This window comes from Astyanax mexicanus, chromosome 23, assembly GCF_023375975.1.
Source record: "Astyanax mexicanus isolate ESR-SI-001 chromosome 23, AstMex3_surface, whole genome shotgun sequence".
Taxonomy (NCBI): domain Eukaryota; kingdom Metazoa; phylum Chordata; class Actinopteri; order Characiformes; family Acestrorhamphidae; genus Astyanax; species Astyanax mexicanus.
Genome location: NC_064430.1, coordinates 5,685,710 through 5,815,000, shown reverse-complemented (window position 1 = coordinate 5,815,000; position 129,291 = coordinate 5,685,710). Strand labels below are relative to the sequence as shown.

At 40.1% G+C, this 129,291-nt stretch overlaps 1 protein-coding gene and 1 long non-coding RNA gene across 12 annotated transcripts; both read right to left on the bottom strand.

Annotated features, from left to right (window-relative positions):
- Positions 1-8,086: 8,086 nt before the first annotated feature.
- Positions 8,087-71,902, bottom strand: tle3b (TLE family member 3, transcriptional corepressor b). 11 transcript variants are annotated; one of them, XM_049470958.1, is made up of 22 exons: positions 71,258-71,902; positions 69,374-69,499; positions 63,595-63,695; positions 62,028-62,091; positions 55,590-55,634; positions 39,980-40,042; positions 38,595-38,699; positions 33,058-33,096; positions 30,427-30,631; positions 29,024-29,040; positions 22,735-22,854; positions 21,936-21,986; positions 21,562-21,714; positions 19,608-19,740; positions 18,421-18,584; positions 18,041-18,117; positions 16,513-16,762; positions 14,008-14,255; positions 12,449-12,596; positions 11,791-11,941; positions 10,995-11,071; positions 8,087-9,252 (listed from the first exon to the last, which is right to left on the bottom strand). In XM_049470958.1, the coding sequence occupies exons 2-22, from the start codon at positions 69,395-69,397 to the stop codon at positions 9,145-9,147; spliced, it is 2,343 nt and encodes a 780-aa protein (XP_049326915.1). In that variant the 5' UTR covers positions 69,398-69,499; positions 71,258-71,902; the 3' UTR covers positions 8,087-9,144. The 11 variants fall into 11 exon arrangements, with proteins under 11 accessions (XP_049326915.1, XP_049326914.1, XP_049326916.1 ...); XM_049470957.1 differs by having other exon boundaries at positions 69,374-69,494; XM_049470959.1 differs by having other exon boundaries at positions 18,421-18,581; positions 69,374-69,494.
- Positions 71,903-113,361: 41,459 nt separating this feature from the next.
- LOC125787163 (uncharacterized) lies at positions 113,362-114,255 on the bottom strand. Its single transcript, XR_007429106.1, has 2 exons — positions 113,983-114,255; positions 113,362-113,480 (listed from the first exon to the last, which is right to left on the bottom strand). It is a non-coding gene; the product is annotated as an uncharacterized LOC125787163 (long non-coding RNA).
- Between the last annotated feature and the right edge of the window lie 15,036 nt (positions 114,256-129,291).

Here is a 129,291-nt window from a genome sequence, read left to right as displayed (position 1 = left end):
GTATAAAGGAGTTAGCGGTGCTAACCGGGCCTGGCTAGCACAGCTAACCAGGGCTGACTAGCACAGCTAACCAGGGCTGGCTATGCTGCTAACTGGGGCTAGCTAGAGCTGCTAACCACAGCTGGCTAGCGCAGCTTACTGGGGCTGGCTAGCGCTGCTAACCACAGCTGGCTATGCAGCTAACTGGGTGCTGGGTACCGCTGCTAACTGCTACTAAGCAATCTGAGGGGAATTGATTATGCTCATTCTGCTGTGGGAAACAATTTCACTAGAAGGGAGTTGAATTTTCACCGAACTGGCAACATTCTACAAACCAAACAATGTAAAATATATAATGGAGACGAAGCTCACATACGCTAAGCGACAGCAAAGTTATTTAGTGAGCTTTATTAAGCATTAATTAGTATTTACCACCCCTCATGCCTAGATGACTTATTTATAAAGTGAACACACACACTTACTTTGGCAAAGCGACATGAATCATGGGAGTCTGAGTGAGATATAAAAGCAGTTGAAGGGCAACATTACTTAATCCACCTACCAGGAATATGTCATAGAAGGCATTACCACTTACAGTGGACCGTTCAATGTAGTAAAAATGGTGGTAATGATTGTGACCAAGCAACTCTGGCAGAAATCAGTATATCCACATTCATTGCAGGAGAACCAACACACATCCCACAGATCAGTAAAATGGCAAAAGTCATGGGACACAATATAAGTTCCTGATTCATGACTTTGTCAGTGTACATGTATACAGTGTTCTTATTTCCCCGTCCATAATTTAATTTATATTAATAATTTGAACTATGTATGCACAACAATATTGTGGCGGCTCTGGGTTGTGTGTGTGGCTGCCTGCAGGCATGTTTCTGTTCTCCTGTGTGCGAGGATGACAGGGGTGGGGCATCTCCCTTGGGAGGGGTTATGCAGAGAGGGTGGGCACCACTCTGGATCTGCCATCTGGGAGACACACAGCTGGGTTGGTGGCCTTTGGGCTGTTTGAGCTCTGTGGGGTAATGGTTTTAGCTCTCCTAGTCTTGTTAAAGACTGTAAGCGAGTGGCAAGCCGGTTCAATAAAGGAGCTGTTGAGCATTTAGCATGAGTCTCACGGGTTTTCCTTCTTCTTCCACGCCACATTTGGTGTCAGAAGTGACCCTGCTGGAAGATATTGAGCTGCTGGCAGGGGAAATCGAACGGCTGAGGAGGAAGACAGCGGACCAACGGACTAGAGGCAAGGCTCTCCAGCGGAGTGGACTCGGACCTGACGGCGCCAGCGGGCTGTTCGGAGGTCGTGGCCGGGGAGAGGACGACGCGAGCATGGCGGCGCTGGCTCCCAGAGCGGATGGCGCGAGGACGGCGGCGCTGACTCCCAGAGCGGATGGCGCGAGGACGTCGGCGCTGGCTCACGGAGCGGATGGCGCAAGGACAGCGGCGCCGACTCGCAGAACGGACGGCGCGATGATGGCGGCGCAAGCCTCCGGGATGGCGGGCTTGACGGCTCAACCCCGTCTTACCCCCTACGACGGCAGCGCTGACTGGACAGCCTTCGAAGCTCAGCTTGAGATCGTGGCGGGCGGTGCGGGCTGGACGGACGCCGAGACGGCAGCCAACCTCTGCCTGGCGCTGCGGGGCGACGCACTGAGGGTACTGATCGAGCTCCTCGCCGAGTGCCGCTGCGAGCTGCCTGAACTGACGCGGGCGCTGAGAACACGTTTCAGCCGCCAACCGTCGGAGGCGGCCGCCAAAATGCTAGTGGCGGACAGACGCCGACAGCAGGGAGAGACACTGGGCGTGCTGGCATCGGAGATGGCCCTGCTAACCCGCCAAGCTTACCCAACGTTTCCGCGAGCGGCCCAGAGGAGGCTCGCGTTGGATCACTTTCTGCGCGCCCTCGAGCTGAGCGAGCTGCGCAAACACGTGAGGCTGGCCGACCCGCAGACCCTGGAGTCCGCGGTGGAGGTGGCGGAGCGGTCCAAACTCATCCTCTCAAGCCATCCTGGACCGTGGGGGGCGTCGCCGTTTGCCCGTGATTCGCAGAGGTGGGGTCGGAGCCGGTCTGATGCCCAACTGGAGTGCTGGCGCTGCGGGGGGCGTGGCCACAAGCGAGCGCACTGCAGCCGGCCGGGAAACGGAGCCGGGACCACCCAGTGAGGGTTACGGTGGCCCCAGGAACGCTATGCTTACCCTGGGGATCTGATTCCGGAACTGCCGGACTCAGCGGCTATTTCCTGAAATGCACATTGAATGGAGTGACGGTGAACGCGCTGGTGGACACGGGCTCGTCAGTCTCACTGATACGGCCCGAGCTAGCGACGGAGGTAGCGGCCGAGTTTGTGACTGACAACAGCCAGCGCATCACTCTCTCTTCAGTCACCGGGGATCCTGTAGGTCTCCTAGGATTAACGGAGTTGACGATTGATGTCGGCAAGGGGCCCTTTCAACAACAGTTCTGGGTAGGACGCATCAACGACCCGTGCATTCTGGGCAAGGACCTGCTCTCACGCGTCGGAGCTATCATTGACTGTGCACGGGGCTCGGTGCTGGTGACTGGACACCCCGTAGAGATACGCGACGAGTTAGGGGTACGTGAACTGGTGGGAGGGAATGTGTGTGATTCGGTGCGTGATACGGTAGAGGGTCCGCTGGATGCGGGGTTGAGTGTAGATCCGATAGAGGAGATGCTGGAGCGCGGTTGTGTGGGTTTATCTGGTCCCCAACAACTCCGTTTGCGCGAACTGATCGGCCGTTTTCGCACGAGTTTCGCTGTGTCTGAGCGCGAGTGTACTAAAACTAGCCTTGCGGTTCATTCGATAAACACGGGTGACGCCCAGCCCATCAGGCTGAGGCCGCACCGTCTGGCGTTAGCAAAGCGCCTAGCGGCGGAGCAGTTAGTCCGCGAGATGGTGAGTACGGGCATTATTGAGCCTTCGAGCAGCCGGTGGTCCTTGCGAAAAAGAAGGATGGAAATTGGCGCTTTTGCGTGGATTATCGGCGACTTAACGCTGTCACGAAGCTTGACTCCTACCCGCTCCCCAGGATCGACGATACGCTGGACCAGCTGTCTGGCTCAGCCTGGTTCAGCTCGTTAGACCTGAGGAGCGGATATTGGCAGGTGCCCCTCGCGGCGGGGGATAGGGAGAAAACCGCTTTCTCGCTCGGCTCAGCCCTATGGCATTTCACGGTGCTTCCGTTCTGATTGTGTAACTCGCCGGCTACTTTTGAGCGTCTTATGGAGCGTGTTTTATGCGGGGTTCCGCGGTCGTGCTGCGTCGTTTATTTGGATGATGTCTTGGCGCACGGAACCGACTTCGACTCCGCACTGTCTCACCTTGAAATGGTGCTCGGCGCGATTCAGGCGGCTAACCTGAAGCTCAATCCGGCAAAGTGTAATCTGCTAAGGCAGCGCGTGAGCTTCCTGGGCCACGTAGTGAGCGGCGCTGGCGTGGAAACCGATCCCAAAAAGACGGAGGCGGTCCGTGACTGGCCCACACCGCGAGACGCAAAAATGGTTCGCAGCTTCGTGGGGCTCGCCTCGTATTACAGGCGGTTTATTAGAGGGTTCGCGGACATGGCAGCGCCGCTTCATGCTCTGACTAAGCCTAGTGTGAAATTCCGCTGGTCTGACGAGGCGGAGCGGGCATTCGAGGAGCTAAAAAGCCGCCTGTGCAATGCTCCGATTCTAGCGTATCCGAAGGTGTCTGAGAGTTTCATTGTGGATACTGATGCGAGCGACCACGGCCTCGGAGCAGTCCAGTCGCAGGTTCAGGACGGCTCCGAGCGCGTAATAGCGTACTATAGCCGCCGCCTGGACAAGGCGGAGCGCAACTATTGCGTAACACGCCGGGAACTACTCGCGGTGGTCGAAAGCCTTAAACATTTCTGAGCGTACGTGTATGGGGTGCCCTTTCTGCTGCGCACTGACCACGCCTCGCTACAGTGGCTCATGCGTTTCCGCGAGCCCGAGGGCCAACTCGCGCGCTGGTTATCTAGACTCCAGGAGTTTCGTTTTGAGGTTGTGCACCGCACGGGCCGTGGCCACAGTAACGCGGATGCTTTGTCGCGCCGGCCGTGTGTGGCCGCCGACTGCAAACATTGTGCTCGTGCTGAGGAGAAATCTGCTGAGACCGCACGCTGTGCTGCAATCTCCGGGGATGTTACTGGCGCTGTCGGGGTGGCTCAGGTGTCCGTAGAGCAGCTCCGCGATGCGCAATGGGCGAATCGCGAATTATCGTGGGCAGTACACGCGCTCAGTGCGATCGTCACACCGTCGTGGGGGGAGGTGGTGCCGCTGGGCCCGATTGCTAAGGCGTTGCGCTCCAACTGGGCTAGTTTTAGTTTGTCCGATGGCGTGCTGTGCCATACCTGGGAGGATCCGGCGAACGGGCGGCGCGTTTTTCAGGTGGTGGTACCGCGGGCGCTTAGGGGATCGGTCCTACGGGGAGTTCATGGGTCACCTGGGGCTGGGCACTTTGGTGTCACCAAGACTCTGAAGCGCCTGAGGCAACGCTTCTATTGGCCTGGGTGTAGAACCGACGTGGAACTCTTCGTGCACTGCTGTGACGTGTGCGCTGCCAAGAAGGGCCCCTCGAGGGCGCCCCGCGCCCCACTTCACCCTTACCAGTGCGGCAGCCCGATGGAGCGGGTGGCCGTGGACGTGCTGGGCCCCTTTCCGGTGACGGACTCTGGAAATCGCTTTGTTCTGGTGGCGATGTACTATTTCACGAAGTGGCCAGAGGCCTACGCGGTGCCGGACCAAGGGGCGGTCACTACTGCGGATATCCTGGTGCGGGAGTTCTTTTGCAGATTCGCGGTTCCGGAAGAACTGCACAGCAACCAGGGGAGAAATTTCGAGTCGGAGGTCATGGCGGAGGTCTGCCGCATCCTGGGAATCCATAAGACCAGGACGACGCCCCTTCATCCGCAGAGTGACGGACTGGTGGAACGTTTTAACCGCATGCTGGCGGCGCAGTTGGCCATGGTGTTGGACAAGAACCAGCGTGACTGGGACAGGCACCTGCCGGAAGTGCTGCTGGCCTGTCGCTCCGCTGTGCATGAGACGACGGGATTCACGCCGGCTCTGCTTATGTTCGGGCGCGAACTGAGGACGCCGGTCTCCCTGGCTTTTGGGGTGCCTCCTGACGGGGGCGGGTACGCTTCGGACACGCCCACTTTTGTCTCTGACCTTATGTCTTCGCTGGAATTAGCACACCGTCTAGCGCGCTCCAACCAGTCTGCTGCCGGACAGAAGCAGAAGTGTGCGTACGACACGCGCTGCTTTGGGGACCCGTTGGCGGTGGGGGCGAGGGTTTGGCTATATAACCCTCAGTGGAAGAAGGGACTGTGCCCGAAGCTCCAGTCGGCCTGGGTGGGTCCGTGCTTGGTGTTGTCCAGGCTGGGGGAGGTGGTGTATAAGATCCGGTGGGGCAGACGCACTATGATTGTGCACCGTGATAGGCTGGCCCCCTATAGGCTGAGACTGTCGGACACTGTGGACGGTGGTGCGGAGCCTGCCGGCCTTGCACTCGTGCCTGACCTGAACTCTGGCTCTTCGGAGCCGCTGGCAGGCGGTGCCGTGCCCGGCACCTCCAGGCTGCTGCGGGCACGGAGGCCGCCCGCCTGCCTTAATGACTTTGTTTGCGACTGATTGTAAAAAAAAAAAAAAAAAAAAGAGCATTTATAGGTTGGTGGAAAATTTGAAAATACTGTTTTCACCCTCCCCAAAAACCCATTCTGCACTTGACACACTTCTTTCGCACTCTATCTCTCATCCAAAATGCTCTCGCGCTCTCTTTACCAATCACACACAAGCTAAACACATTTTAGCTCCTCACTGAAGTCAAGAGCAGGTTGTGAAAATGCTCTCAAAAACTAAAAACCTGTGCTCTGCATGGATCCCATTCATCAGCAGTATAAAACAAACAGTAGATAGGTCAGGTGGGCCGGAGTCCAGCAAATCTTACTGGACGCAAGACATTGTAATCCACCAATGGGAAGAAGTCACAAGGACAGATCATTCTGACCCCAGTCACAGTGCACCATCATTTCATTTAGGCCTAGACTCTATTGAGATCCAGCCCCCCAACCCAACACTAATAAAAGACACGAGATAGCCAAGGTATGTTCAGACTGCAAGCCCCAATCAGATTTATTTTTAGATCTAGATTGAATTCGGATTGATTTTTAATTTTTGTCGGAAAATCCAGAAACATCAAGTTCTAAACCAGGGGTCGGCAGTAAAAAATAATATGCTTCTCTGGTGAGCTTTTGTTTACAATCCTCTCCTGTCTCTCTGTCGCTTAGCGTGACTTTACTTTCTGTTCTTGGGCTCCCTATCTCCTTACAAGGGCTTTTTTTCCGGCTGTGTCCCAATTCACTAGCCGGAGCAGCGGTAGTGTATTGGGCCGCGACCCTGACGACACGGATTCGATCCCACGTGAGCAGAGGTGTGTTTATTTATTCATTTATTTTTTTCTTGGGTTTATCTGCTTTGAATTCAACTGTTCTGCAACTGGGTTCAACAACCCTCTTTGGGTTGGAGAGCTACAAGTTTATAGCACTTCATCCCATTACACTTCATTTTCCAAAACCACGTAATGGCTTAGAAAATACCTGACCCGCGTTTAAACTTAATTGCCGACCCCCGTCCTAAACCATATTTAAATGTGGTTTTAAATGTGATTACAAGCCAATTTGTAGAGATACTTTTCAATCTGGGAGCTTAAATCAGAATTTAAAGGTGTTTTGCACCACCCACAATTGGGCATTAGGGGTGTAAAAAAAAATATCAATATCGTCTTGCATCGTGATATTTTGGGCCGTGCATTAAGGATATAAGACAATATCATTATTGCCCTGTATCATTTTTGTAAAATATTTAGTTTAGCAATACTGTATCAATATATTTTAATTAATTATTTACATGTAAAGATTGGTGATTGTTTAAACCCACTAGACAGCATTAGATCCCACTCTCCTGATTGGTGTATAACACCCTGGTGATATATGATATGATACATATAGCGAGGTGATATTTCTGTAATTGTTTTTAATACAATTTTAGGAAAAGTATCAATGTATGAAAACATTACATACATAAAATCAGATTTTATCCAATCAGATGAGTGGGATCTGACGAAGACTGTACAACACTGGTACTTTGTTTTCTAAAAAACAATAATGATATTTTGATATAATTAATATTCTCTTACACTTCTAATATCTAGATAGTACCAAAACTAATTTTTTGATAGTCTAGACCGCTTGAAATCACATGAAATCCTAAGCTTTTTGCAAATCAGATCCAAAACACTGAATCTGGCTTTTAATCAGATTTCAAGGGTTTTCTTTTTAATCTCTCACAATGTTACAAACAACAACCTCATTAAATCCAGAGTGACTTAAAGACACGGGTACGAGAAGAGTGCTATAGCAACTCCTGCACTTTTATAAGTGTATGATGTCCAGACAGGCAAATCCAATCTGATAGCTGAAGCAAATATCCCAAAATATGCCATATTTTATCATATGCAATAATAATCGCCAACATTTTTGAACATCGTGAACAATATTATACCCCGAAATATCGTACAATATCACCCACCCCTAGTTATCACATCAGGGTACTACTTTTATTATTATTTTTTTTTACTGTTTTTAGCAAAAGAAAAATCCACACTGTTCTCATTTCCCATTATATACCTACTAGAGACTAGAGATTATATCTGTCCAGTATCATTTATTTTACTTTAATCCTGGATATATGGAGATATTTGGAGTGCATTATTATTAGTATCATGACATTCTGGATCATTTACTTCTGTTACAAATCTGATAAAATTCTTGTATTTTGTAATATCTCAATAATAGAATTCCATTTTTATTTTGTTGTAGTAGTGTAGTCTTGAAATTCAGTGTTTTGTCATATTGCCATATAAGTATCGCAATATCATTTTAGGGCCATATCGCTCACCCCTATATATATCATCATCATCATCATCTAATCTTAATAGATAGGGTTTGAATGCAGTCTGAACACAGCCTCTCATAGTGTCAATAGGGGCAGAGACAAGCAAGTAAAGTACAATTATTTAATTCTCCAAGTTTAATATTGATTTTAATTTACAAACATCTCCCCATGTTCCTCTCGGTTGTGCTCCGGCACTTCAACTGCAGAGTTCAATGCTGTTTGGCCTTTGTCCGTGGAACTTCTGTCCACAGTGTCCATCAAAAGTTCAGTGTCCCACAGCTGCCAAACAAAAGCTTATGTCCATGTCCAGGCTTTATATCTCAGCCCAACTGTCTTGTCCCATCCCGTCCCATCCCTTCCCATCTCAACCCAACCAAGCCAAGCCATCAAATGTCAAATGTCCCCCAATCTGGCAACCCAAAAAGAGTGCACTTACAAAAAAAAAACACCCTCCCTCCCAAAAAAAAAAGAAAAAAAAAAAAAAAGACAAATCCATCTTAAAAAAGTAGATCCTAATCTACATTTATCAAGCATCGAGGACATGAGGACAAAAGGAAACCCATCACAAGTATACCAGGACAAGGAAATATATATACATATAATCATATATATTTATGAAATGTTTTTATTACTCCATATATACACTTTTCACAAGTCGTCCAAGGGAGCAGGAGGCTAAAAATGAAGCACTGCTTCATGTTGCATCACAGATCGTTTGCTTTTCGTTAAGAAAAGAAGAAAATGACAAAAAAAAAGAAAAGAAAGAGAGAGTAGAAGGACAAACGAACGGAAGAATAGGCACGCACACCCAGCAAAATCCTGTGAGCAGACTTCACTTAAAGTAAAAGGCAAGACAAATATGGACTCCTTTAGTGCCGTCTGATCGAGGTCCTCAGATACACAGTACTGGACGTCTCCAAAAGTACAGTGTGTCTCCAAAAGGGTTATTATTGTTCCATGTAGCGAAGAGTCTCGGTAACAAAAAAAAAAGAAGAAAAAAAAAAAAGAAAAGCTCAATCCGATGCTTATTCCGAGTTGAAAATTGAACCCCAACACAGCAATAAAGTTCCCTGTTCTGAGGTCTTTGGAGGAAAGGAGCAACACGGCTCTGTTCATCCCAGTTCCAATCCCAACGATGCGGAAAGAGAAGCTCCAGTCTCGAGTCGCTCCTAAATCTAGTAGATCACTTCATAAACTGTAGCCTTCTTGTCACCGGATCCAGTCACAATGTATTTATCATCAGCAGAGATGTCACAGCTCAGGACAGACGAGGACTCCTTGGACTGGAGGGAGAAATGAAAAGAGGAACAGAAGCTTTAGTCGTGCTGTCATAGTTCCAGTCATCAATTTTATACTGTCTTTTATAGACAGACAGAAATAAACCAATAAACCCAAGTCTAAAGGCATTGTGGTGAGCGAGAAGATTAAAGATGGTCAGGTACCAGACATCCAGAAGCTCTGGAGTCACGGATGACCTTCGATATTCATTACAGGCACTTTGAGAACCCAATGATGCACATTAATAAGGGTCTTTAAACAGTTTAAACAAGTTTACTGAACCCTATTTCAACAGGACAATGCTCATCCACATACTGCTGCTCCCACCACATATATTAAAAAAACAAAAGCCTGGTTTTATGGTGTGGTGTGCAATTTTGTACGATGCTAGATCATCTTTGGTAGCCCAACATTACACATTAATATATTTTATATATATATTCCAATCCCAATGTCTTAATATTTTTAATAATTAAAAAAAAAAAAAGGTTCAATAGACTTCAGTGTAACTGGGTGTAACTGCATCGTTATGCTATGATATTGGCAATATATCAGTTGCATCAAAAGAAAAAGAAAAAGCAACAATAATATGTTTAATTGCAACAAATTCTGGAACAATATATGCCCCAATCAAAAAAATCTGATATTGTGACTGACCTATAAATTAATCAGTTTTACAGATTTTTAAGTGTGGCCCTAACACAAGTAAAAATTAAGGGCGAGACTTAGAGGACTTTATTTAACAAAAATATCCTTATTTGATGCAAAGTATCGATAATGTCTTGCAAATAATATGAAACTGAAACAATATATTGCAATATCGATACTTTGTCCCATCCCTAATCGTAAATCAACATAATCATCAATCATTTGTACAGTATTTTTCACATTTTAAGGCACACCATATTATAAGGCACATTATGCAACACTAGTAAGGAACAGGGGTGTCGCCATGTTTCCCTTCTAATTCAGCAGGTCTTCTTAATTTAAATAAAACTAAGCTAATTAAACAAAACTGTAATTCTTAAAAAAAAAATACATATTTTAATGTTAAACGAGCACTGGATGTTTATCGACACAGAATCTACATAGATTTATCTTCTTAAAACTGTTTATTTGGGTGAGTAAAGTGCTTCCATTTATTTACAGTACACTTAGATTTCAAGGTTTCCTTTAAGGCTGGGTGCAGCAGTCTTAGCATTAGCATTAGCTGCCCGACAGCACTACACTGAGGAACCACCCTGAGTGTTTCAGTAACCCAGGGCCGATATTAGCAAGCGTTTTTTCCCACATAGCTTGTTTTATCACCGTAAACACTTAGAATACAGTCCAATAATGCTCACCTTTGAACTGCGAAAAAGCTAGCGCTTAGCATGCTTAGTGGCCAATGCTAATGCTGCTCCAGCAGTGCTAGCCAGGGTTAGCAGCAGACCACAGGCTGATATAAAAGAGCTGCAGAACTACATAAGTTTTAAGTGTGAAAAACTATAAAATACATTTTATTTTAAAGCATTCATTCAAAATGACCCTCCCAGCCTCAACAACCCAACTGCACAGCTGCATGTAAAGAGCACATCAATCACTGACCCCTCAGAGCTGAGCGATACCTATTGCTGATAAGCTGGGGAAGTAAAGGAAAGAGAGTAGGAGGAGGGGCTTTAGAGTAAACCTTTACTTTGCCCTTCCGGAGAGAAGAAGCAGCTCATTCCGAGCACGTAAGGAGCGAGCGAGATATTGACTGACGTACCTGGAAAATGCTGGCGCCATAGGGAGTCCTCCAGGCGTTCAGCAGATTGTCCTTCCCTGTGCTCACGAACCATTTACCTTTACGGAGGAGAGGAAACACATTGACAGTCAGCGCAGGGGAAAGGAACGCAGACGCACATACAGCAGCACAGCAGAGCCTGCGCTGAGGAAAACACACTCTAACAGGGCAAGGACGGAGCCAAGGTGAAGCAGCAGCAGCATTTGATTCAACGCAGCCGAGCACCTGCTCAGTACCAGAACAGACTGATATAGCAGGACGAGTCCGACTCAGCGTGCAAGGACAAAAGAGAGGAGATCAATGGAGGAAGAGAGGAAAAAAAATGACTGAAGGGATGAAAGGAAAATTGTGGTTTGCTTAGGTTTAGTTACGAAAGATGTATATCAACACTGTTTAACAAAAAACAATCTCAATTTTTGTCAATATTTAGTTTACTACACAAATTTAGTTGCGAAAATTATAAAAAAAGTTATATAAAAAGTTTTATAAAAGTTACGAAATTATAAATTACAGAGAAAACATTTACATTTAAAACAGAGTTAAAATAATAAAATTGGATTACAAGAAAATGATTTAAGACAATGCAGAACAGTGTTAAAAGAAAGTTGCAAAACATAATTAAAATAATGTACAACAATGGAAAACAGTAGTAGTTACAATGTGCAAAAAAAAACAAAAACAAGTTACACAGTGTGTAACTACATTATGGATTAAACCTCATAACTAACTAGCTAACTAATGCGTGATATAAAGTTATAATAACAGGAGAGGGTCTTACCGCAGTAGGCGAATTTGAGGGACAGCACACAGCTCTCATGCAGGTGGAGCTGGTACTTGTCTGGCTTGGTGTGGTGAAGCACCTCCACGTTACTGCTCTCCATCCCCACAGCCAGCCACTCGCCGGTCGGACAGTAGCCCAGAGAGAAGATCTGCAGCAGATAAGGTTCAGAACAGTTACCGGTACATTCAGCACCACAGAAAACTAAAGGAAAGAGTTTAGTAGCAGGGCTCATACAGGTTTTAACCAAGAAATTTCCATGACTCTTTGGCCTGTCCTCCAAAATTACCCCAAGAGAGCAGTAATGACTCATTCTAGAGGTCAGAAAAGACCCCACAACAACATGCAAAGAACTGCAGGCCTCACTTGGCTCAGTTAAGGTCAGTTCAGCCGATTTTGGGCGTGTCAGTGTGTCTTTGCTATCATAACGACGGGAAAAGTACTTAATAAAACAGTACAATAATAAAATATATATGTGTCTGGCGTATTTGTTAGCTCAAAATAGCTTTTCTCCGTTGACAGATGATTGCTATTTTGAAATTCCATGACTTTTCCAGGTTTTTTTCATGACCGTATGAACCCTGTAGTAGTCACATAGGCTGAGGTATGCGTTCCAATCTAACTATACACAGTATAACCAGGTTTGCACAAGTCTTACTTGTGAGGTGAAGTCGTGTTGCTGGAGCTGTCGTCCCTCCCTCAGGTCCCAGGAGCGTACAGTGTTGTCCAGTCCTCCTGTCCACAACTTGGTACCATCGTGAGAGATGTCTATACAGCTGGCTCCATCTGTGTGCCCCTGGAACTGCCTGTAGGACCACCAGAAAACAGATGCTTATTATTTACTGTGAAGTCTAAACCAAAGCCCATTAAACATCTTATTAGTGGTCAGCTAAGCTATCTTGATGGTCCAAAATTCATAAATACAAGTAAACTGCATCTGTTTGTGACTCATATGTTTATATATATATATATATATATATATATATATATATATATATATATATATATATATATATATATATATATATATATATATATATTGTTGTAATCTGATTGATGATTATGGGTTTGGCGGTTGCCAGGGGAACGATACTTGTAAAGTTTGGTAGAGGGGGGATTATTATTATAGTGCTTTTTTTTTTTTAATGAGTTGGCCTCGATCCCTTAGTTCCAGTGAAAGGAACTTCTAATGCTTCAACATGCCAAAAGATATTGCACACAACCCTTTTTTGTTTTAACATGACTGTGCACCACTGAACAAAGCACTGAACAAATTTCAACAAACTGAAGGACAAGACTGGCTTTGGTTAATGCCAAGGGAAAGATCCTTGATGTTACTTGTCTGAGTGCATTGTTCCAAGTGTAAAGTTTCGTAGAGGGGGGATTATGGTACAAACTTGTTTTTTAAGGAGTTGGGTAGTTTGGAGATGGCCCCCCTCCTGTTCCAACATAACTACACACCAGTGCACAAATCAATGTCTATAAAGACAAGGATAATTTGACTGGCCTGAACTTGAGTCCTGACCTCAACCTGATAGGACTACACCAGCGTTGTACAGCCAGATGTGGCCCGCAAGCATGAAACATCTGGCCCATGAGGTTGTTTGAACTATAATAAATAATAAATTAATGAAACAAATAAGAATAATAAAATAAATTAAATGCTTCTCTGGAGAGCCTTTGTTTACATTCCTCTCCCGTTTCTCTCTGTAGTTTCCACCCTTTCTCGTTTTTTCGTCCATTTTTGGGCTCCCCATCTCCATAAGAGTGCGTTTTGTTTTTTGTTTTTTTTTGGCCGTGTTATTTATGTTTTTTTTTCCTTTCTTCTTGGGTTGACCTGCTTTGAGCTTTGAAATCTGAACTGTTCTGCAATCGGGTTCAACAACCCTCTGAGCTGGAGAGTCTGCTTCTAGTCTGTACACTCTATTCCATCCCATTACACTTCATTTTCCAAAACAATTTTTTTAACTTAATTTGCCGACCCCTGGACTACACCTTTTGGAATGAATTTGGAAAAAAATTGTATGAATCTTATTAATAAACCAAACGGATTAAGAATTAAGAATGTGATGTCTCTTAAGTTCACATGTGTACTTCATAGTGTAGGTCTCAGAACAGCAATAAAACCTACAGAAGCAAAAGCTGGTCAGAAAACTAGTGTAAAATGAAAACAGACAGATGGACTACAGACAGAGAGCCAGATGCTACAATGCCTACCTGACAAGGGTCTGGTTGTGGAGGTCCCAAACCGCAATGTTGCCGTCACTGCAGCAGGAGAAACAGACCTTGGCGTCAGGGCTGATGGCCAGTGCGTAGCAGGCTGGGGCCGAGGAGGTCAGTTCAGCCTTGATGCGAGGAGTCTGGGAGGCCAAGTCCCAGATCGTGAGAGTGCTGGCCTCGCCACCCACAATCAGAGTACGGCCGTCGGGGAGTAGCTTACAGGAGCGAATGTAATTATCCCGGTTCTAAAGATAGAGAGAAAGAGAGAGAGAGAGAGAGAGAGATGAAGATGGAGAGAATTTGAACACAAGAGGGCTGAATGAATGGGTAAAAGGCTAGTTAGAGGAATTCCTATCTAGGGGAATTGTTTAAAAGACGAATTGTTCAAGCACCCTGAGGAAATTTCTGTGTAATTTAATATAATTTTCCTGTGCCAGTCTTTTGTAAAGCGCCTCCTCTCGGCTCTCTGCAATAATCGGCGCTTTAGAGGAGGTGAAAACAAAATGGCACGGCTTCAAGCGAGCGAGCGGGCAGCCTCAGCCCTGCCCACCTTCCCGCCCACCCACCCACCCACCCCTTCAGCTGTGATTATGAAGGTTAATGGAGAAGGAGAAAAGGCTGATAAGAGGTTGTAGAGGAGAGCACACTGGGGGGGGGGGGGACGGAGAGCTTTTAAAAGGTTTCTGGTTGCAGCTTCAGATAGGATGCAGCACATTTTCAGATTAACAGCAGAAGGTTGGATCTCTCGCCGGGGCAGATCGATATCGGGGAGCTTTCAGACAAATTAAATCACTTTATGATGGCCACTGAACAGCTCATCAAATCCACACTCCCTTCCCTTCCCTTCCCCCTCTCTGCCGTGGAAGAACGGAAGACCAACACTCCAGAGGACCACGGCTCCATCCACTGAAGAGGATAATGGAGGAATTATGGTCAATTAAACTGAAGAATTACAACACCATTATTACTCATTCGTTTCAAAGGAGCTCCCTTCCGCCGTATCAATATAACATAACAAAATACACACACCAAAAAAAAATAAAAATAAATAATAATAATTATAATAAAATACACTGACTGGCAGAGAGAGAAGAGACGGCTGGTAGATAGGGGTGACATCACTATACTGCGATTTTGTGAAACTCGATAATAGGGGTGGGTGATATGGCCTTAAAATAATATCACGATATTTCATGTTTTTTTCACGATTTAGCGATATGACAAAACACTGAATTAAAAAAAAAAATATTACAAGAATACACTACAACAAATTAAAAAATTACATTTTATTATTGCATGCGATATTATATGCAACACCCCTGAGACAACTGAGATATTAAAAAAATATACAAGAATTTCATCAGATTTCTAACAACAGTCAATCCAGATCGATAATGTCATGATACTGATAATGCACTGAAGATATATCCAGAATTAAAGTAAAATAAATGATCCTGGACAGATATAATCTGTCTCTAGTAGATATATAATGAGAAATGAGAACAGTGTGAATTTTTCTTTTACTATCCTGATATGACACGATATTTCAGGGTATAATATCGTTCACGATATTCAAAAATGGTGGCGATATTATTGCATACGATACGATATGGCACACCCCTACTTGATATATCACATAAGACAAACTGAGCTTTGGAAATGGATTGGATTTTCTCTCCTAATTAACATTTATTTGGGTGAGTAAAGTGCTTTCCGTTTATTTACAGTAAGTACAGTAGATTTCCAATATTTTGTCTAAGGGTTATTTTTCAGTGAAGTTTCTCCAGCACTAAGGCTGGGTGCAGCAGCATTAGCATTAGCCGCTAACCGCAACACTAGCGTAAGACATAAATGCCGTCCAATAGCATTGAAGACTGAGGAACCCTGAGTGTTCCAGTAAGCCAGGGCATCATCAGCTAGCGGTTCGTCTTGGTTAACGGTTAGCAGCTAATGCTAATGCTGCTGCACCCAGCCTTAATGTTGGAGAAGCTTCACTAAAAACTCAACCTTAAAATGCTGTACTTTAGTGAAGTGGCTTTACTGCTTTAAAAAAAAAATACCCAACTGGTAAAATTCCTACATAAGGTGCACTGTCGATTTTTGGAGAAAATTAAAGTATTTTAACTCTTTAACGCCTTATAGTCTGAAAAATATGAGAGTACAGGACTACAATCTAATGAGCAAGATTTAAACATGATGAACCCCTTCTGACACCAACTTTTGATTGATTACGATTCTGTGCTTTTTAAAATTCGATACAGTATTGCAAAACAAAATATCGTGATACTCGTGAAATATCGATATATCGATACTTTCTTACACCCCTACTGGCTGGATGGAAGAAAACATGCAGCAAGTAAAAAGACTATGCTGCTGATATTTTTCACAGCTGATTCATGACTTTGCTCCAGTGCCTACATCTTAACAGGACATCATTGTTATAGATTAAATTTCAGTTTTATAGTTTTAAATTAGATTAAAAAAAAAAAAAAAGATCTTTACCAGACAGTCCAGCTGAGACACAGGGCTCTTGCTGCCAGGCTGGCTGATGTCCCAGATCTTCACACAGCCTTTGCCACCAGTGTAGACGTGCCGGGTGGGGTTGCTGATGGTCACCGCACACACTACCTCACCGTGGCTCAGTGTGTTGATCTGGCGGGCGTGGCGAGGGATGCCCGGGCCAATCAGAGCGTCTGGAGGAAAAGGCACCGGCTGCATCTGTCCGTCTGCGCTCACGTGAAAGGAGTACGCTCTGGTTTGGGACAAATATATAAATATATCATTAATACATATAATATTAAGTCATATGGGGAAAAACTGATTCTTGTAATTGGAACTAGATAACAGAACAAGTTTAGTCAACCCTTTTAGCTCATAGCATAAATGATATGTTTGAAACTATAACAGAAACAAAAGGGTGGAGTCTAAAACCAAGTGCGTCTCAGACTGCCTTCATTGACTTTACAGCGCAGCCTAAAGAACCAGAAACAAAAGTGGATTTTCCATTGAATACTCAAATTTAATGCTTTTTAAGACCTTTTTTGGACCACAATAAATATAATTTAAGACCCAATAATTTGTTGTATTGGAAATCTGGAAATACTGGATATGGAAAGAAAGTTTAGAGAAGAAAATTGTGGTGGAAAATGAGTGAGTTGTCAGTAAAGTTTCTCCAGCACTAAGGCTGGGTGCAGCAGCATTAGCATAAGCCACTAATCTCAGTGCTAGCGGCATGTAAATGCTGCCCGATAGCGCTAGACTGAGGAACCCTGAGTGTTCTGGTAAGCCGGGGCACTATCAGCTAGCGGTTCGTAGCACGTAGCTTGTTTTAACACAGTAAACACAAAGACTACAGATTAATATATTCTACTCTGAATAATGAAAGAGCTAGTGCTGCAGTTAGCGGCTAATGCTAATGCTTGATGCTGCTGCACCCAGCCTTAGTGCTTTACTGCTCCTTAATTAGAATTCATACATAAGCCACACTGGATTGTAAGGCGCACTGATTATTTTTTGGAAAAAAATTAAAAGGATTTTAAGCGTGCCTTATAGTACGAAAAATACTTTGGTAATACTTTGGAATGTGAAGACAGGAAATACAGAAAAACATCAAATTTGTTGAAATTTGTAAAACCTAGCGCTGGATTAAATTCTTAAGAACTGTTTTAAAACGTATGTTACATATAAACACACAATGAAAAACAAGTATCTCCATTTTTGTCGATTTTTAGCGTACTACATAAATTGAACACGTTCATTGTCTGTTATGTATGTATTGATGAATGCACCAATATAAATACTTTAAAATAACATGAAATAAACTTTTTTTTTTTTTTTTTTTTTTTTTTTTTTTTTTTTTTTTTTTTTTTTTTTTTTTTTTTTTTTTACATTGACTTCCATTGACAGTTTAGAAGGTTTTTTCTCTCTCCAGTAAAGTTGCTGTTTTGGAGATGCTTGTTTTTTATTGGACAGTGCAAAATACACAAAAAGACACTGACACCCATCAGACAATTAACAGCGAAGTACTCACGGTTTTCCTCCAGAGATGGACGTCAGACTGGTTGGGAGGCCAGGAGCCCGCATGTGAGGATGTGGATCGAAACCCGGCTGTAAAAACACAGAAACGAATACGCAGAATGAACCGAATGCAGGAGCTTCCGTCTCCACCTTTCTCCACCTTCTTCATTAATGAAAGTCCTGTTGAAACATGCAGGACCATTTTCCTGCCTCAAGCCCATTCACACCCACTTACACGCCTCCAGTTACCAGAGCTACCTCCTCCCCCCGCTGCCAGACACGCCGTACAGACGGGCGGCTCAAATGCAAAAGCAATATTTAAGCAGTAAATGACTCCAGCTCTGCACAGCGAGCTCAGGGTGCTGAGAGGACGGAGAGAGGGCAGGATCTCACCATGGGCGAGCGGCCGTAAGCGGCGGCGGCTGCTGCGCTCATCTGAGGAGAGATGTGGAGGCCGTAGACGCCTGGATTGGTCAGAGAGCCGTTCATCTCCGGGTGGTGACCCATCATCGCAAACGGGGTAGCGTAGGACAGAGGGGTCCGGAGGGCAGGAGCTGCTGGGGAACCACAACACACACATAGAAAATATTAATTTTAAATATATATAAAAAAACATTTATGTAGTTCTGTATCTGTTTCTCGAGATATTAATATTATTATCCTCCTTTAAACCTGTTCTTTAATCTGGGTTCTTGCACCATTTTAAAAGTCAAATTTATTGCTTTTTAAGACCTTTTTTGGACCACAAGAAATACAATTTAAGACCCAATAATCTGTTGTATTGGAAATCAAAACTTAACGTAGCTAACTTGCTGCTACATTACTGCTAGCTTGCTGCTAATGTTAGCTAGCTTGCCGTTAACCTTAGTTCTCTCTGGTAACGTAGCTCACTCGCCGCTAATGTTAGTATGTTAGCTATCTCTCCGCTAACCTTAGGTCTCTCCCCAGTAATGTAGCTAGATAACTCGCTGCTAAAATTAGCATGTTAGCTAGCTCACCGCTAACCATAGTTCTCTTCCCAGTAATGTAGCTAGATAACTCGCTGCTAATGTTAGCATGTTGGCTAGCTTACCACTAATGTTAGTATGTTAGTTGCTCTCCGCTAACCTTAGTTCTCTCCCCAGTAATGTAGCTAGATAACTCGCTGCTAAAATTAGCATGTTAGCTAGCTCACCGCTAACCATAGTTATCTTCCCAGTAATGTAGCTAGATAACTCGCTGCTAATGTTAGCATGTTAGCTAGCTCACCACTAATGTTACTGTTAGCTAGCTCTCCACTAACCTTAGTTCTCTCCCCAGTAATGTTGCTAGATAACTCGCTGCTAACGTTAGCATGTTAGCTAGCTCACCACTATCCTTAGGTCTCTTCCCAGTAATGTAGATAGATAACTCACTACCAACTTTAGTATGTTAGCTAGCTCACCGATAAACTTACTGTAGAAGTAAAAGTATCTACTCAAGCTTTTTACTGTTTAAGTGAAAGTGTAAAAGTACTGAGGCTGTTTTTATTAAAATGTAAGGAGTAAAAAGTTTAACTCAGAAGTATAAGCTGTCCTTAATGTCTAAATATAAAAGCTTACCCAGGGCCTCCATACCGAGGGGTTTGCTTGGGATGGGCCTGAGGCCGGGGGTGGTGCTGGTTCCCGGTGTAGGGGCATCGTTACGTGGGGTGGGGGTGTTGGACTTCAGGCCCGGAGTAGAGGACTTATCGTTCTGTATAAAAAAAGAAGGGACAAAGAGAATTAAAGAGAATTATAAACTTTGAGACACAGTGAGGGACGACAGAGAGAAAGACTGACTAACTAACAATCACAGAGCTCCTCCAACTAATCCAATCAAATCCTGACAGCTTATTATGACAAGGACAGAACCAAAAGCTCCCACACATTTAAAAAAAAAGGAGAGGGAGGAGAAAGAGAGAGAGACCTGATTCATCTCAGCAATTTTCTTTAATCCCTCCCTCTCTTTCTCTCTTTCTTTCTCTAGGAATCTTTCAGTTTCTCTCAGTCTGGTTCTCTTAAGACCAGTAAAAGAACAGAACAGAAGAGGCTCAGACAGAAGAAAAGCCCTCATATCTGATTTACTTCCAGTCAAAACTGAACCAGACAGACAAATTCAAATACTAAAGTGATCCAGACTATGAAGGAACACATAAGGAATCATGTATTAACTTAAAAGGAAACTCTTGCACTTCCTTTCCTGGGGTTGTCCTGATGAGTGCCAGTTCCATCATAGGTAAAATGACCTCCATCAACACCCAAAACAAACTTAAAGAAACAGAATAACAGCCCAGTGCGGCTCTAGTTGCTTAATTTTAGTGTCCCTTAAGTTTGTGTTGCCTCAGCCTCAGCCAGAGGCAGGATCTTTATGCTGGTCCAATGCGGGCCAGCTGGGACAGACCGGGGCAGCGTGTCATTGTGTGGGGTGGACCCCATCTATGTAATGCTGCAGACCGGAGTCCCAGTGGGCGTGGCTAAATGGCGGAGCATGTGTCAATCATTTTCGACTGCAGCCAATCAGATACTACACTTTCATTGTCAATCACTTTTTATTAAGCCAATCCTCAGACAGACCAAGCTGTCCATCATTTTTTACTGCAGCCAATCACCTTAACAGATCTGTCAAAAGAAGGCGGAAACTGCGTTGCTACCGGTTGAACGTAGGGCGATTTAAGCTTCTGAACAGCGGTGAAGCTGAATGTGTATTTTACAAAATACTATATTAACAGTTTAAAAACATTTATGTGCTACTGTAGTTAGTCCTGCCTATATGCTGCTCTTAAACAGAAGTAACTGAATGAAAACGTTAGAAAAGCCCTGACTTTAGATATTTTTAAATCAAAGATTAAAATACTTGTTTTTCTGGAATGGCACTTTCGTGGGTTTTTTTTTCCTTCATTGCAGTAATTGCATAAAATCGTGTATATGTGTGTGTGTGTGTGTGTGTGTGTGTGTGTGTGTGTGTGTGTGTGTGTGTGTGTGTGTGTGTGTGTGTATATATATATATATATATATATATATATATATATATATATATATATATATATATATATATATATATATATATATATATATATATATAAATCGCGCTACGTTCAACCGGTAGCAACGCAGTTTCCGCCTTCTTTTGACAGATCTGTTAAGGTGATTGGCTGCAGTAAAAAATGATGGACAGCTAAGTCTATCTGAGGATTGGCTTAATAAAAAGTGATTGACAACGAAAGTGTAGTATCTGATTGGCTGCAGTCGAAAATGATTGACACATGCTCCGCCCTTAAGCCACGCCCACTGGGACTCCGGTCTGCAGCATTACCCTTCTCGTGGACCCAACCAATATATATTGGCTCAAGCTTTGGGTTCCAAAATTAGTTTTGTGATCAGGAACAGAAAGTTTATTGTCTTTAAAATGGTGTAATTTCTTTGCTTTGGTATATTATTATATCATCTTAAAATTGCAAACAATATCGCTTATTGCAATCATTTCTGGGACAACATATTGTCCGCCTTAGCAATGTGTTTATAAAGGAGTCCTTACGTGAGGGTGATCCTTGGCTTTGGAGGATGGGGTGCTCCCAGATGAAGCCACAGATGCCGGGCTGTTGGGGGCATCCTTCTTCAGGGCCCGAGCCTTATCCAATCCGTTCTCTGGAGGGGAGTGCACAGGGCTGCCCCTCGGGGTGGCTGGATCCTATAGGAACATATATAGAAATATATACATTAACGCCAAGCCTGAGCAATACCATCAGATCTGCTGCTGTAATTTCCCTTATCAGGTTATCAGGATAATTATTATTAAGAAGAATAATAATTTTTAATAGACAAAACTGATATTTAATTGATAACTGGTGACTAAAATGAACAATTTTACCACAGATTTAAAGCAATTCTGATTAATCTACATCAACATACCTCATTAGAGACGTCAACCACCAGGTCATCACTTTTGTCACCATCACTGTCCTATAGGGCAGATGAACAATGTTAAACAAGACTATTATTTTTCTTTAATCTAAATTTAATAAGAAATGTATCGAAGCCCATTCCTGCCACCTAAAACCAAAAAACAAATCCAGCACTTTTTTTATTATTAAATTAATTGCTCTCTCATTATTTTAAGATGGGTCATTATTTTTGAAATAGTGAGTCATTATTTTGAAAAGGTCTGTCTTACCTGCTTCTGTCTCTTTAAAGTCTACTAGTATCTTAAAATAACATCAGTATTTCAAAATAACGACTTCATATCTCAAAATAATGACATACCATCTCAAAATAAGATAGCATCTATTTTTAGACAGTCTTTGTCTCACCTGTTTCTGTCTCTGTACACTCTAGAAGTATCTCAAAATAATGAGACAGCATCTCAAAATAATGAGATAGCATCTCAAAATAATGAGACAGCAGTTTACTTAATAATGAGAAAAAAATTAGCTGAATTTTTTTTTAGGTGGCAGGAATGGGCTTCCATAGAATTGGACTGACAGAAACACTTCCAAATGACTAAAAATAAAAACTATTGAAAGTTAAAACTTATTTTAGTTTTAAAGATGTATAAGAAAATGTACTCCAAATTATATAAACTGAATGTTTCAAATATATCAGCAATCTAAAAATGAATGTTTTAATATCTTAATAAACAATGCACACAAATATGCATCAAAAATACATAAACAGTAGCTGTAGCAGTTTGTATTGCGCTCAGCACACTTACGTATCTGCTCATGTTGTCCTTCTCCTCCAGTTTGCGTTTTTTGGAGTCCAGACTGTAGTCAGACGAGCCCCTGTGCTTCTCGCTGGCTCTTAGGCTGTCTGACGGCGACACGGAATTGTTCTGCAAAAATAGATGCATGATTAATCAGCATGTTTAACAACTATATCATAACTATACAGCATATATATATATATATATATATATATGTTTTTTCTAACAGAATATAATGTATTTCTTTATAATGACCAATACAATATAGCTCTGGTGTATTTGCTGACTTTAAAACCGCATACACACACAAAGGCAACACATCGAGATTTGGTCATAGGTTGCCAAGTCTGTATAGAAATCGTCCAGCCTTAAGCTTAATATTGCTTGCTATTCGGGGAAACCTCAAGCCAGGCAAGTCAGAAAATGTGATTGGGAAATCACTGGTTTCAATCCAGGTCATGCAGCTTGCCATCAGCTGCCGGAGCCACGAGAGAGCACGATTGGTTGCTTACTGTTGTTTAAGAAAGATTAATACAAGCCAGTCAGAAAATTAGATCCTACACTATAAAAGAGACATTCCACACTTAAACAACAGCCCTACACAGACATCTCTTCATCACGGCTGCCTGGTCTGGAGTTGTAAATAGCCGGTAAAGCCCCGGACAGAGCGGCCTCTCCACAGCCCGAACACAAATATCAGAGGCGACTCGGGGCCACCGGGGGCTTTGAACGAGGCGTGTGTGTAAATCCTACCCTTGTCGAAAGTAAACACGGCTGGAGCGGCGGGTTAAGCTCCGCACCATGTTAGATCAGCGCTGGACTGGCAGCCGGGGAGAAGCTGTGTGTGTGTATATACACACACAAGTGTGTGTGTACGAGTGTGTGTGACCGCTACACCATCCTACAGAACCCTACAGGCCCAGTGAAGCAAAGCAGGCAGGACAGCTGAGCAAACTGGGGCTGAAGAGAGAGGAGCTCCCAGCCCAGCCCAGGTCCAGGCACCCGGCACGGGCCTTATCCAGCCTCAACACGCCAACTAGACAGCCGCTTTGGGAGGAGAGCGATTCTGACAGCACTGGGACGGAGGGATGACTGGATGAGGGAGCAAAGGGGGGACGATTGAGGGGGGCGATTGAGGGGGTTGTAACAGAGAGAAGCAACAACAAACAAGCTGACTAGAACCAACAGAACACCCCCCACCCTCTCTAACAACCCTCCCTCCCTCCCTCCCTCCCTGAGAGTTAACCAGCCAGAGGACAGCTTGTTTTCTATCCTCTGGCAGCCCCTTTTAAACCCCGCCCCCTCCTCCTCCTCCTGCCCCCCAAACCAAAAACACACGCCAACGGTTAACCTTTCTCTACACTTAGCAGGGCTGAACAGAAAGGCAGCAGGGGGACGGTTTGTGTATGTGTGTGTGTGTGTGTGTACACATTTGTGTGTGTGTGTGGCTCTTGCCCATGCTCCTCGGGACTTCTGCCAAGACCACTCACTCCATTTATTGCTCTTGGTGGGTTTCCACCTCTCTCTCTCTCTCTCTCTCTCTCTCTCAAAAAAGGGAGAAAACAGAAGGGACAGGAAGGGAGGGTGGTAAGGAAGACAAAGTGGGCACAGCGAACAAGAACGAGGAGGAGGGAAGGAACTGAATGAGGTACTTAGATGGAGAGAGAGAGAGATGGAGAGAGAGAGAGAGAGAGACAGAGAGAGAGTGTGTGCGTACAGATGTCCTCACAATTTGTCGGTTTGTGAGGACATTTCGGTCCTTTATTTGACAAAAAATACTACTTTAATAAAAAAATGGTTAGGATTATATGTGCATGCTATGTAAAAGGTCCTCACAAGAATAACAAAACCTACATTGTGTGTGTGTGTGTGTACATCATCTGGTCCCCACAATGTGGCATGTCAATCTGTCAGTTTATGAGGACATTTTGGTGGTCCTCACAACTTTGAAAGCTTATTTTATTTTTTTTTTTATAAAAAAAAGGTACAGGTACAGTACATTTTGGACCTTTTTTTTATTAGTAATTTAATTAGAAAAAGGTTAGGATTATATGTACATGTTATGTAAAAGGAACAGTCCTCACAAAAATAGCAAAACTGACGTGTGTATGTATACATTTTGTCACCTGGATGCCTTTGTGAGGACATAATCTGGTCCTCACAAAGTGGCATGTCAATCTGTCGGTTTGTGAGGACATTTTGATGGTCCTCACAACTTTGTGTTTGGTTTTTAAAGGCCTCTACCACAAAAGTTGTGTTATATCTGTACAACTATATCTTTACAACTAAGGCTGTATTTCTGAAAACATTTTGTCCAACATGTATGTATGTCTGTACATTCTGCTACCTTACTGCCTTTGTGAGGACCAGATGTCCTCAGTAGTGTAATGGCATTTTAGGATCTGTTGGTTTGTAAGGACATTTTGGACCTTTATTTTACATAAATTAGTCATTTAAATATGAAAATAGCAAATAATAGCAAAACCTACGTGTGTGTATACATTTTCCTTTCTTAATGCCTCTGGTCCTCACAAAGTGGTATGTCAATCTCTCGGTTGGTCCAACAAAACCAAAATTATGTGTATGTTTTGCTACCTTGCTATCTTTGTGAGGACCAGATGTCCTCACTAGCATAACGGCATGTCATGATCTGTCTGTTTGGGAGGACATTTTGGTGAGTCCTCACAATTTTGATGCCATAGTACTTTAATGACCAAATTTTAATGACTTAAATTTACCAGTTACGTGAATAGACAGTCCTCACAAGAACAGCAAAACCAGCATGTGTGTGTGTGTGTGTGCACATTTTGCTACCAAATATGGTCAGAACAGAACTTTACAGGCTTTTTATTAGAACATGTAAAAGAGTGAATTTATTTAATTTGGTTAACGAGGTTAAGGTTAGGTGTACACAGCTATTATGAGCGGTCCTTACAAGGATAGCAAAACAATTTAATTGTGTGTGTAAGCTTCACTAGAACAGTGAAGCACAGAGTCAGACAGAACTATAGAACTACAGTTGATGAGAAAGAAAGAGAGAAACACAGAAAAAGAGAGAAAGAGAGAGAGAGTTGGCAGTCATGTTGGCTGGCCATTGAGTGCCACTGCCTCTGTGGGCATGCCTGGGCAGGATGGCATCCTCACAGAGCCAGAGAGACAGAGAGACACAGAGAGGGAAGGCAGTGCCAGGGCACACATGCCAGGGCCAAAACCACAGTGCCAAGCCCACGCTCTCCCGCTCCCTCTGCCTGACAGCCCTCTATTCATCCAGAGAGAGAGAGAGAGAGAGAGAGAGAGAGAGAGAGAGAGACAGAGAAAAAAGGAGGATGTGGTTGGGCTAGAGGAAGTGTTCTGGAGGGCAGGAATGAATTAAATAAATAAATAAATGAATAAATAAATTAGGGCTCGGAAATGTTGTAAAAAATGAAAATCGCAATATTCGTCAAAAATATGAATGATTTTCTTTGCTTTATTTCTTTTCCCCAAAAAATGTGACAATACTAACTAATTTGGCACAATATTGGATGAATTTTACATTTTTACATTTAGCTTTTTTTTGACTAAATATATTGCGATATTAAACGATGCAGGGCCCATGACATCACCAAGAGCTGAGTCTCAGCGCTGAGCTTTTAAAACCCGATGGAAAACAGCAAAACAAGAGTAAACGGCCCTTTAATTAGGCATTTAAATGGCTTTTTAAAATGGGATTAAAGGTGTGAATTCAGCTGTAACTGGAAATATCTGTGCAAAACCCCGCTGGACTGAGGTGCACAGCTTTCGAGGGGCACAGCTTTTTTGTTTACTGCATTTTCTGCACTGCTGCTAACCCTTGCTAGCACTGCTGGAGCAGCATTAGCAAATTTGGGAATCTAAGTTTAGTGTAAATAAACAGCATGATTTACTCACCCAGATAAAGAGTTTTCAGGAAAAAAAAAATGTGTGTAGATTAACATTTAGCGTTCATATGACTTTGGAGGGAAATGTTTTAAAATGTTTTCTTAAACTATAAAGAAAACAATGGCGATACCCCTGTTCCTTACTAGTGTTTCTTAACGCAGCTTCTAATCTGGTGCTCCTTATACTGTAGAGCAAAAAATACAATTATTCTAAATAATCATAGTTTGGATGATTTTAGCATTAATCTTTAGCATTAAATCTTCTCGAGATGAAACAAAAGAAGTCCCAGCACCGACAGACTCGGCCCTCGGCCGCTCTCCAGCACGCCGGCCAATCCCGTAACTCCTCAATACAGCTCTTTGTCAGAGCTGCCCATCTCCGCTTGGGTTTCAGCCTGATCCTAATCCTCAAGTAATAAATAGATCTAGACTGCGTGGACAGCCTGAGATGAAGGGAGTGTGTGTTGTGCGTCCGTGTCCGTCTGTGTGTGTGTGTGTGTGCGTGAATGAGATGACTATTGCTCCACAGTAAGTTTAATTGGCTGCCTTTTTAAGGCAGGCTTAACATCACTCAATAAGCGAAGTTGGAGCGGCGCTATCAGATGACCCGTGACAAGCGGAAGACCAGGCAGCCGCAGAGCGGAATGGACGCCACAGCGCTAATCAGCAACAGGCTCTGATTTCTGCAGACATGACTGCACCCATTCACAGTCTGTCCACACACACACACACACACACACTGACAGACACACACAAAGACAAAGACACACACACAGGCATACAGTCTGGGGCTTTACTCACAGCCAGCTTGATGGACAAAAGGTACACAAACAGGCATTTGGAGGATATTTAACAGATAAGGGCAGAAGGGAGGATCAAGAATCACATGATAAGGAAGGGCTGAGGGTATCTATGGGTACAGTGTAATCAAATTTAAGATATATTTTTTAAGGGCCCTATTTTAGTATCAAACACGCACCATGCAGCTCAGTCTAGTTAATGTCAGTTTATCTTTGCTATCGTAACGACAGGAAAAGTACACCTTGTGCATCTTTGTGTTTGGGCACAATCTGAAATATAACAGTGATAAATCAGAGTGTCACTTGCTCATCAAGAGACAGGTGCGCTCTGACTTTGGCGGATTGCTATTTTAATGGCGCAGCTACTGACCTGCTTGTTCATGCTCTAATATAACAATAACCAACATGTTTGTTAACGAAGTATAAATGCCAATAAATTATGTATTCTCTTCACTGAGTATACAATTGTAATGCAATTGTATATCTAAAATCTCAGAAATGTATTAACTATGATAAATGCCAATTTTTTAGACCTTTAAGAGGTGGATTTTTTTAGATCAATATATTCAGTAAGCATATATAGACTTTCATTTCTATCTATGTTTTTTACTTTACAATATCAAAATTAAATTTGTTGGCAAAAAGTAAAGACCACCAGTACTATGATGCTTATAAACTTTACAGTACACACTAATATTTTAATAGATTAAAAAAATATATAAATTAACAGCATAAATTACACCAATCCAAGCAAAATAAGACCATATTAACATACACATATGCTAGCTAGATAATCTCAAGTAATAAAAGAACGTAAAACTAGTGCCCACTAGGAGCCATGAATAATGATGTTGGTTCTGCTAAGTTTAATGTACAACATTTAATATGGAAAGTATGCTTGTAATGCAATTTTAAGACATTTTAAGATAATATAAGGCCTTTATGTAGCAGATAAACAGATTTTAGACTTTATGGGACAGTTTCCCAGCCTAGTTTTGGATTTCACAGCAATTTAATTGATATTTTTGATTGAAAGGCGAAGTTTAATCTCTGCCTGAAACTTTTTTTCACGGATCTATAGATACTCTGGTGAGCAAGAGTGAGCTACACTGAACAAAACAAAGAAAAGAGAAAGAGAGAGAGAGAGAGAGAGAGAGAGAGAGAGAGGGAGAACAATATAATGAAACAAATGAAATATAAGCGAGACTAGCCGAGACCAGACCCTCAGACAGCGACAGTGGGAAAAGTGGAGGGGGCTGAGGGGGGTTGAGAGGGATAAATTGGGGTAGTGCAGAGGACAAATCCTTTAAGACACAGAGTCAAAGTCTTTTTTAATTGTGATGAAATTATAGAGCTGCTAATCCCTGGCCTGCGCCGCCGCTCATTTTTCACCTGGATTAAAGGCGGAGCGGGATTAAACTGCAGACTCCATTTCCCTTTCATTACTTTATTTAAAAGGGCTTAGCGTGCAGTAATGCAGCCGGGCCCTCTCCCGGCAGGCCTCGGCTCTCTAATGCCGCACAAAGAGCCCCCATCAGCAAACACAGAGCCTCAAAGTCAATGTCAAGCAGACGCCCTCGCTGCCACTCACTCACTCACCGTGCTCGACTCCCGGTCTGCATCCACACCGGCCAAGAAGAAGAGGAGGAAGAGGAGAAAGAAAAGAGAAGAGAAGAAAATGGTGAGTAAAATATACAGTATAAAAGACAGTGAGTACAGTGATGCCCTTCAATGTCTTTATCTCAACACTGCTCACATTTTTATTCATTTTTATTAATAAGTTCTTCAATACTCAGGAGAGAAAACCACCACAGAGAAGCTATTATTATTATTATTATTATTATTATTATATTAGTATTATATTATTAGTATTATATTAGCACTACAGGTTAATCTACACTGATATCTTTCCTGAAAACTGTTTATTTGGGTGAGTAACGTGCTTCTGTTTATTTACAATAAGCTTAGATTTCCAGATTTCCACTAAGGCTGGGTGCAGCAGCATTAGCATTAGTGGCTAACTGCTAGCTCTAGCTATGGACAGTGCTACACTGAGGAACCCTGATTTTTTTTCGGTAAGCCAGAGCCACATTAACTAGTGGTTCATCCCACGTAGCTTGTTTTACATGGTAAATGTGCACAGACTATAGTCTGATATACTTGCCTCTGAATGGCAGAAGAGCTAGAACTTAGTGGGGTTAGCAGGTTATGCTAGCGATGCTCCAGCAGTGCTAGCCAGGATTAGCAGCAGGCTATAGCCTGAAAATACTCACTCACCTCTGAACGGCGAAAGAGATAGCGCTTTTAGCTTTTAGCGCAGTTAGCGGCTAATGCTAATACTGCTCCAGCCTTGGTGCTGGAGAAACTTGACTAAAACTTCTGTATAACTCTGTACTTCAGTGGAGTGGCTTTACTGCTCCTTAAAACTTGACTGGTAGAATTCATACATTTATGCCTTATAGTAAGAGAAACTTATATCAAGAGAAAATTACTGCAGGACTAGGCCTGTCACAATAATTGCAATATTGACTTATCGTACAATAAATCAACATGATGTCAATAATTTTTGATTGAATCGTGATAGCTAGTATCTATTACGTCTATTATGTTTTTTGTATGTGTTTGTGTTCACACATATAAGAGTGAACAGTATTTTAACCAGTCATTCTTCAATAACTGTGACTAAAGTAAGTGAAGAAATAAGTATATAAGTTCCAAACTAATTATAATAAATGATTATTAAATTTTTTGCTGTCTTTAAAACCTGTATAATTACTTTTTTATGCTATTCTGTTATCATTATTTCAGTGGCATTTAATTAAGTCTTAAAATGACAAAAATATTGTGTATCGCAATAATTTCTGGGACAATATATCTATAATTATCGTGACAGGCCTACACAGGACCCCCTGAGAAACTAATCCTGTCCAGACAGGACTAAACTTAACTTTTTTTTGCTATGTTTATTAATAAGTTATTATATGTGTGTGCTCTGTGTTCACCTCTGTGCTCCAGGTCGTGATGGTTCTTCTCGTCTTTGACCGGTAGGTGCGCCTGGCTGCCCAGAGCTCCCAGTGCTAGCAGTCCAGAGCTGGAGCCCGTGACTGGAGGGATGACCGGGGGCTGCAGGCCTGAAGGGTGAGGGGGCAGCTGCACCGGGGGTCCGTGGGCCGCGTGAGAGAGGTGCTGAGCCTGAAGCTGCTGCTGCTGTAGAAACACACACAAAGAAACAGAACCCAAGTGGGTCGGCAGGAAAAAGCACAGGGACGGCAAGGAGGAGTAGGATTAGCATACACACACACAAACACACACACACACACACACACACACACACACTGGTGCGCATATGTGCACACACGCAGGCCGACGCGCACGGACGGGCATTAGCACCCCGACACGTCTATTAGTGTTCGGATCAAAGCGAGAGACAGCCCTGACGCGAGTGCGTGCTCTCACAAACACACACTCATGCACTGCTCACACTCACACTGCTCTCAGATCAGGCAATGCAAAACTCAACATCAAAACCTAACATCTGTTCCAGCGTCTCGGCAAGTCAGGACACACACACAGCGGAAACGCTGCATTCCAGCAGATCCAGTTAGTGACAGAAAAATAACTCCAAATGTTTAGTATTAGAAAAAAAAAAAAAACACACACACACTCAGCTTAGCTTAGATTAAATTAGCTTTAGCTCAAGCTACAGCAGATAATAAAATCTGAACTCAATTATCAATAGAGGATAATCATCACAATACACTGCCTTTAATAAAGACAATATAAAGATATGTCATATACTGCTAAGGCAATTCTCTCTTAATATTTATCTACATGGCATCTGTGTTACTAAAGAGGATAAAATACTCCTAAATAAGCAAATATTGGGATATATATGGATTTATTGGTGTCAATTTCACAGAATTTCACAACCAGTATACTGAAGCATTATTGAGTAATGACGCAGCAACTTCACAGTCACATTTGTGAGTGCCTATGTGCCTATGACCCATAATCGATAATGCATTGCAAACTAAAATGATATTCTTTGTTTGTGTTTTGTGCCATATCAGCAACATATTGGCTATTTAATGGCATTGACAATGTCAAAATGACGATGACATTTATAGAAAATTAAGTATTTTAGCTGGTGGAATCCTTTCAAACAGTTCTTTCATATTTTAACGCTGTAAAAGTTATTTCTGGTGGTTAAAAGTGCAGGGCAGTATACTTAGATGTGGTGAAAAGTAGTAGTACTGATTCTGTAGTACCACAGAATCAGCAGGCTGTAGCCTGTTCGCCAACCAGGAGGTGGTGGTAGGTAAAAGCAGTATGTCCAACTCGGCACTAAAACGATATCATATATCACAATATAAATATTCTGCCCCACCTCTAGACAACACTAGCAAAAGCGAGAGAAAAAATAAAACAAAACTTAAAAAAACAAGCTCTAGCAATTAGTGGCATTCTTACACAATAAAGCCAAATAATGGCCATAACCATCAGCACTGAAGCAGAGCACTGCACCTCCTTAACAACCAGCAATTAGCTGCTACACTGAGCTCTCATTAATTCACTCATCAATAATGTGGCCAGGGCAATGTCCCCGTTTATGAGAGAGAAGGGATAGAGGTGAAAATGGAGAGGGAGAAGAGGGAGAGAAAAAAGAGAAAAAGCAAGAGAATAGGAGAGAGGGAGAGAGAGAGAGAGAGAGTGAAAAAGAGACAAAGTAAAAGGAAGACAGAGCAAAAGAGTGAGAGAAAGACAGTAAGTAAAAGCGAGAGACATAGCAAGAGAGACACAAAGAGAGTGAAAGACAGACAGAGTAAGTGAGAGACAGAGAGAGAGCGAGAGACACTGAATGTGAGACACCGAGCGAGAGAGACACACAGACACAGAGAGAGAGAGAGAGAGAGAGAAAAACAAAGTGAGTGTGAGAGACACATCAAGCTAGAGAGAGACAAAAACAAGAGAGTGAGAGAGAGACAGCGAGACAGAGACACATCAAGCTAGAGAGAGACAGAGCAAAAAAAAACGTGCAAGAGAGAGAGACAGAGCAAGAGAGAGAGACACAGAGCGAGAGAGAGAGAGAAACCGAGTGACACAGACTGAGAGAGAGAGACCGAGCGAGAAAAAGAGAGAGAGACACAAAGCGCGAGAGAGAGAGAGAGAGACACACAGAGTGAGAGAGAGAGACAGAGACATCGAGCCAGAGAGAGAGAGAGGTAAATACAGAGCGTGCGAGAGAGAGAGACAGAGACAGAGAGAGACAGAGAGAGACAGAGAGAGAGACACAGAGAGCGAGAGAGAGAGACAGAGACATCGAGCCAGAGAGAGAGAGAGGTAGATACAGAGCGTGCGAGAGAGAGAGACAGAGACAGAGGCAGAGAGAGAGAGAATGTGTCGTATTTAAACTTTTTTAAATAACCTCAAAAAGTTGTTAGAAAGGATCACACTCATTTTAGTGGGCGTGCTACTACTGCTTTCACAAATGAACACATATAGAGCTAGACCTGTTAGACACCAAGCCACTTTTCCCCTTTCAAACCACATCCTGCAAACACACACACACACACACACACACACACACACAGACACACACATCTACACAGCCACCGAGCGGTTTACACACTGACCATCAGCGTGGGGTAGACAGCATGGGCCTGCTGCTGCTGCTGTGGAAATGAGCACAGATGGAGGGAAGACGGTTACCAGAACAAAAGAGGCTGAAGCTGAAGATACACCTGATCTGCAGATAACGCCTCTCAGCCCACTGACCACTCACTGTATGTAAAACAGCCCTGCATTATCACAACAAAGACAACTCAAGCCTGGACTTCCACAGAACAACTGAATTTGAAATCCAAATGCGCAGTGAGAGCATGCAAAGCAGCACGGGGTTCCTCATTACGACAAAGTCCACAGCAATAACAAACCCCGGGCGGTTTTACCTGCTGGAGCGGGCGGGGCGAGTATGTATTTAGCTGTATTTACTCTTTATGTGGTCATATCTGTATTTAAAGCTACTAAAACCAACAGAGTTATCAGTCAGGCATGTAGCTGACTGTGCACTGTGTGGAGATGGGTAATAATATGGGTTTTAATACTCATTTAATACTTATTACACCATTATTACTCAATTTACCACTTAGTCCTATTCTCCAGATTCTTGTTAGTCTGAAGGGGTAGGTTAGGGGACAGTGTTAGAGCAAACGGACCCTTGAAATGGAGAATTTTCAGAGGCACACTCAAAACAGAGGGTTATGGGAATCACTGGCAAGACTGCACTGGCCCAAGCTACCAATAAAACCCACAAATTTGAGTATTTCCTTGTTAAAAATTAGAATAACCACCATATCACTATAGTTTTATATGTACTTTCAATATTTTATGGCCATTTTCTTCACAAGAATAAACAAATATAACAAACCTAAGTTAGCTTAGCTATCTAACTTTTCCATTCCACCTTAAAAATAAAAATAAAATGAAAGCTATTAAGTAATGGAGAATAATAATAATAATGTCTTGCTGCACCTGAACCTGCCCTCTTTCTAAATACATACTAGTGCATCTAAAAAAAAAAATAGAATATCCGTGAAAAGTTACTTTATTTCAGTAATTTAGTTCAAAAAGTGAAAATTGATGATGACTCACAGCCAATGAAAACCCAAAAATCAGTGTCTCAGAAAATTAGAATATTATATCAGACCAATTGCTACTTTTGACAGTGTGGGCGGTATGGCAATTCCTGCTGGAAAATGAAATCCACATCTCCATAAAAGTTGATTTTGTGGGAAAACAAAACTGCACTGACTTTAGACTTTAGATTAAAACAGAGTGGATCAACACCAGCAGATGACAGACATGTCTCTCCAAACAATCACTGATCATCATTATTTATCACAGACTAACGTTTTAAGGCAAATATGTGATTCACAAACACATCCATGTCATTACATCCCCACAAAAAAAAAAACAAAACATTTAGCTCATATGCTGCTTTGGAGACTAGCGATTAGAGATCAATTTCTCCAAAATTCATCAAAAAAAAAAAAAACTACAAACATTTCAGTAATTTATTTCCTTCATCAAGCCCAAAGCTGCTTACATCATCTAATCACACAGAGAACCCACATTACCTGCTGTTACGTGTCCATTTCTACTTAAATCCTCACCAAAGAGAACAGCAACAATCCCAAGTCTGGCAAATGAGCCACGATTTATGAGTAATGACTGAAATTTACCTTCCGCTCAGCCATTTTCTTCAATACGATTCAGACCATTTCCTACAGGAGGCTGTCTGAAACACCAAGAGCGGCTTTAAAAGCCCGTCTATACCTTCACTTTCTGCACTTTCCGCCAATTTCCTCTCATTATCCACTTCCAGAACTTTTAGAATTTTTTAGAAATTCATAAATAACAATATTTTTAGCCGAATATTCGGTCTTTAAAGGTTGTTGGTCATCAAAATTCCCACACTACACCATTTGCCGTGAATAAAACAGCACACACTTTATAATAATACATGCCAAGATAATGCCTACCATCTTCAAGTTCTCCAAGTTTCTCACCAACTGGAAACTATGCTAGCCAAAAAAGGGATCTAGATGAATGAATATTCATGAATAAATAGTCTTTCTAGACCCACCCAAGGACGCATTATTATTATATTTTATACACAACCATTTACACTCAGCACTTAAGCACACACACACACACAAACCAGTGAGAAGCGGCAGCCAATCGTGCACAGCATACTCTCAACCGGAATCCACTGTCCACCTGCAGGACCTCATTGGGCACTACTAAAAGAATGGACCCAGCACAGACCCAGCAGTCCTCAAGTTGGGCAGTGGTTTCTGGTTGAGAGTATGCAGTGCCTGATTGGCTGCTTCTTCTCACCAGTGAGGGGTGGAAGAGTGCTGTAGAATTGTAAGTAAAAATGATTGTGCAACAAACATTATATAAATTGTGTGATTGTAAGGAGTTTTAGTGTGTCTACAAAGGTGCGACATAACTGTATCATCATTGCATCCTTATATCGAGCCCAAAACCGGCCCGATTATCCTGTAGTGTGGGACAGACACTAGTGGAACAGGTCTTTAGTGGTTAAAAAAAATAAAAACACACAACAACCCAAATGCCGACAGGTATGACCATTAAATAGGAAAAGCCATCACAATAAGTGCTTGAGAGCTATTTGGATATTGAAAACGGACAAGCAGGCAGACAGTTCCTCCCTATTTACATGCCTGTAACAGTCACAGCACTCAGAGAGAGAAGCTGGCTAAGCAAATAGTCTTTATCAACCCCCTTTTTATTTCATTTCTCTCTCTTTTTTCAATTCTTATTTAATCTCTCTTCTGTTTCATATCCTGAGCTGGTCCTCAATTTTTCATTTTTCCGCCCTTCTACTTTCCTGCCCTCGATTCCAGTCTCAATTTTTTTGTGTTGTGTGTATTTCTTATTCTTCACATTCCCCTCCCTTCCTCCCTCATCTCCCTCGATCTCAGAGTGTGTGTGTGTGTGTGTGTGTGTGTGTGTGCCAAACACTGCTGGCTCCCGATTAACAGTGAATCTTTAATGACCCCCATCACCCCTCCCCTTCCTCTTCCACTCACAGCCAGGGAACACAGATTGATCTTTTGCCATCTCTTTATCCAACAAATAAAAGCTTGTTTTTCCAGCCGGTGTGTGTGTGTGTGTGTGTGTGTGTGTGGCTGCTCTGTCTGCGAGCCTGCCTGCCTCCCCGCCTGCCACAGTAGAGCGTGTGTCTGCCTGACTGCCTCCCTCTATTTTCCAGCCATCATGATAACAAGGAGACACAGAGGGCGAGAGAGTGTGTATCTGTATGTGTGTGTCTCTCTCTCTCTTTCTATGTATTTAGTGTATAGTGTGTGTGTGTGTGTGTGTGCCAGCATTAGAAGTCACCCACCCCTACCCACCAACCCCCTGCCCCCCCCGCAGGGCCGCTCTGCTGAATGGCCGTCTGCTAAATGACTGAGTCCTGTGGACAGTTGCATTCAGCTGGATTGGAGGAGGCAATTACCTTGAAAATGGGGGTCAGAGTCTTGGCTCATTTGCCTTAATTGAATTCCAATATCTGGCTCCAGCTGCCCTGACCCGGCTTGGGGAGTCCGAGCAGCCAGCCAAGCCCCAAGCAGGCTAATCACAGCGGGGTCGGCCCCTCCAGCCGCTCGCCTAAACGCCTAAACCTCGCTTTAGCACTAAGGATGCGTCATATCGTATCGCATGCAATAATATCACAGATAACATACATATTATACCCTGGAATATGGTGCCATATTACCCACCCCTAATTATCACATCATGGTACTACTTTTTTTTTTTTTGGGACTGTTTTTAGCAAAATAAAAATTCACACTGTTCTCATTCCCCATTAAATATCTACTAGAGACTAGAGATTATATCTATCCAGTATCATTTATTTTACTTTATTCCTGGATATATGGAAATATTTGGAGTGCATTATTATTATTATTAGTATCATGACATTCCGGTTCATTGACTTCTACTGTTAAAAATCTGATCAAATTCTTTAATATTTTTTAATAACTCAGTTAGGGGTGTGCCATATCATATCGTGTGCAATAATACATTTTAATTTTCACTTTGTTGCAGTAGTGTAATCTCATTTTGTCATATCGCCAAGAGAAGTTATCGCAAAAATATCATGAAATATTGTGATACTATTTTAGGGCCATATCGCCCACCCCTAATTGGAACTGTGAAGATCAGGGCTGCAATGTCAACTTGAATCTAGAGCTGGGTGATATTATATAAAAAAAAAGTATAATCTCGATATTTTGCAAATATATATGAGCAATCCTTGATTAGGATTGACATTTTTGTAGTTCTAGCTTAACAACTGAAACTAGTTTGATTTTAGTCAAAATAAGGGAAAATATAAAAATCTGCAATTTTTTTTTTTTTTTTTTTTTTTTACCGGTTTCAAAAAGAAGCACAATCTACTAAAATTCCCTCTGACGGACTATACATATGTAAAGATGTACAATCTCCATTATCCCATTACAACAGTTATTTGATTAATCAAATTCATTCAAGCAACCACCCAGCACTAGTCAAATCCAAATTTTAGTGTCAAATCATCCTTATTTTCTAACTGCACATCTCTAAACAAAAGTGAACTTGTCCTGTGCAACAGATGCAATTCTTGCTCTTCCTTTTCTGGGGCGGTCCTGATGCGAGCCAGTTCAATCATTATAATGTTTTTGAAGTTCTTTGCAGTGACCGCACTTGAGGTAACTTTCAAAGTTCTTAAAATGTTTCTTTTTCTGATTAACTGACCTTCGTTTTTTAGTCATTTTTTCTTTTCTTGCTTCTCATAATCTGGATTAGAACATTACTCAAATATTCACTATTCACTGTATACCTGTAACTCTACCTCTTCACTACTTTACAACTGATGCTCTCAAACACTTTATTAAGAGGCGAGAAATTCAAGTAATTAACTCTTGATGAGTTCAGCACAGCTGTTAACTGAAAGCCTGAATTCCAGGTGACTCTACCTCATAAAACTGACTTCATAGTTTGGACGGCTTTAGTATTAATCTACAATGCAGATCACTGAATTTACTGCATGTACTCTTATTGGTGCATCTGATTGGCTCAGTGATGGCACAGTGAATTCACACTTAGACAGAAAAAATGGCCTTAAATCAATGGCAAATGAAATTGCATGGTAAAACCAGTCTGACATTGATGAGGCACATAAAAAAAAAAAAAAAACAATGGTGTCAATACATAACATCACAACAAAACAATTAAATCAAAAGTAAAATAAGACCATAAACGGCAGGGGCAAATCTGCACACAGCAACATAAACCTCTTGGCCTTGACTCTTCCATTCCCAAGCCCAGGCTCCAAACGGCCTTATGATGTAATTCAACCCACCAGATTAATCCAAATAAAACTAGCTCAGACCTGCGTCACCAACACAAAGGCTGATCACAAGTCTCATTCCGAAACGCAGCTTTATCGGAAGATAAGGCACGCAATAAAGCAGTAAAGCGCTAATCAAACGCGACGGTTAACGGCCGCTGTGTGGAAGCTGCTCTGCGGGCTCTGTGCAGCCGGTGCAGATTTACCCCTGGCCCTGGCCAAATGAAGGAGTAAGAGGGGTATACACACGGTGAGAGGCAGATTGGGAAGTCCACGTACCCCGATGATGGCATTCAGCTCGGTCATTGTCACTTGCTTAGCACGCTCAACAGCCTGGGCTACCTGCTGTTGGTGCTGCGGGAGAGAAAGACGGGAGAAAAGAAAGAGAGAAAAAGAGAAAGAGATGTGAGTGCACAGCATTGCAGTGAGGTAAGGTAAGCTAAGGTTAATAGTGCACCTCCTGCCTGAGGCCAGTTACACATTATGGAGTCATTATACCAGTGCATCACAAAAAAATTTAATATCACAGGAAAGTTACTTTATTTCAGTAATTCAGTTCAAAAATGTAAAACTTGTATTAATGTATTAAACACAGAGTGATCTATTTTAAGCATTTATTTCTTTTATTGATGATGATTATGGCTTACAGCCAATCAAAAATCAAAAATCTGTGTCTCAGAAAAATTGGTATTTTGGCAGTGTAGGCAGTGCGCCAAGTCCTGCTGGAAAATGAAATCCTAAAAAAAAAGACATGACTCTCCAAACCATCACTGATTGGTGGAAACTTCACACTAGACCTCGAGCAGTTTGGACTGTGTGTCTCTCCACTCTTCCTCCAGACTCTGCTCCCTTAATTTAGAAATGAAATGTAAAATTTACTGATGATCAGTGATGGTTTGGAGAGACATGTCTGTCATCTGCTGGTGTTGATCCACTGTGTTTTAGTATCAAGTCTAAAGTCAGTACAGTTTTGTTTTCCCACAAAATCTTACAGCACTTAATTTCATTTTCCAGCAGGACTTGGAACACTGCCTACACTGCCAAAAGTACCAATTGTTAATACCAATAATTCATTTATTATATGTACTCATACGTTTATTTTTATGTTTCAATAAAAAATATTTATAGTTGCCACCACGTATCAATATCACCAAGTATCACAAACAAAAACGATAAAATATATTGTGATACCAAGGTTGATGCCCAACCAACATTCAACTTAATTAATCCAACCTTAAAGCATAACCTTTACTGTAACATTAACCTAAAACTTACATTTAGGAATACCAATCAATGTAAAGTAGTAATTAAGGGCAACTTATGTGTCAATTAATTATTTTTACAACAAATGTTATGATTTTTACACAACAGGGACTATTACAGACAAATTTGAGTTGGGCATCTCATTCAGGTCATGAACCTGTTGGCACCCTGCCTTATAAAGCCTATTATAGGGCTATTAGAGGGGTATAAAATCCTTCCCCAGCACTGAGCTCTCTAGTTTTTAAAATTATGAATGGAAATGTTTGTAGAAACATTTATACTGTTTTATAAGACATAAATAAAAATAAAAAAAAATCACACATAAATGGACTGTTAAGAGGAGAAAATAAAAAAAGATGATGAGTATTTACCTCTTGTGACAGAAAAGGCATGATTTGAGCTAGAATTGCGTTGAGGCGCTTTGCGATCTCAGTCTGGAAGAAAAAAAAGACAAAAATATTATTAATAAGAAAACAAGATTCATATACTGCACTCTTCTTTTACACTCGACCAACTTCTCCCATTTAATTCACTAGACTCTTCTCCAAAACTTCTACAGAACAACTCTAATGAGCAATTACTCCAATAAAACTAAATGTGCATCATTACACATGATTAAATCCAGCACTGCAACACTGCAGAGAGTCACTGCAGAGACTCAACCAGCACTAACAGCACTGCCCAACACACGAGAGAGAGAGAGAGAGAGAGAGAGAGAGAGAGAGAGAGAGAAAGAGAGAGAGAGCAAAAGATGCGAGAGTGAGAGCACAACGAGAGAGAGAGAGAGAGAGAGAGAGAGAGAGAGAGAAAGAGAGAGAGAGAGAAAGAGAGAAGTAAAACAGCAAAAGATGGAGCATGCGAGAGTGAGAGCACAACGAGAGAGAAAGAGCGAGAGTCAAAGAGTGCAAAAAATGCATGTAAGACAAAAAGAGAAAGAGTGAGATGGGGAGAGAGAAAGAGCACAAAAGCAAAAGAGAGAAAGCGAGAGAGCAAAAGAGAGACAGCGGGAGAAACCAAGACAGTAAAAGAGGAGTGAGACAATGCCAGAGAGAAAGAGAGTCAAAGTGTGTGAGAGAAATAGAAAGTGGTAAAGAGAAAAGGAAAGAGCAGGAGAGAGAAAGAGAGGGAGAGCAAAAAAGGAGAGCAAACAATACATACAGAGAGAGAGAGTCAAAAAAAAGAGAGTGTAAGAGAAACAGAGTGGGACGAAGATAGAGAGAGCACGAGACAATGACGAAGAGACAGGGAAAGGGAGTGTGAGAGCAAGACAGAGGGAGTGTGAAAGAGAGTGAGCAAGGAGAGAAAGAAAAGAAGTGCAAGAAAATTCAAGAGAGAAAGAAAAATAAAGTGTGTGTTAGAGTGAAAGTAAGAGCACAAGAACAAGAGAAAAAAAGCAAGAGAGCAAAAATGAGACAGATTGAGACAGTGAGACATACAGCACAAGAAAGAGTGTTTAAGAGAAAGAAAGAGGACCTGAGCAATGCCAGAAAGAATAAAACATGACACAATGACCGAAAGACAGGAAAAGAGTGCGAAAGAGCAAGACAGAGGGGCAAGAAGAGAGAGAAAAGCAGTAAGTACAATACAATTTGAGAGAGAGAGAGAGAGAGTGTGTGAGAAAGAGTGATACAGAAAGAGAGAGAGAGAGAGACAGAGAGAGAGACAGCAAATCTGGCTTCAGCTCCACAGCTACCGCCCTCTCTCTCTCCCTCCCTCCCTCTCTCCATCCCTCGCTCCCTCCCTCCCTCCCTCCCTCCCTCTCTCCATCTCTCCATCTCTCCATCTCTCCATCTCTCGCTCCCTCCCTCCCTCGCTCCCTCATTACCTAGACAGATTATTTCATTAAGATGCTGAAATATGCTAATGCTGATTTGGGGCTGGGAGATAAATGATGGCGATGCTGAACAATTACCATTTTCTAATTCCCCCCATATTCCACACGCAGCCCAGCCAGCCAGCCAGCCAGCCAGCCAGCGGTCACCCCGACACACGGACAGAACAGAGGGGGGAGTGGAGGAGATGGATGGAGGGAGGGATCGAGGGAGAGGGACAGAGGAAAGGAGGGGGGAGTAAAAGAGGGAAAGAGAGAGGAGTGTGTCAGAGGGTGGATGAAAAGCGAGGTGGTGAACAAATTGATTATAGAACAGAGCAGATGGCCCAGCAGGTGAGGGAGGAGAGGAGTCCCTCTCTTTCCGTCTCTCCGTCACATTCCCCTCATTTTTGGCCACTTTGCCCTCAAGGTGGGGATGTGGGGAGGGAGGGAGGGAGGGAGGGAGGGAGTGAGGTGGGATTGAGGGGGGGGGGGGGGCTAAATCCATCCAACTGCTGCAGTAAGACAGTGAGGAGTGTCGAAGTAAGCACCAAAGTAAAGTTGCACATAAAAAACTATGTTGATGTTTAATGTAACTAGATTAATAAATATATAAACTGGTCAGGTATGTTCGCTGAAAACCAATCCCCAAAACTTGTGGACAAGTTCACAGCTTTTCCTGAATTTGGTTGAAGCATTTAAAGTAGCTAAAGTAAAAACTCTTCATTTTAAAGCAGCATTTAATAGTATTCCCAAGTTGGGAGGTGGCAAATATTCTAATGAATGAGCATCCCTGTAATGTTCTGGCATCCCTGCAATATTCAATATATTAATTCTATATTAAGAGTGGTCTTTCACAAAGCAACTTTTTACCTGCATTAAAAGTATTCTTCCACATGCTCTGTGCAATTACACATTCTCACCAGAGACGTCTCCAAATTCCCAAAAACTTACAGACAATCACTTTAACTAAAAGGGTAACTTAGGCTAAAAAAAATAGCTTATCCTGATGCTGAATGGACGATAAGGGATGATAAAACTTTAATTCTTCAAAAATTGTCTTTCAAAGTCATACAAGTGCTGGATGTTAATCAACACAGATTTCTCTCCCGAAAAACTTACTGTAGTAAGCTTAGATTTCCAAAATTTTGTATTTAGGGTGAGTTTTTGTATCAGCACTAAGGTAGGAGAAACTTAACTAAAAACTCACCCTTACGATGCTGTACTTCAGCAAAGTGCCCTTTACTGCTCCTTAATACCTGACCTGACTGGATTATAACGAAAACAATGGATTTTGTGCGCCTTATAGTCCGAAAAAGTAAGGTTAAAGAATAGCTTTCCTAACCTAAAAAAATTGCTTATATAGCTTATTCTGATTGGACGACTGGGTTGCTTTATTTAAAGAATCAAAGCATTGGGGATCTTGCTTGGTATTGTGAACAGTATTGAATATTTAGGTCTGTTGTTTCTAAAAGCATGTAATACATTGCTGTAGTCAGGTTTTTTTTTTTTTTTGAATGAATGCCGCTACAATTGAAAATCAATTTGGTCATGTGACACCGATGCCAGTATGTGTGATATATTTCCCAGCAGAAATTACATCTACATACTCTAACACACACATACACACACACACAAAACTGAAACACACACACACACCCCTCCCATCCTCTCCACCCCCTCCAGCTCCAGTGCCTTCATTCCTGAGCCGCTCTCCCAGGTTGCCCCAGCAACCGAGCTGGCCCCATCTCCCTGTAAGATCATTATGGAAATTGGAGCGCTGTTTGACCAGAGCAGGCAGCAAAATCATATTATGCACACAGGGGCGGGTCATTAAACCAGATTTTCAGCCTGTCCGTCAGATCAACTCAGCCAATTAATGTGGATAAACGGGTCAGCGGGAGAAAGGGGTGGGGGAGGGGGGGCAACGGCTCCTCTTAAAGGGGGGTTAAGTGTGTGTGTTTGTGAGTGTGGATCTGTGTGTCAGGGCGGGAGGGGGTGTGGGTGTGTGTGCGTGGGGTGTGGGGTAAAGAGTAGAGCCCACTGACTGAGCCAAGAAACCACACGCACATAAGCACACACAGTATACACACTTGCTTTAAATAGAAAAGTTCATCTGCAATCTATTATGTCCAAATCTATTGATACGATCCAAAAAAGCAGGTGTGAAAAAAAGAAAAAAAAAAAAAAAGACCAAAGACCAACTCTTCTTCATCTGGACCAACTAAACTACAACTTTTTACAGATTAGTTTAGAGTAGTAGGGCTGCAACGATTAGTCGATATAATCGACTGTGTTGATTATTAAAAAATTTTTTGACTACAAATTTCATTGTCGACTAAGCGTTCATTTGCAACAGTACTGTAAAGTAAAAAAAAAAAACGCAATGGGAGATTGATAAATGTCACTCACACAGTTTACACTCAACTAAATCTGTGTCTCCAAAAGTGCCCAAATTTAACAGATTTCATATTTAGCCCAAATAATCTCAGTACTTTCCACGATTAAACAACACCCAAACATTTTAATGCCTTTTAACTCTTATGTTAAGCTGTTTCTATCATTTTTAGGGATGGAGGACATGGCAGAAATAATCATTGACTAATCAACTAATTGACTAATCGAAAAAAATAATCATCAAATTAGCCGACTACCAAAATAATCAGTATTAGTCAGTATTAGGCAATACACTATGAAACAAAAATATATAACTAACTCTCAAAGTTAGAGACAACATGCTGACACATCCAACATATTATGCACTTCTACCAACCAACCAGCACACAGTCACAGTCAGTCACCGCATGGCTACACAGCCTAGATCCTGTTCACGTGATCTGCAGCTACTGTGGAAAACTGCGGCCACACAAAAACAACTCGAGCACAACAGAACACACCCCAATCTGCTGTCTACATCTACATCAACATCATCATCTCCGCCTTATCTCTCAATCAACACCAGCAGCCGCTCTACCGACACGCTTCAGTTACATACTTTCCATTCAAATTAGCACTGAGCTGAGGCCTTCAGTTAAGGAGAAATCCACAATCGTTAAATACCAGTGGCGTGCAGTGAATATAGTGGGTACCCCTTCTTTTTCACATTGAAGGACAGCCTTTAAAAGGGCTTTTTAATATGATGACACAATATTTGTCTCATTTACAGTCGCAGTTCCATGATAGTTCGCTAACTATTGAACTAATCCAGCAGATTAATGCATTTCTGCAAGCACGCCACAAACAGAGTCGCCTGAGGTGTGCTTTTGCTTTTGCAGAAATGGCTTCTTTCGCATCACTCTCCCATACAGCTTCTCCTTGTGTAAAGTGCGCTGTATTGTTGACCGATGCACAGTGACACCATCTGCAGCAAGATGATGCTGCAGCTCTTTGGAGGTGGTCTGTGGATTGTCCTTGACTGTTCTCACCATTCTTCTTCTCTGCCTTTCTGATATTTTTCTTGGCATGCCACTTCTGGGCTTAACAAGAACTGTCCCTGTGGTCTTCCACTTCCTTACTATGTTAATTATTATCAAATATTACTGTGTCCATCAGTTATTAGATATATCAAACTGAAATGGCTGTTGCAAACACCCAAATATTTAGAACTAAAAATTATTAAGATTAATAGGGGTGCCCAAACTTTTTCATATGAATGTATTACACCCAAAGCAGGAATTGAACCTCAGTCTCCCAGATAAAGTGGTAGCTCACAAGCAGATAGTAGTGTTATCCACTGGGCCACACCAATTAAACTAATAATATAAAAAAACACTCCATACTGTCCTTTATTATTTATAGCATTAATACAGAAGATAATCTCTCAATACTTATTGATATATCTATAATTTAAACCTATTGTACACCTTCCTATCAATACGGTAAAACAATGATTATTCGATATCAATGTGAACAATACACAAAGCCACAGAAAAGAGAAAAGAGCTTCCTGTGCAACCAGGAAACACTAGAAATAGACAGACAATCTGACGTGTGCTCAGAGTGAGACAGACAGGTCAGTTACCGGCGTCGTTTAGTGCACGAGCGTCGAGGGGGATATCTACTGCATCGTGAGAAAGCTGCACTGACCCTGGCCTGTCGCTCCCCCAGCGCTGGGTTTTTGCCCTCAGCTATGTGGACAGGGTGAAGCAGTGTGTGTTAGTGTGTGTGATAGTGTGTGTGTGTGTTTGGTTGGGGGGGGGGGTGCTTGTGGGGAGTTTCCACCGAGGCGTGTTGAAAGCTTTTAGTGCTGCTCCGTCACGCGGCGCGATAAAAATAGGGCGCCGTCACTTTAAGGCTGTGAAAACAGAGCCCTTGAGCGCTGAGGAGGCTTTTTGCTCGGCTTCACAATTCCAGGTGCTCAGAGCTGTCTAGCACCCCGTGAAGAGCACTCACTCACTCTATCTCTCTCTTTTTCTCTCACACACTCCCTCACACACATACACAAACACACACACACACACACACACACACACACACTTGTCAGTAGAACAGAGAGCCATTTGCCTGTTGCTACTAGCGTTAGCTGAGTGGAGGGAGACACTGATGAGGATTAAATGTTGGTGAAACAACAAGGCACTGAAGCAGCCACTCACTGGAGGTTAGACGACTAGTCGTTTGTAGTTATTGCGACTTATAAGTCGACTCATCTCTAGCGCTCACTTTTTTCACTTTCATTTACTAAAGTAAAGGATTTAAGGGGTTAAGGAAGTGCAGTATTTATATTATATAACCCATCCAAAATCATTGAACTCAGGTGTTCTAAATCATTACCACTCCAGCACTTATCAGGTACCGTGATAAGATGCAGCACCTGTGCAGCAACAAGTCCAGTCGTGAAATTTCCTCACTACTCACTACTAAATATTCCACAGCCAACTGTCAGTGATATTATAACACAGTGGAAGAGACTGGTCAGCGGATGCTGAGGAGCATAGTGCACAGAGTTCACCAACTTTCTACAGTCACTACACACCTCCAAACTTCATGCACCATATTTTTCGCACTATAATGTGCACTTACAATCATTTAATTTTCAAAAAAATCATCAGTGCGCTTTATGTATGAATCCTACTAGGCAGGTATTAAGGAGCAGTAAAGACACTGTGCTTAGTACAGATTTATACAGGAGTTTCAGTAAAGTTTCCCCAGCACCAAGGCTGGAGCAGTATTAGCCTTAGCCGCTAACCTCTCTAAGTGCTAGCACTTTCGCCGTTCAACAGCGAATATATTGGACAATAGCCTGCTGCTAGCCCTGGCTAGCACTGCTGGAGCAGCAGTTGCATTAGCCATGGACACATGGTGACACCACTGTTCCTTACTAGTGCTGCTTAAATGCCCCTTATAATTCAGTGCACTTTATAGTACAAAAAAATACGGTAGCTTTAGATTAGATCAAGAACAAAAGAGTGTAGAAAGACTCATGTAAAGAAGAGTTTACATGACCAAGTAGCTTGAATCCATCCAAGCCTCAAATCACTAAATGCAGCAATACAGATCAGTGCAGGACACTTTTATAGGCAATATAGTGTACAGTCACTTATCTAAATAAAATATGGGGCTTTTTAAAAGTACAAACAAACATACTACCATGATTAAAAGTTTTTTTTTTTAAGTGTTTTGAAGCACAATGTGAACATCCATGCAACATAGCACTTTAAACCCAAATATACAGGTTTTAAATAAATCCATAAAAATGGAGGATGAGCCCAAACACACACACACTAAATAACCCACTCACTCCTTCCCTCCCTCCCCTAAGCCCCGCCCCTCTCTTAGTCTAATCCCCCTGGCCCGAGGCAGGAAGGCTGTATTGAGCGGTGATGCTGAGCAGGTAGGGGGGGAGATGGCTTCTCTCCTTGGGCCATTGTTAACGTGCAGCAAATCCTGCTCTAACTGTTTATTGATGTCTGTGTTTCTCTGAGCTCTGATCTCCTGGGATCGGGGCCAAGGGCCACAGCCCCACCGGACCGGGTCAGGTAGCAGAGCACCGGCCCAGATGCTGCTGAAACCTTAGACATGCACACCTCATCACTTTCTAATTAAACTCTTCTGCCTTTGCTGCTTCGTTATTGTTAATAATAATAATTTAAAAAAAAACATGAAAATAAATAAATAAATAAAATAATAATACTGCGATTGTGGTTGGTGTGGCACAGTGGATAACATTGCTCGCCTGCCAGTGAGCTACCCCATGATGTGGGAGACTGGGGTTCAATTGCCACTCTGGGTGACTGAATGCTGCGCTACACCAATAAGAATCATTGGGCAAGACTCCTAACACTATGTTGGTCCACCTCTGTAATAGGAATGAACTTGAAAAAAAATGTAAATGTTAATAATAATAATAATAATAATAATAATAATAATAATAATACTAGTTTTACTATGCTGTATCGATTTTCAAAATCACAGTATTGATTAATAACGATCAGATTAACATACAAAGACTGATGTCAGCCAGTGGTTTATTGGTGTATTGTTGTGTTAAAGCCACAAGACAGCAGTGTTGTAGTGTCTCGTTTGATCCCAATGTCCTGATTGGATAAAAAGAAGTAAACTGTTTATGCAGATTTGATCACAAAAACTCGTTAGCCCGTAAACCAAAATAAAACAAAACAAACAAAAAAAATTAATAAATAAATAAAAACATATATAGCCGCACAGTTAAAGAAGCTGCAATGTTCAAATTGTGTGTGGAAAAAAAAAGTAGCAGCTTATAGCCCAGAAATGACAGTAATTATATTATATAAAACCTTATTAGTGGTTAACCCTTATTGCAGTAGTATATTCTTGAAATGTACCTTTTTTTATATGTCAATGTTTTTTTTTTCAATGTTATTGCAATGGTATGTTTTTAGGGCCATATTATCCACCCCTACATAGGACACCATGAGGAACCTCTACAACTCCATGTCAAAACACCTAGCACATTGTGTTCCACTCTATGTCTCTACATCAAAATGCATAATAATGTATCGTTCATAGTAACTTCTCTTCATCATCTTCCTGAATAGTAATGTAATATGATCCGTAATGCTTCCTTCTAGGTGCACCAATTTTCACTATTTCTTTAACAAACTATTTCTTTAACGACGGGTGTATAAGATGAGTTGAACAGATAGTTTGGACACAGCATTGGCACACAGTAAAAAGCCCATGCGAGCACACAGCTGGGTCACGGTTTCTCCACCCCCCTGCAAGAACGTTACCACACGGTTCAAAACCTCCTCAGCAAATTAGCGAGCTTTCAATTAGGTAACCTAAAGAGTGGCTGCAGTGCTCTTGGCTCTACAGAGCAGGGCTCCCTTTCCACCGACGCAGCACTCCCCACACACACACACACATATTATACACACACACACACCACCCTGGAACGGCCTGCCGCTGCCCTCAGTCAGAGGGTCAACAGCCTGAGAAGTGTCTGCTTGAATTCTAGCAACAACTTACAGACCAACTATGAGCATGAGTGCATTCTGTAGCCGCTTACACACACACACACACACACACACACCGCATACACACACCGACACACTTGAAGGAAGACTGCCACACTCCGAGTCAGTTTACTTTGGCTTGTGGACAAGTCGACCATCATCACCTTGGCAAACAATTCCTGGAATCCTGAATTAATTATTCATCTGAACAAGCTCTCTCGCCCTCTCTCCCTCTTTCTCAACCGCCTCGTTTTTTTTTTGTTCTCTCTCTCTACACCTCCCTCTGCTTCATTAGAGGAATCTCTCTATTCTGTTTGAGCTGAGCTCAGAAACAAAGAACCCAGAAACAAACCCACACAGACTCAGACATACACATCTACACAACCTTCTAAGCATAGCTGGGAAGAAAGAGAATAAATAAAGAAAAAGACCTTTTCTGAACTCGCACTCACACTGGTGCACTCTTTCAACAGGATAATGCTTTTCCACACACTGCTGACTTAAGCAAGAGCTAGTCTTGAAGACAATGTTCAGGATGCTATTGGATGAAGAGTTTAGATTCTCTGCCAGAGCCCGAGATAACGGTCTGTGATGTAGGCATCTGATTTTTTTTTTAATGCCATTTTATTTTATTTTTATTTTGTATAAAAGCTAGTACATAGCTGTATTGCTGTTTTTTTGTGTTTTTGCACTTTGGCTATGCTTCTTCAGTGTTGCAATGTTCAGACTCTTAATGACTCATAATGACAGTGCATGGGCTCGGGCCAGATCAGGTTGGATTTTTTGGGCCTGATCTAAGCTCTAATTTTATGCTAGGACAAATACTAGGACAAAACTCTCTTTGCTTTGGCAATCATGACAACCAGGGGTGTTGCCTTTTCTGAATGCACACTAAGGACGCAAATAAGATCCTATGCCATGGACAGCCGCATCACCAGATTTCCCCAGAATAAAAATGTGTAGGGAAAATGTAATTGACGCTCTGTATGCTAACAGTGTGTTTGTGGCTCAATAAATACAACCAAGGATAGTCTAGACCTGTCTAAATATTTAAATAATTTATACTGACAAGCTGGAGAAGGCCCTGTGAACAATCCAGAAAACACCCAGCAACTAACTAACCAACTAAACAACTAACCAAGATACTAGACACCAGATTTTCCCCTGAATATAAATGTATGGAGAAAATACCCCATCAGCATAGATTATGGCAGGACTTGATTAGGAACCTCTACAACTCCATTCTGAGAAGTCTGGCATTATGCATTCCATGCTACTTCTGTATATGTGTAGCTCAATAAATATGACCAAGAATGGTCCAGACCAGTAGGGGTGTATAATATCACGATATTTTGGGGTATTTTTGCGATAATGATATACTTGGTGATATAGGAAAACAGAAAAATAATTAATTAATTTCCGGCATATAGAATAATAGTATAACAGAATAATCATAATGTGGGAAAATAAATAATATAGCATAAAATAATATAATGCAGCAAAAAATATTGCAGAATATTTAGTGCATGCATATAAACTGCAAACTAAAACAATTATACAATAAATACACCTAAAGCTTCACAGTAAATAATAAGACTACTTTTAAGACAGAACATCTCTATTATCACGATATGGACTTTTAATATTACAATATTTCTGTATCACAATATATCGTATACAATATAATATTGCCCGCCCCTACAGACCAGTCTACATTTTATTATTTTTAATAATTCACACAGACAAAAAACACCCACCCACAAACAAACACAACCATAACCTTCTAAGCAAAGCTAGCAAAACAGAAAATAAGAAAGTAAAAAGAGGAAATAGGAGAAAGACTAATCTCTCTCTCTCTCTCTCTCTCTCTCTCTCTCTCTCTCTCTATTTGCTTTGTCAAATCACGACAACCAGTGGTCCTTCCTTTTCTGAACGCACATTTAGGTGCGCTTTTCCAGCAAGACAATGCTAGTCCAGATACTGCTGCAACCTCAAGAGCTTGCCGTTTAAATGCTAGCAAGATACTATGCCCTAAACAGCCACATCATCAGATTTCCCCCTGAATGTAAATGTATGGGAAAATGTATTGGAAGCTCCAACAACAGGGATTACAGTCGGACATGATTAGGAACCTCTACAACTGTACCAACTGTGCCATGTTGCATTTCACACTACTTTTGTATATGTGTAGCTCACTAAATATGACCAAGAATGGTCTAGATCAGTCTAAATTTTATTATTTTTAATCATTTACACTGACAGAAAACACCCACCCACAAACAAACCCACACAAACAAACACACCCATAACCTTCTAAGCACAGCTAGCAAGACAGAAAAAAAAGAAAGAAAAAGGAGAAAATAGGAGTGAGACAGAAAGCCTTTCTCTGCTTTAGAGCAGCAGGGTGCCGCCGTCGCAGGGCAGCCTAATGAGGCACGATAATTAAAGTCCCGTACTGACACTCGCCCCACTGCCCTCCTCCTTAACGACCGTCTGCTCCCTCCCTAATGACGCCCTGCTACTCGCCTGGCCATCCTAACTCGCCTCGGGCTCTAACGGACAACTGGACCAGGCCGGAACGAGGAGACATCCACGCCGTCTTTCAGACTGAAACAGAAATATCAGACACTTTTCTACCTTTAGTCATCATTTATTTCTTTAAAACGCAGTGCAGGTGTGGAGTAGTTACAGCACTACTGCAAGAAATTCAACTGCTCTCTTTTAGGCCAAACGTACAGAGATATGAGAACCAAAAAAATAAATAAATAAATAAAAAGTATTTTAAATTGGAAAATATGCTTTCCTAGAAAGTACTATGATAAACAATATTAGTCATTTTAAGACAGTTTTATGCCACGGATATAATGATAAATAAAATAATTATACCAATCATTCAGCCAGTTTGATTGTCGTATACTTTCCAATATATCTTAAATAAGGTGCACTTAAAATCCTTTAATTTTCCCAAAAATTGATGCATTGTATGAGTTCCACCAGTCAGGTACCAGTGAGGTTTCTCCAGCACTAAGGCTGGGTGCAGCAGCATTAGCATTAGCCGCTAACCACAATAACTAACTCTTTTGCCTTTCAGAGTCGAGTATATTGGACTGTAATCTGTGTGTTTGACAAGTTACCTAGGATCTTGTGAGAAAGGCTGCACAGTGGCCAGCAAACTAATGGCAAGACAACATTAATGATCGGAGTTTGAGCAAAGCCTGAGGCATGGGACTAAGTAGTATCTCATAAAAAGATGTGGCAGGATATTAGAGTCAAATTGATCAGTTAATCAACCACTCAACCAAGATATCATCACAGTCTCCAAACAAGAGCCTTGTCATCTACAAAAAAGTCAGCATTTAAGAAGCTATCTTAAAGGTAAAGTCTTTTAAACATTCAATGGCAGTCAATACAAAAATAAAAACGCATTTAATAAAGTGATTCTGGAGAGTGTCAGTGTAAATATATAAGGTTTTGCATGAAATTAACAGTGTTAGTTTATGAATACTGCATCTTACAGAGTTTGCAACAATACAACTACAAGGCTGGCAAGAAAAGCAAGCTTATACCTCACCAATTAACAATGACTAAACTTTCTGCTTAAATCATCACACATTCGCCTCAAACGGAGCGCAGTTATTTAGTAATCTCAGACCTGCTAATGTGGGGTTTGACACTGTACAACAAACTGCTACCAACGCGAAAGGGCAAAAGTACATCAATGTACAAGCCAAAGAGATTCAACATAGAAGCAAAAAAAGCAGATTTTTCACAAACAAAACCTAAATCCTGAAGAAACACAGCCGGTTTGAAACGTGAGGCTCACAGCTGGATGAATAACGGATGTACTGGAGCTCGGTCACTCAGGGCTTTTATTGATAAACAAAACAGGAGTCCAGAAGCGGCCAGTCGATTAACCTGTTTACTCACCGCTCCCTCAGATAGAGAGACGAGAGAGAGAGACAGAGCCTTTCAGGACATTAACAACCAGGAGGAGTGATCTGTCACACACATACAGCATGACTAGCAGATTTCCCAAATCACAGTTTTCAGCTGTTTTCTATTACAGTGATTGGTGGTTGGTGTGGCGCAGTGGATAACACCACTACCTGCCAGTGAGCCATCATATCATGTGGGCGGAACTGGGGTTCAATTCCCTGTCTGGTTGACTGAGTGTTGCAGTTAAGTGGCGTTAACTGGGGCAAATGTAAATGAATTTATTGAAACTTGTGATTTCTGGAAGGAAGAGTCTTTAAAAGTCTCTCATTTCTCAGTCTCGAACTTTGTAATACTTGATATAAAAGTTAGCTTTGGCTATTTAGGGAAAATAACTTATTTAGGGAAAAAAAAAACATACAGATAAAACACTCATACAGTGAGGAACAGCAGCAGGAGCTCCTCAAGATAAAAGTGATGTCCTCATTTCTCTCCAGGCAGGAATAAGCTGAGCTACCGTAACTCCAGGATGTTAGCTTGTTATGCTAACTGAGCTGTGTCAGTGTGCTTCTTTGGCGGTGCCGTTCTACACAGCGCTCCGCAGCACCTCTAGCAGTATGGCAGTATCTAAAAAAAAAATGTATACTGGTTTTAAATTGATGAACCGAGATACCGCCGTGTAATATATGCTGGCTACGGGTCTTGTCCGATATCAGTATTGTAGTGTTAGCATGCTCTATTATGGATCTCATTCGATATCACTACCAACCTGATCCAATATACAGTAGGTAATTAGCATGCTGGCTATGGGCCCCACCCATATTCTAGCCAATCAGTGAACTTCCACCACTTTAAGCCATCCCACTGAGCAAATCTGTGGCCCTAAAAACAGTTCTCTTCTCAAGTAGGTCTGCAACGATTAGTCGACAAAATCGATTTTATTGTCAACTAATCGATCATTTGTAACAGTACCGCATTACACAGGGCTTTTACTCACTAAATATCAGTACATTCCATTCTTAAACAACATCTAGAAATTTAAATGCCTTTTAAATCTAATGTTTAGCTGTTTCTATTATTATTTATCGAAAAAATTATCAACAGATTAGTCGATTATTAAAATAATCTATGTCCACCTTTCTGCTAATTTTTGACACACCCTCACACACTTTAACTCAATATTGAGCAGCTAATGAGCTAGGTAGTTGAATTAGTTGAGCTGGAAGATGTGGTAAAAACACTTAAAACTGCATGTCAGTGGGTCTCCAGCACCAGGATTGATAAAAACACCATCACTGCTAAGGCAAATAATCTTCCTTGCACTGTAAATTTATTTCAAAACCCTATTTTTGGCCTCCCCGCAAAGCAAGTGCAATATCGGCATGTAGCATCTTTCTGGAGACCTACATCCCACTCAGAGCTGCTGATGTCGTGTGATTTATCTGGTATGGCTGCTCTTCTCCTCTCTGCGGCTCTTGCTCTTGTTTATGCGGTGCTGTCACAGTGCCAGAACTCTGCATGTTAGTCAGATCATATTCAGACCCACCACAACAACCAATGCACAGTACGTGTTGGAGGGAAGCAGCCTGGCAGGATGTCAAGCTGTGTGCATCGGTGCTCTGAACACAACATGAGGTTATAAAAATGGATGATGCCTGAGCTGCATGCTTTACTTATTGGCTTATTAATAATTTATGTATGTATTTCTATGTATGCCACCTACATAATGGGGCACGACATGGCATTCTGGATAGAGGTCAAAAAACACAGGGCATCTCAAGATAAGGATAATGATATCACAATGATATCACACACAATACTGTGATTCTTTGTTTTCAATATACAGCAGTGGAAAAAAAAAATAAAAAAAGTTTTTGATTTTACCAAATTGAAAACCTCTGGAATATAATCAAGAGGAAGATGGGTGATCACAAGCTGTCATACCAAGCTGAACTGCTTGAATTTTTGCATCAGGAGTAAAGCAGCATAAAGTTATCCAAAAGCAGTGTGTAAGACTGGTGGAGGAGAACATGATGCCAAGATGCATGAAAACTGATTAAAAACCAGGGTTATTCCACCAAATATTGATTTCTGAACTCTTAAAACTTTATAAATATGAACTTTCATTATTTTCTTTGCATTATTTGCGGTCTGAAAGCTCTGCATCTTTTTTGTCATTTCAGCCATTTCTCATTTTCTGCAAATAAATGCTCTAAATTACAATATTTTTATTTAGAATTTGGGGAGAAATGTTGGCTGTAGTTTATAGAATAAAACAACAATGTTCATTTTACTCAAACATACAAAATATACCTATAAATAGCAAAATCAGAGAAACTGATTCAGAAACTGAAGTGGTCTCTTAATTCTTTCCAGAGCTGTATATTGGCTAGGACTTGCCGATATTATACAATACAACATTTATGATTCAATATATTGTGATGCTTTATGCTAGAAGTTATATCGCAAGGTATTTAAATTAACGCAAACTCAGGAAAACTGTTATAGTATGAAAAACACGATCATATTTATGTAAGCGGAAAAAAAAAATCCAATCAGATCAGTTGGATCTAACAACTGAGTACAACCCCGCTGTCAATCGTTACATGTAAATCAATGCTATGTTTTTAAGAATCGATACAGTACTGCAAAATAAAATACTGCAAAACTTTGATATATTGACTTGTTTTACAGCCCTAATACTGAACACATTCTAAAAGAGATAAATGAAAAACAACATGCAGCTCTAAACAAACACAAACTATAAAATGACTAAAGAAAAACAGCATTAAAAGCGTCACATACCTGTTTGTGCATTTCAATATTGAGCCCATAGGACATCTCGTAGTACTGCAAGAGAAAAACGAGAAGAAATAGATAAAGATGGAGGCAAGCAAATCAAGTTTCAGCTCAGAACTCAACCACGATCATCTCGCTCTCAGTAAATGAAACAGCAACTCGCACAGCGTATAAAATACAAAGGACACTTTCACTAACACACTTCAGCGCAGCGTAGCGTAGCATAAACACTTAAGGTTGCTGGAGTGGATGGCCTTATGGCAGGTCATAAAAACGAGTGCTATTTTCTGCTGTATCTGATGAATCTTTGTGGTACACTGAGAGGCGCATATATAATATGGACAGAAGTAATCGGACACCTGCTCATTCATAGCTTTTTCTGATATCAAGTGTATTTTTTAAAGCTTACTTTAGAGGTAGCTTTTTAGTAGCTTTGAGGACTTTATTGCATTCAGGTTACACACTTGTGGCCACATATACATTCAAACAAGATGTTTGAGTTGAATCAACTCATAATATTCGGGTTTAGTCTGTTGAATCTGCAGCTTCGTTTTCACTGGCATCTGTTTTCCACTGAGTATCAGTTTGACACTCACTGTCAGTGTGTAGTCATTCTCCCCAGGCTACCTAGGAGGCCAGTTAATCATAATGTATGATCTACTAGTTTACCTATGTTGTAAGCTGTAAGAGCAAGTTACAATTTTGAGCTGCTGACTATTTTTATATACTATTGACACTCGACTACTGACGCTCTATACTATTGAAGCTGTACTACTGACGCTCTACTATTCATTCTATTGTATAGACGCTGTACTACAAACTCTAAACTATTGATGCTCTATTATTCACTCTATACTACTGATGCTCCATTACTGCTGATATACTAATGACACTATACTATTCACACTACTATTCATTCTATACTACTGATGCTCCATTACTGCTGATATACTAATGACACTATACTATTCACACTACTATTCATTCTATACTACTGATGCTCCATTACTGCTGATATACTAATGACACTATACTATTCACACTACTATTCATTCTATACTACTGATGCTCCATTACTGCTGATATACTAATGACACTATACTATTCACACTACTATTCATTCTATACTACTGATGCTATACTATCGAGGCTCTATTATTGACGCTATACTATTGACACTCTACTATTCACTCTATAATACTAATGTTCTATTGCTGACTACATACTATTGACACTATACCATTCAATCTATATTATTCACTCTATACTACTGATGCTCTACTTTTCACTTTATACTATTCACTCTATACTACTTACGCTCTATTACTGACGCTCTACTATTGACACTATACTATTCACTCTATACTATTGACGCTCTACTATTTACTCTACACCACTGATGCTCTACTGTTTATACTGCACTACTGATGCTCTACTATTTATACTGCACTACTGATGCTATACTATTGACGCTCTACTATTCACTCTATAATACTAATGCTCTATTACTGACTACATACTATTGACACTATACCATTCAATCTATATTATTCACTCTATACTACTGATGCTCTATTACTGACTATATACTATTGACACTATACTATTCACTCTATACTACTGATGCTCTACTTTTCACTTTATACTATTCACTCTATACTACTTATGCTCTATTACTGACGCTCTACTATTCACTCTATAATACTAATGCTCTATTACTGACTACATACTATTGACACTATACCATTCAATCTATATTATTCACTCTATACTACTGATGCTCTATTACTGACTATATACTATTGACACTATACTATTCACTCTATACTACTGATGCTCTACTTTTCACTTTATACTATTCACTCTATACTACTGATGCTCTATTACTGACTATATACTATTGACACTATACTATTCACTCTATACTACTGATGCTCTACTTTTCACTTTATACTATTCACTCTATACTACTTATGCTCTATTACTGACGCTCTACTATTGACACTATTATTCACTCTATACTATTGACGTTTACTACTGACGCTCTACTATTCACTCTATTCTATTGACACTGTACTATTCACTTAACTATTGATGCTCTACTATTCACTCTATACTACTGATGCTCTATAACTGCTAATATACTATTGACACTATACTATTCATGCTCTACTATTCACTCTATCCTACTGACGATCCACTACTGATGCTATACCATTGACTCTCTGCTACTGACGCTATACTACTGACGCTCTACTATTCACTCTATACTACTAATGCTTTACTACTGACTATAACTATTGACACTATACTATTCACTCTATATTATTCACTCTATACTACTGATGCTGTACTATTGACACTCTACTATTCACGCTATACTACTGATGCTCTATTACTGACAATATACTTTTGATGCTCTACTATTCACTTTATACTGTTCGCTCTATACTACTGATGCTCTGTTACTGACTATATACTATTGACACTTCATTCTATATTATTCACTCTATACTACTGATGCTCTACTGTTGACACTCTACTATTCACGTTATACTACTGATGCTCTATTACTGACGATATACTATTGATGCTCTACTATTCATGCTCTATTATATAATGAACTTTTTTTGACTTTTGTTCATGTGCAAGTTGTCTTGTCTCACTGCTGCTTAAAATTAGGTACTTGGTTTTTTTTTTATTATTAATATGGCGTTGTATTATTTTGGAAACAATCTGTTGAAACTGATGCACATCACAATACATTTAATAAATGTATGCTCCCATCCACAATTCCAGCAAGTCAATTCTCATCCACGTTCTGCTGCCAGAGTAAATGTAAAAGGAAACTAAACACAAATCTATTTTGTTCACCTGATAGTAAAATATAAAGTAAAACAATAATAAGAAAAAAAACATTCATTATATTAACTTACAGTTGAGGCATAATAATATTTTAGTTAGTTTTCAGTTTAATTAACTCAGGTTTTCAGTAAACATTACTAATATGAATTATAAGCTAAAGTAAAGTGTGCAGGCTCACAGCATATTACTCCATATCAGACAAATAAACATGATATTACTGTAACAGGCGTAACTGTGGCTCTGCTGTGTCAGTCTCGGTTTGAGTCACTGTCTGTCTGAACATAAACAAAAGTTGTTGGTTTAGTTAATGAGTCACATGCTTTCCCATAAGGTGACCGCACTTAAACCTAATCTCGCCTCACCTGATACTCCTCTGATCTCATCAAAGTCCCCGAGCTGAGCGTAAGAGCTTTTATCACACAGTCTTATGGTATTTCAACCATACCAGAACACTGATAAGGCCAGGCTTACGCATTCTAGCACAAAGCTAATGCAATATCTGCACAATACACCGACCACATGATACAGTCCTGCTCCCACATGCATGTGTGCAAAAAAAGAGAGGAGGAGCTGTGAGATTAGGCCTGTCGTTATAACAATAAATACGACTTATAGGATATATGGACATAACCTCAATATTAGCTACTGTGTTTACTTGGCATTAATAGCTTATTAATGTGAATGAGTCAGTGTGTTGACTTGTTTATATTTAATTTATAATACCTAGCTATTATTAATTAAAAGTTATAAAACTATTAAATGTATGCATTGACACAAATCTAGCAGTCTGTTGTACATCAAAAAAGCATTTTCTGCACATAACCCTCATTTTTTCTGGGATTATAAGCGTGAATTCAGCTCTAACGGGAAATATCTAAGCTGCAAAACTGTGCTGGACTGAGGTGCACAGCTTAACATGAGCACGTGCCCAACCATGTGGATGAAGGCCATGCGGTTACCTCGTGTTTACTCCTAGCCACTAACCCTCCCCCTTGTGCTTCTCAGGCAGCAGCAGCCTGTCACTCACACAGACACAGAGACAGCGCTGTGTATCTACTTCTTGTGTCAAGAATCAAAACATTGCAACATGACGTGTTTGATTAAAACAATATATCGCGCAGCTCTAATGTCGACTAATATTTAAAATAGTCCAAAACGAAATATTGTGATTTTTTGTTTTTTAATATATCGATATTTCCCCCACAGCCCTGGCTGCTACGGCTACAGCAGTGACGTCGAACTCGACTCAGTATCAGCTATAGAGCTGGCTGTGCCTAATCTGTAATCTGTAATAGAGTGAGTGGATTGACCGTCGGCCACAGCCACTCACATCAGCTGATTTTCCTCCCCACGTCTGGATGAACTCTCCACCTCCACCAACCCGGAGTGATTCGCTCTGTTTATCTAGCACTGCCCTCCTTATCTGCCTGACCTGCCTTACTATGAAAAAATAATATTTAACAAAAGTACCGGAATGTCAAGTCAATCCCAGCATGTCCAAATAAGATAAGAGAGGCTGGTTAACACAGTTCCTGCTCTTACATCACAGCGCAGCCTGCAGGAACTGCCTTTCCTCTCGCCAGCTTTCGCGCTACGCTCACATGCTCGGGTTCAGAGTTTCCAGAAACCGAGCACCCAAACAAGCCTGAACGGTGACCTATTACTGAATCAATCGGTCCTGAAACAGCAGGGTGGGAGAGGAGGGCAGCTCAGTTCACATTTACGTATTGTATTTCTCTGTGTGTATATTTATATAGAACTTCTAGAAAACAGTGCAAAACTCTTAAAAAATATACTGATTAAATAGCTTTAAGTTAATGCTTCATAGTGCTGAGAACAGCTAGGGATGCACTGATACCAGTTTTACTCTTCTGATATTGATTACAGATATTAAGTTTCTTTTTTTAAACTTCCACCGACTCATTATGTGCTTATAATTTCTGGTATTTATTGGTTATTTTTAAACGTTGTAGGTTTTATTTAGGTAAAGTAAAATTTGTATCTCAAATAGTATAATAAGATAATAAGCTGAAAAAACAACAGTTACTGGATTAATAGTAAAATAGTTTCATAGTTTAATAATAGTATAAATAATACTGTATATAGAGTATGTTTATTAAAATGTTATGGGAGCACCAATAACATTGCAATTTCGTTTTGTGTCACAGTATGAGTAATATACTTTAAAATTTGGAATTAAATAAATAATATTAGGTAAATATAATCTGCTTCTGGTAAGTTTCTCATGGAAATTAAAAGCAGTAGTGTTTTTTCTTTAAATGGTTTAATTCACAATTTATTTAAAAAAAATGCTCATCATCAAGATTTGCAATGATGATTCTGAAAAATGATATTTAGACATATTTTCACAATATACAATATTTATTAATAAGACCAATTGGTACTTTTGGCAGTGTGGGCAGTGTGCTAAATCCTGCCGGAAAATTAAATCCACATCTCCATAAAATCTCCTAGTTGAAGCTGCACTGACTTTAGACTTAATAATAAAACACAGTGGATCAACACCAGCAGATGATGGACATGTCTCTCCAAATCATAACTGATTGGTGGAAACTTCACACTAGACCTCAAGCAGTTTGGACTGTGTGTCTCTCCACTCTTCCTCCAGACTCTGCTCCCTTGATTTACAAATGAAATGTAAAATTTACTGATGATCAGTGATGGTTTGGAGAAACATGCCATCTCCTACTTTCATGAAGATGCGGATTTTATTTTCCAGCAGGACTTGGCACACTTACCACACTGCCAAAAGTACTGATTGCTCTTGGTAAAATATTCTAATTTTCTGAGACACTGTTTTTTGGGTTTTCATTGGGTGTACGATTCATAATCATCAACAATAAAATAAATAAATGCTTAAAATAGATCACTCTGTGTGCAATACATCTATATAATATATGAGTTTCACTTTTAGAGATGCACTAGTATGTAGTCAATATGAAAAGGAAAGAAATGTGTCACAATATGATTAAGTGAAGTCCTACATTAGATCACTGTATTAGCCTACAATATTACATTATTATATTAGCCTACCCAGAGCTAATTTCACCATAAACCAGCAAACTACAACTATTACTAATACAGACTAAAAAGGATCTGAAAGCCTGCCAGACAGCACACAACCCTGCAGAACACTCTGTATAGAGGGAATAACAAACACACACACACACACACACACAATCTCAGAACAACCTATTACACCCTGCCCCAAACACTGGACATCTGAACCTAACCTACCCCCTGCCATTTCACAACACACACACACACACACACACACACATCTCAGAACAACCTATTACACCCTGCCCCAAACACTGGACATCTGAACCCAACCTACCCCCTGCCATTTCACAACACACACACACACACACACCTCTAATCACGACTGTGATACTCTGCAGTTATCAGTGCAAACACTATCAGCCTGATAAACAGGGGCAGTAAACACTAAACATTAGCCTGCGTATCTGCTGGCTGGCGGCTCTGATGTTTTGAGGGACACGGTGGAGATAGAAGATCACTGATAGCAAAACAAAAAACAGCACATCCGGCCCTCACCATGACATAGTGACGCTGCATCTCTGTCTTCTCGTTGGCCAGTTTGTCGTATTCCACTTTAAGACTAAAAAGAAATGAGAAAAGATGGGTTAGGATATTAGGATTAGGTCATATCATCATCATCATCATCATATCAAGGCTTTATTCTGTCAGTGAGTAATCCCTAGGGGTGAGCGATATACTGAGTTTTTAAGTATTATTGATATATTTTCATATGAAATGAGAAGAAACAATATCGTTTATACTGATATAAAGACTGTTGTGTTCCAAAGTTGCGTTCCAATTAGCTCCAACCAATCACATCTCAGGTTCATCTCCTGCCAAAAATTTGGAACATGTAGCTTTTTGTTATTACCTTCTCTATATCAAGATATACATCTCTAGAAAAAAAAATAAGAGACCACTTATAAATGATGAGTTTCTTTGATTTTACCAAATTGAAAACCTCTGGAATATAATCAAGAATATAAAGAAGATGGATGATCACAAACCATCAAACCAAGCTGAACTGCTTGAATTTTTGCACCAGGTGTGGTATAAAGTTATCCAAAAGCAGTGCGTAAGACTGGTGGAGGAGAACATGATGCCAAGATGCATGAAAAAACTGATAAAAACCAGGGCTATTCCACCAAATATTCTGAACTCTTGAAGTCTGAAAGCTCTGCATCTTTTTTGCTATATTATTTCAGCCATTTCTCATTTTCTGCAAATAAATGCTCTAAATAACAAGATTTATATTTGGAATTTGGGAAAAATGTTGTCCGTAGTTTAAAGAATAAAACAAAAATGTTAATTTTATTTAAACATATACCTATACATAGCAAAATCAGAGAAACTGATTCAGAACCTGAAGTGGTCTCTTCATTTTTTCCAGAGCTGTATATCCATATTGTTAATGCAAAAATAACCAGAAATATCATGAGACTATTTTAGTATAATTTCCTTCTTTTTGTTTAGTTTTTCCTTCATTGTGTAAAGCTTGGAGCCACTCTGTAGTCTGTAAAAAAAATTCTGGATGACGAATTAGATCTCAAATACTTGGAAGTCTTTTATATTATTTTAAATTAACTTACATTCAAAGCTAAGCCCTGAAATGTTTTTTTTTTTTACTACTGAACAGCGACAAATGGCCTACGTTTGACTTCAAATGTACATAACATGGAACTATGGGGCAGTTTTCTCAGACAGGGATTAAAGCTGGCTGGTCTTTGGACTCCACAGCATTTTGAACAGAGATTCTCCATTAAAAAGGCTTAATTTAAACTAAATTGGCTTAATCCCTGTCCAGGAATCTGCCCTTATGTGAAATGCTGGGATTCACCGTAATGCAATTCATAGTGTTTCATTATAATCACCCCAGAAATGGTGAGTGCTAAACTACTGCCACAGAAAGTGGTTCAAATAACACTCTGAGAGCTGGTTTCTTGGACGTGGTGTCGAACTAAATAGTGATTCGCTCTAAAAACACTATTTAGTCTAGGCTTGAGCTCGAGGGGAGTTTGGGAAAGCAGCCACTAATGTGCAATCATTAAAAGCGTGCAGTGCAGGAGGGGTCAGCGGTGTTTACCTGTGATACTGAGCTTGCAGGAACTGAAATTCGTCTTTGATCCTGTCGCAGGACTCTGCTACTGTGAATTTGAACCCGGGCTGACCAGGCTGATGAGGTGCCTGCAGGACAGAAACACAGGACATTCATTTTCGATAATTTATAGCACATATATCTTATTACAATGTCATCTAACTGCACTTGAAAATGCATTGATTCATTGTGTGCTACAGCACACGTCCAAAAGTATCCAGACACCATCTTTAATTGTTTAATTTATCTACTTTATTGTGACAGAATGGGAAACAGTATACAGTGGGAGTGTTTTGGAGGGCCGGATAACTGGTAAAAGTAAAGGTTAAAATCAGGCAATAAAATAGAAGCAAGCATAGTAAATAACTGCACTATTATCACTGTGACATTTAATAAATACACATTTGTGACAAAAACGTGCGTTTGTCGTAAAAAACAACGTTAAATTAACTTATTACAAAGTATGGGTGGGCAATATGGCTCTAAAATAATATTATATTTAATTATATTTTCGCGATAATGATACTCTTGGCAATACGACAAAACACTGAACAAAAAATATATATACTTCAAGAATACATTACTGCAACAAAATGAAATTTTGATGCAAAATTTAAAGTTTAAAATAAATGATAGTGGACAGATTTAATCTCTAGTAGATATGTAATGGGAAAGTGATGAGAACAGTGTGATTTTTTTTTTTTGCTAAAAAACAGAAAAAAAAAAAGAAGTAGTACCCTGATGTGATAGTTAGGGGTGGGTGATATGCCACAATATTTCAGGGTATAATATTGTTCATGATATTTTAAAATGTTGGCAATATTATTGTGTACAATACAATACAACACCTAATTCAAAGTATTAAGTTTTTGGGCTTTAACAAGTTTAACAAGTGCAGCGAAATCTGGTTTATAGTTTTTGAGGTGTTGAATTGATGTACTTGTAAACTGGTGACAGAATGGAACAATCAGTGGAATTTTGTTCTTGGTAGCTTATGACAAATATCTGTATGTCCTTCAGACTAGAGGTAGAAACTCTACATATAGTCTAAAGTCTGTATAAATACCCCCATATCTAGTCTAAAGTCTGGCCTACACAGATATCCCACATCTAGTCAAAAGCCTATAGACATTCCCATATCTAAAGCCAATATAGATCCTGTCTTATCCAGTCTAAAGTATAGCCTATGTAGACATTCCCACATCTAATCTAAAGCCTACATGGAGATTTTCATATCTAGTCTAAAGCTTTTTCCATATAATCTAAGACCTAGACAATACAGGCATTCTAAAATCTAGTCTATCGCCTATAACAGACCTAAATCTAGCCTATAAATACACATTTCCATATCTAGAATCTATACAAACTTTCTTACAAGTCTGAATACAGCTAAAAATAAATAAGAGACCACTTTAAAATGATGAGTTTTTGATTTTACCAAATTGAAAACTCTGAAATATAAATCAAGAGAAAGATGGATGATCACAAGCCACCAAACCAAGCTGAACTGCTTGAATGTTTGCTCCAGGAGTGGCAGCATAAAGTTATCCAAAAGCAGTGTGTAAGACTGGTGGAGGAGAACATGATGCCAAGATGCATGAAAACTGTGATTAAAAATCAGGGTAATTCCACCAACTATTGATTTCTGAACTCCTAAAACTTCATGAATTTTAACTTGTTCTCTTTGCATTATTTGAGGTCTGAAAGCTCTGTGTCTTTGTTATTTTAGCCATTTCTCATTTTCTGCAAGTACATGCTCTAAATGACAATATTTTTAGTAGGATCTTGGGAGAAATGTTTCCGTAGCTTATAGAATAAAACAGCGATGTTCATTTTACTTAAACATAAACCTATAATAGCAAAATCAGAGAAACTGATTCAGAAACTGAAGTGGTCTCTTAATTTCTTCCAGAGCTGTATATTTCAATACCTAGTCTAAAATCTATACAGACATTCTTGCATCGAGTCTAAGTCCTAGCTAAAACACACATTATCATTTCAGATTTAACACCAAAAATTGAGATTTATGTCTAGTCTCAAGCAAATTAGAACAGACATTCTCAAGTTTAACGCTAAAATACATATTTTCATGTCTAGTCTCAAGCAAATTAAAGTACACACACATTCCCATTTCTTACGTATATATATATATATATATATATATATGGTACAGACATTCATACAACTAGTCCCAAGCCTACAAAGCCTTTACAAGTGCAGCATATACAGCTATGTACAACTTACAACTAATCACAGGTATTCATACTAATGCATATCATCCTAACATCTAGTCTAAAGCCTAACCTATGCAGACTGTCTAATAACTACTATAAAACAAACCTAGTCTATGTATTAATCCTCCTAAAAACCTATACAGACATTCCTAGACCATGTCTAAAGCGTAGCCTACACAGATGGTAGATTTCTATAGACTGTATAGACTAAACTATAAAACAAAGTAAGGACTTCCATTTTTGATTTTTTCGTTTTTAGATTACTACATAATGTCAAGAAACCAAATGTCAAAGTTTATTGATGAATGGACCAACAGAATTTATCCAAAATGACCGGAAATATACTCTTTTTACATTGACTTCAACTGAAAGTGAAGTTTGTTATCTCTCTTTTGTGTAAAGTTGCAGTTTTGGAGATGGAGAGCTGCTTGTTTTTTTTCATTGGACAGCAACAATATACACTCTATAGGTAAAAAGTATAGGTTGACACTGCAGTAAATGAAAGATATATGCACTATTAGTGTCTCTATTAATTCCAGAGCACGTGTCTACTAAATTTTAGACATACAGGCCGGTAGTGCGACTCTAACCAAAACAATAACACTTGGCCTTTTCTATTAGGCAAGCGTGGACCACATTAAGAGAGAAGGCGAGAGGAATATGACTCATGGTAATAACCGCTGCTGGTGTCAATAACACATTTCATGCTCCCTGATTCTCGGGGAAATTGTGTTTCATCAGCCGCCTGAGCTGCCCGTGCCTTTCCCTGGAGCTCGTTTTTAACACGGCTGGGGAATAGCCGCCATCACTCAGCAGCCTCCTTCTCCGAGACGTGGACGGGTCATTGCATCTGAACGGCCTCGGAGAAAAAAAAACTAAAAAAAAACGAACCAGATTTTTTTTTCTCTCTCCTCTTCTCCTTTTTTCCTCCCCTCTATTCTTTTCTTTTTAGCTAACTAGCTAGTTTCGGTTCTTCTGACTAAGCCACCACATTCATGTGGTGTAAGTCTGTCTTACCTCCTTTGTGTGGTTTGAGGTGGTTTATATCAGTTGTTTTGAGACATTTTAGCCATTTTATCACAGAACTTTGGTTTCCACTCAAGTTTAGATGTAATAAAACCACAACTGAGTGAAAATAAGCAAAATAAGCCATCTTGACAAGGTAACAGTTAATTAGCTAGCAAGCTAGGAGAGCAGGGGTAGTATAACCCATGTATGCATGAAGGGGGGTATAAAAATTCCCCTCCTGCACTCAGTTTCTTTCTCTCTTTATCCTGCTGTTCTTTCTTTCATTTTTTCTTTTTGCTAACTAGCTAGCTAACTAGCTAACCATGTTCATGTGGTGTAAGTCTGTCTAGCCTCCTTTGTGTGGTTTATACTGATTTGTTTTGAGACATTTTAACCATTTTATCACAGAATTTTGGTTTCAATTTAAGTTTAGACTTAAAACAACACAACTGAGTAAAAATAAGCAAAATAAGCCATTTTGACTGGTGTTTAGCTTAATGTTTACACTGACAAGGTAACAGTTATTTAGCTATCTTAGCTTGCTAGCAGGATTAGTAATTTATTTATTAGTGAGGAGGAGAGGGGATAAAAATTCCCTTCCTGCACTTAGTTTCTCTCTGTTTTTCTCTCTTTATCTCCATGTTTTTTCTTCATTCTTTTCTTTTTAGCTTACTAGCTAGCTACAGTTATTCTGACCATATTCATGTGGTGTAAGTCAGTCCAGACTCCTTTGTGTGGTTTAGGGTGGTTTATATTGGTTTGTTTTTTCAACCATTTTATCACAATATACTGGTTTCTAACTAAATTAGGTAAGGTAATAAAACCACACCTGAGTGGAAATAAGCAAGATATGCTATTTTGACTGGTGTTTAGCTCAGTCTTGACAAGTTAGTTAATTAGGTAGCAAGCTAGGATAGCAGGAGTAGTAACCTATGTTTGTGTGAAGGGGGTATACAAATTTCCCCTTCTGCGCTCAGTTTCTCTCTATCCCCCTGTCCTTTTTTTAATTCTTTTCTTTTTAGCTAACTAACTAGCTACTGTTCTGATTAACCCACCATATTCATGTGGTGTAAGTCTTTCTAGGCTCCTTTGTGTGGTTTGAGGTGGTTTATATGGGTTTGTTTTGAGACCATTTTATTACAGATTTTATTTCCGTTTCCGTTTAAGTTTAGACGTGATAAAACCACAACTGAGTGAAAACAAGCTAAATAAGCTATGTTGACTGGTGTTTAGCTCAGTGTTTGCACAGACAAGGTTGTTAGCTAGTAAGCTAATAGAGCAGGAGTAGTAACCTATGCACGTGTGAAGGGGGGAATAAAAATTTCCCTCCTGCACTTAGTTTCTATCTTTATCCCCCTCTTCTTTCTTTCATTCTTTTTTTTTAGCTAACTTGCTAGCTAGCTAGCTAGTTTGTCTGACTAACCCACCATACGCATGTGGTGTAAGTCTGTCTAGCCTCCTTTGTGTGGTTTGAGATATACTGTTTTTTTTTTATACTGGTTTGTTTTGAGACATTTTAACCATTTTATCACATAACTTGGGTTTCCACTTACGTTTAGACTTAATAAAACCACAACTGAATAAAAATAAGCAAAATAAGCCATTTTGACAGGTGTTTAACTCAGTGTTTACACTGACAAGGCAATTAGCTAGCAAGCTAAGAGAGAAGGAGGAATATAACCTATGCATGTGTGAAAGGGCAGGGGTATAAAAAAGTAAGAGAGGTAAGCTAATTAGCACTAATTAAGCTATAATATTTTAGTTTTTCAGGTTTTAGCCACATACAAAGCCTCATAACACTATAGTTTGTATTTTGTTTAGTATTTATGCATATTTCACTATTTAAACATCATTGAAAAAGCTTGTATACAACAAACTCTAAACTAAAACTAAAATGTATTGGTTCCATTACATCTTTTAATGTTGATGATGGAAAAAAAAACAAGCTTTAAACTAGTTTATTTAACATTTCCTCAAAACCATGAGGTAGTGTTGAAATTCTGACATTGAAGCAAGATGCTTTTAAAATGTATATTTAAATTGGTCAGGATGAGGCTTTGTATCCTACAAATACTAATATTAATATTTGAATAATTATTAGCACTAAAGAAAACAATACAATACAAACTAGATACTAGAACGTAAGTAAAGTTTAGTACAAACAATGCATAGAAAACTATAACATCGAATGCAAAATTAAACTTTGATGCAACTTCATTTTCCTATCATGGTAACAAGCTAACAAGCTAAACAGCTAAGTGTGAGCACGAGGAGTGTTTGTATGTTTGTGTGGAGAAGGGGGATATATAAATGAACAGGGGTAGGCACTAATTTGCACTAATCAGGCTATAATATTTCAGTTTTTAAGCTTTTAGGCTTTTAGCTGCACACAATTTTAGCATGTTGCATTATAGCTAGCTACAGCAATTACATACATCACAAAACACATTATTTATGCCTTTGAGCAAATATGCAATGATTCGGATTTTTAATGCCGTGTTCACACTCAAGCCGGATTTACTCACCGGATGCCGGCCCTGTGGATACATCCTGCCCGCACGGATCCACGCAGATGTGGCGTCTTGCTGCAGGATAAATCCGAGCAGGTAAGGAAGAAGCAGTAATGTCCCGCCACCCCTCCCTGCCCTGCACTCCACGAAAGGAGAACAGTAAAAGAAAACAGAAAAAATAGATTTAAAAATAAAATAAAGAAAGAAATTCTAAAAGAAAATTTCTAACTGGATATTATTATTATTTTCTTTATTTATTTATTATTGGCTAACCATGCATACATACAGACATAGCATATATAAAATAGAATGTATATTATGTTCTGATAAAATATTTCTTAGAACTACCCAACTGGCACACAACCAACCTTAAATGTGGTTGAAACATAATGAATCAACATAATGTCCTTAACCTTCTGCCTTTCGAATTAGCATTTTACATTTAATCACTATACAACCAAATTTGGCAACAACTGGGGGGAATGTTCCTGTTCTATGTTGTACTGTTTTAGTGGTTTTTGAGATCAGAGGTTGAATCAGATTGGTAGTGGTGGGTAACTTTATTTATAGTCAGATTTACTGCAGTGATGTAAGTTTATTGTTAACACTCTGTTAGCCATGTGATTTGTTGTTAGTTTTAGTGGTTTATTATTATGGTTTATTAATGATTGAACATATAACGATTCCCTTTTCGAAATTAACACCAAACCAAACGTTGATTCAACCATAACATCAACGTTGAAATGCCAGCTGGGGTAGCTACCCTATTACCTACCCAGCTGGCATTTCAACATTGAAAACGTTAAAACGTTGATTTTTGAAAAGTAAATCAACATTGATATGGCAACGTTGTTTCAACGTCATACGTTCAACCTTTAATAAACCATAGCTCACTGAAACGAGAAAAGCCTATGGTTAACAGATTGCAACAATAAACTTACATCACTGTAGTAAATCTGAGTAAAAAGAAAGTTACCGACCACTACAGTGAAGAATTGGTGTTAAATTAAGAAGCAGTTACTGCAAATAGAAGTAAAATCACTTTTTCATTTCTCTATTCAATCGTTTTGAGAAATTATATGGCGATTAAATGTAAAATGCTGATTCAAAAGGCAGAAGGTTGTGGACATTATGTTGATTCAACGTTAACATTTCAACCTTTGCACAACTATTTAACATTAAATGTTGATTCAACGTTGTTTCAACGTTGAAATAACAACAACAGACATTATTAATCACATTTCAAACCACATTTCAAGCTCTCTAAATATTTAGCTATATAAACGTGTAAAAGAAGTGAAAGCGAGAGAAACCCAATCTGAAAAGACAACAATAACAGCATCAAAGCAGCACCAGCACGAGCTTTGATGGGCTTCCCTTCTTCGCCTTCTCACAATAACAAGATTTCCTGCTCAGGGCGACTCGTGTTTGCGTTAATCCCGAAAAGATAGATTCCCACGATGTAGATCCGTGTGCTTATTTATACGGTCTACAGCCAATAACATACAATAGCATTTTAAAACACAGACAAATGCGCACACAAGTTAATCTAAATGCATAAAAAAACACTAATATATAAAATGTTTAACACCAACAAATTAGGCATTATAAAATAATAGTATAATTGGGAGAACAATGCAGAACAATAGCCGCTAAATGCTTTGAGAGCAGTAACGCAAGGTAACAAGACCTAGTTTACAAGACAGTAGTAGGTCAAGCAAAGCAAAAGGCGGTGAAAAACACCACCACAACCACGCACGGTAAAACAGAGGACTACAGGACTACAGCACATATTACAACCTACAAAAAGCTAACCAACGTTAAATCAGCAGCCTTGCCGTGTAACAGATAACGCAAGATAACGAGCAGATCGTTCCAATAATCAATAGCACAAGCTACCTTTTGTCCTTCCTCGACAAGAAAAGGAAAAAATAAAAAATGTAAAAAAAAATCCACTTAGAATGTAGAAGCAAAAATCCCGGAGAATTCCCAGATAGAGAGATAAATATATAAATAGTTCCAGCAGAGCGGATACTGAAAGGATTGAAAAGCAAAAGGACTTTGTATCGTCAACGTCGTCCGTCCAACTCGTTTGTCCGTCCGTCCGTTCGTTCGTTCGCCCGTTCGTCCTTAGGTCCTTACGATCAGTAGCTCACTCTCAGTTCAGAGCAAAGCAAAACAAAAGAGAAAAGAATATATAAAAAAACACATAAGCCCAGTCCCCCACGATTTTTGTTTTCTTTTTTTTTTAGGCTGGATTTTTCTCCACTTATTGCTCCTTTTTCTCTCGAAGACCCCCAAGCACAAAAGCAGCAAGAAACCTCGCCTCTCCGCCTCAAAAGTGGTCGTTTTTCTTCGTATTAATCACAATTAATACGGAAATTTTCGTCCAGCCCCCTCCCGCCGTCGCGCAAAAGTGAGAGCCGACGCTCCAAATCCGAAATGCGGTCAAAAAAATCAACACAAAGCTCAAAAAAGTATCAATCTCCCGCAACAGCGTTCGCCCAGTTCCTCCACCGCTCGTCCTATACCACACACAGACTGCCCACTGACACGAGGATACAACTGCCGCGAGAGAGCGACCCCAGACAGCCAATCAGATTCCAAGAAGGAGTTTATCTGCATCAGCCAATCACAAGACGGTGCGCCCACGTGGGGCTCGCCCTCCGATTGGCCCGCGCGCGTCTGACCTCATGCTCGCCATATTGGATCCGAACATGTTTTTTTTTTCTTGCCAGACAAACAGCTTTACATGAGCGACGATTGTTCGAAGTCTAACCACCAAAGTCTAACTAACCAAAGCTCGGGAGCGCGCGGCGTGTCTTAAGACATTAATTCGGATTGAGAAATTCACATTTTTTTGCCGGGTTAGGGGTTCAAAACGTGTTGGCCAGGTTGGTTTAATGCGATTCCCGGTGCTAATCGAGCTCTTTTTGAATGGATTAGATGGATCAGGTGAAATGGTAGTGGATTGTTCGTGGTCCACCTTAAGTGGTGTAGCAGCAGTTCAGAATTCAAACATCTGTTTCTGTGTGATTTAAGGTGGAATGATATGATACAATTAACTATAAGACCTTATAAGATATAAATAAGAATAATAAAAAAATGCTGTAATGGGACTTAAAAAAAAGTCAAATGAAATAACATTATCAGCTTCATGAGAGTTTTTAAAAGGTTCAGATTTAGTGTTCTGGGTGTGTACATACATAAGCATGTATGATACTAATAATGCAATAAAATAATAAAACAATACAAACGTGATAAAAAATGGGGTGAGGGATGTGTTTTGGCCTATACATTGCGGTAGGTAGGTCCGTTTAATAATATGATCCTTGGTTCTAATCGAGCTCTTCTAAATGGATTAGATGGATCAAGTGAATTGGATTTACTAGAGTTAGGATCTTATTATTAGATCTTATTATGCTGATTTTAGCTTCATGAGTGTTTAAAAGATTAAAAGTGAGTATGTTTTGTGTGTACATGAGGATTAATAGTCCTAAAATGATGAATGCATGGATAGATAAATAGGGGATCACAATAAAGTGTAAAACACGCAAACATTCTGCATCTTAATACGAGCTAAAAAGGTTGGGTGTTATCTAAAATATATACATCCAAGATCCAAGAAAGATGCCTGATTAACCCCAAAGGAACGGATGCATATCACACATTACAGCACTACAAAAGTAATAAAAATGGAAAACTACATAAATATAGCTTAATAGGCACAAATACAGCCAGAGGCGCATTACAGTAGCATAAAAAACAAAGTGTAATACAGATATATGTATGTATATATATATAAAACACAGAATAATAAAACAGACAAAGTGTGCAACAAATCGGTTTATTTCACACATATCAAGGTAAACAGATCCATACACTAAACAGCTCTGCGGCTGTTCGCGCCGTACAGCCTAAATGAACAGGAAAAGGGGGGGAAAAATCTGTGAAATCAACCCCCATTACTTGATTCATGCTGTCAGCTCAACGACAACCGGAGCCCAACATGATGTCTGCGCCCGAGAAAAACGACAACAGCCGACCAATCACGAGGAGCTGCTGAGCTCCGGCCCCACGTGGGGCTCGAATCCGGCGTCATTTCGCTCCAGCCAATCGCGGCGCGCCTCATTTCCATACCGGCGCCTGATTGGTCCACTAGGGCAGAGCCTGTCAGGCACGGAGCCGCGTTGTCAATCAAGCCCACGAGGGGCAGAGCGCTGACAAATGCCTGCGCCTCTCAGCCTCCTGCCCGCGAATAGTGCTTGGAATGGCTGCTTAATTAGCTTCGAATGGCTTTTCCTTCCAGCTCAAACAATCTGTCACTACCATGTGGTAAAAAGAGCCTTGCGTAAAACAAAAGAGGGAAAAGCTAGTAGGGGCTAAATATCAGTTTGATTTTTTTCTCCCTCTCTTTCTCTACGTCTGCATTTGTAATACCGCTAAACAAAGCATTTATTCCGCTCAAACATCGGCTCCTTTCAGCCAACTGTCTTTATTTGTTTTAACTTATCTGAGCAAAACGTCTCAGAAAGCCAACGCAATTTGATAGGCTTAATAATTCACGGTGCTATCTTTTTTTACTGCCTATTAAATCACATTGTTATTGCATAAAAATGGGCCAGTTTAGACCACTCATTTTTTTTATTTAATTTTTGAACGTCTGGCCTAATTTGCACAAACCTATCTTGTGGCAATCTGCAAAATATACTTAAATTATTTAGTTTTGCGCTCAAAAATTAAAAATTTCACCAATTTCCACCTAAGTACTAAATTAGGCAATTTAGACTGTTTTTTTTATTTGATACTATGTAATATCTGGCCTAGTTTATCCAAAATTAAATGTTAACCCATCTGTGATAATAAGCCCCTTGTACTGATTGATTCTTTAGTTTTCCATGCATTTTGGACTGCTGATTTTTGAATTACATATTAATGGGGACGTTCAGCCAAAAAATGAATTTACACAAACCCATCTTGTGTTAATTTGCAAAATATACCCGAATTCTTTAGTTTTGCACCCAAAAAAAATCATTTTCACTAATGTTCACCTTCGTCCATGCTTCCCCATTTTCACAGATACATTGTTTTGGACTAAAATAGACAATTGAGGATGCTAATTTTTTTTTTTATACTATATAATATCTAACCTAGTAAAAAGAGGACATTCTGCCATAAAATTAATTTACACAAACACATCTTGTATAAGGGGGAAAAATAACCCCCCCCCCCCAAAAATTGCTTGATTCTTTGGTTTTCCACACATTTTTGACTAATTTGACGAATTTTGCTCAATGTGATATCTGACGTAGTTAAAGGTGAAGTTTTGCACCTAACAATTTGCATTTTCACCAAGTTGCCCCTTTCCTCATTGTTTTTGATTTAAAGTAGTCAATCTAGGCTGCTAATTTTTGTATTTCATATGATGATTTGATTAGCAAATCACGTTTGTCTGCAATCTGAACATTTGCAATGGTCCTAGATTGGATTTGTATCTGATTTGTGGGCATGCAACACAAATATGAACAGTCAGATCAGATTTCATGCATCTTTGGTTATGTTACTTGAAGTGTTATCTCATGGGAAACACCCACCACTGTATAAGTTGTGAGGTGTTATCTTGTGAATGAGGTTGAAAAAACACTGGCCAGAGGGAGACCTAATAGTGGGTGCTAGACAGATGAGACAATCCATTTCCGAAGTTGTTTGAGTATTTAACGTTTTTTGATTCCTCCACAGTGTCACCTGTGAAGCAGGAATACATTATATAAGTTATTTTCTTTCTACCCACAGTGGAGAGCGAGAAAATGTTTAGGTGGAAAATGATTGGGACTGGTGGCATCTGGCTGAAATTGTCTGTCTTGAGAACTAGAGGTGTGTTATATCATATCGTACGCAATAATATCGCCAACATTTTTAAATATCAAGAACGATATTATACCCTGAAATATGGTACCATATCACCCACCCCTAATTATCACATCAGGGTACTACTTTTTTTACTGTTTTTAGCAAAAGAAAAATTCACACTGTTCTCATTTCCCATTATATATATATACTAGAGGCAGATTATATCTGTCCAGTATCATTTATTGTACTTTAATCCTGGATATATGGAGATATTTGGAGTGCAATATTAGTATCATGACATTCTGGATCATTGACTTCTGTTACAAATCTGATAAAAAAAAGGTCTCCATATCATATGAAAAAAGTTCCATATCATATTTTAATTTTCATTTTGCTACATATCACAAAAAACCAATGAAATATCGTGATATTATTTTGGCGCCATATCGCCCACCCCTATTAAGAACAGACACATCCACGTCCGTTAGTGCACCATTCTTTGTGTAGCTTTCTGTAGACATGGCAAAAAGAGTAGGACACTAAAGAATGAAGAATAACTGAAGAATACATGACTAGAAAGATTATGAAAACTAGAAACACACAAAACAAGTCCAAAATCAAGGCCTAGTTCCATCAGATTGCTGTGCTAAGCTGCTACGCTCGCTTCTAGCTTGCAAACTGCTGATCACAGCTAGCTGTAAATGTGTATTCCTAAATATAGCTGGCTAGCGTTAGAGGAAATCATCGCTGCTGGATGTGATGTTCTAACTAGCTATTTATGCTGAAGTAATGAATGGGAAAACTGTGGCCTTTCTTCATGGCAGCGACTTGTTTATTACAGCGTTTATTCACTGTTGAAACGTTAAGATTAGCCCACCATTCGCCCCTTGCGGTTGCTACAGCCACAAACAAACAATGCTGTTGATTTCCACCTAATCTACGTGGAGACCCTTGAGTTTCAGAAATTGACCACTCAAGCCTGCTGCCCTGAGTGGTCCAGCTTTAACCAAAATAGTGGTCTTAAGTTTTGTTTGAGCTCTGCATGCCTGCAGTCAGCTCTGTTTAATCGGATAACTTTTGATTGTTTATGCTTCCAGAGACGGTGGGGTCACTTGTCTAAGCAGTCTGGAAGAAAGGTGAGCTTACTGGCTGATTAATGGTAAACACTGGACTTGCTGTGGAGATAGTGGGAAGAAGAAGATGACGAGTTAAGACCCAGGAAGGAAGAAGGTAGGTGAGGTGATGTTGAGTGATGATGGTGCTAACCCAGCTAGCAGAGAGCATTATAAGAATGTTTAGCAATGTTTTAACCCTTTCAGACCTGAATTATTTCCAGTGATGGAAAAAAATATAAGACTCTAACGTTCTACTGTAAAATCTAAATAGCAAATAAATCCAATTAACTAGCCTGTGTGTAATATTTTATATTTCATACTGACATTTTTATTTCACGCATGTCACTTGCCATTCCGTTTAAGAACCAGGTAAGCTCTGACTTTGGCGGATTGCTATTTTAACGAACAGGTACAACGCTTCTCAGCCGAGGAATGCTACTCCTGTGTTTCCATATGTGCGTAACAAGCAGGGATGTAGGTGTTGACAATTCACTGCCAAGATAGCAATGAACATCTGGCTGTTGGCGTCTGTTTAGGTTGTGTTCAGTCAGTGGTGCACCTGTGTTCTCTGTTGCTAAGATAGCAATGCGCCAGACATTTACCTGAACACACCTTATTTCCAGACCACCACACCTGATGAAATTATACTGTTGCCAGTGGGAAAGATAGCAATGGATAGGGGTGGGCAATATGGCCCATGATATTTCATGGTATGTTTGAGATAACGATACTCTTGGCGATATGAAAAAAAATAAAATATTTAAAGAATACACTGCACTTCAATATGATATGGCACACCCCTAACTGAGATATACAAGAATTTTATCAGATTTGTAACAAAAGTCAATGATCCAGAATGTAATGATTCTAATAATAATGCACAAAATCCAAATATCTCCATATATCCAGGATTAAAGTAAAATAAATGATACTGGACAGTTATAATCTGTCTCTAGTAGATATATAATAGGAAATGAGAACAGTGTGAATTTTTCTTTTGATAAAAACAGCAAAAAAATAATACCCTGATGTGATAATTAGGGGTGGGTGATATGGCACAATATTTCAGGGTATAATATTGTTCACAATATTCAAAAATGTTGGCGATACTATTGCGTATGATATGATATGATATGGCGCACCACACCACTAATTGTGGATGATGTTTAAAATAATTTAGCCAGTATTTTTTTTTAAAGCTGGCCAAACTTTTTTTTACAACCATTGCCGTAGTAGAACATCCATGGGCAGAGAGTTGATAGGTCAATTAGGAAAGCAGTACTGCCGAATGGTAGCCGTGCAGTCAGCTGCTGCCCCGGCAGTCAGATTAGATGTTAGTTGGGTTTGTTTTAACAGTAGGATATGCGTTGCTGTGGGAAGGGTGCAGTAAGAGGGCCTGGAGAAGAGGGATCTGCCCCATCATTTTTCACTGAAGAATTAAAACTACTTCTCCAAACAGGGCTCTGTGTGTGTGTGTGTGTGTGTGTGTGCTTAAGGCCACATGGTGGAAGTTTCACAGCATCTGGGGTTACTGTGTAAATAAACAGTGCAGGGGTCTCTATTACATGTGTGCATGCGCACACACACACACACACATATATAGGGGAGTGTCATGGTTTTTCCTTTGTTTTCTCTAATAGTGCTCTTTCTACTGAGAGGACTGAAGGGTTGCCAGATCTTACTCTCTCTCTCAGTTCTTTCTCTCTCTGTTTCCAACGTAGTACAGCAGTTTAATCCTATAAATATCATATCTAATGATGTAATTCCATTGACCAAATTTGATAGAAACAACTTCTGTGTGCACCATAAGGACAAACATATTGGAACACCTGCTTGTTCATTGTTTTTTTTATCTGAAATAAATTTAGCTAATAAATTATTCTAAAATCTATAGACAAATTCCAAATATAAATATTGTCTTTTAGAGCATTTATTTGCAGAAAATGAGAAATGGCTAAAAAAATATGCAAAGGTTAAGAGTTCAGAAATCAATATTTGGTGAAATAACCCTGGTTTTTAATCTCAGTTTTCATGCATCTTTGCATCATGTTCTCCTCCACCAGTCTTACACACTGCTTTTGGATAACTTTATGCTGCTTTACTCCTGGTGCAAAAGTTCAAGCAGTTCAGCTTGGTTTGACGGCTTGTAATCATCCATCTTCTTCTTGATTATATTCCAAAGGTTTTTAATTTGGTTAAATTAAAGAAAAGCATAATTTTTGATGAGTGCTCTCTTATTTTATTTATTATTTTTCCAGAGCTGCATTATACATACTGATCTGAATGTGAGCACCTGAATGTGAGCACAGGTGTGGGACTGTTATTAGCCTTTTTTGGAGGTTTTTGGGGATTTTGATGATTTGACAGCTTAGTGCTAACTGGTGTGTGTAGGAAAGTGAGGAAGGATGCATGCTGTGAGAGCTGTGAGTGTCTATCTCGCCACCAATTTGTGAGAATCTTCTGCAAATCTGTGTGGCTTATTCGCACGGCGCTGTCCCTTGGTCTTACAAACAGCTCTCTGTACGTTTGCATGTTAATGTGGCTCTAAATGATAGCTGGTAGGATTATCCTCAGCATTGGAGAAATGCTCTTTCTCTCTCTCTCTCTCTCTCTCTCTCTCTCTCTCTCTTTCTCTCTCTCTCTGCCTCTGCCTGATTTGCCCGGTAGTGGAGCAGAAAAAGCCGGCCTGACTCTGCGTGGCATGCCTGCATTGTGCAGCGCCAGTGTCTCAGGATTATTGACATGCTTTCATTCGTGGGCTCGGGCTTCTGAAAAGAGACACATTCCTGTCCACAATAGCTCCAGTGTGTGCCGCCCGGGGGCCCTGTGAATGGGATGCCGTGTATCAGGGGCGACTCGTCAAGCAGCAATCAATGCAAACAGGATGAAAGGCCTTATCAAAAGGGACAAATGCAGACATGAGCACTGTCGCCAAAATGCAAAGAGGAGGAGAAAAGGAGGGGGCAAAGAAGGAGAAAAAAAAGCGCTAAAAAACAAGAGCCGGGGAGAAAGATGGAGGCTTTGGCTGTAGGCCCTGTTGTTCTGTGAATGTAGAGAGCGAGAGAGCTAGAGAAACACTGAGAGAAACAAAGAGAGGGAGCGAGAGAGCTGCAAGGAACAAGAGCCAATAAGCACTCAGAATTTCTAATTCAACAGCCACGTCTCGAGCTATATCTCGAGCCCGAACAGAGCGAAGCAGAGCACCGCCAACAGATTTAGCATACATCAGAAGCCGGCGTATACTTGGACGATATGTTCACATAAAGGAGACTGGAGACTCCGTACTGGTGGATCTGTGTCTGTTAATCCGACGCTGCGATTGGGGAGCTGCCAGCGATGATGGGGAAAGAAAGGCCCGACTCTTCAGGGATTCCCCTCCCAATCCTATCGGCTCTGATGGATTTGCTCTAATCCCACAATAAAGGCACACAAAACTCCTCGCGGGAACCTGTGGAGCATAAGCCTGTTGAGAACAGCGTCGCCCATCGCAGCCGTACGTTCTTGGCCGTACGTGTTTGTGTGTCCGTTGAGTGTGGGTGTAATTCCGTTTTTAAAAACACAGCTGTCTATCTCAGTCCATCTCAGTCCACAAGTGAGCTGCTGAGGAGAGAAAAAAAGAAGAAGAAGAAGAAGAAGAAGAAGAAGAAAATGAAAAAAGAAGGTGAAGACTTGGCAGCATCGCCTAACTAAAGCTCATTCCCTTGACTGTTGACTGTGGAATCAATAGTTGGGTCCACCACGAGGTTCAGAGACAGGTCAAATACACATTTACCAAGACCGAATCATTCCTCAAAGACTCAAAGACTAATTCACTTAAGTAGCTTCCTAGTGCGGCTTTTTATTGGAGATCTTAAGAGATTTTTATTTAGGACTCTGTACAGCTCAGGCCAAAGAACTTCAACATAAAAACTTTGTTAAAGTGAAAAAAAAAGTTAGGTGGCTTTTTAAAGTGAAAAAATGTTATTTGGCTTTCCCATTGGATCCTGGCATCATATACAGCTCTGATTTTGCTATTTATAGGTTTATGTTTGAGTAAAAAGAAATGAACATTGTTGTTTTATTTTATAAATACATTTCAACAACAACATTTCTACAAAATTCCAAATAAAAATTTTGTCATTTAGAGCATTTATTTGCAGAAAATGAGAAATGGCTGAAATAAAAAAAAAAGAAGCAGAGCTTTCAGACCTTAAATAATGCAAAGAAAAACAAAGTTCATATTCATAAAGTTTTAAGAGTTCAGTAATCAATATTTGGTGGAATAACCCTGGTTTTTAATCACATGTTTTATGTGTCTTGGCATCATGTTCTCCTCCACCAGTCTTACACACTGCTTTTGGATAACTTTATGCCACTCCTGGTGCAGATATTGAAGCAATTCATGCTTGGTTAGATGATCATGGAGCAGCATTAGCATTACCCGCTAACTGCGCTATCTCTTTTGATATTTAAAGTTTATTATTATTATCGGCCTGTAGCCTGTTTTTTACTTTTTTTTTTTACTGCTTTCACTATTTACTTTGCGCTAACTGCGGCTAGCCTTAGTGGAAATCTGCAAATCTGAGCTTACTGTAAATAAACGGAAGTGCTTTATTCACCCAAAAAAGTTTTCAGTTTTCAGGAGAGAAATCTGTTTACTTATTTCACTTAGTTTAGCTTAGCTTTACAGGTCTCACCACCCAGCAGTAAGTCCTGCTGAACTAGAAGGAAAACATGGCGACACCCCTGTTCCTTACTAGTGTTGCATATAATGCGCCTTATAATCTGGTGCGCCTTATAGTGGGGAAAAAAATACGGTACTTTAACATTTTGGTATAATTAGTGTAATAAGATTTAGCGTCTAAGAGGTTATCATACATATGGTTGTGTAAGTGTGTGTGTGTGTGTGTGTGTGTAGAGTGCAATTTGGTCAGGCCCTGTTCACACAGAAAGAGAGAGGGAGGGAGGAGAGAGCGCGAGTGTCCGGAGCTCTTTAGAAAGGTAGTGTTATTTTTGGTGATTGAGACACAAGTGCTGGGGCTTTAAAAGCGGGTCAACAAAGTGGCCTGGTGCTCCACGCTGAGTGTGAAAGCACGGGGCCGGGAGAGTGGAGCACCTCTTCAACACTCACAATGCCAAGCGCCACTACTATCACCTGGCAGAGTCGGGGATGGGGGGATGCGATGGTGTCATGGAGCTGACGCACTCTTGTGGTCCACACCTACACTCACTCACTCACTCACAGACACACACACACTCACACACACACACACACTCATGCATACTTATTCTCTTCAGCGTCTGTATACTTTACTGCGGCGCTTACAATAGCACTCATCTCCGCCCATACAATAGGTCTTTAAAAAGCTTTTCGCAGCTCCCTTCTCTACGAGTGGCTTTCTGCCATTGAAACTCAGAGTATAGAATAATGCACTTCTGTGGTGCTACTTCTTTACCACACCTCTCTTTTGTCATTTTGATGCCATGTGCTCTGGACTAAATTTAAAGAAATGGACCATCCAGACTGTTATCAGCAGCAACTAGTCCAGAAGCCAGGGTCTATTGTCATGGTATAGTGTTGTGTCTAGGGGTGTGACGAGACACTCATTTCATGAGACGAGACGAGATGTGACAGGAGACTTTGTTCACAAGACGAGACGAGATAAGATTTTAAAAATATTTTAAAGAAAACTACAAAAATGTATTAAATAAAATAACTTGAGAAATAAAGTTTTGCCAAAATCATATTTAACGCAAACTTAACAGACTGGTTTCTCTCACAAATTGAGTATATAAAAAAAATTGGCTTATTGCCATTGAAACTAGAATAATGCACTTCTGTCGTGCTACTTCTTTACCACACCTCTTTTTTGTCTATTTGATGCCATGTGCTCTGGACTAAATTTAAAGAAATAGACCATCCAGACTGTTATCAGCAACGAGTCCAAAAGCCAGGGTCTGTCATAGTATAGGGGTGTGACGAGACACTCATTTCAAGAGAAGAGACGAGATGAGACACGATACTGGGTTCACAGGAACGAGATGAAATGAGATTTTAAAATATTTTAAAGAAATCTTCAAATATGAAAAATGTGAGTTGAGTTTTATTTGACAAAATCATATTTAACGCAAACTCAACAGACTGGTTTCTCTCACAAATTGAGTGCCTTTAAAAATTAAAACAATATTTATAACAATATTTAATAAAATTAAAAAATAAAACTCTTCTAAGTCCTATATAGTGTAAACAATAAGTGCAATAAGTTCATATTAAGCCTATGGTTTCTGTTTTTCTCTCCTGAGTCTCTTGTAATTTAACTATGTATAACCATATCTAGTCATATTAAGACTATGCTTGAAGTGCAAACAGTATGGTACGCTTACGACTTTAAATTAGCGGGAGCATCTTCTATGTGAATGCCCGAATTTTCTTGTCACACCCCTAGTTTTGTCAGTATATTGTTCGTCTGTGATGCAGCATCTTTATCTAAAGGGATGTCCTTGCAGTTTTCATTAAGACAATGCAAATCCACATGCTGCACACAAATTAGATAGACATGTTCATGAAACAAGAGGGTACAAGTATGTGATTGGCTTCTTTTAAGTAAATAATGTGTAGACAATATTTGAATGGAAAAAAGGACCATTAAAAGTCAGAAAATAGCATGTGTGATAATTAATCCTTACACCATGCTTTTGTCTTTAAAACGCCATGTGCTTCAAATTAAAGAAAAAGAGCAGGACCATCCAGACTGTTATCAGCAACAAGACGTGTAGCATTAATGCTGAAAAGTACACTGAGATCTTATGGCATCTTTTGCAGGGAGGTCCATTCAGTTTTTAATGCAAAACGACGAAGCAAAACCATATGCTGCACAAATTACAAATTACATGGGCATGGTTCTGGAACAAGAGGTTACATTTTTGGAACTTTTTTCTTTTTTAAAATAAGAAATCTGTGATGCAGCATTAATGCAGAAAAGCACATTGAGATCTTATTGAGAGAAACTGAAATCACCCAAGCAACTTGCTTGTCTTTTTGATGCTGTGTGCTTCAAAGTATAGATAAACAAAAGGACCATCCAGACTGTTATCAGCAAGAAGTCCAAAAGCCAGGGTCTGTTATGGTATGAGGGTTTGTCAGTAGACAGGATTGCATCTTTTCCAGGGATGTCCATGGAGTTTTCACTAAGGCTATGCACTAGCCTCATGCTGCATAACATTATATTACAAACGGGCACTCTACTGGTCTCTTCTTGGTAGATGTTAATGTGTGGACAATTTAAAAATGAATAAAATTGTAAAATGTGCTATTCATACTCTCAAACTCTTAAACAACAGGGTACAACAAGCTCCTCTGAGGTGCTAATTGTTCCCCCGCCTCTCTTTTGTCTTATTTTGCCCCTCCTTTTGATTGGCCCCATTCTTCCTTTGTCTCCTCGCCTCACCTGACTTCACCCTGCCTGTGTTGTAAACACTTCAAAGTAGCCCTGCTGGCCAAATTCCGAAGTGTCAGGGCAACACAAAAAAGGGTGTGATGGTTAATGTGTGACTGCTGGCCTTTCCCCGAAGAGACATACACTCACACCTGTCTAACCGGCGCTATTGTGAGCACCTTAGTCTCACCATTACGTGCGAATGACATATACAAAGCCGTCACTCCGCCCCTCCCTTAGTTGTCTCGGGAACAGCTCATAAGAGCCCGTCCAATAGGAATCCCCCCGGCGAGGGTAAGGTATCACTTCCCATGTCAGCTGAGACTCGCAACAAACAGTAGTAGCTCCGGTTTGATCCTAAGAGGCTCATTAGTGCACACACAGTGGAGCTGACTGGTTAGTGATCTCACACCCTGCACTGTGTCACGGCCCACTGCAGAAAGTCAATGATGATGATCAGTTTCACCACAACTAACCAGATGTGCCTGTGAAGAAGATTCAGGTCAAGTCTGTCTGGATTATAATGGAAAAAATCTAAAAGAAATCACTGATTATCAGTACATTTTACAATTCATTTGTAAATCAAGGGAGCAGAGTCTGGAGGAAGAGTGGAGAGACAGTCCAAACTGCTTGAGGTCTAGTGTGAAGTTTCCACCAATCAGTGATGGTTTGGAGAGACATGTCATCTGCTGGTGTTGATCCACTGTGTTTTATTAAGTCCAAAAAAGTCAGCGCAGTGTTTTCCCACAAAATCTTACAGCACTTCATGCTTTCATGGAGACGCAGATTTCATTTTCCAGCAGGACTTGGCACACTTTCCACACTGCCAAAAGTACCTATTGCTCTTATATAATATTCTAATTTTCTGGGATGCTGATTTTTGGGTTTGCATTGGCTGTAAGCCATAATTATCAAAATGAAAAGATATTATATATAATGAGTTTCTCCTTTTAAACTGAGAAATATTTAATATATTTTTAATATATTTACTGTACACATTGTAGCATCACTTGGGTCAGAGTAACAAGCCCAAGCCATATTACTGTTTGGCAACTTTATGGCCATATTATGACATCCTATCAGTAGAGCCCCTATCTACCCCTGTTCCCAACACCAGTAGGGTGAACAATGCTTCACAAAACAAAACCCCATAAACAACACCTACAACAGAAAGAGGGCATCTACTGTACCAAGCATTGAGGGCTACTAAGACCCTCCACTCTCTCCCCCATATTATATTATTACGTATTATCACATTTTTCATTGGTAGGTAAATACATCTAATAGTACATAGTATGTACATGTAATAAATAGTTTTCATCAACTATAACTATAGTACATATAAGTAAGATATATTATTGCTCTCACAAATTTTACATTTTGACATAAGATAAATCTGACAGGTGTCCTTTACAGTATTAGTCAAAAGTTTGGACACACCTCTTCTCTCATTTAGTGTGTTTTCTTTACTTTTTATCATTTTCTACATTGTACATTTTATATTAAAAAGATTATCTGCACACTCTTGGTATTTTAATCTCAGTGTCTTCATGAGGGAGAGTCACCTGGAATAGTTTTCTCAGCGTCTTGAAGAAATTAGTTCCTGGAGTTTAAGTCAGGGGTAACACTTTTTTAATTATTACTATGTAATTCCATATGTGTCCTTTAATTGTCTGTATGTTTTTAATATTAATCTACAATGTAGAAAATAAATCAAGTTAACAAATAAAGAAAAAAAATGACAATGAGAAAAGTTGATGAGAAGGTGTGTCCAAACCTTTGACTCATCAGATGTACTATACATCTGATATTTATATACAATACATAAAGATAGCAAAATACTAGCCTTTAAAAAACTTTACATAACACACATATTGAGAAATATTCTATTTATGTTGGGTTTTAAACAGTAATGGAATACTTGAGGCTTAAAAAAGTATAATGTATATTTGTTGTTATTACAATTACAGTATTTTTCACACATTAAATGTAATATTTTATATTTCTAGAGCCATGAAAAACTTAAAAACAAGTCATTTACAAAGCTTTAATTTGACAACCCAGTAAATATTAGCTCAACACCATTTTTTAATACACAGATTTCAGCTGACTTTATCTTAAATCAGTATACAGTATATTATATTCATGGGGAAAGAGGGCACACGTTCGAACCACACGTATTCAGAAATTCAGTGCGCTGCGTTTTTGTGTCGGCAGCATTTCAGAGAAACGGGCGCTCTGAAAAGAAAAACCAACCTCACCTCTTCCAGTCAAGTGTGTTTTGTGGTTGTAACACGCCACGCTGAGACAAAATGAGAGCTGTGGATTCTGCCGTGGCTTTTTAGCGGCGGTGGAAAAAGGTCAACGCTCTTTTGTTGTTCAGGTCACCGGAGCTCTACAGCCTCCTGGCCCTCGGCTCAGTTTCCAAGGGAACAAGAATTACGGCCGCGTCCCAAAGGCCAGCGGGCGAAAAGAGTGGAGAGGCTCTGCAGGGAGCACTCTGGCTTCAGAGCCGTGGGGGGAATGGAGGTAGTTATTGTCTCGGAGTGAAACAGCAGAAGTGGAGGACATTCTACGAATCCTCAGGAAGCGACAGTGGCAAAGGTCAGCACGTCACTCTTTTCAGAGCACATCTGCAGGGGAATGAAGGCCTAAATGGAGAACAAAGCTTGAGCGAGTTTCTATGTAATGGTCTGGAAGCGTAGAACTCTTTATGACAGCATTGTCCTCTTCCAGTTTCAGTCTTTTCGTTGCTGTTTCTGTGCTTTTTGGAAAACAGAAATATAGTGTATCACAAAAGTGAGTACACCCCTCACATTTCTGCAGATCTTTAAGCACATCTTTTAACCATCCTATTATGTTCATTTTTTCAGGAACAGCAGTGGTGTTCCTGGGTCAATTTGACCTGGTGCATGTTGAATTATCCAAAAGATGTCTGAAAAAATCCTAACAAGCAGTGTAAATATTTCATTTCATTAATAATTCATTGCTATTTATTATTAGTATTGTCAATATTTAGTGCAGTGGTGTTCATCACCTATAACAGATAATGGTTCAAGTAGGATAATTCACTTGTTTTTCATAAAAAGAATTCATGTTCAAACTTTTTTTTTATGTTTCACTACTTTATTACTTTTGAAAGACCAACAATTGCAATGTTGTTTTAGTTTTAGTTTTTGCAGGGATTGGTTGCAAATATGTGAGATGAACTGTTTTTATTTTATATTTTAAATACATGAATTAAGGCAAGCAGAAGAAGTTTCATACTGGAAAAGATACTTGTTATTATTTTTCCTAGAACTTCAAACTTTAAGACAGGTCAACTTGACCCATAACATAACAGGAGGGTTAATAGAAAACATTGACAAAAGGACACTTTGACACAATGAAAAGTGGTCTGTGTGCAGCTTACTGTCAGCAAGGCCAGGACAAGGTGAGACAAGTTCTGATTAGAATACACAGGTTTATTAAAAACACAGATCCCAAAGGGGTGGTGTACACAGTACAGCAAGTATATAAAAGGGCAGCAATAAATAGCAACATACCAATGTATAGCCAAAACCAGAGTCGGTACGATCCAGCGAAGTATTGGATTGCAACGCTGTTGCAGTGCATCTGTCCGTCTATCCGTCCACCTAGCCATCCATCCGTCTGCCCATCCATGCATCCATCCTTCCATTTATATTTCTATCTACCTATCCATTTGCCCATCCAGCTGTCGAATTAGCCATCTGTCTATCTGTCCATTCATTTATATATCTATCTACCCAGTCATCCATCCATCCATCCATTCATGCATCTATCTATCTATCTATCGAGGCGCCAATTCGTCTACCATCATCTATCTATGTAGTCATCTGTCTGTCCATCCACCCATCCATATATTCATGCATCTATCTATATATCTATCTATCTATCTTTCTATCTATCTATCTATCTATCTATCTATCTATCTATCTATCTATCTATCTATCTATCTATCTTCCTACCTAACCATTCGTCCATCTGCCCATCCATGCATCTATCCCTCCTTCCCTACATCCATCTATCTACCTATACACCTATACACCCGTACACCTTTCTGTTCCATCCATCCATCTTTCCATTACAGCCCTAGACATATTATATCAAAATCCAATGCAATACTAGCATTCCATTGGAGCTAATTGTTTATTAATGGTGGCCCGTTCATTCGTGTTCCTGCCCAAGTGTAAATGTGGGCAGCTGCATAGGGAGCTCGCACAGACAACACTGTAACCAATGCATTGGCTAAGAAACCCAGGAAACATAAATTATGAAAAATCTTGACTGATATAAGCAACTCTTGGTCATTTTTATTAAGCTACATCTTCAGAAATTGCCATTGGTGATGGCATAGCTCCTGTGATGATAGCAGTATGTGGACAAGCATTTTCTTGTTGTAATAACTTAACAATGTAGGGCTACTGGTTGCAGGACCTTATTAACGTGATGTTAGGCTTCATTACAGGCACTCCACACTATGAGACCAGACTCTCTGGACATTTAATACCCTAAAAAAATGAACCACTGATATCATTGCTATCATCGAGTCACTCAATGACAGCCTGGTCTAACTACCCACCAAAGTTCTTTACTATTGGTTGATTCCTTCTTGGTTCAGCTACTGTTTTATGCCGATGAGTGAAGATGAAAGACAAAAGCTTCAATCCTCAACAACCCAAGACTGGAAGCCATTGTATGAAGCAATCCTCATTAAAACGCCATAACAAAACACTTGTTAACTACTGTAGGCTCTTCCAGTGCAAATAAGACAATCACGAGCCTCTGAAGACACGGGATCAGAAACTAGGAGGATCTAGGCCTCTGTCTGGCCTCCTCTGATAAGGCTTATTAAAAATGATGAAGCGCGTGGAGCAGCAATACCTCCGCACGAGCCGCACGCAAGAAAGGACACGGCAGAGAAGGAGATTTACGAGCGTCTCCCGAACAACATTCATTACTAAGTCGTTAAAAGGTGATAAGGTAGCTTCAGAGTTTCAGATTCCAGAGGAATCCCAATCCAGTAAATCTGTGCAGCTAGTTTATTCACTTCACCTCCCCCGTCCCCCCCGTGCCCATGCTAACAAACAGCTCTCGCTACATTAGCATGTTAATGTGGTTCTAAATGAGAGCCGCTAGGATTATCCTCCTCCGCTTGGGAGAAGCACACACCCCCCCGCCCCCCCTCACAGCCCCGCCTTGCTGTTGACTTCATTGAGTGCTGCTGCTACTCTGTTATCAGCCTCTAGTCCTCTTATCGAAAGGCTGGAGAACGGCCCAAGGTCCATCTCCCCCTCGCTCAGGGGCTGCTGACTGCCCTGACACACACACAACACACACACTCATAAACACACACACACACACCCATAAACACACACACATACACACACATAAGCACAAGGTCGCAAGCCATTTCTCAGCACATCCACCTTCATATTATATCCCAGTGTGTCAGTGTATCTTTATATACTGTAATATAGTGAAAATTTTATAATAAATGACTGCAAACAGTCCTGTGATATTAAACTTATTTCTAAATGTCTGCAACTTTTCGTTGGCACATTATGCCAATTTCTATGTAGTTTGTCTGTATAACAATTGGCATACAATTGAACTCGGTTCATTCAACTCAACTGAACATATTGGATGAACAGTTTTTTGACTCTGGGTATATTCAAAGGAATCAACTACTTTCAATTGCTTATTACCGCATTATGTACATTATTTTACTATTCATCTGTCCGACAGACATCTGTCTGTCTATCTACGTAGCTGTCCATCTGTCTATCCATCATCTGTCCATCCATCCATCCATCCATCCATCCATCCATCCATCCATCCATCCATCCATCCATCCATCTATCTATCTATCTATCTATCTATCTATCTATCTATCTATCTATCTATCTATCTATCTATCTATCTATCTATCCGTTGTTCTACCATCTTCTGCCTATCTATCATTCTACCTAGCCAACTAGCCATCGTCCATGTATCTGTCTATTTGTCTATCTGCCATCCATCTGTCTGTCCACCCATCCATGCATCTATCCCTCCATTTATCCATCCATCTATCTACCTATCCATCCATATGTCCATCTTTCAACCTAGCCATATTCTATCTATCTATCTATCTATCTATCTATCTATCTATCTATCTATCTATCTATCTATCTATCTATCTATCTATCTATCTATCTATCTGTCTAGCTATCTAGCTGTCCATCCATCCGTCTATTCATCTATCTACCTAGCCATCCGTCCATCTATCCGTTGAACTAGCCATCGTCTATTTATCTGTCTATTCGTCTATTTACCTAGCTGTCCATCTGTCTATCCATCATCTAGCTACCTAGCCATCCGTCTGTCTGTCCACCCATCCATGCATGCATCACTCCATTCATCCATCCATCTATCCATCCATTACAGCCCTAGACATGTTATATAAAATCTGATGCAATAGCAATAAGCTGTATTGACAGTACCAGCATTCCATTGGAGCTGACTGTTTATTTATGGGAGGAGCCGTGGCCTTGGCCTTGCTGGATGATACACTGACCGGCGGGTTTATCAGCGAGGGGCCTGGCGGTGGTGCTACACATCTCTCAGAAGGGCTCGGCCGGCCTCCATCACTCCATCACACCGCAGCCGGTCATGCCATGAAGCCCATCATTTCTAATAAGCCTTATCAGCCGGGGTTAAGCGCTCTGTAATGGCACTGCAGAGCACGAGCCTGACACTATAGAAGTGTGGGGAAAGAAACCAATCAGCTTCTATCAATGTCACAGCTAACTCACACACACTCTCACACACTCACACACAAACATACACACTCACACATTCGGCTGCCATTGTGTTGCTAACCTCATTCTCACTTAATTGGCAGGTTTGGTTGGTTGGTATTTACAGTGGCTTGCAAAAGCATTCATACTACTTGAGCTTTTCCACATTTTGTCACCTTACATCCACAAACTTAAATGTATTTTATTGAGATTTTAAGTGATAGGCACAAACACAAAGTATTGCATATGTGTGAAGTGGAACGAAAATGATACATGGATTTTAAAATTTTTATCAAATAAAAATAAAAAAAGTGTGACTTGCAAAAGTATTCAGCCCCCCAACAGTTTTTCTGCATCCATCTTGCCATTAACTCTGACCATCTTCTCTGTCTGTGCTGAAAAAAAGAATCCCCACAGCACAATGCTGCCAACACCATGTTTCACAGTGGGGATGGTGTGTTCAGGATGATGAGCTGTGTTGCTTTTCCTCCCCATATAGCGCTTTGCATTTCGGCCAGAGAGTTCAACACTGGTCTCATCTGACCACAGAAACTTTTTCCACTGCAACTGCTAACAGCAATTTATATGTTTCTTTAATAATTCTTTATATAATAGCTGTCCTGTATACAGATTCTCCCCCCTGAGATCTCTGCAGCTCCCTCAGAGTGACCATGGGCCTCTTGGCTGCTTCTCTGACCAGTGCTCTCCTTGTTTGATCTGTTAGTTTGAGTGGATCATGGCCATGGTTTGCAGGTTAGAATACTTTTTACTTGGCTATTTTTGGATGATGGATTCTACAGGTGCTCAAAGCTTGGGTCATGTTTTTATAACCTACCCCTGCTTTAAACTTCATCTCCACAACTTTACCTTTGACCTGTTTGGTGAGTTCCTTGGTCTTGGTCATGATGCTGTTCACTAGTGTGCACACAGCTGCAGGACTCTATTAACTAATTAAGTGACTTTTGTAGGCAGTTGATTGCGCTTAGATTTTTATTTGATAAAAAATGTGAAAACCAGGTATCATTTTGGTTCCACTTCACATTTATGCTATACTTAAAATCTCAATAAAATACATTTAAGTTTGTGGTTGGAAGGTGACAAAGTGTGGAAAAGTTGAAGGGGTTTGAATACTTTTGCAAGCCACTGTATGTGGCAAAAGGCGGAACAAGAACCAGCGGTGAAAGCAAACCCTGGTCTGTATTAAAAGGGTAGTGTGAAAATCCCCTAAAATCACTTGTTGCTACGAAAGTTGTGGTTAAAAATTGTGCCCTTCCTAAAGGAAATGACTGGTAATGACTTTCGTACCTTTTTGGTTAACATAGAAGACACTCAGACTGTCTTTTCTCTTCTGTTATCATCCCTCTCTCTCTCTCTCTCTCTCTCTCTCTCTCTCTCTCTCTCTCTCTCTGGAAAAGGCTTTTAGGGAGGGGCACAGGATCAGTCTGCAGACAGTTCTAAAAAATAATGACTCGGCCATAACCTGTTGCTATTAGCGAGCTCCTTTCATTTGCATTATTTATGCAGGAAAATCCGTCCTGTTGCTTTTTAAAGCTCGCATTATGTTAACAAGGAGGAAAAAGTCGCCGCTCCTCCGCTCCTCCGCTCCTCCGCTCCTCCGCTCCTCCTGCACAATGAAGAATTGATCCGGGCAGGATGGGCCGCTTTTAACCTTCATTTTTAAAACCTCCATTAATGCTCCCTGCGAGCGGCGCTGCACTTTCCCAGCATGCATCAGCTCTAATGGCACAGTGACAGAGGCCCGGGCAGCAGGTCTGGAATGTGTGTCACCGCCAATCCAGAATCTAAAGGGCGTGAAATTTCTCTCTTTATCAGCCTCTCTCTCTCTCTCTCTCTCTTTCTATCAGTCTCTCTCTCTATCAGCCTCTCTCTCTCTCATTTGCTATCTCTCTCTCTCTTTCTATCAGCCTCTCTCTCTCTCTTTCTATCAGTCTCTCTCTCTATCAGCCTCTCTCTCTCTCATTCGCTATCTCTCTCTCTCTTTCTATCAGCCTCTCTCTCTCTCTTTCTATCAGTCTCTCTCTCTATCAGCCTCTCTCTCTCTCATTCGCTATCTCTCTCTCTCTTTCTATCAGCCTCTCTCTCTCTCTTTCTATCAGTCTCTCTCTCTTTCTATCAGTCTCTCTCTCTATCAGCCTCTCTCTCTCACTATCTCTCTCTCTCTCTTTCTATTAGTCTCTCCCTCTTTCTATCAGTCTCTCTCTTGCTCGCTCTTTTTCTCATTTTCTCTCTATCAAATTCTCTATATTTCTCCCTCTTTGTATCAGTCTCTCTCTTGCTTGCTCTTTTTCTCATTCTCTCTTTCAGTCTCACTCTATCACTCTTTCTATCAATCTTCTTTCTCTCTTTGTATCAGTCTCTCTCTCTCTTGCTCGCTCTTTTTCTCATTTTCTCTCTAACAATTTCTCTATATTTCTCTCTATTTCTATCAATCTCTCTCTCTTTGTATCATTCTCTCTCTCTCCTGCTCACCCTTTTTTCTCTTTCCCTATCAATTTCTCTATATATCTCTCTCTTTCTATCAGTCTCTTTCTCTTTCTTGCTCTTTTTCTCATTCCCTCTCTATCAATTTCTCTCTTTCTATCAATCTCTCTTTTGCTCGCTCCTTCTTTGATTATCTATCTATCTATCTATCTATCTATCTATCTATCTATCTATCTATCTATCTATCTATCTATCTATCTATCTATCTATCTATCTGTCTGTCTGTCTGTCTGTCTGTCTGTCTCATTCTCTCTTTATCACCCTCTCTCTTTTTATCATTTTCTCCCTTTTATATAAATCTCTCTCTTTCTATCACCCTCATTCTCTCTCTTGCTTGCATTCTCTTTCTCAATCTCTCTCTTTCACTCTGTCAGTCTCTCTCTATCTCTCTCTGTCTCTCATCTTTCTATCAGCCTCTCTCTCTGTTTCTAGTAGGGGTGGACGATGTGGCCCTAAAATAATATCACGATATTTACCGGTATTTTCTTGATAGCGATACTCTTGGTGATATGACAAAAAACAGAATAAAAAAATGTATACATATTTCAAGAATACACTACTACAAAATGAAAATGTAATTTTTATTTAATTACATACGTAATTACATATCAGATTTGTAACAGAAGTGAATGATCCAGAATGTCATGATACTAATAATACTAATAATGCACTCCAAATATCTCCATATATACAAGATTAAAGTAAAATAAATTATATTGGACAGATATAATCTGTTTCTAGTAGATATATAATGGGGAAATGAGAACAGTGTTCAGCATCTTCATTCTCTCTTGCTTGCTCTCTATTTCTCTCTCTCTTCCTGTATAGGTTATGAGGTGTTATCTTGTGAGTGAGGTGATATGAATTATCAGAATTGGATGGAGGCCTGATATAGTTGGTGTATAGATGGATGGGTTTTTTTCTATTTCTGATGTTGTGAAGACATTTAACATTTCTCGAGCCACATTGTCTTAATATAATATGGAAGTATGCCAAAGCTCACAGTAGACAGGGCAGTGCAGTGGGTGGTAATGGTTTTCACTGAGGATATCTGGCTGGGATTATCTGTGCATACAGACAAACGACTCTTACAGAAATTCAGAAATACACATCTACATTCATTAACACATATTATACCACAGGTCAGTGCAGTGACATTTCAGTATATAACCAAGGCTTTTACTAAAAAAAAAACAAAAAACAAAAGGTTCTTTTTAAAGGAGTATTGTTGTTCACTAATAAGTGTAGAGGTATCTGTGGCTAAAGGATCTCACAGTACGTCAGCAGACCTCAGCACTGTCATAAACCACAAGCAGTAAACAGCAGGGACGTGTTTACGCTCTTAAACAGAAAAAAGGGGTGAAATCAGATTTCAGAGCAGTTCATTCCACACCAGACCAATTTCTCTGAACCCAGCTGCACTTATCAGAACAGACAGGCCTGCGGAGGACCGGGTCACAGCCACGAAATCCCATTTGTGCGCAGCATACACAAATTTGCTGATAATCGCTCTAAACCCAGGTTAACACAAACAGGAAACAGGGTGTCTAATCAATGGCGGAGGGCGGAACACAGAGTCCGCATTGATCTGAATTATTGAACTCGATATCCACATGATACATGCGTTCCACGGCAGGGAACATCAATATGATAAAAACACACAGCAGCCTGCAAGGTGAAAAAGAGGAGAACACTGTGTTTGAACAGCATCCCAGACTGATGTACTGCTTTCAATGATGTCAATGTGACAGTGACGAGCAGTGCATGAAAACTGTAGTGACTTTTATTAGATTGTAGACAGCATGTACCCAAGATATTTCATGTTTTATCTTTGCAAATAAAAAAGTCTCCACCTGGATTTAAGTGAGTAAATGGTGTGGGGTTGGTTGGTTGATGCTGCAGTTGGTTTGCAGGTTTAGGTTCAGCAACAGTATGTGCTGAAAGAATGAGGTCAGCTGACTACCTGAATATACTGAATATAGATCAGGTTATTCCATCAATGGATTTATTTTTTCTTTCCTGATGAACACGGACACATTCCAAGATGACAATATCAGGATTCATGGGGCTGGAATTGTGAAAGAGTGATTCAGGGAGCATGAGATCATCATTTTCACACATTTACGAGATTACGAGAGTTCACCACAGATTTTAACCTCACTGAGAATCTTTGGGATGTGCTGGATGGAGAAGAGCTGCTTTGTGCAGTGGTCAGACTCTACCAACATCAATGCTGCTGAAAGATTGATCTTGGTGAAAAAGTAATGCAACACTGGATTGAAATAAATCTTGTGACGTTGCTGAAGCTTATTGAAACAATGCCACAATGATAAAAAAGCAGTAAAAACTAAAGGCAGTCTAACCAAATATTAGAGTGTGTGACGTTTTCTGCATTCCATTCATATAACATACTAAAAAAATGCCTGAAATGCAGGAATGGATGTATATAAATAAATAATAAATAAAATTAACCTGAGCAGATGAAACATGAAATATCTTGGGTTCATTATGAAGCAAAATCGGTGAAGGTATTCAAGGAAGTATAGTTACATACAAGGAAATAACAGTAGGGTTGTATGCATTGACAAGAACTTGGCGATATCATATGTATCAAGAGACAGGGCTTACGCTTATATGGCAATACTATGAGAAGTACTGCAATACTACCAGTGGTTTTTTGATATTTAAAAAAAAACGGAATTGTAGATTAATACTAAAGTCATCCAAACGATGAAGAAAAACATACAAAATTATTTTGTAAGCAAGAAAAAAAACCAGAAACTATTTTCTCAGTGAGCTTTATGAGGAAGAGTCACCCGGAATTTCAGGCTTTTAGTTAACAGCTGTGCTGAACTCGTCAAGAGTTAATGACTTGAATTTCTTGCCTCTTAATAAAGTGTTTGAGAACATAAGTTGTAAAGTTGTGAAGATATATTTAGAAAGTATCGTCAAGTGCACCAGCAAAGACCATAAAAATGATGAAACCAGCTCTCATCAGGACCACACAAGGAAATGAAGAGCAACCTTTGTTGTACAGAATAAGTTAATCAGAGTTACCAGCCTCAGAAACTGCAAGTTAACAGATCCCCAGATACCGTAAGAGCCGTGTTTTGTTTTGATGATTCCTTATGTGTACCTTTATAGTCTGGATGACCTGGGACTTGGCTTACATGGGTAGGCAGGGACAGGCAGGGTTAATAACCAAAAGGCAGCAATAGTTAACAACATACCAGAGTGAGAAGGCGAAATAGGATCATACATGGTTAATCCAGGAGGAAAAAGGGAAAGGCAAAAGGAGAGTCAAATACAAAAACAGGTCGGCAATGGTAAACAAAAATGAAACAGGAGGCAAGGCAAGAAAGTAGTCAAAAAAACAGCAAAAAATGCATCGTAGAAGAGCTAAACTACATTTAATACTTGCAGATTAGCTAATGAAACAGAGGGGTATTTATACTAAACGGGCCAGGTGTGAGCAATCAGAAGCTGGGAGAGCATGAACACAGTAGTGTCACCTGGTGTGGGTTCCTTCATAATCTGGATGAAAAATATATCATTCAAATTTTTAAATAATAAAAAAGGAACACATTCTTCCTGACTTAAAAATGCCAGCAAGAGCCATTCATCTCTCCAGCACGTATCCTGCTGATGGAGGGTTTTATCTGTCAGGCAACAGAAAAAAAGAGAGAAAGAGAAAGAGAGAAAGAGGGAGAGAATAGACAGACACAGCTCCATCAGTGAGTGAATGCGAAGCAGAAGCAGTTTCCAGGGGGATGGAGGAGAACAATTAAAGCGCGTCTGTCGGAGTCAAGCACCTCCTCTCAGGCTTTTTGCTCATTAATTGGGATTTGGGGAGGCTGAGGGCGCGCGGGTTCGAGTGGCTCCCCGTGAATGACAGAGCTACTCACGGGCCTCTTCAGAGCCCGGCCGGAGCAGATGAGTTTCAGACAAAACGTGATCAACAGCGCAGGGTCACCGCCAAGAGCTCTCCGACTCGCTATCTCGCTCACACACGTATATACACTTCAGACGCGTGAAGAGCATTTCAAGTAGGGGAGGAAGCTGGGAAATATCAGCCAACGCTCTCGCGCACACACACACGCACTCTCGTCCGCCCGCTAGCACTCACTTCCTCGAGGCCTCAGTCAAGCTGAAGCAATCTGCACCCAGCTCTAATTTGCACAGAGATATATCGGCGTGGAGTGGAGAGTCAATCTGCCGCTGATGGGGCTGGAATGATGTGTGGTCACAGCAAAAAGGAGAATTTCCACACGCCACTCGCATAAGTGAGAGCGCCGGAAATGCAGTCGCCATTCATCCTGGGCCTCCACGTGCATCTGCACCCATAGACGCTATAAATACACTAAATACATTTCTTTTTAACACTTTAACACACAAGTTCAGAACAACAGTCTGGACCAAAGATCATGTGTTGATAAAATTGTATATAAAACATTCAATTTGGAGGTAAGCAATTGAGGCATTCATGATTCCGTTTATTTCTGTTTATACATTTTTTTTTGGATTAATATACAGTTACAGTAGATATGGTAGAGTTGCAAGCATAAGTACCATATCAATGTATAAATGAACATCTATTTTCTGGTCTATTTTCATACATAAGGCACACCAAATTATGAGGCATATTATGTGACACTAGTAAGGAACAGGAGTGTTGCCAATACTATAATTCTTAAAAAAAAAACATTTTCTTAAAGTCAAACAAGCACTGGAAATTAATCTACACAGATTTCTCTCCTGAAGAAAAATGTTTATTGGGTGAGTAAAGCCCTTCTGTTCACTTACAGTAAGCTTAGATTTCCAGATTTCCTCTAAGGCTAGGTGTAGCAGCATTAGCATTAGCTGCTAACCACAATGCTAGCGGGAGGTAAATGCCACCAGACAGCGCTAAATTGGACTCAATTGAGAAGTACAAAAGTCCAGGCCAACAAGTCTGGTCTGCACAGGCTTCTGTTAGCTGATGTATCAGAGCTGGGAATCCGTCAGTTTCCTTAGAGTGCGCTGACCACTCAGTGAATTATCAGCAGCATTTGAAAAAGGTATCAGTATTAATTCTTCTGGGAAAGCTTTTCATAAGGTTTAGGAGTGTGTTTGTGGGAATTTTTGACCATTCTTCCAGAAGAACATTTGTGACGTTGGGCGAGAAGGCCTCGCTCACAGTCACCACTCTAATTAATTGGCTAATTCATCTATCGTGCTGAGGTCAGATATATATGGAAAAAAATAAGAGACCACAATTTCTGATTCAATTTCTGAATCAGTTTCTCTGATTTTTCTATGTATAGGTTTATGTTTGAGTAAAATGAACATTGTTTTATTCTATAAACTACAGACAAAATTTCTCCCAAATTCCTAAAAAACAAATGGTCATTTAGAGCATTTATTTGCACAACATGGGAAATGCCTGAAATAACAAAAAAGATGCAGAGCTTACTGACCAACAAGTTCATGTTCATGTCAAGATTTTTAATTACAGTTTTCATGCATCATGACATCATGTTCTCCTCCACCAGTCTTACACACTGCTTTTGGATAACTTTATGCTGCTTTACTCCTGGTGCAAAAATTCAGGCAGTTCAGCTTGGTGGTTTGATGGTTTGTGATCATCCATCTTCCTTTTGATTATATTCCAGAGGTTTTCAATTTGGTGAAATCAAAGAAACTCATCATTTTTAAGTGCTTTTTTCCAGAGCTGTATATATAGGGTTCAAGTACTGTTAAATCTTTGTGTTTTTTAGATTGTTACATAAATCAGTAATCTGTGATTATTTCCATTACTACTACCTTAACTGTGTTTAGAATAGTGTGTGTGTGTTTGTGTGTGTATGCACACTATAGGCAACAGTCATTTACTGCAGTCGCTTAACACTGAGTTAATACTCATCCCTGGCAACTGGGCCCTCAGTAATCATCACCTGCAGCTCGAGCCTCTAAAGGAGTTAGTGAAGGACTACTCCAAGCTCTCAGCTTCTCCACAGCACACATTAGAGTCAGTGCCAGGGGTGGCAGGATCGCTCTTACAGCTACAATCTGCAGCAAGAGCCATGCCAGAGAGTCGCTGTAGACGTGAGGAGCAATATCTTCCAGTGGAAATCTGCTTTTTTACTGGTATAGTTAGAATCTGAAGGCGTGAGGAAGTCTCACATATTCTTGTGTGTATAATTATGAGTGGAATTACATGGCTACTTGGCTATACATACAGTATCATGATTATTTGGCTTCCAGTATTAAATGACTTATTATGTTATGTAAAATAAAAAGTACCAATCTAATTAGCTACAATTAGTCTAATTAGTAAACTTATGTATATTTCATAGTTTATATATCGGAAGTGGAGGAAAGTTTTGAGTTGATCTGATGCGTCTTATATTTCCATATCATAACTACACTTATTTAAGATACTTATCAAATGGCACAATGAAGTGTGCATTTAGAAAAGGATGGACCGTTGATTGCTGGACTATAATTCAATATATCTTTGAGCTGTCAAAATAACTGTCATGAAGACCAAAGGTGATATGGCATCATACAAAATCAAATTTCCGATCTTTTATCTTCTACAAGATGCAATAAATAGGAGTAACAAGGATATTTTTACATTAAAAATGTAAAACAGAGTCTGGCTTTACATGTATATGTATTAACTCTTCTAGGAAGGCTTTTCACAAGGTTTAGGAGTGGGTTTGTAGGAATTTTTGAGCATTCTTTCAGAAGAGCATTTGTGATGTTGGACGAAAAGGTGTAGCCCATAGATGATATAAATACACACTTAAAAGTTCAGAACAATAGCCTGAACCAAAGTTCATGTGTTGGTAAAATTGTATACAGTATGTTCGATCTGGTCAGTTTTGATTCCACACTGCAGTTTAGCATTTGAGGCATTTGGGATTCTGTTTATTTCAGTTTATAAATAAGGATTGATCTACAGTTACAGTAGATACAGTAGAATTGGGAATATAAGTACTTGTGCAGATGCTCTTGTTGCTGCGTGGCAAGGAAGTTGAATTTCAGCGCAAAATGTGTTATTTTTCTTCCTCTATTGTTTAGTGGGTGTTTATCACATTAAATCTTCATCTTCTACAAGCTGAAAGGAAATAGGAGTAACGAGGTTATTTTTAAAATGTAATGAGTAGAAAGTTCAGATAATCAATGTAATTGCTAAACATCTCCAATCTCTAAAACAGCAACTTTACAGAGAAGACATAAAATATTCTTAATTTACAAGGGAAGACAATGTAAAAATACTCTTTTTTAGATCATTTTGGAGAATTTCTATTGGTCCTTTCATTAAAAAAAAATGTCGACACAGTGTTAGGGACAGATTGTGTGTTCAAATTCTGTAGTAAACTAAAAATCGCCAACAATGGAGACACTTGTTTTTAACATTGTCCTGTTGGAATAGTGCAGTTTTTTGTTACAAACACTACCTGTATTAATTCCATACTATACCAGGACCTAGATACACTGCCTGGCCAAAAAAAAAAAAGTCTCCACCTGGATGTAAGTAAGTAAATGGTGTGGGGTTGGTTGGTTGATGCTGCAGTTGGTCTGCAGGTTTAGGCTCAGCAACAGTATGTGCTGAAAGAATGGGGTCAGCTGACTACCTGAATATACTGAATATAGACCAGATTATTCCATCAATGGATTTTATGTTCTTCTCTGATGGCACGGCCATATTTTTGTGAAAGAGTTCAGGGTTCAGGGAGCATTGGATCATCATTTATCATTTTCACACATGGATTGAGAGAGAGTTCACCACAGAGTCCAGCCCTTAACCTCATTGAGAATCTTTGGGATGTGCTGGATGGAGAAGAGCTGCTTTGTGCAGTGGTCAGACTCTACCATCATCAATGCTGCTGCAAGATTGATCTAGGTGAAAAATGAATTAATGCAACACTGGATTGAAATACTGTAAATCTTGTGACGTTGCAGAAGCTTATTGAAAGAATGCCACAGTAAATGCGTACCGCAATTAAAGCAATCATAGCATCTGTGTCTTCATGACAAACATTATAACAGCATAATGTTGGGCTGAGAAAATGACTATAATAATGGGTGTGAATGCAGTACTTATCTGTATCATTTCCATAACTTATCAGCACTAACTTTTTCTGCCCTCTGTGTGTGTGGCCCAGCCCATTTCTGTTTCTCAGGCAGGGTAAATGTGTGTGTGTGTGTGTGTGTGTGTGTGTAGAGAGGAGACTGGAGCAGGCTGACATGCCATGACAATCCAGCCCAGTGTGTACCAGCCAGCCAGCGGAGGCCAGCATGGCCCACACAAAGGCTATCTGTCCCTGCAGGGCCTCTGTGAGTCAGGCCCACTGGCTGCTAATTTCGTGACCTTCCCAGAAAACCGAGAGGAAGAAAAAGGGGGGAAAAAGCTGTCTTTCATGCTCTCTTTCATGCACTCACGTTCTCTCTCTCTCTCTCTCTCTCTCTCTCTCTCTCCCTCTCTCCCGTGCTCGCGCCGCCACGCCGAGATCGAGAAATCCCCCTCCAGGCGAAATTGACTTCACACAAGTACTTCCACGCCTGGTGACTGACATGAGCTCTCTAAAAATATCTCCTTCACCAACGATGGATTGCTTTTGAGCTGCATCTCCTGTCAGAACACACTCGAATGGAGGGCTGAGATGGAGGGAAGGAGGGAGGGAGCGAAGGAGCGAGAGAGGGAGGGAGGGAGGGAGGGAGGGAGGGAGGGATGGAGGGAGTGGGAGGAGGAATGAAGGAACTGACAGCGGTGGGAAAACAGAGGCGCGCTCTGAACATGGAGTTATCAAGCAGGGGTTGAGACACGGGATCAGACGAGCCTGAGGGTGCCTCGCACAATCGCTCACAAGCGCACACACACACACACACACACACACACACACACACACTCTCAAACCTCTCCCTGACTGAAAACCCTTGCATACACTAACACAGTGTGAGATGGGTCCATTAAAACTGACTCTAAATCAGATTTTTGCCATATCAGATCAGATATTGACATTTGTGCACTTCAAATCAAGTAGTGAGCATTAAACTAATGAAACATTTGATCAAAAATTGTTATAAAAATTGATGACAGAAGAATCTTCATCTCTTCATTACTCTGTAGGTAGAATTACAGATACTAGGGTTTAAAAAATACTTCTGTAAAAGTTCTGTAAGAAGCATAAATTCAAGCTTTTTACTCTTTAAGCAAAAGTGTTTAAAAACTTTAAGTACTGCTTTAAAACTGCTTAAAAATATAAAATTATAATTTGACTATATATATATATATATATAATGACTATAATGTTAAAATATTAAAATGTTATGCTTGAAAATACAATTAGGGATGTGCTATGCTCCTTATAGTGTTTCAGCTGCATATATGCCCATTGTAAATGAATGTATTTTAGTACAATGTAAATATATGACATATATTAAAGAAGTTTAGTTGGACTGGAGTTTGTCTGGAGTTCTCTTGAGTCTCTGCACGGATCATCTTCATACTAGACTACATACGTCTGCTATGTTCTTGCTGTAATGTGTGTGTGTGGGGGGGGGGGGATGGTGGGGGTATGTGACGTGTACAGGTGTGATGGATCACAGTATAAACCAATAGGGAGTCGGAATGGTATATGTTAATACTTCTCTACATCCAATCGCAATCAGATTCACTCTATCTGGATATAGGAGAGATTTATCTGGATAGGGGTTTTATTGAACGAAGAGAAGCCGGAATGAAAACAAGGTTAAATGAAATAGGAGTAACGAGGCTGTTTTTAGTCAAATGTAAGGAGTAGAAAGTTCAGATAATTGATATAAGTGATAAAAATGGAAGTTAATGTAAATTTCTAATGGTCCTTTCATTGAGAAATTTTGATACAGTGTCAGGGACAGATTGTGCGTTCAAATAGTAGTAAAAAATAGAGACACTTGTGTTTCATTATCAGTTAGGGATGTGCTATATCGTATCATATATGCAATATTAACGGCATCATTTTTGAATATTGTGAACAATATTATATACATTGAAATACCGTGCAATATTGCCCACCCCTAATTATCACATCAGAGTACTACTTTTTTGCTTTTTTTTTTATTTACAAAATAAAAATTCACACTGTTCTCATTTCCCATTATATCTGTCCAGTATAATTTAATTTACTTTTATCCTGGATATATAGAGATATTTGTACTATTATGACATCTGGATCATTGACTTCTGTTACAAATCTGATAAAATTCTTGTATTTTTTAATATCTCAGTTTTTTCAGGGGCTTGCCAAATCATATAGTATGCAATTTTGTTGCAGTAGTGAATTCTTGATTATTTTTTTTTTAGTTTTTTGTTAATTCAGTGTTTTTTTACATTACTAAGAGTATCGTTATCGCAAAAAAAAAAAAAAAAAAAACACCATGAAATATCGCGATATTATTTTAGGGCCATATCGCCCACCCCTAGTATCATATATACAAACACCCACACACATATTTCCAAAGTGCTCACACACCCTGATTATCTCGCTCAACCTTCTCAACCTCCTCTCTCTCTTTCTCTATCTCTCTTTTTTCACTCTTTGTTTTTCACACTTCCTGAAGAATCACAAGGCCAACTCAATTACTCTTCACATCTGGCTCTTCTTACCACCTCCTTCCCTCCTCAAATCCGATGCTCTTTTCGTCCTCCTAAGGCCCGATGGATGCGCCATTGATCCGCAGCGCTACACCCACCCCGCCCCCCCGAATTAAAACCTCCTCAGCATGCAGGCCCCCACAGCTCTGATGATCCGGATATAGATTTACCCGTGCAGCTCGCTGTTAGGGAGCGCTATAATCATCGTTCTGTGCTCTTTAAATGCGAGAGACAGAAAGCAATTAGCCAAATCAACAGAGATTAATGCTTTGACTGCGCATGTGAGGCAAAGACCATTAGTCTTCTTTGCCAAAGAAGATTAAAAATGGACTTTCTTTTAATTCTCTAATTATAAGCCTGCTGCATGTTAATGTCTCTCCAACAAGCCCGCGGTTCCCCGCCAATTAGCATAAGCAGCACTGATGGCAAGCTAAAAACAAATAGAATATTTCGCTGGTGTTAATGGGATAAAGTCGTGTAAAATTCTCTTTTACTGCTGTGAAAAATGGGAGATGTGTGAGCCGCACAGCAGCTCGTTCATTTCCCTCTGTATTAATGTTTACCCTTGCATACCTGTCAAGTCTCCCGTTTTGGCCGGGAAACTACCGTATTTTACTCCTCTTTCCCCGCCATCCTCCCGTATTAGTATTTTCCCGTAAATTTCCTGTACTATACTAAAATAAAAAAATATATATTATTGAGGAGACAGGGCACTGACCGCTCTCTTAACCAATCGTGGAGCCAATTCAAGGAGAAAGTCCCGCCTTTCAGGAGAAACAGCCAATCAGCTTGCAAAGGAGGGTCAGTGTGGGAAAGCCCCCCGTCGCTGTGAGTTCAGGCAGCTAGTTAGAGCAGCTGATGTTAAAACATACATGGATATACAGCAATTTTTCTAAAAGAAAGGTAACGGTAGGCTAATCATGTAAACTGTGATGAGATTTTTCTGATAGCTGCTTAAAAATACAGCTTGTGACTCTAGAACTAGAAATGTGGAGAGGACCGAAATTAACTGAACTGATCAGGGGTGATCAAAAGAAAGAAGTATTAATTAAAAAATATTGTGCAGGCCCCTTAGGACTAATTTTTACTGATGGAACATATCTGGTCCATGTCCTTTTAGTAAAAGCTCATGATACTATTTTTAGTTCACCTACAGTCATTTTGCAGAATTTGTGCACCCTTTGTTCAATTTTAAATCCATTAAATAAATAAAAAATATATCATATAAAAGAGTGCATTTATTACAAAAAGACATGAAATCTTATTTTTTTTTAAATATCTAGAAAGGGGTTTTAATTTGGCTGTATTAAAAGAATGACATATGTAGGAATGTCCACAACATTTCAGATTCTGATAATCTAATTGTAGTGTGTAAGTGGTTCACTTGTGGTTATTTTAGATTTTTTTTAAACCCGTCTTAAAATGTAAGGGATACTGAACCTTCGTTGGGCTGGTGGGACGGCTTTAGGAGTACAGAGGAAAATATCCCTTATTCTTAAATCTAAAACTTGACAGGTATGCCCTTGCTCTGCTCTGGATCTCGTTTGTCCATATATACATGGCCCAAACAGGCCTCAGTAATCTTCCTGGATTCTGGATGCGAGCCAGACTCATTTAATGTACAGCTCAACAGTGAGAACAGTGTGGACTCAGCTTGGGAAAACACACAGCGTGATAATGTACACTATACAGTATATTATCTGCACTATGCGCTAATCAAGCATAACATTATGACCACTTTCTTGTCGCTACACATTTTAAATTTTCCTATTTTTGTAAGCTTAGCTGACTTATCATTGTTGTCCAATGAAAAACAAGTACGTCAATTTTTGTCAATTTCAAGATTACTACATTATAGTGCTGGGCGGTATGGCCAAAAATGCATATCACATTATTTATCAAGATTCTATTGGTTTCACGGTATATCCAGTGTTGGGCACATTACTTTGAAAAAGTAATTAGTTACTTTTTAGTTACTACTTAGTGACTAGTTACGTCTCCAAAAAAGTAACTGAGTTACTAACTAAGTTACCCCATTATAAAAAAAAGTAACTAGTTACCAGTAAAAGTAATTATTGTGTTACTATTGTGTTACTCGCCCCGTGACGAAGGGTGAATGCATGCACATGCCTCCTCTGACACATGTGAAGTCAGACTCCGCCTCTTTTTGAACTGCTGCTGATACAGCATTACAGAGTAAAGCTCGGAGTAAAGCGCAGCGACTCGGTTCTGATACATCAGCTCACAGATGCAGCCTTGTGCTGATCAACATCACCCTAGGAGTGATGTGGGGAAAGAGCCCCATCTACTGTACCCACCCAGAGAAAGCAAGGCCAACTGTGCGCTCTCAGGGCTCTGGCAGCTGATGGCAAGCTGCATGACTGGGATTCGAACCAGCGATCTCCCGATCATTGTGGCAGTGCTTTAGACTGCTGGACCACTTGGTTTCAATGGGGACATCTGAAATCAGCAAAGACAGATGGCTGGTTATGATTGTTTTGTAAAAAAAAAAAAACACTGAATTCAAGGTGTTTTCCAAATTTTTGACTAGTACTGTAGCTTTTCTATATTGCTTATATTACTACACTTCCACATACTGTATCTCCACATAGAAAGAGCTCACCAGAAACGTCTTACAGTATTATCTCTGCCTGTACTACAGAATTTAGCTTATAGAGCACATTGCACTTAATACAGTATAATAATAACAAGGATCATATACCCGCCCTTCCTTTATGTAATAAAAGAAATCCTTTTAACACACATTTCAGCACCTTCATTATTTGTTGACATATGTGCACTTACCCCACAGCACTTAATTAGTTCTTACTATTTCATCCTAATTATTTCCTTTGTGGTTTTTATGCTACTGTCATAGAAGGGTCACAAGCAGATATTAACCTCAGTCTGCAGCAGCGTCATGCCTTTTATAGAGGAAAATTACAGCTTATAATATCTGTAATGTCAGTGTTTCACCTGTGCTTGAGCTAAACATCTTTGCTGCAGAAAAAGACATATGAAATGTTACTGTAGTGATTTTTTATAGTGAGCAATATGCTGCTAAAATCATTAACTTTAAAAAAAAAAAATCATCAACAATATACAGTAGTTCCGTTTTCTTTCCGGTTTATAGAGTTACGATGCTCATTGCTATCTTACACTTCATCAACAGTCTATTTTCATGCCTTGCGCCCGCTCTCTTAAAATAGTGTCAGAGTTTAGGAATATATCTACGCTGATGATATAAGGCATGGTGGTCTGGAAGTGAGGTGTGTTTAGGTAAATATCTGGCGTGTTTCTATTTTTGTGGTGGGAAATACAGGTGCACCACTGACTGATTGAAACCTTGACAACAGTCAACAGTCAGCTGCCCAATCCTATCTTAACCATGCAGGAGCACCGTATCTCGTTGTCACGCCTGGCCCTGTTTCCTGTCTGTCCTCGTGCCTGTGTTGTCCCACGTTACCCGTGCCCCTGTGTTCTGCCAGTGTTTTTCCACTCACCTGTGTCCATTTGTAGCTCCGCCCCTCATTAGTCAGTCCCCAGGTGTTACCTGTTCTCTTTCCCGCCTTGTGTGTGTATTTAAGCGTCTCTGTCATTAGTGTTTTTGTCGGTTCTTGTGCGTGTATACGTCTGTCACGGCTGTGTTTAATCCTGCCTGTTAGTTAGTCTCATGTTTCTGAGTTTCTGTTTGATTTATGTTTTGTTTTGTGTTCTATAATAAATGATACTTGCATTAGCGTCCGCTCTCCTCGTCCCGTCCTTCACACAGCGTTACAGAAGAACCGACCTAAAACCATGGACGCTGCAAGTAATCCGTTTTATGGATCCAGGCTGGCTATCCGACCCACTCCCTTCTCTCGCGGTGTTCAGGAGGAGTATGCGGCTGAAAACTCCTCCACTTCCCGGCGCCGGAGGAGAAAAGGTGGGCGGCGGCGCTCTCAGCGCTCCCTCTCACCTGTGGAGGATTTTCGGAGCGGAGAAAATTTTGGGGGGGCAATACGGGTTGGTGCGGTTAGCCTCGGTTCTCTTTACAGAGGAGGCCGGGCTACCCGGGAGCCGTGGGACTTTCTTGGCTGTGTTCCCAGCAGCTCCGAGGACGAGGAGCCTTTCTCCGCACCAACCCGCCTTCCGCTGCCTGATCCCGCACCTGTTTGCTGGCCGCCTCTTGTTTCCACGCCAGCTCGCGTGAAGCCCGCGGCCGAGACGCCGCGCTCCGTGAGGCCCGTGGATGGGACGCCACACTCCGTGACTCCCGTGGCTCATCCGCGCTCCTCGACTCTCGCGGCTGAGACGGCGCACTCCGTGAAGCCCGCGAATGAGACGCCACGCTCTGGGACTGCTGCGGTGGACGAGCCGCTCTCCAGGAGTAATAATCCAGTCCGGGTTTTTGTTTCACCCGCGGCTCTAGGCCTCACAGCAGCAGCGCTGGATCTCCACACGCCCAGCTCCGAAACTCACTCGGCGGACACGCCCACCTACGAGGCATCTTCGGCTGCTGAGCCACGCCCCCGAACTCCTGCCGCTCTAGACTCTGCATATGCTGCTGTGCGTGCTGCTCCAGCCTCCGTGTCTGCTGAAGCTGCTCAAGCCTCCGTGTCTGCTGAATATGCTCAAGTCTCAGTGTCTGCTCCAGCTGTTCCAGTCTCCGTACCAGTGCCAGCTGCCCAAGTCTCCGTACCAGTGCCAGCAGCCCTCATCTCCACGCAATCTCCTTCAGCCCAAGTCTCAAAGTCCGCTCCTGTGTCTGTGCCAGCGGTGCCCACCGCCAGTGTTCCTGTGCCAGCGGTGCCCACCGCCAGTGTTCCTGTGCCAGCGGTGCCCACCGCCAGTGTTCCTGTGCCAGCGGTGCCCACCGCCAGTGTTCCTGTGCCAGTGGTGCCTATTGCTCCAGCTCCGACGCCAGCTGCACCCGCCGCCGCGCCTGCTCAAGCTGCACCCGCCGCCGCGCCTGCTCAAGCTGCACCCGCCGCCGCGCCTGCTCAAGCTGCACCCGCCGCCGCGCCTGCTCAAGCTGCACCCGCCGCCGCGCCTGTCCAAGCTGCACCCGTCACCACACCCACGCCAGTTCCAGCTCCTAGAACTATGTTTGGGCCCAGGCCCCGTATTTCCAGGCCTGCTCCTAGGCCTCCTGACTTTGCCCCCAGTTATGTGCCCAGGCTATCCCCTCAGACTTTTGCCAGTCCTGGGCACCCACCTATGTTTTTTGTTCCCTTGTCTCTCCCTGTCCTGGTCCCCATATCTGTGTTCGTTCCTGTTCCTGTCCCCTGTGGTTTAACTGTTCCTGTCCCAGTCACCGTGTTTGTGTCCGTCCCTGTCAATGTCCTCGTCCCTGTTCCCATGTCCGGTCCCGTCCAGTCTCAGTCTCCTGTCCATATCCCCGTCCAGTCTCAGTCTCCTGTCCATTTCCCCGTCCAGTCTCAGTCTCCTGTCCATTTCCCCGTCCAGTCTCAGTCTCCTGTCCATTTCCCCGTCCAGTCTCAGTCTCCTGTCCATTTCCCCGTCCAGTCTCAGTCTCCTGTCCATTTCCCCGTCCAGTCTCCGTCTCATGTCCAGTTCCCTGTCCAGTCTCCGTCTCATGTCCAGTCTCCAGTCCAGTCTCCTGTCCAGTTCCCCGTCCAGTCTCCGTCACCTGTCCAGTTCCCCGTCCAGTCTCCGTCACCTGTCCAGTTCCCCGTCCAGTCTCTGTCTCCTGTCCAGTTCCCCGTCCAGTCTCCGTCACCTGTCCAGTTCCCTGTCCAGTCTCCCGTTCGGTCTCCTGTTTTCCCCGGCCTCTCCCTGCCGCCAGCCCCCGGGGTTTGTTTTTACGCGCCTCGGGAGCTGCGCGTTTAGGGGGAGGTTTCTGTCACGCCTGGCCCTGTTTCCTGTCTGTCCTCGTGCCTGTGTTGTCCCACGTTACCCGTGCCCCTGTGTTCTGCCAGTGTTTTTCCACTCACCTGTGTCCATTTGTAGCTCCGCCCCTCATTAGTCAGTCCCCAGGTGTTACCTGTTCTCTTTCCCGCCTTGTGTGTGTATTTAAGCGTCTCTGTCATTAGTGTTTTTGTCGGTTCTTGTGCGTGTATACGTCTGTCACGGCTGTGTTTAATCCTGCCTGTTAGTTAGTCTCATGTTTCTGAGTTTCTGTTTGATTTATGTTTTGTTTTGTGTTCTATAATAAATGATACTTGCATTAGCGTCCGCTCTCCTCGTCCCGTCCTTCACACAGCGTTACACTCGTTATACACACAAATAAATGCCAAGCAGTGCTTTGATGCCAAGCTGGTTCATGCTTAACTGCGATAAAAGCAAAAACTCATTATTTTAAAAGTTCTAACATCTTTCTATCTGCTTACCTGCATGCACAGTACAGTAGGTTCAGATTCCTCCCTCAGACAAAGTCCAAATGATTATTACTTCAATTGATCACAATTGTATTTTTTAGCTTCAAAAGTTTGCTTCTAGAATACACAATAATTTATCGTGGTGACGGAGAGTTCTGGTGGAAACAGGAGAGTTGAGGTGCACACTGAATTCTGCCGTGATTTGATCAGCCGTGGTTTTATGAATACAATCCGGGTTAGCACCCAAACATCCGTTTCAAACAGCTTCCTCTTACAGCATCCACAGTTAATCCTGTTGGATGTGGTTGGTACTTCTTGGTGGTGACATGCTGACATTACCCTGTATACCGTGGCTCTTGATGCATCACAAAGACTTGCTGTCTTGGTCACAGATGCTCCAGCAAGACGTGCACCAACAATTTGTCCTCTTTTGAACTCTGGTATGTCACCCATAATGTTGTGCATTGCAATATTTTGAGCAGAACTGTGCTCTTACCCTGCTAATTGAACTGTCACACACAATTCATAACACTATAATGACTGTAACTTTATATAGCATACAGTAAATTATCATATATAGCTGTATGTTGACTCTAATATCTCCATTTAGCGTTTAGATATCACTCAAAGGCCTAGTGGAACTCCATCAACACAGGATCCAAACTGTGGTTCTGGAGGAAAGCTGGCTTTGGATTAGAGTTTTCAGAACCAGCCGCTGATTTACGGAGCAGTAAATGTTTGTGTCGGTGACCCGGTCCTGGCGCGAGTGTTGAGGCGCGAGGGCTGGAGGTTCGGGACTGTAATGGCTGGTGTTATGATGACATTCGCAGCTGAAAGATTTGGAGGCAGGCGGAGGACATGATGTCACGAAAGCGGGTCGGCTCCATAAATCATTTCTTTTTTCTGTTCTGGAACAAATCGCTGCGGCCAAACACGGCGTTTAAGAGGGGGAAAGAAAAGCGACCGCGACCGCACGATAGAGTTCAGATTAACGTACGACTGCGTCGCTCATGAGCGATTGATGGCGTGTGAGGAGACTTGAGATTCCATCATCGCCATGGATTCAGTGGGTTGGGTTGCGTGAGGCTCACGTGATGCTAATAACGATGTTCACACAACTGTTGCTGTGGTAACGATGCAAGAGAGAGAAAGAGAGAGAGAGAGAGAGAGAGAGAAAGATAGAGAGAGGGAAATAAAGATTAAAAGGAGAAATACATAGATAGATAGATAGATAGATAGATAGATAGATAGATAGATAGATAGATAGATAGATAGATAGATAGATAGATAGATAGATAGATAGATAGATAGATAGATAGATAGGGAAAGAGAGAGTGTGAGAAGAAATAGATAGAGAAAGAGTGAGACAAGAGGGATAGATAGATAGATAGATAGATAGATAGATAGATAGATAGATAGATAGATAGATAGATAGAAAGGGATACAGGGGCTAGAGAGAGATAAAAGAAAGATGCAGAAATGAATAGATAGATAGATAGATAGATAGATAGATAGATAGATAGATAGATAGATAGATAGATAGATAGATAGATAGAAAAAGATAAAGTGATAGTGTGAGAGGAGAAATAGAGAGAGGGAGAGAAAAAGAGGGATAGATAGATAGAGGGAAAGGGATACAGGGGCTAGAGAGAGATAAAAGAAAGATGCAGATATGAATAGATAGATAGATAGATAGATAGATAGATAGATAGATAGATAGATAGATAGATAGATAGATAGATAGATAGATAGATAGAGAAGAAATAGATAGAGATAGAGGGAAAGAAAGATAGAGATAGAGAGAGATAAGAGAAAGAGAGACAGAAATAGATAGATAGATAGATAGATAGATAGATAGATAGATAGATAGATAGATAGATAGATAGATAGATAGATAGATAGATAGATAGAAAAACAGAGATTATGGAGAGATAAATAAATTGAAAGTAAGAGAGAGAGAGATAGATAGAGAAGGAGAGAGACAAAGAGAGAGACAGACAGAGACAGCAAGAGAGAGATATGAGAAAGAGAGACAGGGATAGAGAGAGGATCAGATACAGCAGTGCTGCTGGAGTTCTTAAACATCTCATTGTCACCAACCAAATAATAGCTGCTCTGTATTATTCCTGTTGGGGGTCTTGCCTCTAAACAAGTTGTAAGATGTGTAACGCTGATTCCTGTACTGGTACTGTATCTGTGCTGAAGGAACATTAAAGGTTCGCCTGAAGTTTCCTCCTGTTGTTACTCTTTGACCCCTGGCACAGGGAGATACCAGCAAGTGGTACCAAGAATAACAGCTGCTCATAACGAAACTGACAGCGGAACTCTTACTGACTTCATGAATGAATCAACAACTAAAAAAGACTAGAAAAAAATAGAGGGTGTAAAAAAAACACAATTTGACTGTGAATTACTCTAGAAATACTCCGGAGATGTGAGCGTATTCTTCTGTATGATTTCCGCTGTATCAGCTGCCGCTGACTGTATCGGAAAACATCTGGTTCAGTCGGATATTCCACGTTCGGAATAAGCCAATAAAAAACCTACACTGTTGCTTAAAATATACACAAACTGATGATCGTATTCTCAAACTGAAACTGATTGAAGGAACTATCAAACATATGTTTGATAGGTTTTGTAACACTGTGGTTTGCTGTATTAACCGATGTTTTTGGTATAGTTTACACAGTTGATTTGAATTTGAATAATATCACAAGATTTCATGGTATTTCAATTTTATTGTTACATATAATAGCTGCGGTCCAATCTGAAGGGAGCTGCCTAGGTAGTCATTGCCTTCAAAGGCAGCTCCCTCGTTCGGCAGCATTTTCACCCATAAGGGATCTTATAAGGCAGCGCGTTCGGGACACGCTCTGGAGTCAGCATACGTCATCACGTCTAGCGCGCTGTGCCCGTGAGCTGTTTATAAATAACTAAAGTTAATGATCACTTACCTCGGGATAAATCTCAATGCAGCGGCAGCTATTTCTCTTTTACTCATCCAAATATTACATATATTTAAATATTCATGATTTACTTTAATTCTACACTTTTCCTCACTTAATTCTCAGAGTATGGTCAGTTTTATTTATGTATTTAATTTATTTTTGATTAGATGCTTCATAGAAATGCATGAGTAATGAAACCATAATATAATAAATATTTTGTATGAGCCATCAGAGCTAAATTATCAAACTAAGCTACGTTTCACACAATAGTACATTCATACACAGTCAGCTAATTTATCTTTACCTTTTAGTTGCATAAAACACATGATTCATAAACTTTTTATTTATTTATTTACCCATACCCACTAGTTGAGATGTGATACTACAATAAGCATAGTGACTATAAAACACAGCAAGCAAAAATAATAATGTTAAGAGAGAAAACTTTATTACATTCAAAGAAAAAAATATATATTCATAAAGGGAGCTAACGCTGCCTCCAGCCGGTCTGACCAGCGTTCACCTTCCCCGGCCCACGTTCATCCCTGTGGAAAAAATAAATCTGAATTAGTAACAGTGGTTTATGGAGAACACGCTCATAATTCCACTATTTACACAGTAAATCACTCAGTTACAGGTAACTCTAGTTATTCCCTCTAACAATTAAACTGTTTACGCATTAAATGACTAAATTACAGGTTATTCTACACGTTTACACTATTTACACAGTAAATCACTTAGTTATACGTAACAGTGACTTAAAACAGTTAAAACTTTTTATACTGGACGGCCAGGGTATCTTTGTTTCCTAGCGGGGGTTTCCTCAGCGCTGCAGCTGCGTTTGGTACTCTGTAAGTCGGCTAGATGCGTGTTAGCTTACCCGGTAAATTAGCGCGATAAGCTAACGGTAGCTTCCGCCGGTCAGGTCTTACATTAAACGAAGTACAGGCGAAAACAACGATGGAAAACAACTTAAAACAGTCTAAAATATGCTAGTTTGATAAACCCATGCAGCGGTGAGTGGAAATACAGGAGGAAATTACTTACATTTTTACAGAAACTCCCTCGCAGTGCCGGCTCCGTCCGCCATGTTTTTAAATCTGAGCGCTGGAACTCTGAGCTGGTGAAATGCATCATGGGATTGCCTTCGCCGTGAAGGATACATCTCACGCTGCCTTCAGAATCGGGGTAAAATAAGGCAGCTGCCCAGGTAGGCAGCACATGCTACCTTCCGAATGGGACAGTCCTTTTCTCGGGAACGCGCCTATGCTGCCTGCAAATGCTGCCTAGTTGGGCAGCTCCCTTCAGATTGGACCGCAGCTAATATGATATGGCACAGCCCTAACTGAGATATTAAAAAAATACACAAATTTGATCAGATTTGTAACATTCAAACAAAGTCAATGATACAGAATGTTATGGTACTAATAATACTAATAATGCACTCTATATATCTCCATATATTCAGGATTAAAGTAAAATAAATGATACTGGACAGATATAATCTGTCTCTAGTAGATACATAATGGGAAATGAGAACAGTGTGTTTTTTTTTGTTTTTTTTTGCTGAAAACAGCAAAAAAAAAAAGCAGAACCCTGATGTGATAATTAGGGGTGGGTGATATGATACGATATTTCATGTGTTTCAGGGTATAATATTGTTCACGATATTTAAAAAACAAATATTGTGTATGATGTGATATGGTACACCCCTAATCGCAATATCAATGCAATTTTTTTTTAAATAAATATAAATGGTCATGGTAATAAAATAATTAAATACTCAAGTTAAATTAATAAATTAGGCAGAAATAATCTGCCTTTAATGGGAAATTCTAAATATTTTGTATCAAGCAAGTTGTAATAAGACATGCCTGCTTAAATTAGCCTTACTGAATATTACTGAACCATTTAAAGGAGAACTCTGGTGTAAAATAGACTTTTGTTGTAGTAAAACATGATAAAAAGTACTTATCTTTGATGAACAGCACACCTCCGTTCTCCCACAGCGATCCAGAAATTTTAACAGTTTATCCAAACACCCTTCAGACTGGATGATACGGAGCATAATTTGCCCCGATAATCAGTTTTTTCCACTGTTATCCAGCTCAAAGTAACTTCACTCCTCCTTGCTAGAATGTTTACATCCTATAATGCTAGCTTCAGCTCCAAGCTATATATATATATATATATATATATATATATATATATATATCTATATATCTATATATATATATATATATATATATATATATATATATACTCCATAGGAGTCTATGTAAATATATGTCTATGTTATTATCAGTACAGTAATGGCAGCGCTCGGAGCTGAAGCTTGCGTTATAGGATGTAAACAGTGCACTTTTTAAGTCATTAATGCCTCATTTTAAATGTCAGAGCTCTCCGAATTCTAGCAAGGAGGTGTGGAGCTACTTTGAGCTGGATAACGGTGGAAAAACTGGTTTGCAGGGAAAATTATGCCTTGTGTCACCCAGTCTGAAGGGTCTTTGGACAAACTGTTAAAATTTCTGGATCTCTGAACGCTGTGGGAAAACAGAGGTGTGCTATTCATCAAAGATAAGTACTTTTTATCATGTTTTACTACAACAAAAGTAAAATGCTACCAGATTATATTATATTTATTATAATATTAATTTATTTAAATTATTTGAGTCATATATTATATTTTACAATGTAGTGATCCCTGTCTGTTGCGATTGAGCTCCTCGGTCAGTGGGTGTTGTGTTCTCTGACGCTGACGCTTTGGCGGACTGTCAGAATAGATCGTCACTCTGGGAAAAACAGTGGCCTGCTCGTAGATTCCCCACTTCATCCCTCAACGCAGCAATCACTGAAGCCTGGAGTCTTTCTGTCAGGTTGAGGGTTCTCAATCTGACACTGTGCACTCAGCACCACACACACACACACACACACACACACACTGAGAGACTATACTGTCCATCATATGCTCAGGCCTTTCCTGAATCCTAAGCACAAGACCTTGAAATACATGAATTCATACTGACACATGCACAGTACACAGTATTCTCCCAGTATGTCATCCTCTCAGTTCATCCCCAGTAGCAGCATTTTGTGCTAAAAGAAGGTTTAATACACTGAGTTAGCTTTAGTTTTGATTGGACCCAGTGCACACCAGTGCTGATATATACAGTACCTATCAAAAGAGACACATCCTAAAAGAAAGTCAGTATTTTTTTCATTATTTAAACATTTTTTTGCATTGTAGATTAATACTAAAGTCATCCAAACAAGAAAAAAAATAACATTGCTCCTTTAAATGAGCTGCTGGTGTATCTTCACAGCGTGAACAGGCAGGTCAGTATCCTCTGCTGAGACGCGCAAAAGCACCGTGCTGTTAAAATACGAACGCGCCAAAGTCAGAGCTCACCTGCCTCTTAAAGGGAATGACAAGTGATTGGTTTATTTCACGTTTATTTGAAGGATTTCACCCCTTCTCCTTCAAACTCTGGAACAAAGACTGGAGATTGAAGGCATCGGACAGGAACAGCAGTGGAGTAAATAGATTTTAGATATGGTCATGCCTGACTGTTCAGTTAACAGCTGTGCTGAACTCATCAAGAGTTAATTACTTGAATTTCTTGTCTCTTAATAAAGTGTTTGAGAGCATCAGTTGTAAAGTAGTGAAGAGGTAGAGTTACAGGTACACAGTAAATAGCTCTATTTGAGTAATGATCTAATACATATTATGAGCATATGCAACAACTGCAGGTCAGACAATCGGAATGTACCTTTAAATGCAGTCACTGCAAAGACCATCAAAAACATTATGGTGATGAAACTGGCACTCATCAAGACCGCCCCAGGAAAGGAAAGGCAAGGAAGAGTTTCCAGCCTCAGAAACCACAAGTTAACAGCTCCCCAGATGAGAGTATCTAAATGCTTCTTTACAGAGTATTTTGGTTTGTTTAATACTGTTAAGTTACTACATGATTCCTTATGTGTTCCTTCATAGTCTTCACTATTCATTTACAATGTAGGAACAAAATCAGTAATAAAAATGAATGAAAAAGTGCAAAGTTGTCATCTAAGCAAGAGGTGCTACTTTTAAGAATCTAAAATATAAAACATATTCTGGTTTGTTAAACACTTTTTTTATTACTGAATAATTCCATATATTTTTTTTTCTTCATAGTTACACTCCCACATCCAAACTGGTACACAGACACAGGTGATAAATCACACACTGTATGCTGATATTACGTTGTTATAGACAGTATATCTCAAAGAACACACGTACAGTTCCACATCCCTCACGTTTCTGATATTACACGATCTCTCTCCGCCTGTATTCTCCCACAGACACAAATCCTGACCTCTCCAAAACATCCTGTCACCCCTGAGATGTTTGGTCTCTGTCCGTCCCCCCCTCCCCCCGCCTCCCTCCATCTCTTTCCCCCCACAGGCAGGACAGCAAGCATGTCAAACCCAGATCCAAAAACACATTTTCAGCTCCAGCGAGCAATCGACTGTGAGGGCCTGAGCCGAGCTGCTGTCTGGCCTTTCCCCTCTCTCTCTCTCTCTCTCTCTCTCTCTCTCTCTCTTTCTCTCTCTCTCTCTTTCGGACATCCTGATAAATCTATACCACCCAGTAACACCAGTCTAACACACACAGCACAGCCTTCACACACCTCTCATCCTCTTTTAGTTTAAAACCGGCAGACATCTCACTTCTCCTGGAACTCACGTGATGTTCCCACATACTGTTAGTGGCTCTCTAATGCTCGTAAATCAGATACACTGTCCTTGTGATGTCGGTAGTGAGTGTAACATACAGAGAACCTCTATTAGAACACCTGTTGGTGTTCTCAGTGGGCGGGATTTACATCCTGATTGGTCTGTGTGCTCAGTGGACCAATCACAGTGTTCCCCGAGGGCAGAAAGTACACTCGAATGCAGGGTATAAAAAATTCATTGCATCATCCTGTGTTACCCTGTATTTACCTGCATTATCAAATAATTACTACTGTAAGACATGTTGGGGTAAGTGATGTTACAGGTGTGATTCTTTCAATATAAGAAAAATATAAGAAATATAAGAAAAATAACACATAAGGCCCTATTTTAGCGATCTATAGGCGAGCCATCAACTGTGCACAATGCAGCTTGATTTAGGGTGTTTCAGTGTCAGTCTTTGCTATCGTAACGGCGTGAAAAGTACATCTTATGTTCCTCGAAACTGTCAGTAGCCATTCCCTTTAAGATCCAGGTGCGCTCTGACTTTGAAATAGCGGATTGCTATTTTAATGGTGCAGCGTTTCTGCTCTTCTCAGCAGAGGAAGCTGATCTTCGTGTTTATGCTGTGAAGGTGTGTAAGCATTATTGATGTAAGAGCTTGGTTTGTGCTGCATTTCTCTGTGTGCATAATAAGTGGGGGTGCGTTGCACCTGCGTTGCACCATAGCAAGATAGCAATGAATGTCTAAAGCTTGATTGTTGTCAGGGTTTTAATCAGTCAGTGGCGCACCTGTGTTTTCTGTTGGCAAGATAGAAATATGCTAGTAATTTATCTGAACACACCTCATTTTGAGACTACCTCACCAATATTTGGTGGAATAACCCTGGCGGTTTTTAATCACAGTTTTCGTGCATCTTGGCATCATGTTCTCCTCCACCAGTCTTACACACTGCTTTTGGATAACTTTATGCTACTCACTCCTGGTGCAAAAATTCAAGCAGTTCAGTTTGGTTTGATGGCTTGTGATCATCCATCTTCCTCTTGATTATATTCCAGAGGTTCTCAATTTGGTAAAATCAAAGAAACACATGATTTTTAAGTGGTCTCTTTTTTCAGAGCTGTATATATATATATATATATATATATATATATATATATATATATATATATATATATATATATAAATCTACTGTATATATAGTGATAGCTGTTATTAACAGTGTTTCTTGCGGGGTGTGATGTCTGAACCTACATTTGTTTTTAGATGTAGTATCAAAGGCTGGTTGTAGGCTGGTGTGGAGAATGCTGAGTACATAACAGCTCTATCACTAATTAGCTGTGGGGGCCAGTGATGGAGCAGACACAAAGAAGCTGCATCAGACAGAACCGCACACCGAGGCCTGCTAATTAGTTACTGGCTGTAAACATCTTAATTTGTCGAGACACTTAAACAAAACTCTAACTACTGCAAGACAGAGCCACACAGCATGCTTTAAAAAGTTTGTACTTAATATTAGCAGCCTCATGGGGCTCAGAGTAGTCTAAGGATTGCTAGTTAGAATCCCAGCTCATGCTAGGATTCGGCATCAGCAGCCGGAGTCTGAGAGAGCACAACTCTCTTGGCTTTTGGCCGTGCTCTCTCTTGATTTGTAGATGGGTAGCGCATTCTTCGATTATCAGTCCTAGATAGATAGATAGATAGATAGATAGATAGATAGATAGATAGATAGATAGATAGATAGATAGATAGATAGATAGATAGATAGAAAGATAGATAGATAGATAGATAGATAGATAGAAAGATAGATAGATAGATAGATAGATAGATAGATAGATAGATAGATAGATAGATAGATAGATAGATAGATAGATAGAAAGATAGATAGATAGATAGATAGATAGATAGATAGATAGATAGATAGATAGATACTTTATTTGTCCCGAAGGAAATTTCAACATTTGCTAATGTGATGGTGGTCAACACAGGCGTCTGTTAGCTGATGTATCAGAGCTTGGGATATGGCACTTTCTGGATATACTGTCAGTCAAAACTTTGAACACCTAAATTTAGGTTTTTTTTTCAATTAATTATTATTTTTATGTCTTTTTTATTTATCTAATTTTATGTTTTACCTTTTAGTCCTTTTATTTTATTTATTTTATTCATTTCATCCTTTTATTTGTTTTGTTACTGCCTTTACTTTTGGCCTTTTACCTTTTTTATTTCATTTATTTCTTCCTATTATTTTTATATATATTTTGTACTTATTATTTTTATTTATTTTAGTTCCATCATTTACTTTTTTAGAATTTCTTTAACTGTGTTTATATTTTATTACTCTACGTATTTATCTCTTTGTTTTATTGCTCAACATTTTAGCCTCTTTGCATATCCTTTGTTTTTAATTATTTTATTTTTTCTTAATTAAATCTTACATTATTTGCTTGTTTCTATAATTTAAACTTAATTTTCAATCACTTTAAATTTTGTGTAAGCTCGGCTACATAAAAAAAAATGAGGGTTACCATCAATGTATTGACCGAGTGGAAATAAATGTTGATTGATTGATTGATTTTTTAAATGTTCTGCATTGTAGATTAAAACTAAAGTCATCCAAACTATAAAGAAACAAACTATGAGTTATTAGAATTTTCAAAGTAGCTCCTCTTGCTTAGATTAGACAGTTTTGCACATTTTGGCTGGATTTTCTCAGTCAGCTTTATGAGGTAGAGTCATCTGGAATTCAGGCTTTCAGTTAACAGCTGTGCTGAATTTATCAAGAGTTAATTACTTGAATTTCTTGCCTCTTAATAAAGTGTTTGAGAGCATCAGTTAAAGTAAAGTAGTGAAGAGGTAGAGTTACAGGTATACAGTGAATAGTGAATATTTGAGTAATCCATATTTTGAACATATGCAAGAACTAAATGATGGAACTGGCACTCATCAGGACCACCCTAGGAAAGGAAGAGCGAGAGTTTCCTCTGTTGTACAGGATAAGTTCATCAGAGTTGAACTCAAAGTTGTTGAGGCTCTTTTAACTTTCCCAGTAGTAAATCCGACCTTTTGGGACGTTCCAGTGGAAATTTCTCACTTCAAACTCAAAAATTCCAACGTCCGACTTCAAACAGAATGAAATATCTGCATCAAAAAACCCAATGAAAGATAGATACATCATCCCATCCAGTTTCTGACTGACTGAATACTGTGATGCTTCTCAAATATGCAATTATTTGTAGCAGAACAGGAAGGAATGTGTAAAGAGTCTGTTTAAACACTGCTTAAGTTAACACTTCTTTTAGCGCTTTGCTTGTACGGGTGACAGAATGTAAGTGTTGAACTGTTTGAGGTGGAATAAAAATTCAAATAAGATCATCAGTCTCATTAAATTAGCATCAAATCTGGCGCAGCATTGTTCATCTGGCATGAGCCGACACAACAGGCAGTGTTCTACTTACTGCTTAATGCTAGAGATGGAGCGGTTACTGTATGAAAGAAGAATGAGAAGTTATTTGAGGAGGATTATGTTGTAAAATACTGCAAATTATTGCACATAACTGAGATTTTTATTAGCTATTCTATTGCAACACTCAAAAAAACTACAATACGCCGCACTCATATGCACTTCCTGCTCCTCAACAGGTACTATGCCAGTTTGTGTTGAAAACTAAGGGCCCAGTTTTAGAGATCTATATTTGAGCATTCAACCACACACCCCACTGCTTGATTTAGGGCGTGTCAGTGTGTAGTTGCTGTCATAACAGCAGGAAAAGTACACCTTGTGTACACATTCTCTTAATTATTGTAATTCTAGTTAAGGCCCTTCTGATCCGATCCATCTAATTTTGTTTAAAGAATTATTGCACACTTTCTGTAAATCCTGTAAACTTTATTTTACTTCTCAAATATTACTATGTTCGTCTGTTATATGATATATTGAACTGAAATTGCTGATTTTTTGATTTCTGTTTTCTTCTGTTTTCTTTTTTCTTTAACATTAACAAAAATCTATCTTTCTAACTTTTGTTAAATTAATGTATAAAATAACTTCTGATCTGTAAACACCTAAAGAAACCTTTATGAAGTGTTTATTCAATCTCTTCTAAACCTTTCTTCAAATCATGATTCTTCATCATAACACATAATACAGTTATACCTTTCAAAAAACTATTTTTAACAGTACAGATGGCAAGGCAAAAATTGATAGTCGGAAAGTTGGTAACAAAGGCAATAAACAAAGAAACACGTTGTAGAAGAGCTAGAGAACTAGATTCAATACTCAGCACAGAACAGAGCAAACTGGGGGGTATTCATACTAGACAGGACAGGTGCAAACAATCAGTAACTGGGGGAGCGGGAACGCCGTAGCGTCCAGAGCAGGCAAAACTGTTGTTACTTGTCATTTCTACGTATTTGTTCCTACATTTGTTTTGCATTTCCTACCTTTGAAATTGATATTTTAACATTTCTACCAGTAGAGATTTAAAAAGATACAACAATTTGCACCCAGTTCTTACCGCTCCAACTTTCTCCACACAAACCCTGCATAAACACACTGCTCACTCACTGTGAACCCTAGAAACACAGGAAGCCCCTGTTCATGTAGTTCAGTTCATGTTTAGCGTAGCTAAAGGGAAGTAAGTACTGGCGCTGAATGAGTAAACAGTTCACATTGGAAATACTGGAAGTTACAAGTGGCTCAAACGAGAAGAGGAACTTACTAAACAAAGAAATAGATTTAGCTCATATCAGATCAGCTGCTCTTCTGGTGAAATTAAAACTTACCCCCGTGTTGTTTTTAGAGCACACATCCTCCTAATCATGACAGGTAGAGTGAGATATAGAGATCCATGCTTTACATGAATCTACAAACATTGGGCTCAAGTTTCAGTTTTACCAATATTGACCATTACCACTTAAAGAGAAACAATGTTTGAGTTGTTTGAGTTGTTGTTGCACATTAGGAAATGTGTTTCATTTGATTTTTTTTTTTTTTTTGTATTTTGGAATTGTCCAAATGTTGGAGTTCCAAGGAGAAAACTTCAGGACACAGGACACACTCACAAGTTCAGAATCCAAGATAACTGCACTACCCTTCAACAGTAGTAGAAGAAATATCATTATACAGTTAATTAAACAGCACTTGGGCGCCGAGTGGTTCAGCAGTCTAAAGCACTGCCACTAACTGTCTGTCTGTCTAAATAATTTATCTGTATGTCTGTGTATACCTATATTTAGAACATATTAAACACATTTTTTCCATCTATCTGTCTGTCTGTCTGTCTGTCTAAATAGTTTATCTGTCTGTCTGTCTGACTAAAGAATTCTATCTGTCTGTCTACCTAAAGAATTATATTTGTCTTATTATATTATATATATTTAGAACATATTAGACGCATTCTATCTATCTATCTATCTATCTATCTATCTATCTATCTATCTATCTATCTATCTATCTATCTATCTATCTATCTATCTATCTATCTATCTAACTGTCTGTCTGTCTAAATAATTTATCTGTATGTCTGTGTATACCTATATTTAGAACATATTAAACACATTTTTTCCATCTATCTGTCTGTCTGTCTGTCTGTCTGTCTAAATAATTTATCTGTATGTCTGTGTATACCTATATTTAGAACATATTGGACACATTCTATCTATCTATCTATCTATCTATCTATCTATCTATCTATCTATCTATCTATCTATCTATCTATCTATCTATCTATCTAACTGTCTGTCTGTCTAAAGAATTCAATTTGTCTGTCTGTGTATACCTATATTTATAACATATTAAACACATTTTATCCATCTATCTATCTGTCTGTCTGTCTAAGTAATTTATCTGTCTGTCTGTCTGACTAAAGAATTATATCTGTCTGTCTATCTAAAGAATTCTATTTGTCTTATTATATTATATATATTTAGAACATATTAGATGCATTTTATCCATCTATCAATCTGTCTGTCTGTCTGTCTGTCTAAAGAATTCTATCTATCTATCTATCTATCTATCTATCTATCTATCTATCTATCTGTTTGTCTGTCTAAAGAAAGAAAATGTCTGTCTGTGTATACCTATATTTAGAACATATTAAATGCATTTTATCCATCTATCAATCTGTCTGTCTAAAGAATTCTATCTGTCTGTCTACCTAAAGAATTATATTTGTCTTATTATATTATATATATTTAGAACATATTAGACGCATTCTATCTATCTATCTATCTATCTATCTATCTATCTATCTATCTATCTATCTATCTATCTATCTATCTATCTATCTATCTATCTATCTAACTGTCTGTCTGTCTAAATAATTTATCTGTATGTCTGTGTATACCTATATTTAGAACATATTAAACACATTTTTTCCATCTATCTGTCTGTCTGTCTGTCTGTCTGTCTAAATAATTTATCTGTATGTCTGTGTATACCTATATTTAGAACATATTGGACACATTCTATCTATCTATCTATCTATCTATCTATCTATCTATCTATCTATCTAACTGTCTGTCTGTCTAAAGAATTCAATTTGTCTGTCTGTGTATACCTATATTTATAACATATTAAACACATTTTATCCATCTATCTATCTGTCTGTCTGTCTAAGTAATTTATCTGTCTGTCTGTCTGACTAAAGAATTATATCTGTCTGTCTATCTAAAGAATTCTATTTGTCTTATTATATTATATATATTTAGAACATATTAGATGCATTTTATCCATCTATCAATCTGTCTGTCTGTCTGTCTGTCTAAAGAATTCTATCTATCTATCTATCTATCTATCTATCTATCTATCTATCTATCTGTTTGTCTGTCTAAAGAAAGAAAATGTCTGTCTGTGTATACCTATATTTAGAACATATTAAATGCATTTTATCCATCTATCAATCTGTCTGTCTAAAGAATTCTATCTGTCTGTCTGTGTCTATCTGTCTTTAAAACATATTGAAAGCATTCAGTCTTAATTTTGTTTTTATTTATCTAGTATATTATATATTTCCAATATTAAACTTTTTTTTCATTATCTCTTTAAGAAACACTATATCTATGTAATGATGATCTCCAGTAGCTTCATCTGTCACTCAGCTGCTGCTGTGAATCTGTATAGTTCTGAATCATCTCAGAACTTCAGTATACAGTAAGATTACACAGCCAGTTACAGTCAGCAGCAGCATCATCAGCAGCATCAGGCCCACTCTTCTTCTTCACTCTGAGCTCCTCTCCTGCCGGGTTCCTCTGTGTTTTGAGGACGCTCTGCCGCCGCCTCCATGTTCCACTCTCCCTCGAAGCTGTGGAGAGCTCTCTCATCTCAGACAGGAAGTGGCTGCTGAGGTCAAGACTTTTCAGAAACAGAAAATGGCAGTACACAGGAAGTGCGTCACAGATTAGCCGGGCTGCAGTATGTGTCGGAACACCGCAGGCCGACCGCATGTTAAAATTCGTATCTGTGACAGCGCTGGAGCTCACACTGCAGTGGAACACAAACAGACCACTCGCAGCTTCAGCCTCCACCGCAGCCGGGAGGTACAGGTACCGAAACTCAACCGTTAGCAAATCTATTGTCTGCCACAGACGTGAAGCGGAGTATCGCTTTGACAAAATGCTCTCGGTATTGTTCTCACCTGCACCTACTCAGAGATCACCCGCACCCACACAAAGCGCAACAGAGAAGAAACAAACAGGTTCTGGAGGGTGGCCAAGCTAACAGAGAACGTTATGAGAACTTTTAGCGACGTCTTAAAAAGGAAACGGTAAAAGTCACAAGAAATGTCCAAAAATTACTATATTTTTCGCACTATAAGGCGCACTTAAAATCCTTTAATTTCAGTCTGCCTTATAATCCAGTGCATCTTATGTAGAAATTCTACCAGTCAGGTATTAAGGATTAAAGCAGTAAAGCCACTTTACTGAAGTACAGCGTTATACAGGAGTTTCAGTTTAGTTCTCAAGCACTGAGACTCGAGATTGGAGCAATATTAGCATTAGCTTCTAACCATGCTAAGCACTAACTCTTTTACCATTCAGAGGTGAGTATATTTGAATGTAGCCTGCTGTTAACCCTGGCTAGCACTGCTGGAGCAGCATTAGCATTACCCAGTAACCTTGCTAATTGCTAACTCTTTTGTCATTCAAAAGGAAGTATACTGGACTGTAGCCTGCATGTTTACCGTGTTAGGCATCTTTCCAATTAGCTTACCATAAGTATGTTACCTTTCCCCTGATATCTACCTTCTCTTGCATGCATATTTTTTTATAAAACTATAAGGTGCTCTTAAAATCCTTAAAATGTTCCCGAAAATCATCAGTGCGCCTTATGATCCAGTGCATCTTATGTATGAACTCTACCAGGCAGGTATTAAGGAGTAGTAAAGCCACTCCACTGAAGTACAGAGTTATACAGGAATTTCAGTTTAGTTCTCCAGCTCCAAAACTCGAGAGCATTAGCATTAGCATTAGCCACTAACTGCTATTTTCCTGTTCAGAGATGAGTATTATCAGCCTGTAGCCTGCACCTAACCTCGGCTAGCACTGCTGAAGCAGCATTAACATTACCTGCTAACGGTTAGCCGTTAATGCTAATGCTTAAGCCTTAGTGCTGGAGAAATTTGAGAATCTAAGCTTACTGTAAATAAATGGAAGCGCTTTACTCACCCAAATAAACAGTTTTCAGTAAAGAAATCTATGTAGATTAACATCCCGTTTGACTCGTTTGAAAAGTACAGTTCTAAAACTAAAGCAACTCGTCTATGTTTGTGTTTCTATGCTAAAATCGCCATGCCTTGCTTAAGCATTAAGCTAAAACTAGCACAAATTGTCTGTTTTTGTGTTTCTAGGCTAAAATGATCACATCTTTCTCATACACTAAAGCTAAAACTTGCACATGTTTTCTGTATTCGTATTCCTAGGCTAAAATTATCATGCCTTGCTTAATAACTAAGCTAAAATGACCATGCCTTGCTCATACACTAAAGCTAAGACTAGCAAAAATGTTCTGTATTTGTGTTTCTAAGCTAAAATGACTATGCCTTGTTCATACACTAAAGCTAAAACTAGCACATATTTACTGTATTTGTATTTCTAGGCTAAAATAATCATGCCCAGCTTAAGTATTAAGCTAAAATTACTATGCCTTGCTTAAGCACTAACATAAATTTACCACGCCTTGCTTAGGTTTTAAGCCAAAATTACCATGCCCTGCTCATACACTAAAGCTAAAACTAGCACAAATTGTCTGTATTTGTGTTTCTAAGCTAAAATGACCATGCCTTTCTTAAGCACTAAGCTAAAACTAGCAGATATTGTCTGTGTTTGGCTAAAATTATCATGCCTTGTTCATACACTTCTAGCACATATGTTGTTTGTATTTGTGTTTCTAAGCTAAAATTACCATGCCTTGCTCCTATACTAAAGCTAAAACTAGCCCACATTACCCGTAGCTTCAATGCTAAGCTAAAATACTGCCCGGTTTGCCACGATTTCCACTACAGCTGTCCACAAGTCAGCAGCCCAGTTTAAATCTGCTGGGTAAACTACAGCGACTGCACTGTATTTGTGTTTCTAGACTAAAATGACCATACCTTGCTCATAAACTAAAGCTAAAACTAGTACAGATTGTCTGTTTTTGTATTCCTAGGTTAAACTTACCATGCCTTGCTCATATACTAAAGCTAAAACTAGCACATATTGTCTATATTTGTGTTGCTAGGCTAAAATTACCACACCTTTTTCATATACTAAAGCTAAAACTAGCACATATTGTCTGTATTTGTATTCCTAGGTTAAAATTACAATGCCTTGCTTAAACACTAAGCTAAAACTAGCACATATTTTTTTATATTTGTATTCCTAGGTTAAACTTACCATGCCTTGCTTAAACACTAAGCTAAAACTAGCACATATTGTCCATATTTGTGTTTCTAAACTAAAACTACTATCCCTTGACCATATACTAAAACTAAAACTAACACATATCTTCTGTATTTGTATTCCTTTGCTAAAATTACCATGCCTTGCACATATCCTAAAGCTAAAACTAGCACATATTGTCTGTATTTGTATTCCTTTGCTAAAATTACCATGCCTTGCTCATATACTAAAGCTAAAACTAGCACATATCTTCTGTATTTGTGATGCTAGGCTAAAATTACCATACCTTGCTCATATACTAAAGCCAAAACTAGCCCACATTACCCGTAGCTTCAATGCTAAGCTAAAATACTGCCCGGTTTGCCACGATTTTCCACTACAGCTGGAAGTGAAAGCCAGTAGCCCAGTTTAAATCTGCTGGGTAAACTACAGCGACTGCACTGCGACTTGGGGCTCCCGAAGTCAAGCCTGCATTTACAGTGCGGTCGGACGTGGCTTAGGCTAATTTCTTTCTCCAACACCGCGCCGAGATGACAGAAAGGTGGACGGCGGGGAGACGGCAGGCTTTTGGAAATCTGGCTGGGTTTATCTGGAGGCCTGTAGTGAAGACGGTTCACTAATGAGCCACTGTGAGTGTGTATGTGTGTGAGTGTGTATATATTTATATATTTATATACAGTATATGTGTGTGTGTAGCTTCATTGCCCACACAGCCAGAACAGAGCAGCACCTGTGGCTAAGCTGGATCTGGAGGAGCTTAGGGCCTTACTCAAGGCCCACCCAAGTAAGGGGTGTATGTTAGTCATTGGTGTGTGTGTGTGTGTGTGTCTGTGTACGTATATATGTGTGTGTGTGTGTTCTTGTCAGAGGAGGCCTACAGCATCGCTGTGCACCAGGGCCTATGAAATAGGAGCCTTTAATGAGAGAGCAGTGAGTCAATGGAGCATCACACAGACCACGTCAGGCTCAGTTTGTGTGTGTATGTGTGAGAGAGAGAGAGTGTGTGTGTGTGTGTGTGTGAGAGAGAGTGTGTGCGTGCAGGCGAAACCACAGCTTTGCAGCAGGCTGTAATTCACTCACCACTAAACCGCTGTCGCTGTTGCTACTGCCTGTGCTGGCTGTGCCTGTACACACACACACACACACACACACACACACACACTCTCTCACACACTTACACACGCTCACATGATCTCAAACACACACAGATGCAGATACACACCACACCACCAGCTCTCCCCAGCCCTTCGTTTGTTCATGCAGTGTCAAGAACCAGCTATTAAAAAATGGAACCGCTTTCAAAAAGAACGAGAGAAAGAAAAAAAAAAAGATAGAAGGGAAAAGAAAAAAAAAAAAAGTAGTCCCTCCCGAGTAGACGTTTGTCATGTTGGAGGGCTGTAATTGCACATCTCGAGTGATGTTTTATTTTTCCCACTGACCTCTTAGGATAAACTAGAAAAGCCACTTAACACTGGGTTACAGCTGCCAAACACTGAGCGAGAGAGCGAGTGCGCGAGAGAGCGAGTGAGTAAGTAAGTGAGTGAGTGAGCGAGAGAGTGAGGTGGCTACAGTATATAAGCAGTGTGTAATTGTCACATTCATGTCTCCATTTAAAACCTACCTAAACTGCCTTTTCACTTGCTCTTGTCACTAATCACAACTTGTGGGAGCACTATAGGATCCACATAATGGAAATCCCCCAATGTATCTCCTTTATACAGAAAATTTAAATAGTTTATTATAGAGGCTTGTAAATTGGA

Bases quoted from the DNA above. Each gene is read 5' to 3' on its own strand.
- tle3b (XM_049470958.1), bottom strand. From the start codon at position 69,397: ATGTATCCACAGGGCCGGCATCCG. The intron at 33,097-38,594 runs GTGTGTATACCC...TCATTTCCACAG, and splicing joins TTCCCAATCTGCCTCTCACC to CAGCAGCAGCAGGCCCATGC. The intron at 11,072-11,790 runs GTAAGACCCTCT...TCCTCCGTAAAG, and splicing joins CCTCAAATTCGCCTACTGCG to GTAAATGGTTCGTGAGCACA.